The 144,179-nt window shown below is 39.5% G+C and overlaps 2 protein-coding genes and 1 pseudogene across 2 annotated transcripts; all 3 read left to right on the top strand.

Annotated features, from left to right (window-relative positions):
- The first annotated feature begins 7,652 nt into the window (after positions 1 to 7,652).
- LOC118995319 (H/ACA ribonucleoprotein complex subunit 3-like) lies at positions 7,653 to 10,477 on the top strand (annotated as a pseudogene).
- Positions 10,478 to 64,076: 53,599 nt separating this feature from the next.
- Positions 64,077 to 73,203, top strand: LRAT (lecithin retinol acyltransferase). The gene is made up of 3 exons (XM_037058351.1): positions 64,077 to 64,113; positions 64,396 to 64,936; positions 69,601 to 73,203. Exons 2-3 carry the CDS (start codon positions 64,397 to 64,399, stop codon positions 69,751 to 69,753), a joined length of 693 nt encoding a protein of 230 aa, XP_036914246.1. The 5' UTR covers positions 64,077 to 64,113; position 64,396; the 3' UTR covers positions 69,754 to 73,203.
- A 13,348-nt stretch (positions 73,204 to 86,551) lies between these two features.
- RBM46 (RNA binding motif protein 46) lies at positions 86,552 to 110,654 on the top strand. The gene is made up of 6 exons (XM_037058206.1): positions 86,552 to 86,638; positions 89,618 to 89,779; positions 90,727 to 91,194; positions 91,703 to 92,485; positions 106,205 to 106,264; positions 110,338 to 110,654. Exons 2-5 carry the CDS (start codon positions 89,629 to 89,631, stop codon positions 106,258 to 106,260), a joined length of 1,458 nt encoding a protein of 485 aa, XP_036914101.1. The 5' UTR covers positions 86,552 to 86,638; positions 89,618 to 89,628; the 3' UTR covers positions 106,261 to 106,264; positions 110,338 to 110,654.
- Positions 110,655 to 144,179: the final 33,525 nt, after the last annotated feature.

Here is a 144,179-nt window from a genome sequence, read left to right as displayed (position 1 = left end):
TCAAGGCCTTGCTGTAGGTTAGGCTTTGGTTTCAGGGAATTGCTATGGCTGGTTTGATCTTCTCTCCAAACCACTAAAACTTTCTGCATGTTAGCACACACACACACAAAAGGTAGTTTCACTTTCTTATCAGCCAGGTGTTCAGAGGAGAAACACTTTCAATTTCCTTCAAGAACTTTTCATCTGTACTAACAATTTGGCTGTTTGGCACCGGAGGCTTAGTCTTCCGTCTACGTCAGCTTTTGACCTGCCTTCCTCACTAAGCTTGATTTAAAAGGAGGGACTCACAACTCTTCTTTTCACTTGAATGCTTAGAGGACACTGTAGGGCTATCCAACTGGCCTAATTTCAATGTTGTTGGGTCTCAGGGAATAGGGAGGCCCGAGAAGAGGGAGAGAGATGGGAAGTGGCCTGTCAGTGGGCCAGTGAGAACAGACACGTGGGCACGGTTCGTGCCTCCCACAAACAATCACAATAGGAACTCAAAGATCACTTATACGAGATCATCATCACAAATATAACAATAAAGAAAGACTTGGAAATATCACAAGAACTACCAAAATATGACAGAGATAAAGGAAGTGAACAAATGCTGCTGGAAAAAATGGCACCAATAGACTTGCTGGGCGTAGCGCTGTCACAAACCTTCAATCTGAAAAAAAAAACCCACAATATTTCTGAAGTGCAGTCAAGGAACACATAATAAAATGTGGTATACCTGTATTCATTTATTATTTCTGAGGTTCTTTTCTTTTTTATCTATGCCTTTATATTACTGATTCTGAATATGCAGTTTAAACAAAATATTCAATGCCATGTAAAGTGTGACAACTTGTTCTTTAAATAATATCGAGAATAATCAAAATTGATGTACTCCTTCTTCTCTAAGAACAGTCCCAAGGGTACTGTCTTAGGCATTGTCCTTATAATCATCATTATTGCCATTATGTGTTGTATATGGCCTTTTAAAATTTATAATTTGTATTTATGATGCTTAAAAGCACAGTGATTATAATGCAACTTAAACTAACTTCAATTAGTACATTTATTCTTTTTCCACTTCAGTCTTTAAAAAATAATCATAAACTCCCAGTGAACTTTTACTCTGTAAATGCCCTGATATGACATATTTGAACTTACCATGAACTTTCTCATGAACTTTTAGTTATCCTCTGAGAAATATAACAGATGGAAATTAGGCAGATTGTTCAAATATTTTTAGATTTCGTACTTTGACATGTTTAATAGAAACGACAAGGCCAGCTATCTCTTCCCAGTGTTTACTTTTCTGACTTTATGGTACTACAGGCTGTTTAGTTAGCGTATATGCCTGAATTAAGGGGTACAGTTATATTTTTGTTTGACTGGCTTCTTGATCTTAAATCAATACTTGTAAATACATTCAAAGACAAAGCTAGCTGGGTCGTAAAATGTATGAAATTCTAAGAGAGCTTTATTGACCCTATTGAAATAATATTGGTTCAAATGATTTCAAGATACCAGGGTTTTTTAAAGATTCCTTTCAGGTTGTAGAACATCAATCAGCTATAATGTTTCTCACTTTGAGTAGTTTGCAGCTAGCTACTCAGTTCAAGATGCACATGGTTTCTGAACAGTCACTTGAGAAAGGAAAAGGAAAATTGAGTAATTGATTAATTACTACAGCCACAGTGTGAGATACGCTCCTTATAGGTATTTATGTGATCTTTACAGGTCTCTTCCAATGTAGTTTTTATGCTCATTTTGCAAGAGAGGAAAGGAAGACAAGCCGATTGAGTAACTTGTCTGAGAACACACAGGCAAATTGGGAATTAAATCCAGCCCTTCCAGATTTTCAGGTCCTTGCTCCTTCAACAACTTTGCACACCAAGAAATAAAGTGTTTGTTTGATCAAACAGATATCAAAGATAGAAGTGTGATAAAACTATAATACCTTTGTAATCTTTGTTTTGAGAACTTAAAGTTTCTTTGTATTTATTGTACAATATTGTTAAATAAGTTAGATTAAAAACTCTCAGAATGATTACAGTGATATGAAGATAACAACTAAGATTTTTGCTGCTCCTGAAAATTGCCTATTGTCTGCAAAAAGAAAGATACATCTATCGAATTTACCAGATAATGCAGGCATGCATATTATTTACCCACTGATACACGTCTTCTTGCTTAGAACCAATGTTTATTAACACACAGTGTATTTTCATGCCATACTTTACTCATCCTGAGTAGTGTCTTAGATGTTATTTAGTTCAGAGGGAGAGATTATAGTTCACTGAGAGGGACATGTAGAATGGCACGCAGCTGCATTTATAAGATGAGGATGTGAGCTGTATTAGGCTGTCATTTGCCCAACTCTTCTGACACTTCACTAAGTAATGACAGTTTCATTGATGAGGATGATGAAGATTCTTCATTTCACAAAGGTGTGTTTGGAAGCTTAGAAGGCCTGTTATGATCTTGTCGGTGGTGTCATTTAAATAGATAGCAAGTTAAAATAAGTTGCAGTTCTTTTTTTTAAAGATTTTATTTATTTATCTTTAGAGGGGAAGGGAAGGAGAGAGGGAGAGAAATATCAATGTATGGTTGCCTCTCGTGAGTCCCCTGCTGGGAACTGGCCTGCAACCCAGGCATGTGCCCTGACTGGGAATCGAACCTCGATCATGTGGTTCGTAGGCCCGCACTCAGTCCACTGAGCTACACCAGCCAGGAAGTTGCACTTCTTGTTTTAGGGGAATTTCTAATATTTTCACTCTTGAATGTTTGAGTTCATTTTAGAAAAAAAAACCCAGCTGTGTATTAAAAGTAATGAACAGCCATGGTTGGTGTGGTTCAGTTGGTTTGAGTGTCAGCCCATAGGCTGAAGGGCCACTAGTTTGAATCCCAACCAGAGCACATGCTACGTTGCAGGCTCTGCCCCCAGGTTGGGACATGTGTAGGAAGCAATCGGTCCATGTTCCTCTCTCACACTGATGTTTCTCTCCTGTCTCTCCTCCTCCCTTCCTCTCTCTCTGAAATCAATGACCATGTCTCAGGTGAGGATTAAAACAATTTTTAATAAAAATGAAAGTAATAAGCAGATTTTATATTAAAATAAGCCATCCTGTTTTTCTCTTTAATGTTTAGGTATTGAAGGTGGAGCAGTGTGTGTTCAAGGAGCAAAGGGGTCTCTTCCTTCTTCCCTTTATAAGATCTTTTCTCTTGTGCGATTTTGTTCCCTGTTTAGGACCCAGGGAGGAAACACAGTAATTTCCCTCAGCACAAGAGATAGGGCATTGAGTTAGGCATAGAGTATTAATTTCCTGTAGAAAGCAGGCAGAAAACATGAGGAAGGAGACGCCTATAGACCATCTTTGGTTTCTTGATGTTGGTAAGGTTAATTGGTACATGTAAATTCCAGAATTTATCATTACACTTCTGCTATGGCAATTCCTTAAATTTAGGGTGATCATTATTTATATGAAACTACCGGCATGTATGGGTGGTAATACCACAATTACAAAACATCATAGAAGAGGACCATAGAGTAGGTTTTTAAGTATTAATACAGAGAACATATATCTGTATGATATTAAAAATAATGTCACTATTTTAGATGTGATATGTTCATGGTAGGAAACAAAATTTAAATGTGCTTTTTTATCTATCAAGGGTTCTAAAGGCAACAAAGTGATGCTGTTTCTCAAAGCAAAACATCAGTTTAAAAAAAGGCAAACTCAAGCTTTTTAAATGCATTTTTTGTTAATAATCTACAAATATTCTAGCAGGTAACAAACAATTTAAACTCACATAAACGTAAAAGGATGGCAGGCATGTGTAAATATAAACACACCTATTTAGATATTTAGATTATATTAATTTGACATCAGGGGCATTGCCTCATGATTAAATACTCTTAACATTATTTTAAATGTGCTCCATAGCATTACATCATTAGCATATATCACATTTTACTTAATCATTATACCCTTGTTGGACATTTAGATTGTTTTCAGTAGAGTATCTGCAAATTCTCATCCCAAGAAGAAGAAAAAGCTTTATTGGCAGCTTAAATAGCAGTGCAATTTAAAGCTCAAAAATATTCCCCTAAATTCAGAAATGATGGTCAGATATGGTGATAATTAATTAGTTATTTAACTAGTAAAATTTTAGAATAACTTATTGAGTTCAGTGTTAATTCAAAAGTAGTTTTGAAATGATGTATTTCTTATAATGACCTTTATAAATCTCAGTTTACTCTTGAGATATTGGTGTTTAGGTTTTGTCACTTGGTAACTGGCACATCCCTTCGCAGGTGGCTCAGTTTCTTCCATGATTTTAAGCAGTAACCGTAAGATCTACACCAATGTTTGCAGTTAGAACTTTGAGTTTCTTGAAATTCTGTGTGATAGACCTATTCTCTGTGATATAGCTCCATTAGAAATAAAGCCACAACTCAGTTTAAAACAGTTTTTATGTATTTTCTAATTTTCTACAATGAAATTACATTTCTATGATAACCTTATCCCCCCATGTATTTTTAAAGCTTCCACTTTACCTCTATAAAAGTCACTATTTCATTTAAGAAAAGGCAACTTTACTTATTGGTATACTTGGAATAGGTGGTAGTTTCTGATCAGGAGTTACGTGGTCCATTTTAGGGCACATTATTGTTGGCATAGATTCACATCGTTTATATTTGTAACCTTGTATCATCGGGTAAGTGGGTGTTACCATGACGGCTTCAAAGCAACTGCTCTCTGCCCAATGGNTGTATTTTCTAATTTTCTACAATGAAATTACATTTCTATGATAACCTTATCCCCCCATGTATTTTTAAAGCTTCCACTTTACCTCTATAAAAGTCATTATTTCATTTAAGAAAAGGCAACTTTACTTATTGGTATACTTGGAATAGGTGGTAGTTTCTGATCAGGAGTTACGTGGTCCGTTTTAGGGCACATTATTGTTGGCATAGATTCACATCGTTTATATTTGTAACCTTGTATCATCGGGTAAGTGGGTGTTACCATGACGGCTTCAAAGCAACTGCTCTCTGCCCAATGGAAGGACCAAAGGCAACTGAAAAGGGAAGGGAACAGCTGAAAGTATTTTGAAAAGGTTTGTACATGAAACAAAAGTCTAATTAAATTGAAAGCACGTCAGTGACCAAATTACTTAACAAGACTCATTCTGATGATCACTTAATATTTCCCCTGAATGTGTGTATGAGCGTGCATTCACTCGGCACGTTATGTGTAAGTGACAGGTACTGGTACAAATTAGCCCTGCACCAAGAATTTCACGGTTTAGTATGCACACATATCTAGAAGCAGATATTAGAAGAGTGGTATGGATGCCCAATTCTACTAGAAAGCCTATGCTTTTTTTTTTCTTCACCTAGAGATTATGTTTAGGAAGCTAACAGGATGTGAGCAGGCGATGGAATGAGAAGGGGCCGCCCTGCTCACAGGTCTTGTACTGCCTACCGGTGTTTGGTGTCTGGCGGTCAGTTAGTTTGTCCCAGAAAGTCCTGTTTCCTTTAAAAAATTTCAAATAAGGAAATTTCATAATATTTCTGTAACCCAATTTAGCAACAATGATAAACTTTCCAACTTTGAATAAAAAAATTGATAGCCTATCCCCAGGAGTGATGGTCCCTACTGTGCTGTGTGTTGACAGCATGCTACTGTGTTGATCTGGAGAGCCTGCGTTAAAGATTGAAACCCGTAATGATAAAAATAAGGATGTATTGGTGAGAGATATAAAAAAATTCGTGCTAATTTCTTTTTTAATACAAAGGAACCCGTATCACATTATTTCATTCTTTATCAGCAATAGTGATCATAAAATATTTTAAAGTATAAAAATATATATAAACAAGAAAGTGAATGAAAATAGCCTGTGATCCCATTACTTGATATAGAATCCAAGTGTTTTTAAATTAAAGAAAGCTACAGTTTGAATTTTTAATTCTGTCTCTGTTATCAATTAATTAATTATCTCTTTCAACTAACATTTGAATCACTTACTATATGCCAGTCACTTTGGGGCCCCAAGTAAACAGTTGTGAGCAGACAGGTGCCTCTCCTAATGGAGTTTAGTATGTGAATAGACATTAAACTATTAACTCACAAATAAAGAATCAAAAAGTACTTTAAATGAATATTAAAGGGTGTTATAAAAAATAATAGGGGAACATCTTTTAAATTTAGCAGTTAAGTGATGTTTAAACACAAAAATTTTAAAGATAAGTACCTTCTCAGGCACTTAATAAAATACAATAAAATAAAAAGCAACAAAAACATAGTTACATGTCACAATATCTGATACACCTTATTCAACAAATATTGTTGAATGGATGAGGGGCCATTCCAAAAGTCAGAAAACAGATCGAACATTAAAACAGCATAAAACAAGATCTCAAGTCAAAATCACAGTTGTGTAAGTAAACATAAATATCACAAACTGCTCAACTGTAGTCCCCTACAATAGAGTTGAATCAAAGAGCAACTGTGTTATAATAAACATTGAAATAAAACAATTGAAAAAAGTAAATAATGTCAGAATAGGCAAGGAATGAGAAAAAGGAGGAGGATAAAAATGAGAAGGAAAAAGATAAAGGATGATGGTGTTGGTAGTAAAGTATGATTTAAGTGTCCTGAAATGCATCAGACACCATACAGATCAAGCAGTCACGCACTCTGCTGGGCTAACGAACACAGCACGGGGGCATTTCGGTCAGAACTACTGGGTACCTAGTGAGAAATGAAGAGAGATGCAATTGCTGTAGAGTTTTACCTGATATAAATATTTATCAAATTGACCAAAAAGAATATAGTGTATTAGAATAATATAATAATGTTGAATTAACAGCTATAGATAGGACATTTTCCCCCCAAAGACAAGTGTGTACCTTGTGTCCCAGCATCCTCAAGGCTACCATTTCAGAGTAGAGATTTTACAGACAATATCCTTTGACCACATGCAATACAATAGATTAATAACAACACTTCAAGCAACAACAAAAAACTAACCTCTGATCTCTTAGAAACATAAAAAGTACTTCCGCATGTAATTATTGGGTCAAAGAGAAAATTCGTCAATTTTAGACTTCAGAAAATAAGGACATGGAGGCTATACCATACCAAATGTTGTGGTTTGATATGTGGTTTGATACTAAATGTTGTGGTTTGATATGTGGTTTGATACCAAATGTTGCGGTTTGATATGTGGTTTGATACCAAATGTTGTGGTTTGATATGTGGTTTGATACTAAATGTTGTGGTTTGATATGTGGTTTGATACTAAAGCTGATATTCAGAGTGACCTGATACCCGTAAGTGCCCTAAATTTCCCCAGTCCTTCAACTGTGCCTGATTTTGACATCTCAACATCCCAACTGGATGATATTTATCAGGAACCAAAACTAAGGGGATGCTGGAATTGATCAACCATAAATTCATGATTTTTTTGTCGCATATACTTCACTACAGAACTCGTCTTATATTTGAAAGAGCTGGTTTAGAAGATTACAGTGAAGTTCATGTTCAAATTTTAGGATCTGAAGAAACACATGGAGCACAAGCTAAAGCACATTTAAACGGAGTGAGGAGAACAGCACATTTCTTATTCCAATGCAAATGAGTGGTTGGACTGTTGTTAATCACTTCCGGATGAAGGCATTCATTGTGAAGACCAGCCTGAGTGAGAATGGACGGGCTGTGAACTTCGGGTCACTTCTATTTCATGGCGTGTGTTTTTAGAATCTGTGTTGCATAACAAGCTTGTTATTTGGTTTGAATTTTCTATTTGCCTAAGGCAAAACTTAGCCCAGTTCTGTGCCCTTTCTTTCTAATCCACCTTTAATATCTGAGTTATGATGAGACTCTTGGATAGCAAACGTATGGTTTTCTTTGAAAGTGTTCAGAGAGCTCTGAATATTTAATTTTTTAATTTCTGATGAGTTCTTAATGTATGTTATTCTTTAGCAACAAAAACAGAAATAATATTTCTTCCATTCTTGTGGGAAATTTTCTGGCTACTTACTAGAAAAGGGATAAGAGATTCAGAATCAGTTTCGCTTAAATTAAAAAAATTCAATATAGAGATTATGTCAAATCTATTGTGACCATCCATGAAAAATCAATTTCACTAATTTAATTTAACCCAAGGCATTTTGAGATTATTTTAACAACATGAATGGTCAAATTAAACAAAATGAGGTCTTATCAATGAATCATTAAATTATGGATAATTAATTTGACCTTGTCTAAGTAGTGTTTTCCTCTATTGTCTATTTATTTCTAACAACATCATTATAGGTGTGTCTTATATATATTTCTATTCACATCTTTAAGCCTTCTGAATAACTTTTAGGACTTCTTACCTCTATAGTCATATTCACAAAGCTTTTCTCATGCTCTTTATTGTGGATTATTTGTAGATATTTTGGCCCATTGTTAATCAGAGGTGGAAAGATACGCGGGAAATGACAGTAACAGCAGTAACAATCACAGCACTACCTGAGAGAGTAATGAGTCACGCACTGTTCTAAATGCTCCGTGGTCATTTCGCTCTCACAACAACCCTTTTAGGTGCAGTGTTGGTATTTCCACTTTATAAATGAGGAAACTTAGGCACAGAGAGGTTGAGTAATTGCCAATGGTCACACAGCTAATGAGGGGCAGGACCACACCTTGAACGCCCTACAGTCTTCTAGCATTTGTTCTTTAAACCCCTACGAGCAAGAGTTTCAGGTCAATGTAGAGTCAATTAGAAAGATCTACATCTTTTGTAACTGGATTATTAAGGCTTGAGTAAACACACAAAAAATGATTCATTACATTTTAGAAAAGAAAAATAATAGTTATAGACTTTACATTAAATAACTTACGTATTCTGTGTGAAAATCTTTATTGATACTCTTCTGTTTAGGAATTTTCTCTTCTATGTAAAACAGTAAGATCAACAAACTATTAGCTAAATATTTTATTTTGGAGAAAATATTCTCAGTTTCATAATTTTTGGAGCCTGTTACTCATTTCATTTTATAAAGCCCCCAAATGCCAAGAACGCCCGTGTTTTATTTTGTAGACTAGTGTGTGGTAAGGTCAGGATACAAACCTAGAGGCTGTTTAGAATTATATGAGAAATTTTAGATGCTTGATAAAATCCAGAAACAAGGACCAGGTGTCAAGGTGTAGATATTTCACTGTACGTAAAAAAAATATGTTCTCTATTAGTTGCTGGGTGGTTTAGTTGCCATATTTAATTGAATTGGAATTAGTGAATGTAGAACTTAAAAATGGAAGGTTATTGTGAAACCCAGTAGGGCTTGTTTAGAAGGGGCCATTTATTAAAGCTTGCTTGAAAACAGTATGCATGTCTCTCTTTTATGTTGTGCCCATGAACCTCTGTTGAGTCACATAATGAAATTGTCAGATAGATTCATTAAGTTGGTTTCAGAGAGAGGGACAGCACACTTAATGGGAAAAGTACTTTAATTTGTTGGTCTTATTAAAATAATTGTATCTCATATTTGTACTTGAAGAAGTGTTTCACATCTGATGCCACATTATTTTATTGTAATAATAACTCCATGCAAAGTAGTTAGAAAGCTGATATGGCCTGTATTTTCCTGGAAAGGAAAGTAAAGTTATGGAGACGTGAACTGGTAATGAAGGGTGAGCAGGCCTGTAGAGTAAGAAGCAGAGCTAAATCTTAGAATTTCACTCTTTCTGGTGCCCTTCCAAATGAGCACACGTTTCAAAGAAAGTGATTGCTCAATTCTTAAAAATTTTAAATGACATTTTTATGTACATACTTTTATAGTTAATTCTGTTTCAAACTAGGAAAAGTGATTCACTCTGTAATAAACTACCCGAGGATTATAGGTCATCTATGTTACAAATACTTACTCTTCGGGAGAAATTGAGCCATAGAAGTTTTACACATACAGTTAAAAATCAACTGTCCTGTGAAGAAAGTACTAGGCATCGATTAAATAAAAGAGAAGATGCCTGGAGGTAGACTGACCTGCAGGCAGAATTGGAACCTCCAGCTTCAGTGCAGTCGTGTTTCTCCAGTGTTACCTCCGTGAACAGGGAGACGAGGTCTAAACCCTGCAGGAGTTTGACCCTCCGGGACCACGGACCTGCTCGGCCCATCCTGCTCAGCCTGTCCTGCTCCGTTCTCTTCAACGACAAAGACTCTCGACATGGAATCACCATCAAGAAATGTTTCAAGGTGCTGATGACCCAGCAACCGTGCCTTGTACTCTGAGGGTCTCTTAAATTTCATGTCTTTCCTGCCGCCTGCAACCCCCTCGGAGACTTTCTGAAACCAAGCTCTTTGATGTGTGAGCCTTGGACGCTTCTGGTCACCCTCGCTTTTTTGGAATTCGGTGTCATCATCACCTTTGATCACGCGTGTGTCAGGCAGTCACGGCAGCATCACCTTAAAGGGAGCTAGTTTGAATCTGCTTTTCGTATTTGACTCACTGTCAGGATATTAACATGATGTGAAAAAGAAAAAAAGAGAGGATACGTGGAAAACACAACAAAGGAATTTTATAAATATAATTTTAACCATTTTCCAACGTGTTTTTAGTGTGTGTCAAGTTATATTCCTAAGGTAAAAGTAATTATGGTTAATTTACAGGGAATTAAGAGTGTTACCACCCATTTCTATAAGATGTTTTGTGGACACGTGTGACGTGATCAGGAAAACTTGTAATAATAAATTGCTTATAGTAAACATTCAAACAGAAATATTTACATGGTCCAGAAAACATCTCCTATGGAACGCAAATACAGATTTCTGCCTTATTTTGATCTTTGCATTTGTGGATTTCCACTCTTTATTAATAAGGTCCTCGGGAAGTAGTCCTCTGGCTTTCGGTACATCATTAAGAGAAGAAAACAGTGGAAATATTTTCAAGAGAAATTGCCCCAGCAGTGACTGGAATAGGTAAGTATTCATATTTTTACAGTTACCAACCCGAGAATCCCTTACTTTCTTATCACCATCATCAACTACACTATTCATTAATTAGCCCCCTGAGTATTGGAAATAGTGGGTTTCAAATACTCAGGGGCAAATACCACCAAATATTAGGTGATAATCCCAGACAAAGCCACCTGCTAGAGTTCATCACGGTTTCCCGTGCTCAGGCCCCATCCTGGGTTCCAGTTCCCCCGTATTAGGGTCGGTTTTCCCCACAGTGCTCTCCTCCAGAGCCCTGTGAACAGGTCTCATGCTGTCCTGTGCTGTGCATGGCCCCCCTCCGCACCACCCCAGCCTGGCACGCAGGGCCCTTCCCTACGGTGCCCGTGCTTTCCCCTTGAAGCTAAGTTGCGCCTGCCAGGTTCACAGGGCCAGGCTCCTCAAGGCTTCAGTTTTGCTAATCCCATGAACTCATTCATTCATCAGGACATAACGTTTGAAAGGCCTTGAATTCCCACACTGCACATACGGAGACATCGAGGCTTAGAGAGGTGAAGTAGATAGAGGGAGAGAGGGCAGGCACCCTCCTCAGCCTCCTAAGAAGAGAAGAGAAGTAAAATTTTCTAGGGATTATTAGTGTTACAGAGAAAAGTTCTGTTCCATTTCCACTTCTTTCCCTTTCCTTTACCAATGATGAAAAGGGGAGGAAGAAATTGAATTTTGGCCATGTAAGACTTACATCTTTTCTTTCTCTTAAGCTGCAAAGCAATACACATGAGCAAAATACAAAGTGATCTCAATGAAATATTTGTACAGTTTATGATCTACTCCTGTTTCTTCTCGGACAGAATACTGTTCATCATTTTACTTTTTTATCGATGATTTGGGATTGCCATTTTGAACATATGAACAGCATAGACTGATACTCTTGTATGGTACCCATTAATCTTCAGGTTTGAGAGAAATAAAATTTGTAATGTGTTTCACTGTTTTTTTTAAGTTTGTGATGCAGCTAAAAAATAATTTCCAAAGGATACTGAATTTGGGATGGGGTTTAGGAATTCTTAAGTACTATTAAATGTCTTCATTATAGGACAATTTTTTTTGCTATGGTTTCTTCTAATGGAGCAGTCACAGCACACATTCTACTTTCTGAGGCACAGCGTGGGGCCATTTGACACAATTTTATGTCACCACATTGTGAGAGTTACCAGCTTTCTGCTTTCAGTCAGTATCTGTGCCTTCGCTGCCCCAAGCCCCACTTTCCCCAGTAATTCAATCCCATATTTCAGATTGCTGTACCCCCGTTTCCAGGCACGAAATTCTACATAGGTCAAGGTTCTTGGTCTCAAATAGAACTCTAGCTAGTTTAAGCAGAAAGAGATTTATTGAAAGTTATTAGGTGGCCCCCAGTATTTTGGGAAAACCCTCGCACCAGTTTGGATACTACTCAGTCAACTCACACACACACACACACACACACACACACACACACACACACAGATTCTGCTGCACCCAGACAGGTAGGGTGCTATGTGCCTGAGTCCGCCTGCGTTGTATCAGAAGAACGCATGGCTCCACCACCCTGCTCCCCAGCAGACACACACTCCCTGCATGCAGTGCCCACCTCTCACTGCTCGTTTCTCATCCAAGTCCCGGTTAGATGCCTATGCTTCCTGGGAACTTAGGCCATATGCCAGCACCCCAATGGCAAGAAGGCTAGGAAATGTTGGAGTTAGAATGAACGGGGATGAACCAACCTGCGGAATCCGCCACAGTTTCCTGCTTCCTTACAATTCCATTGTGAGACTTTAGGCAAAGTGCTTAACCTTTCTAACTAATTCATTTTCCTAATACCTCGCATGAGGATTTTGGATTTTGGACCTCATGGATTCCAAGAGTCCTTACAGTAACACAAATTTCAGCTGTGCTAGTTAGAATTCTGGCTTCCTGTGATGGAATCCTTACATGACTTGGTGAAAGTACGTCGATGGGATTTATCGGCTCTTATAAATCCCATTGACTTACTCTGTGGGAGGAGCAGGGGTAGAGCTGGCGGCATTGGCTCATCTGGCCTCTCACTGTTTCCCCTTGCTGCTTTCTGTGAAGACCAGCTTCTCCAAGAGGCTGGAGCAGCAACCCCTGACAGCTCCAAGACTCGTTATCTGAGAGGGCAGAGGAAAGCACTACTCTTTCCCCAAATCAGTTTGGAAAGGCGGAGGAAGGCACACAGCTTGGTATGTGTGCCTGCTCTTGTGGCCGGAGGAGTGGAGTCTTTAGCCAGAGACTCGGTCCCACAGGCATGGCCGTGCGAGAATTGGTTTGAGGCAGTCAGCCACCCCCACTCAGTATCCACTGCAGCTTCTGAGATCCAGTGTGACCCCGTATGTGATGTGGGGTCTGGGCATTTGCTTTCAGGCTTTCATTCTGTGAATCTCAATGTTGTGAGGGGGTTAGTAGGGGACACAAATGCCATATAGACTGAACACCTGCCTGCATTCAGGGAGCTTAAACTTTTATTACAGAGATAAACCAAATAAAAGCATATGAAAACCTAATAGTAAACAAACAGTAGTTTCAGGGGAAGATCTGAAATCTTAAAGCGGATGAATTGGAACTGGAAGGATGCCTTGGTTTAACAATTTTGCCAGGCATTTGGCCCCAAATTACATTCCCAACCAAATCATATTTGGCTTGAAAGATCATTGGTAAAATATAACATTGATATTTTTTCTTGAACTTTTGGCCTTGCCCTTTTTTTCTTGGCTGTTGACTGTGTTGGTATATAGACAATGCTTTCCTTTGGAAAGTATATTATTATATTGAAATATATTTTGTATTTAGCAATAAATATGAAAATGTGGTCCTTTGATTTTATACTTCATGAACATAACTTGTATAACAGGGGGGAAATCTACCATTTTCTCCTTGAGACAAAGAACTGGTGGCTTACCCTAAAATTTATGTGGAATGCAGATAGCATTTTGAATATTAGGTTATATTGTGTTGACGTTAGATTGTGGGAGATGTGTGAAAAGTTTCAGCCGATCAATGTGATCGCCTTTGGTTCATGGTACAAATGAACTTCCTGGTTTTCTAATCTGAAGCACATGCATATTAAATACAGAACACTAATTGCAGTAAATCCTGGCAATAATCTGGATAGTTCGACAATGTCGCATTGTTATTTCTGAATTTACTTGTAACACTGTTACATAAGCATCTTATGTTTAAATTGTTCTAATCTTGCTGGCCTCTCCTCTGATGATTAAATCAGTGATTGAATTAGATTTTATACCTATATGTCCTGTCAAAGCCCTTGAATGGATGTTGTACCCTTCTCCCCATGCACAGTTCATTTAGATGTAGTTGGTGGTTTATACGTATTCTGTTTGATTGTTTTTTCTTGGCATTTCTACCACAGTAGACAGCAGCCACTTTTTAAACTTCTTGCTTCCTTGGCTGTAAAGATCAGCATTAGGAAGCCGGGGCAGCAGCCCCTGTCAGCTCTGAGGCGCATGCCCGAACGACTCTGGTCTGAGATCACAGAGGAAAGGGGCTCCTCTTCCCCAGCCTCCGTTTTGATGGTCCAGGGGAGCAATCTGACCGCCCTTTTTAATGTTGCCTAGGATCTTCTCACACGTCCTGTTTTTCTTGAGGGCACTTATCACTATCTGAACTACTTAAAATTTTTAATTTTTTTCAATTGCAATTGACATGCAGTATTATATTAGTTTCAAATTTGCAACACAGTCATTTACACAACTCACAGATCATTCCACTGCTTTCAAAAGTAGGATATATTCATTTCAATAAGTGGAATATAATGGTTTTAATGACTATCTAAGTTTCTTTATGACTGTTTATCCTGGCATCTATGCCCCTTTTTTAATTGTAGGGCAGATGACAGACCTAGAGGAGGCTGAATTTATAGGGCTGAACTGAGTTTGAGAAACAGGGGAGAGAGGGGCACCGAGGATCCTCTGGGACCTGCCGGGACCCCTGGGTGGTTGGTGCCACTCACAAAGAAAGAGAACATGGGGAAGAAGCAGTCTGGACGAGTCTGCGGGACACTTCATAATATATATATTTACTTATTTATTTAAAGGCCAACAAGTTAGCAAAAATTGGCATGATCTTACAGTGTCATTCCTAGAATAAACAATGAAAAAAGGAGTGTGCCATCTCATTTTACGTACAAAGAAAGAACTGAATTGGCATTGGGTGGGTGCGGGTCATCAGGCTTAGCTGTAAATGTTTCCTATAAATCATATTTGCAGAGGCCGTATGGGTTGTGTATATTTTCGGTTGATAGTATTTTAAATATTAATTTGACATTTTACTTTGCCTAATTCTATATATTTTATTTGGGAACGATTATGAAATCCCATGTGACCTAGATAACAGGGGTATGCAATAAGGACTTTCTGTTGGGAGTTTAAACAGAGTTCAATAACTGTAAAGTATTTCTCTAATAGGAAGAGAATAAGACAAACCCTCTGCTGACCTTTGTTTCACATTAAAATGACCGGAATTTGGCATCAAAATGACAGCTGGTTAAAACAGCTTGAGATTTCAAAGTGCTTCAGTATGTATAAATATTATGACTGATCTCATAGGCGTGTTGGAAAACACTTTAAGAAAGGTCCTTGGTTTAACAGTTTGCTACCCTCTCCCTCTTTGGTTTTATCTTGTGAATTTAGAGGAAATAGAAGAATTAGAAGCACGTAGTTGAACTCAACAGAACCAGGGCTGGAGGTTCGCACTGAGAATGCGTATTACTGCTTTGTGCACAGACTGGGGTCAGACCCCTGCAGTTTGATGATACGGCAGGTACTGCCCCAAATTAACTTTATGTAATGAGAGGTCAATAGGAATAGAATGTAGACACTTCATCACTAAAACTTAGTTTTGCCACTTTCTTTTCTATAACAGAACATGTTAGGCAGGGAGAACCCTCAGGGGTCAAGGTGGGTCACAAACAGGTCATTTCTACAGTCTGATCTGATAGTAGTGTCGAAAGGGCATATCTGCTTATCGAGCCTCTTCTCCTTCAGTTCCCTTGACTTTATTTTTTTAAATCTCATTTAAGCTACTCCGTATCCTAAACATTATATAGTAGCTCCTTGGAGACTTCCATGTAGTTCTCTGTGGGCAAGAAAAACTTGGGATGAATAGGAAGCAAGAGTGATAAACAAAAAGTCACAATGATGTGGTTTGTTATTAGGCAGAACAGATTAAGATTATCGGCCATACAGAGTTCAGGCAGAAGCTTTCCCATGAGACTTGCAATGTTTCTGAAAGGCACTGGCATCAATTAGTGAAGAATTAATTCAGAGAAGTGGAGGTGGACGAGGGCCGTGTCTCGGCGTGCAAGCGCAGGTCTGCAGGGCAGAGGGAAGACAGCGCCAGCCTCCTGCAGGCGATGTGATCACCCTAGGTTAAGATGCATGATTTTATTTCTGTTTACTTTTTAATTTTTACAAAGATAGCGCATGCACACAGTACAGATTTCAAACATTACAACAAAATCCAATGAAAATCAAGCCAGCTTCTCACCCCAACTCCTAGTTCCCAATTTCCTCCAGAAGGTCAGCACTCTTTTGTGAGTCCTTGTATTGCTCTGTGCATGCACAAGCACTTATACACAACTCCCGCCACCCCCGATGGCCCCGTGGACACAAACAGCACTATTATATACAATGTCTCCTTTTTTTTGCACACAGCATGCAAGTCATATTATTCTAAACCTTGTTTTCCTAACCTAATAGATTATAGTTTTATTCCTCTTAATTTCCTCAATTCCTTAAACAGCCATGTTATATTCTGTCCTACGGATGTGACAATCCCCTGTGATGGGCATTTAAATTGTTTCAAGTCCTTTGCTCCTATAAACCATGGTTCAAAAACCCAAGAATCACCCTTGACACATCCTGCCCTCTCCTTCTTCCCATCCAGTGAATGGCCAGATTCTGTCAGTTCTACCCTCACGACATAGGCTGTGCGTCTGTCCCCTCTCACCACCCCCACTGCCATACCCTGGCCACTTCTGACGTGGCCCACTGCCGTAGCTTCTGACCAGTCTTCCTGACTGCACTCTGGTCCTCTTCAAGTCATCCCACATGCAGCGGATATGAGCTGTTATCATAAAAGAAAGGTAAATTACAACGAAATGCTATTTTTCACCCATCTGACCGTCAAATTTCAAAAATTTTGATAATGTGTTGTGTTGTGAGGGCTAAAGGATAATAGGCACTCATACATTGCTGGTGGGAGTATAAATTAATTCACTCACTGTAGGGAGCAATTTGGCAATATATATCAAACTTAAAATTATGTAGAGCCTTTATGACTTACCCGCTTATTTCTGGGAATATATCCTTCAGGTGTACCTGGGCAATTAATTGAATGCGCTGTGGCTTTTTCGAGCTGATATGAACAATGGTCCAAGATAGTTAACAGAGTAAAGCAAAATGCAGAACAATGTGTATTCTACAATTTTTGTAAAGAAGAAAAAAAAGATGAGGACTGGGACAGAAAGCTGGTGGTTGTCAAACAGGGGTGACAGAAAGATGATTCCTGATGTCCCTACCCTTTCATTGAACTTAGTACCATATATAGTTTACACACTCACACACACCTACAAAAACATTGTTTTAAAGAGTGATCTTTAAAGAGTCCAAGTCTGGGCCCATGGCTTCTATGCTTAGCATCCTTCTGTGATCCCTCGGCACTGGGGAGAAAGCCCAGCCCAGGACTACGTACCCTCTTGGGCCAGCTTTTGTCTAGCTCCCCAGAGAGCCTGTCGGGGTCTTCTTTCTTGTTTCCCACACTCCAGCCCTGGTTTTAGTCCCCTCTAACATGCCATCTCCTCTTCACCTCCACCATGAGAAAGTATATGTGCCTTCGTACGTCTTTTCCTCTGCCTGAAATGCTTATTTCCTTACTGAGTCCTTTCTTTTAGCAGCAACTTCCACTGAGAAAACTTCTGCAGTCTAAATTAGGTGCCCTCATTAGTCATAAAAGGATGCAATTACCTATTTATTTGTGTGGATGATACTTAGTGTCTGCTCTGAGTATCACTTTTTCCTTTATCAGGAGGGGTGGTGGGAAAAAAACATTCTGTTAAGATCCAAGGATCTGAGTTCTTTTTTTTAATTTTAATTTTTATTTAATTCTTGTTCAAGTACAGTTTTCTGTCTTATATTACCAGCAAGGGATCTGAGTTCTGCTCATACGGCTGACCCGCTGTGGTTTTTGGCAAATCACTTAACTTCTCCGAGCTTCAGTTCTCTCATCTGTCAAGTTGGAAAGCAAGACTAATCGGTTTCTAAGGTCCTATAATTTGTAGTATTAGAATACTATGAGGACATAGTGTAAAGTGAAATACACATAAATATTCAATGCTGGTTGTACTCTTAATATAATGTGAAACACACCTAAATATTGCATGCTTGCATATAAGAATTGTATGTTATAAATGAAAGTTTAACTTCTTCCTTCAGAGTAACTTAACTTTATGATTACTTCCCTCAGTGTAGTTTCTTGATTCCTTCCTTCCTTTTCATGAGATGTGTCGACTACCTAAATAGCCAGATACCATTCAAAGATGTACTTAATGTTCAGACAAAATACTCTTTATGCCAAACCCTTATTATTTTTTATACTACTTATCTCGCCATGTTTTCTTATGGCATTATGTTTTAGCCAATGTCTCTAATTTGAGTTATTAGATTACAGAAGTTTTTTTTCATTCTTATTTTTAATTAAACTATAAATCCACTAGGGGGTGTATATGGACAGAGAGAGAGAAAAGTTAGTTCCTTTTTTTCCTCTATAGCTCAAGTTTAAAGGTTCTGTTTTAAAAGGCTAAAACTCTCTAATTGTATTTTGGGTTTTGGAGCAAGGAGATGTTCCCATCAAAAAACCCAACCAGCCCTGACCAGTGTGACTCAGTTGGTTGGGCGTCATCCCCCAAGGTGAAAGGTTGCTGGTTAGATTCTCAGCTGGGACACATGCCTAGGTCACACGTTCTGTCCCCTGGTTCAAGAAGCATACAAGAGGCAACTGATTAATGTTTCTTGCATGGATATTCCTTCTCTTTCTCCCTCCCTTCTCCTCTCTCTAAAAAAATAAATTAATATTTAAAAAACACACACAACCAAAAAGGATTTTCTGCAATAAAATTTGAGGTTTCTGTGGGCTGTTAAAATAGTTAATTCTACAAACTGAATATTTAAAGTAGAAGAAGATATTAAATGACTACAATGTGGTTCAATTAAACTGAAGGAAATCATTTGCCTTTTTATCTCTTTCAGCTTTCTCAGTTGTAATAATAACTTGACTCTATTCCACAAGAATTTTTAATTGTCAAATTATTCCTCCATTTCCTGATTTCTAGTTATTAATTCTTGACATTGTTTTAACTTGAATTTTCTGAAGAGCTTAATAGCACTTTATGTTAGAAAAATCAGCCCTTTGTTATAATGGCCCACACTGAGGTTAAATAATTTAGCAAACCCTTGTATTGTGAGAAAGACATTGGTTTAATTTTTTTTCTCTTTAGCACCTGGTCTAATGGAAGTGGTTGGAGGTCGTCCAAAAGCGTAAGTTTACTGATGATATGCTAGAGTCAGTTTTTATACATTGTTCCCCTCACATAGTTTTCTGGATAGGGGTGAGAGGAGGGTGAGTCTAGACATCCGAGGCCTGTCCTGGCCCGTCTTCTTCTTTAAGTACTGAGACCCATGGGAACCTACCGTGACTCCTGAACAGTAAGCTGGCCTTATCTTCAAATCACCCGTGATGATCCTATATGACTCAGAAAGGTGAATGGGTCCCTGGGGTTAAAGTTTTCCGGAGGTAAATGGCTTGTCCTGGGAACAGGATAAAAAGGCTGAGCTAATCTGTTTTTCCAATCATTGATTTACGGTGGAGGGAATTTGATTTCTTAACAAATAAAGGGGACTTACTTAGCTTCTCCTAACAAAATTAGAGCAAGGTGGCCACCTCATTTAGGTGAGTACTTCTACCAGACTCTGTCGTTGAATTTCTCTTGGTTGGTAGTTCTGTTTGCAGAAAATGAAGTGAACACTGTGCTTTGGAATTTTCTAGCTGCTCTTTGTTCTGGTCTTTGGAGATGAGATTAGATAGGACGTGGCAAGATCACTGGATTCTAGTTTGCACAGGTGTCAGTTTGGTCAAGAATGCATGCATTCTCTTTCTGTCTAAAAGTCTGATGAGGCAGGAAAAGGTGCTTCCAAAGGGTTGTCTGTGCTGTTTGTTCTTTTCTCTCCATTGTCTCCTGAACCCTCTACAACGAGAAGGGTTTCACCCCCAGTGGTCCTTCAGAACTGCCTTGGTCAAGGCTCCCCACACCTTTATTGGGTTTAGTACAAAGGTCTGTTGTTGTCCTCACCTTACAGGCACCCCAAGCATAATTTGCTACTGTTGGTCAAGATTCTCCTCCTTCAAATGTTTTCCTAACTTGGCTTCCAAGGCACCAGCTTTTCTGGGTCTCTCCTACCTCACTGTCTGATACTCCTCCATCTCCTTTGCTGGGTCTTCCTCCTCTCTCTGACTTCTAAGCATCGCAGTGCCTCCAGACAAGGCTCTCCTGTTGCTCTTCCTTTCTGGCTACGCTCACACCCTCGATGAGGGTGTCTTTACCTTTACATACCACCTGTACACCATTTGCTGTTGAATGTATTCCTCTAGCTCCTCTGTCTTCCTTGGCCCTCCAGCTCATATACTATCCATCCGTCTACTTAACAGCTCCCATTTGAATGCCCAGTAAGCATCTCAAGCTTAACATGTCCCAAACTCAACCTAGTTCCCACTGTCAGTAAATGACAACCTGAAGCCAAAAATTTATATTATCCCTGACTCCTCCCTTTGCTCGTGTTGTATACACAGTCCATCAGCCAGAGTTTTATGCCTGTGTCTTCAAAATATGTCACCCTCACTGTTGCTACCCTGGTTCCAGCCACCATCTCTTCTGGCTTGGATTATCTCAATGATCTTCTAACTGGTCTTCCTGGTTCCCACTGTAATGTATGCTCAAAATAGAGTGACCTTTCAAACTCGTGAGCAGGATGACATCACTCCTTTGTTCCAAATCTGTAATCTCGCCTGGAGTAGATGCGGAAGAGGGTCCTGCAGGCTCTTTCCAGGCTCTGTTCTCTGGGCCTGGCCTTCTCCCGCACTCTGTCCAGCTCACGAACTGCCCTCCCTTCCAGGCTGCCACAGGGCCTTTGCATTTTCTTCTCATTCTGACTCAGGTGCTCATGGCACCCTCTCTCACTTCAGGTCTGAGCTCCAAGCCCCTTTCTCAAAGAAAGCAACCACGCCACCCTATTTAATATGCCCAAGATCCTTAACGCCTCTTGGCCCCCTACATGGCTTTATTTTTCTTGAGGGTAGTTATTTCCATCTGACCTATTTTACTAATTTATATTCTTCATTATTGATATTTCCTTACCCCTCCCCCGCACACTCAAACATAAGCCTGTTGAGGGCAGGAAATGTTGTTTGTGTATGCTCTCCATTATACCCTTAATACTGGAAGGGTGCCAGCTATACATATTAGATATCTAATATGTAATTATATCGATATAATATGTATATATTGATATCTATTTATAATATACCTAGTTATATAAATATAATATATCTAAGATAGAATTTTATAGATATATATCTGTAAATTGAACACATGATCGAAAAATTGTTTGTGTTACTGGATACCCAGATGTGGTAGAGTAGGAGCATCTATTTCTGTTTAAGAGTCAAAACTATAATATCATCTGAACTTTCATTTAGTATGTTTGGTTATTCAACAAACGTTAATTGCTTATCTACACTTTGCCTGGCACTTTGCTTGGCACTGAGCATAATAAGCAAAACATGGCCCCAAGCTCTTAGAACCTCATGGAACTCCCTCTACTCAAAATTTATTTTGCAATATTTAATATATATAAAAATGAAAATAATGTATATTCTTTATATTCAAACATATAAAGAATAACAAACTCTTGTATGTTCACTTATATGTGAAGAAACAAATAAAACAAACCTTGGCTGGTGTGGCTCAGTGGATTGAGGACTGGCCTGTGACCAAAGGGTCACAGTTCAATCCCCTGTCGGGGCACATGTCTGGGTTGCAGGGCGAGGTCCCTACTTGGGGCATGTGAGAGGCAACCAGTCTGTGTTTCTCTTACATATCAATGTTTCTCTTCCTCTCTTTCTCCCTTCCTTCCCCTCTCTTTAAAAATAAATAAATAAAATCTTTTAAAAAAGAAAGAAAAGAAATCAAACAAACCTGTACAGATAGGCCTGATTTCTGACTCCTCTCTGACTACATCTCCTCCCTCACCACCAGAGGTAACTACTGTCCTGGATTTGGTGTTTATCATCCCCATGCATTTTCAAAATACTTTTGCTACACATGGATCCCCAAGTCACACTCAGTATTACTATGTTTAAATGGTGTTGAAATACAGGTCTTTTGCCCTTCCATGTTATTATCTGTAAATTCACGTGTTGACGCATGTAACCATTTGTTTCCACTGTTGTATAGCATTCCATTTACTTATCCATTTTCCTGTTCATGGACATAGAGGTTGTTTCCAGGTCTTTGACAGTAAAAGTATTGTTGCCTTTTCTTTCCACACCAGTGCTGTCCGGGAGAACTTTCTGCGCTGTTGGAAATGAGGACAGCATTCTGTACTACAGTAGCCACCAGCCACGTGGGCTACTAATACTGAGCACTTGGAATGTAGCCAGTGTGACTGAGGGGCTTTTTAATTTTACTTAATTGTAATTAATGTAGTTAGTGACTCCTGGAGAGCACAACTTTACACTACATCTCTTTTTCTCTTTGGGTGAATATGAGAACTTATCTAGGGCAAAATTCTTAATACCATCAGACCCAAACTACCCCTCTGTATGAAATACAGTCTGTATCACCCCATTTACCACCTTGAAATGCAATTCATAAATAATTTAACTCATCTACACACATTTTAAAAAGTCAGTTTTTGCACTGCCTTCCTTCCCCGCCAGCCCAAGCAGAATCAAGCCTTTCCAGTTGCTCCTTTTCGGAGACACACTGAGTTCAGGATACCATTTTGTTTCTCTCCCTTAAATGAAACAACTTAACAAAGCCAAATGCTTGTCCATATCTTCACCATATGAGAGTCTGCCAAGTTAAAAAAAGAGATTAGAACTTCTTTGACTTTTTGAAACATCTAAGAACAGAATGGATAAATAAGTTGTGGTGTATTATTTCAATGGAATACTGGACAATCATGAAAATTTACTGTATTCAGCAGAACGATTTACAGCTACATTCAAAAACAGACGTGAACCTCACACACATAACATCCAATGAAGCCAAGAACCAAAGAGTATATGCTGTAATTCTGCTTACACAAAATCCAAAAAACAGGCAAAAATAAACTTGTGTTTGGGAATACAGGCGTAGGTGGAAGAACTATAAAGAAAAGCAAGGAAATGCTTTTCATCCAAGTCAGGGTTGTGACGACCTTGGTTGGGGGTGGCAGTGACTGGGAGAGACGGAGGGGACCTTCCCAGCTGCAGGCAGCCATCTGTTTCTTGATGTGAGTGGTGATTACACGGAGGTGGGGCTGGGCTGTTTTCTCCTTGACCTTTTCTCTGTAAGTATTGTATTTCACTATAAAAAGGTTTAAAAAATGTTTAGGGATCCCAAGATATTTGGTCCCATAAACTTCATCTTACCATGCGATTTAATAATAACATACTTTGTCTCTAGTTTCAACCGTGAGTCAGTTTGGTCCACAAATATTCGGTGCTTTCTCTGTGTCTGTGTTGCTGTTTCAAACTAGTGGGATTTTGTTATACTTTGTTGTCTGTCCACATTCAATAAGTGCGTTTCCTTCTGAGCCTTATATTTGTTATTGAGGTTAAACTTAAATATTAGATCTACGCACGGCCGTTTGTCTCTGCCCATGTCTGGAAATTATGCCCTGGCTGTACCCAGACTTCTGTGAGATTGTTACTTGGTCTTACAGGAGACTGGAAGAAGGAATGTGTTGGTGAAAATCCAGAAGTTGCACTAGTAAAACAACTTTTTTATTCAGCCTTTAATGACCCACTAATGCTTGGTTTTTGTGTCTATAAAGGCACTTTCTGATGAAGAATTCTGAGTGCTCCTTGGTAGGCTCAGAGGGAAATGTAAACAATGATGGATTGGTGTAGAAGGTCACTGAGAACACCAGGTAGAGGTGGGTTGGGTGTGACTGGTGAGCCCAGGTCTGGAAACTCCACCTCTTTTTTTCTGAACCCTCAGTTGTAAACCTAATGTTGATTGTCTCCTCTTTTTTAAAATCATATTCTAGATCTCCTGTTCTAAAACCATTTTTCTTCCTGTATCCCCCCCAAAAAGGTTAAGGTAAGAAAGACTCCTTACTCCGCTACAATATTGTCTTAGTTATACTTTCAAGCATATGTAATATTGGTGTTTCTTGGAGAGATTAGTGTTGCTTCTTTGACTTTTTGAAACATCTAAGAACAGAATGGATAAATAAGTTGTGGTGTATTGTCATTTGATTAAGAGAAGAACTGTTAATAGTCATGGTTGGGGAATGAGTCACCCTAATTACCTGATTGTTCCTGTTATGTGAAGATTAATCTCCATTAACTGGATAGGTCTTGACTTTAGACCAAGCATATACCTTCTCAGATGGGTGGACTACACGTTATTCATTTGCATTTTTTCTCAGGGTTACAGGATTGCATTGGATAATGTCTCGGTTGTTCACTTTGAAGGATACTGTACTTTGCCNAAGAAAGACTCCTTACTCCACTACAATATTGTCTTAGTTATACTTTCAAGCATATGTAATATTGGTGTTTCTTGGAGAGATTAGTGTTGCTTGCTTAACTGTATTGTCATTTGATTAAGAGAAGAACTGTTAATAGTCATGGTTGGGGAATGAGTCACCCTAATTACCTGATTGTTCCTGTTATGTGAAGATTAATCTCCATTAACTGGATAGGTCTTGACTTTAGACCAAGCATATACCTTCTCAGATGGGTGGACTACACGTTATTCATTTGCATTTTTTCTCAGGGTTACAGGATTGCATTGGATAATGTCTGGGTTGTTCACTTTGAAGGATACTGTACTTTGCCAGTTATCTTTGGTCTAGGAATCAGGATAACACTCACAGTGAAAAGATAAAATATAAATATCTCTGATAATTTAACTTAAACAGAAAAAAAACAAAAGGAAAAAGAGAAGTGTTTCTAAGTCTTCACACATTAAATGCGAAACTTCAGGAACTGTAAGCAGGCCTGAAAACACTGAATTTCTTTAAAATGTGATTGTCAAAGTAATCAAAGTGCTTCTGAATTTTTTAGTCAGCAAAAAAAGGGAAACGCCTAAAAACCTGACATGTAATGCTAATAAATTATATGCAGAGAGGGATCATGTCTATCTTATTTACTGCTATATTCCCAGCCCAATACCTGGCACATCACAGATGTCAAAAATAGCTTTAAATGAATGAGTGAAGTCCACTGTGGTGGGCAGCATTGTGTATGTTACTTCATTCAGTCTTCACAGTGATGTTAAGAGCTGCGTTGTGGTATCTCCATTTCATAGATGAGCAAACTGATTCTCAGGGAGGAGAAGGGCATTTTCCCAGGTCACACATGCACCCACTAGGAAAGGGAAGCCATGGGGATCAAACTAGGATGTGTCTGAGTCCAAATCTGACACGTATTCGACGATGACACTGGTTTCGCAAAGACAGCTAGTTGCCTTCCCAACAGCCATTTCCCTCATCCTCAATCAGAGTGCAATTTCATTTTAGTGCCCTATTCCCTCAACTGACTCGGGTAAATCCTGAGCCAAAATAATGCCCTTGTTACCTATGCCTGCTTGTGACCAGTTTAGGGGATTGGAATATAACCTGGCTTGGTCATTGAGATTGGAAGGAGATATTCTTATGATGGAGGTAAGGGGAGGTTCTGGGAAAGGATTTTTTTCTTTGCCTCTTTATCAAAGAAACACAAGGTGAAGCAGACTTTTCTGTGGCTTATAAGTGTTGATATGTGGGGATGTGTCGCTTGGAAATGTTAAATGTTCCTGCTGCCAGGAGGGGAGCCGGAAGACAGCCCTGGGTGCCCGATGTACTGCTCGGCTCCCAGTGTTGCTCAGTAAGTGATAACTGGCCATCACGTCCTTGCTTGTTACTCAGCCAGTTACTTGAGAGCTTCAGCCACCAGCCAGCTAACTGGAGTGTCCAGTTACTCTGTCATATTCACCTTGTCAAAACTAATTGTGCCTCAGTTTTAAACATCTCTACTCTAAATGGACATATAAAATGAAATGTTATTATAATTTTTAGCATTATTTTATGGATATGGGGTGCCTTCATTTACTCATTAATTCACTAAGCATTTACTGGGGCCAGTTCCTGGGGAGCAATGGTAAATACTTGAATACGCACAAAGAAGGACAAAGAGCCGGGTCAGGAAGGGAAAGGGTCAGGAAAAGGTCAGGGAGGAAGGATTAGGAAAGTCTCTCTGCTGGAACTGACAAGAAGTGACATTTGAACTGCACCCTAAAAGACCAGGAATAAGAATTATACAGGTAGAAAAAAGGAGGGGGAAAGGGCATTCCTTGAAAAGGAGGTAGCAAGGAGATGCATGTGTTCTGGGAAAGCATGGCACAGTCAGGGAAGTACAAGTAGTTGAGTGTGTAGAGTACAGGCTGAGGAAGTCAAGAAAGAAACACAGAGAGGTGACAGGGGCCTGGTCGCAGAGGGCTTGGGGCCAAGCTCTGGTATGTGGTGTAGGGCATGAGAGCAGTAGGGAGAAACTGATGGGTGTTACAGATGTCTGGAACACAGTGGTGCTTAACTTCTGGTGGATCACTTTGGCAGCAGAGAGGAACAAATTTTGGAGGAGAGAAAAGAGATGATTAGAGATGAAGAGAAGCAGAGAAAAATGAAGAGCGTCTTTCAGATTCGAGACGTATTTAGGAAGTGGTTTTGGTAGATCTTGGTATCTGGATGTGAGATGAGAGAGCAGTGGGTGGGAAGTTTGCAAAGAAATGTGGAGCTGGTGAGGGGCTGTCAGATCGTGCCAAGGACTCAGCTGAGGGCAGAGACCATAAGTTCATGGCTCCAGTGCATGTAGTTGAGCGCGTTGCTTAGTGCAATTTTAGGGCAATCCACATTGGGGTAAATACCACAGAAGGAAAATGGAGTGAGAGAAATGAGAAGTTGGAGGTGTTGTTTAAAGAGACAGGTTGAAGGACTAAACCAAAGCATAACAGAGAAGGAAGCCAAACCAGAAGGAAGTCTAATATATAGAGTAAAAGCATAGGACTTCAGTCCAGTTCTGGTGGATCAGCAGGTGTAATTGGAAATATGAGGCTAACGGGAGCTTGTGGCGGGAGAGTTAAGCAGTGTGGTTGAAGATGTTGCAGGTGGAGGAGCTCCAGGTAGTAAATATCACAAAGGAAAAAGGATGAGTTGTTGCTGTCTATGTGGAGATAAAGGTCATTGCAGTTGAAAGAAGCCAAGGCAGTGGATATTGGAAGGATCACCCCTGTGAACATTGAAGAAAGCAGGACTATGGGAGATTTAGGATGGAGGAAACAAAATCAGAAGCTGTGTTTCAAAGTCTCCGGCATGTGTCAGGGAGTAATGAGAATGACAACAAAGAAGGGATGAAAGATAGAAATTTGGGAGGCAAGAGTTTCACAGGAAGAAGGCTTTTTATAGGAAATCAGGGGAATGTTGAATGGGCAAATGCTAATAATTATTTAGCACCTAACTGTGTACCAGGTTCTGTTCTAAGTGATTTATATTTACTAAACTCATTTCATTCTCACCTCTGAGGTAAGTACTATCATTTATCCCCATTTTCCAATGTGGAAACTGAGGCTCTGGAATGTTTAATAATTTGCTCAAGGTACACAGCCACGATCCAAGTCTAGGCAGTTAGGATACAAAGTTCACACTCTTTCTCAACTCACTGACCTGCTGATTCCACTGGACAAGCCCAGCTGTGGGTGAAGTGGTGCGTTCAAGAGCAAACAGCCTCCACTGAGGACTGTAGGGAGTGGGCAGTGTCTATGGTGGGGAGCCATTCATAAAAGGCAGAACATGACTGGTCCTTGATGGCATCAATGTCTTTATGTTTCCCAGAGTCTATTTTATTTAGTACTTAAACATGATAGTGTGCCTTTGAACTATGTAAACTGCCTCATACCTTTTCAGAAGTGGGTGTGGTATACTTTTAAAATAAATGGTTACATTAATGATTAACTATAAGTACTCCATTCCATAAAAGAATTAACTTGAATCTCTCAGAGAACTTAGACACATTCCGGCTAAGAATGACCAAAAAGAAACTAAAATAGGGAATCTTGAATTATGTGGCTTTGTGGTAAACCAGTTTATTTGGGGTTCATGACTACCTATTGGAAAAAAATTCACCTTATTTCTTAAAAATGTTTGTTACCTGTCAGACACTATCCTAAAAACCAAGACCCCAGGAGTGTTAAGAGGCATTATAATCTAAAGAAGTCTGTTTTTCTTGACTCATATTAAGTTCTTTTTTAAAAATTGACTTTCGAAAGAGAGTGAAGGGGAGACAGGGAAACTGATTTGTCATTCTACTCATTTACCCATTCATTGGTGCCTCTTGGATGTGCCCTGACAGGCATCGAGCCCTCGACCTTTGCCTGTCGGGGCGGCGCCGTAACCAATGGAGCTCTCTAGTCAGGGCTTAATTCCTTTTATTTCCTTAGGATTATGGCCTAAAGGATCTTCGAATAAAGTGCTAATCAAGTGAATCACTGAGAAATGAGCTTCTTTGTCTTATAGAGTTATACTACTCTTCCTGAAAAGTGTAGCTCTAAGAAGTATAATCCATGAGGAAAATATGGATTTATACCAAAGGAAATTTATGGTGTAATTATAAATTAACTGAACCATAGACTCATAACGGGAAGCTGCATCCCACAATTACATTTAAGAACTCTGGTACATATTCAATAAGTTCTTTCAAACTGTGATTCAGATTTTATTTGGAAATGCTTCTACTGAAATGAAGCATAGTGCTCAAAGGTTATGCTTATCATGAATGTGATCGTGAGTCGTTTCATCCAAACAACTCTTAGTTCATCCAAACTAAGAGTGAATTTGTCAGATATAGAGTCTCAGTCAGGTAATTTGTGAAACGAAATGATTTATTTTTCCATCTGAAAGTTTCAGAGAGGCAGCTCTTGAAAGCTGCTGTCGACTCTTCAAGATAGCTCTTCTTGTGAAGCTTTGGTTTCTAGAAAAACAAAAAGGTTTATAGACCAAATAGTTCTACACACGAGGAAAGAAGAGAAATTGGAGAATTATTAGCAAAAAGGATTATCCTTCATTGCTACTACCACTCCACACTGGGGGGGAAAGTGTTTTGTGAAGTCAGGAAGTAAAGGCAGTGAAACCCAACACAAACCAGTTTATCTGATGCTCTTTCGGTGTTCAAATTGCAAGGCTCCAAATTGTATGTGTAATAGGGCGCAGAGAGTATCCCCCATAATATTTGATTGGAGGAAGAGAGGAATGGATGGCATGGCATTTAAGATACATTGCATAACAGTGGCAAGTTAATAGCCTTGCCTTCCACCGTGCATGTGACTCAGATCATTCAGGGACTCAGGACTCAGAGGGTGGGGTGCTTGTACAGCACCTGACCAAGAGGCAAGGGGCAGATCCCCACCCCAGAAGGGAACTTTTGCCCTGACCATCTAAAAGAAAGTCAAAGATATGGGAGAACTGGCAAAAATGGCAGACGCCAACACACCATAGGAGGGGTGGGATATGAAATCACACAGGGAGTTCTGGGCAGAGCATTTAAATGAGAGGGTACACCATGAGGTCTATAGTGTATGATAGGAGCTTTCCAGAGAGAAGAGAGAGAAGCCATGGGGTCTGAAGTAAAAAATGGGAAGAAGCCACAAGGTCTGGTATATAAGAGAAGAGGGAAAAGCCACACAGTATGAAGTGAGAGAAACAAGAACCATGTGGTCTGGAGTAAGAGAGAGGATGTCTAAAAGCCAGAAGTTCAGAGTCTCCAGAGCTGGCAGTGGAGACCTGCCCACACACCCAGATTTGAGTAAGCTTGGAGAAGACCCAGCAGAACTGGTGTAGCTGGGTAGAACCTGCCTAGCCACCCAGATTTGTGAGAGATGCTTGGAGCTAAACTTTGACCGGGAATGCTGATTTGCAGATTTCTGCTTTTCTGCAAGGCAGTACCTCTCTGACTGGCATGTTCTGAAACTGGCCTGCTGTGGCAAAGGGAGGCAGGACTATGTGCTTTGGGGTGGTTTTGGAAGGGAGTGGGACTTAATAGCAGAAATCTGCCATTATTGTAAATCTGTATAACCTTTAAATAAATAGCCTCTTCTCTTTTTCACCAAACTCTTGCTTGAGAGTCAACTCTTGGCAGCAGGCGATTGAACCCCCCATCTATTCCAAAACAACATTGGTGGGGTTCTGTAACATATCCATGGTGGGGTGGTGGGAGGGGTATTAATATATTTGAATTTTATGCTTATTCTTCTCTGCTTGTCTGTATGGTTCATTTATATATTCCTAAACAACCTATTGCTTAGTTTACATAATTTTTAATTTTATGTTGGTGGAATGGAGCTATCTTCTGTAACTTGGTGTTTTTTTCCCGCTCAAAATTATATTCTGAGACTTACCAGTGTCTAGGCATGGAGCAATCATTTATTCACTTTCCATCACTATAGAGTGATGAGTCTTCCATTTTATGAACATGCTATAATGTATTATTTATTTATAAGAACACTGGAATTTTTGTAGGCGTTTGCTTTACGCTTACACACATGGCTGCTTTGAACACCCCTGTCCACCTCCTGGTACCCAGTGCCAAGGTTTCCCTGGGTGTTTATCCAAAGTTAGAGCTGCTGAGTCCCTGGGTATGTGCTTCTCTCACTTCCTTTACTGGATGGTAATGCCAGCTTGTTTCCCCAAGTGTTGATTTACGCTCATCCCTTCAGGGTATGAGTGCTTCCGAGTCTCCCCAGCACTCGGGATTGGCCAACTTCTGATTATTGCCAGTGTGATTGGCACAAAGCAACAGTTTTCGTAGTTTGAATTTGCATTTTCCATGTGTTTATTATCCATCCTGTTGCCTTTCTAAAAGTGCCCATTTTTGTACTTTTCCCTTTTTTATTTTTCTGTTGGGTTGTCTGTCTTTTTCTTCACGATTTTAAGTTCTTTCTTGAGGTTCCATATATTTTGGAAACTAATCCTTTGTTGTTTATATGCATTCATAAGTTGCTTCCTCCCAGTTTATGGCTTTATGAGATTTATCAGTGAATAGAATTATTCATTTTAATGTAATTCATTTCATCAAACATTTTCCTTATGATTTGTGCTGCAGACCTTTTTAAAGAAATTCTTACCTATTCTGAGGTCAATTATTCTTTGTATTTCTAAAAGTTTTAAAGTTTTGCCTTTCACATTTAAGTGCTTAGTTCAACTTGAATTTCTTTAATGTGTTTCCAATAAAGTTTTATAATTGTCTTCCATATTGAGATAATTGTATGTTTACGCTCTTCATAGTCCATTAAGGTAGTCTTAGAGTAATAGATTTGATGTTATTAAACCAGCCTATATTCCTGGAATAAACCTAACTTGATCATGATGTACATTGCTTAATTTAGTCTGTGAATATCTTCTTTCTGATTTCTGTATCTATTCATAAGGGAGATTGATCTAAAATTTTCCTTGATTTCTGTATCAAGTTATTTTATTTTATTTTATTTTTGTATCAAGTTATTTTAACCCATAAAAATTAATTGCAGTGTTTTTCTTTTTTTCTATATTCTGGAAGGAGATGGAAATTCCATTTTTTCTTATGGAACTTACCTATAAAAACTCTTTGTATCTGGTGCTTTATAATTTGGGAAACTACTTCACTGATTCAGTTTCTTTAATGGTTATANTTAGCATCTGCTGTGTTCTTCCTCAGATCAGCCAGGTCCTTCTCCGGCGCGTGGAGAGAAGCGAAATCCTTTGTCCTACTCCGCCGCCATCTTCTCCTCCCTCCTCTAAAACATGTCTTGAAAAGTGGCCCCATTTTTTCTTATGGAACTTACCTATAAAAACTCTTTGTATCTGGTGCTTTATAATTTGGGAAACTACTTCACTGATTCAGTTTCTTTAATGGTTATAAAACTACTTAGTTTTTCAGATTTTTCTTGAATTGAGTTTTAAGGCTTTTTTTTCTAAGAGTTTTATTTTATTTTTTCAAGTTTACTACCATAAGTGAATCATAACATAATGATACTATATTGTCATTTCTTTTCATTTTCACTATGATATTGCTTATTTTTCCTTTTTGTTGTGATCAAAATTTGAAAGAGATTTCTCATTTTTATTATTCATGCAAAGACAAATGCTTGACATTTTTATTCTCTTCATTGTACATTTATTCCTTATTTTATTAGTTTTTGCCCTTTTATTATTTCCACTTTCTTTATATCTATTTTGCTGATCTTTTTCTGACTTCTTATGGTGAATGCTTAGCTCATTAATTTTGAATTTTTCCTCTTTTTTCATGTAGTATATTAAAGCTATAAATATCTGAGAGCTATAATACATAAGTTCTACATATTTTGAAATTTTATGTTTTCACTGTTTCTTTTTTATTTTCTAACTTTTATTATGTTCCCTTTTAACTCATGAATTATTTAGATGCATGTTTAGATGCATAAGCAATTATAGCAAGGTTGAAAGATACAAAGTTAATAATACAAAAGCCAATCATTTTCTTGTATACCAACAATGAACAAGTGGAATTTGAAAAAAAATGCTATTTTCATGAGCATGCAAAAAAAAGGTAAAACACTTCTAGGTAAAAAGCTAACAAAATGTATACCAGATATATCTGAGGGAAATTCCAAAACTCTGGTAAAAGAAATCAAAGAAATAAATAAATGGGGAGATAGTCCCTGTTTACGGATAGGAAGACTCAATATGCTCAAAAGAGAATATTTCCCGACTTCATCTATAGACTCAATACAACTGCAATCAAAATCCCAGCGAGTTATTTTGTGGATATTGATAAGCCAGTTCTAAAGTTTATATAGAAAGGCACAGGACCCAGAATAGCAAACACGATATTGAAAGAAAATGGAGTTGGAGGGCTGACACTCTCCAACTTCAAGACCTATTGTTGAGCTACAGTAATCAGAACAGTGTGGTATTGGTGAAAGAAGAGACAGACAGATCAATGGAACAGAGTAGAGAGCCCAGAGATATTCCCATACAAATATAGTCATCTGATCTTTGACATAGAAGCAAAGGTAATTAACTCAGTGGAATAGTCTTTTTCCAACAGTGCTGGAGCAATTGGGCATCCACGTGCAAACACACATGTGTATTCAGGATCTTACACCTTTCACAAAAATTAATTCAAAGTGCATTGTACATCTACATGTATAATGCAAAACTATGAAACTTGGAGATAACATAAGAGACAACCTGGATGACCTTGGGTATTGTGATGACTTTTTAGATACATCATCAGAGAATGAAAGGAATAATCAATAAACTGTATTTCATTAAAATTAAAAGCTCTTGCTCTGTGAAAGATACTGTCCAGAGAATGAGAAGATAAGCCACTATTTGCAAAAGACATATCTGATAAAGGACTATTATTTACAACAAACAAAGAACTATTAAAACTCAACAATAGGATAACAACCTGATTAAAACATGAGCAAATAACCTTAACAGACATCTCACCAAAGAAGATATACAGGTGGCAAATAAGCCTATGAAAAGATACTCCACACCAAATGCTGACCACAGCAGTGGTGAGAATGCAAACTGACCCAGCTTCTTTTGAAGAAAGGAAGGCAGTTTCTTAGCAAACGAAATATACTTTTACCACGTGACCCAACAACCATCTTCCCTGATTTTCACCCAAATGAACTGAAAACATGGGTGCACAAAATCTAGCACAGAGTTTCTTCTGCATCCCCGTTCCTAATTGCCAAAGCTGGGAAACACCCAAGGTGTCCTTTAGTAAGTGAATGGGTAAACTGTGGTACATCTAGATAATGGAAAATTATTCACTGCTAAAAAGAAATGAGCTATCGAGGCATGAAAAGACATGGAGGAGATTTAAATGAATATCACTAGATGAAAAGAGACAATCTGAAAAGGTTGCATGCTGTGAGATTTGAATGATATAATGTTCTAGAAAAGACAAAAGTATGGAAACAGTAAAAAAAAAAAAAAGAACAATAGTTGCCAGGAGTTAAGGAGAGGAAGGGATAATTAGGAGCGCAGAGGTTTTTTAGGGCAGTGAAAGTGCTCCGTATGATTAGTATAATGGTTGATTCATGTCATTATACACTTGTCCAAACCCATAGAATTCACAACAGGAGTGGACCCTGATTTACTGTATGGACTTTAGTGATAACAACGCGTCACTGTAGGTTCATCGATTGTTACAAATGTACTTTTTTTGGTGCAGGCTGTTGATAGTGGGGAAGGTGTGCATGTGTGAAGATAAAGGGTATGTGGAAACCCTCTGTACATTTTGCTCAATTTTACTGTGAAAATCAAGTTTCTCCTCAAAAGTAAACTCTTAAAAATGAGTTTGTTTCTCCCCAAGTTTGAAAGAAAAGTTTACTCAGAATGGCTGTAGGCTGAAAGTTACAACACTGATTATTCCCACTACTGCTGCCAAAAACTCAGCTGCCAGTTTGGCAGCCCTTCGGTGGTCAAGGTCTCTTTTCTTTTCTGGCTTCATTTTTCTTTGGCATTCTACCTCTTGAACATGCTGTGTCTAAGCATCCATTTCTTCTTACCTGNGTCCTTTAGTAAGTGAATGGGTAAACTGTGGTACATCTAGATAATGGAAAATTATTCACTGCTAAAAAGAAATGAGCTATCAAGGCATGAAAAGACATGGAGGAGATTTAAATGAATATCACTAGATGAAAAGAGACAATCTGAAAAGGTTGCATGCTGTATGATTCGAATGACATAATGTTCTAGAAAAGACAAAAGTATGGAAACAGTAAAAAAAAAAAAGAACAATAGTTGCCAGGAGTTAAGGAGAGGAAGGGATAATTAGGAGCGCAGAGGTTTTTTAGGGCAGTGAAAGTGCTCCGTATGATAGTATAATGGTTGATTCATGTCATTATACACTTGTCCAAACCCATAGAATTCACAAGAGTGGACCCTGATTTACTGTATGGACTTTAGTGATAACAACGTGTCACTGTAGGTTCATCGATTGTTACAAATGTACTTTTTTTGGTGCAGGCTGTTGATAGTGGGGAAGGTGTGCATGTGTGAAGATAAAGGGTATGTGGAAACCCTCTGTACATTTTGCTCAATTTTACTGTGAAAATCAAGTTTCTCCTCAAAAGTAAACTCTTAAAAATGAGTTTGTTTCTCCCCAAGTTTGAAAGAAAAGTTTACTCAGAATGGCTGTAGGCTGAAAGTTACAACACTGATTATTCCCACTACTGCTGCCAAAAACTCAGCTGCCAGTTTGGCAGCCCTTCGGTGGTCAAGGTCTCTTTTCTTTTCTGGCTTCATTTTTCTTTGGCATTCTACCTCTTGAACATGCTGTGTCTAAGCATCCATTTCTTCTTACCTGGCTTGGAATTCATTGGGTTTAATGTATCAAAGAATTTGTTCATTCATTTTGGAAACTGTAAGACGCTGTCTCTCTGAATAATCCCTTTTCCCTTCCTATTTTTTCCTCTAACTTCAGATAAAAGTATGAGAGATTCTTACTATCCCCCCAAATAGAATTACTTCATCTTTGTCCAAAACCATAGAAAATATGTCCTATGTGGAAGTTTCTGGACTTGCCTGTATAATCCACCGGAACCACGATCTTCCTGAGTTGTCCTCTGTCGTAAAAAAGCTGTTTGCTTAGAGTTGCAGAAAATACAGTAACACAAATTGTTTTCCATTGGCTGGATTCATGGTGACCAGTATGGCCGCCAAGTGTTTGATATTCTATAATATTATTAACATTTCAGATTGTCCCGTCTTGTTGGTTATGACAAATGATAAAAATGTTCTATGATGGAAAAGAAGTAGGTAGTGTCACCAATCAGTGCCATCGGCAGATTTTAATATCCCTACTGGAACCCTGGGCCATAGCAAATTGATAAGGAGCTTCCAGGGCTGCCAACGTATAGCCTAGGTTTAAAGCTCATTTTTAAAAGGGACTTACCACTCAGTTTTATCAATTTCTTTCAAAAAGCCTTTTCTTAACCAAATAATAAAAGACCCTAATCAGCTCCTCGTAGGATGCTATGAAGTCATAAACAACAGGGAAATGGTTGATACGCAAATTAACGGCTAACGAAAGTCTCCATTTGGAAGTATTTGAAAGGTAGCGTCCCAGACAGATACTCAAATGCCTCAGCTTCTGTGTGTCTCCCAACATCCGGAAGGAGCACATCCTGAATAAGAACCTGTAGCTAACCACATGGTAACAGCCTTCAGTATGGCCACATACGCTTTTGCCAGAGCACCACCTAAAATTATTGAAACCAGTTATTTCCAGGCATCTCAGTTTTGCCCGGAATTTGCAATGGCAAAGAACATGAGCGAACTATGAACGCTCCACGTATTCAAACAGTGGCGCACAGTTCAGCCAGCTGCCTTTGCTTTAGAAAACTTAAGCCAGAAAAACTAAGCAGCCGTTTTAAGCAAACTGAAGAGAATGGGGTGGGGGAGGGAGAATGAGGTTGCCCTTTGTTTAGATGGAACAGTTTAGAGGTAAAAAAAATAGTAATAATCCAGGAATAAAAACAGAATACGATTTCAAGCGATACTTCCTGTCTACTCTTTACAGTGTGGTTCCAGTTCTCACAGCACCTGCATTGGTCATGAAAAAGACCAGAAATAATGGCAAAGGCCACCTTGGGAAACAACACATGACCAATACTCATACAGTTTGGTACAAATTTATTGAGAGACTGGATGTTGCAGGCTCTGACTGTTGCTAAGCATTAGGACACCAGGAAGAAAAAGACACGGCTCTACGCTTATGTAAATGGATGCACTCATAAACGTAAATTGAAGACATGCTCTCCCAGATTCCCTGCCCCTGTGTGACTTGACTGTACATTAGTGTGTAAGCCAGGGTCACCACACTCGCAGGAAAACATAAGGCTGACATACTTTTTGGCACAGAAGGCTCCATTGTGAGACTCTGGCACTTGAGAGGTGTGTGCCTCAGAACTGATTAAATTCTCCGAGGACTGGGTGAGGAAGCTGGAAATGCTTTTCAGGGAAATGGTACTGATGAGGCAGCCATCAGTCATTAATCCACAAGAAACAAAGAGTCTTTGATTCCAGCGTCCAGGCCCTCCCTACTGATGAGCGCTTCTTCTTACTGAGTTTGCCCCAGGCTATCGGGTAGAGTTCAGTGTCTCCCTCTCCTCATCCCCTACCAGAGCCAGAAATTCGGAAGGAAGAGTACTTGCCCAGAAGGAGAAGAAAGTTTGTAGTTTGGTGGGGATTTTTTTCTCTGAGAGGGAAGACAAGGCAGTATGCTTCATGTAGTTCCCTAAAAGCATCATGTTTTCAAAAACTAGCATCAGTTTCAAAAACGGGACGTCTTAAGGTGCGAGGAAAGAATGGACTAATCGTATTCTAATTAAACTAAGTTATAAGTACTTTCTTCATTAAATCCTTCTTTTTCATTTCCTCTTGATTTTTTTCAGGTTGATATTCACCTGATGAATGGAGCGCATAATGAAACTTTCCACGAAGATCTCAAATTTGGTGTGGCTTCACCAAATTTGCCCAAGATAGGTGATGACCTAAAAGGTGTGTTCATATGCTCTGCTGGTATGTTCTGCCACAGCAGTTATTCTTTCCATTTTCATTACTTTTTCTTCCAGTGTATTTTTAGTATCCGTAAAGATGGTATGGTGAGCACATAGGCCACTTTGGCACTGAGTACTAGTGTCCTTTGTCTGAGGCCTGGGCCTGACACACAGGATAGCAGGGAGTGTGGTTCAGGAAAGACACTGAATAGACTGGAGACTTGTGCAGAAAAAAGATGACCCTACAATTCAGCTGGTCTCTTTGCTGATGAGAGGACCCAAGCACACGTGATGGTTTTTGTTGCATAAATCAAGGGTAGCCCTGCGCAAGTGGAAATCTAGAGTTTAGGACGGATTCGGAGAGACACGCAATCAGAACTGCGATTTATCCTGACACTCTTCATCAAGGGAATGCTTGAATCAGAAAAAAAAAAAAAGAGCTTTGAAAGCTCTCAGCCTTTGGGAGATTCAGATTCAGGAGACTAAAATACGTCCACAGGTCAACTCGGACATGTCATATTCCTTTCCATGCTCAGACCGGCCTCCAACGTTTCACCCTTTGCACTTTACATTGGGAAATACCTTCAAGAATTCCTTGTGTGAAGGTTTTCTTTTAGGCATCATTTCCTCGGGGACACCTTCATCCTTTTGGTCACAATCTCTTTCCTCATTTATGCTGATAAATTTACCTTCATTCGTATGTGGAGTCTTATGAACAAAATAAACTAACCATCAAAATAGGAATAGACTCACAGACAGAGAACAGACTACTCACATGTAGAGAACTACATGAAGCATACTGCTTTGTCATTCCTCTCAGAGCAAAAAAAAAAAAGGTACACACCTTCTCCTGCTTCTGGGCAAGTGCTCTCCTTCTGTCAAGCTTTCAGAGGGTAGGGTGCTGGGACTGGGTGAAAAGGTGAAGGGATTAAGAAAAAACCCACAAAAAACTCACCGTCACAAACATTGGTATGTTGATTATCAGAGAGAAAGGGGGTGGGGGAGGTAGAAGAAGGCAAAGGGGTAAATAGTGATCGAAGGAGACTCGGGGTGGTGAACACACAATACAAGATACAGTTGATGTATCATAGAATTGTACACTTGAAACCAGTATAAGTTTATTAACTCATGTCACCCCAATAAATTCAATTTAAAATTTTCACCTTCACCAGTTTCCTCTAGCGTCTGCATATCTAGAGTCTTTCAGCAACGTCAACATCTCTACCTTGGGTTCTTCTGTAGTTCTAGTTATAATTTTACTTCCCCTGTTAAACCACTTATTGCTTCTTTGCTACGCTTTCCTCTTTCTTGGCCAGTTCTGTCTTTCAACAATCCATTTTGTAAAATCTTGTGCGGGTTTATCCCTTGGAGACCAAGGAGGCAACACAGCTGAACACTTTGCCGTGTGTGCGTGGACTGAATAATAATTATACAATCACACCCAGTCCGTATATCGTGGTAACTGAAACCGAAACCCCGATGTGAGGGGACTGGTGTTAATCAACTTAATCTTGGTGACAGAAATGTGTGCATATTGGAACTGTGGGGACTGCCTGTACAGTCAGAGGGTTGATACTATAATTGTCCGTGTGCTTCTTGACCTAATTTTAATTACCATAGGCTTCTGAAACTTGCTTTGGAGATATTCTACAATTGAGGATTTTTTCCCACTTGTTTGAAATGGTGTTCTTGCTAATTCATCTTAAGGAGGTCTTACTGGTTTTGCATATTCTTTACCTTGATCTTCGGGAACTGGTGATTATTGCATGGTCCACTGCATTAAATCAAATGCTGTTCAGTCTGTATGAGTATCTATGAAGTTTTGGCCTCCCATAAAGATGAGATATGGATCCACAGTCTATAAAAAAGTTATTATTCCCACAAAAGCATCATTAAGAGAAAAAAATCTGGAATGTTCTGCTTCCCATTTGTTAAATAACATCGTAGATGTTTAACTTTCTAGCAATTATGCAGTTACACCATTTAGAGTGATATGAATATCTCAACATTGTCATTTACTCTCATTTTATTGTAGGTTTTACATCAAAGTTGTAATTTTTAAGCAGAACATATATTTATGTCTCAAAAATGTTTAATGTTCTTAGAAATCTGAAGAAACACATATCCAACCTAGAGTACTAAGCCTTCCCAAAGCTCGTGATCCAGTTGTGACCAGCCAAGTTGCCGGGTGTAGCTTCCTTCTGGGAACCACCACACCTGTATCTTTTAAGTTTTTTATATACCTCTTCAATTTTCTTCCACTGGGAGACCTACCAGGTGGCTCACTGACTTATCGCTTAGAAGATATGGCCTATACAAGAAGTGGGGACAAAGGCAACTCGGCAAATATAGGTATGTTTTTGCTTATCAGAACCACTGTTTACATCTCCAGAATTGATTTCAGTTGTTTAATAAGTTTTCGTTTGGCTTCGATGAAAGTTTTTGTTTACTGTGTTGGTTAAGGTATATTAAATTGTCCAATGCTATCTAGCTATTTTCTTACTGATATAACAAACAAAAATGTGTGCTTGAAATGAAGTGTGACTTTCAATAATACATTTTTGCAAAAAATAAATAATTTAAACATTCTTGGGGCCAGAATATCCACTGTTTCATTTACTTGTTTGTTTGTTTGTTTGTTTGTTTTTTAAAGGCAGGCAGGGAGGGAAACAAATGTGTGGCTGCCTCTCATGTGCCCTGCACTGGGGACCTACCTGGCCTGCAACCCAGGCATGTGCCCTGACTGGGAATGGAATTGGTGACCCTCTGGTTCGCAGGCTGGCACTCAGTCCACTGAGCCACACCAGCCAGGGCCACAATATCCACTCTTATCTCATAGTATTATAATGCACTTGTTTTATGAATTGGCCTTTGGCCAACAGCTCCCTTTTAATCTTTTTTTCCTTAATGTTCCCTAAATAGTGCAATCCTTTATTATGATCATCTTTCTGCTTTTCATTATTCATGTATATTTTCTTTATTGAAGTATTTTTAAAGAATATTTCCTCACTTCTTAAAAGTCTGTTCTCCATTTTGTCTTCAGAAATTGCCAGATCCTTTCTTTTCTCCTTAGAATCACTTCCCTGGTTCTTTGTTCTTTTTAACCTCACGGAATATCATTTCCCTATCTCTTTATTGTAATGCCAAGAATAACCAGGCTATCATTTAATAAATGCCTTTAGGTGGACTGTATATGTCTTTCTCCTTTAGTAAAAGTGATATATAAAAACCAAAGTGGAGCCCTGGCTGGTGTAGCTCAGTGGATTGAGCGCAGGCCTGTGAACCCCACAATCGCGGTTCAATTCCCAGTCAAGGCACATGCCTGGGTTGCAGGCCAGTTCCCAGCAGGGAACTCACGAGAGGCAACCATACATTGATATTTCTCTCCTTCTCTCCTTCCCTTCCCCTCTAAAGATAAATAAATAAAATATTAAAAAAATAAAATAAAAACCATAGTGGACCCAAATCTCCACTGCCTAGTGAGTTTGTAAACTGAAAAGAACACAGACATGCAAATACCGGTTACAGGTGCGGGCCTCTGAAATCTGATAAGGAGTGACTCCATTCACACCTTATCTATTCCTAGAAAGATATCTAGGTGACGGCCACAGAAAGTTTGGCTACTTCTGCTTCGCCATTACCTGCTCTACTTACTTGAGCTGTTTGGCTTGAGGTGAGTAAAATAAATGGATTAGCCAACCTTTCATTTCTGAACATGCTCTAGAAGAGTGATTTTTCAATCTTTTTCATCTCATGGCACACATAAACTAATTAGTGAAATTTTTTGGCACACCAGAAAGTATATCTATTTGCTGATCTGACAAAATATAGTTATAATCTTGATGATGATTTATAAATAATAATAATAGTAATTGCATACACTTTTTGCTCCAAACTAATTAATAAGGATTTCTGGTACTAAGAATTAACCAATCAGATGCATCCTTACTAGCAACCTGACCAATAAGGTACAACTCTACTAGATGATGTATGTATTGATGGTTTAAGACAGAGCATTCACACTGGAGGGATACTGTTAGGTTGGCTTTTTTTTTATATTTGACAATCTACGGGAAGAGAAGCCAGTACTGCTGACTAAACAGCCAGGTAGTGCACGTTTTAAAAATTCTTGCGGCACACCAGTTGAAAATTGTTGCCCTAGAACAGGAGCCATAGGCAGAAGACAGTAGCGAGCATGATTGCCAAATTCCTTGACCACTGAAACTTACAATCTTCTGATGTTAATATTCTCACATTTTCATTTGATTTTGCATCAATCATCCCATCCTCTCTTCTGAAGTTGCAGCTATGTGGCATTTGCTTAGTAATAAAAATAAATTTTCTTAAAATTTCATACTACCATTTGAAATAGAGTTGCCAGACAAAATAAAGAATGCCTTGCTAATTTTAATTGTATATAAATAATGAGTAACTATCAGTGTAAGTATGCCCCATGCAATGTTTAGTCATGTCCTAAATTCCACGTATCTAAATCTGGCAACCCAAAATCAGAGAAACTCTGTACATGGCCGAAGCAGGGAGAATGGCGTTCACCACTGAATGATTCACGTTGTTGGCTACAGTTCGTCCACTATATCCCCTCAAATCCCCTCTTCCCCAACCTTACTCAAAACACAATGCCCTCACATAATCAGATTAAGATACTTTAAACTAGTGAGTCATACTGATCAATCTTCAGCATCTGTGCTTAGTGATGTGGTGTTTTGTATACAATAGGCATCATAGCACCGCACCCTCTCTACTACGCACACTTAAAAAAATTTCTAACTGCTCAAGGCAGAGAAGATTTCTTCCAACATATTCTGCATAAAGAACAATCTGAGGGAAATTCCATGATAAGGTATGATTCACTGTAAGTGACTAAATTACCCCCTTTATATTTGGGGCTTATAACAATTGAGCATGTTGATTTTGAATTAAGAGATCAATAGCTTTTACTGTGATTTTTACTGTGATTATAGAACTTCTACCTGTAACTTTTGCCCACATTATGGGAGATACAAAATAGTACAAGACGTGACTGCTATCCTTCAGAATGAACTGTGGTCTTGCTGAATTGACACTCTCTGAACACTTAAGTGACAAGATTTGGAGCACCTAGAAGTTAGTATGAGACCCTTTATTATATCCTAAATTGGATGCTGCAAGCACCAGACCTAGGAGGTGGGAGAGAACTGTGACGTGTAGTGGGGAGAAACTTTAAAGAAAGAGCACATCAGCCTGTTAGGTGTTGCCTCAGTATCAGAATCCTAATGTGGTTGAATCCTATGCCAGGGAAAATGTATTAGTAAAATGTAAGTCTCTTTTGGTTGTTTTCTCTAAGTGAAATGTAAGTAATCTAATTTTCTTAAAAATAAAGCAGTTTTAAGAATATATAAAATACATTTAAAATATGGAATAATGTGTACATTTTTAAACTAAATTATATATATTGCTTATGATATATAATTATTATATATTTTTAAAGATGATTATTTTGAACGAAAAATAAATTATGACTTTTCTGTTAATCAGATTACTATTTCATTATTTTTAATTTCTATTTATTTTCTCATAGCTGGCTTTTAGAAATTCATATATCTTAACAATTTAATACCAGAGGACTGAAATAATTAGATGAATTTCTTTACCATCCAAAATTAATAAATGTTTTAATAATTAGAACATTTAAAGCTAAAGGTGGTATAATAGATGCTAATACTTCTCTATAAATAATCTTTTCTGTAGTTTCTGATTTTGGAATATGGTCTTAAGAACCTGCTTTAATAAAAAGTAAAAAGTTTGCCTTTGGAATATGGTATATTATGAATGTGGCACAGTAAATAAAAAGTACGTGTACAAAATATTTTTTTAAAAACCTGCTTAAAACGCATTGCCCGTTTCCTCTGTTTCAGTTCATTAGTATATGACGTCTGACTAAAAGCAATGTTGAGATTCTACATTATATCTGGCACTCCTTCGCCCCAAAGGAAAGCTCTTTGGCACTTTTCACACTGTAGGCGCATCTTTTTCACCTTGACCTATTGCCTACTTTAGATGTTTGAAAATGTCAATCATTATTGGAGTGGAAAATGCTACTCCACTTCACTAACGCAGACTGGAAGGCGGGGCACTGCAGTTAGAGGGTTTATGCAAGAGCATGTGAAGACAGGCAGGGACCCGTACGAAGCAGATCACTATCAGTGTGTCTAGTGGGGGAGATGTTTGAGATACGGTGGGGTTGCAACTGAAGATTCACTGGGGAGAGGCTTAACTGAGGGCTATGACCCAGGAGACTTGGGTCAGAATAGGGTGATGCTCTATTGGCAGGTGGAAACCTGTTGGCTTACCTCTACAGGACAAGCTTCGGGAAGGCTGAGGTCATGAGCAGATGGCTTAGCAAAGCAAACTGAGAATTTCTTGAGGAACGTAAAATAGCCAGGTAAGCAGAAGCTGAGGTCTGGCTCTGAGACAGTACTAACTACCAGTTCCTCTAAGTTTATTTCAGTTAGAGCCTGCATTTAACTCAGGCCTTTTCTCTGTCCAGGCAGACACACAGGTCTTCTACAGATGGCTCTGCCACTGTGTCAGCATTTCTAAGTCTGGGTCTGTTGGGGCAGGTCCTCAACTGTGTTTTCAAACTACCAAAGCCACGTTTGTGTGGGAGAGCAGCGCACTGCCTGGAACAGCTCTCTTTGAGACTGAGTCCTCTGATTCGCTTTAGCCTCCTTCTAGAACTTTCACTCTGGGTCCTCCCCACGCCCACATCCTGGGCAAAGGGCTAGGCTTATAAAACCATGCTATGGGTCAGGGTTTAGACATGCATAGCCTATTACAAAGGTCTGATCTGGCAATAATTAATCACCAGGACAACTGTATTTGTGTTTAGCAATTGTTCTTACTGGAAACAGATCTACTGAAGCAAGTTGGGGATGATATAAATGTTCTCGATCGATGTGGGGACGGATCTAGGAACATTTCTTTTACTGTCTCCTTATTAAACCCCTTAAAACTACTAAACTCTAATCTTAGGTTCCTAAGTGTTACTGGAGAAGGCCATATATTATTAGTGTGATTTGATTCCCTTGTAATGTTAACCCGTCTAATGGCAGCTACGTGATTCTCAACCCCGGGCATTTGGAAATAAGCGAGGGGCCCCTAGAGGTTCATAGAAGGTATGCTAAACAAACAAGCAAACAAACAAACAAATAAATAAGTCACCAGGAGCACGTGAGTTTTGGTGATGGATACTAGATCAGATGAAGTTAAGAATCTGCTTTTACTTAGTACCCTCTTCAAACCTTTTATTGGCTAACCTATATTGCAAATATCTTTTTATAAAGCAATATATGTTATATGGAGTTTTCCAGATTTATTTTACTATGGAAGCATCTTTCTGGTGCTCTATCAGCTTCACATTTCCTTGATGAGAAGTCCATAGAGCATAAATATGGGAAATACAGACCAGACTACTATAGTAGCATCCTGAATGCTCTCCCTGGCTTCAGCTCACCTTTTTTTCCAAATCCGTCACTAAAAAGAGTGCTCAAACTTTTTGTCCTAAAACCTAGCTCTGATAGAAGAAATTCTTAATGGTTCCCAATGACTTACATAATAGACTTTTTAGATGTTACGAATGAACAAATAACTCACAATCTCAGTGGATTAAAATAATGGTTAATTTCTTGCTTATATCACCTGTCCATCACTTGTCAGCAGGGAGACTGCTACGTTTAGTGGCTCGGGGGCTCAAGCTGACGGAGTCTTTCCAGAAGGGAGAGAGAGCTCTGGAGTGTCTTGCCCTAGCAATTAAATACTTTGACCAGGAAATGAAATGTGTCACTTCTGCTTAAAACTTAGTGACCTGGTCTAGACATTGGACCCTGTCCCACCGTAAGAAGTGTAGTCATGGCATGGCCAAAAGGGAGTAGAACTAGGAATATTTGGCCCATGACAGTGATGACTGCTGCACATAGCACGTGTGCCCTTCGTGACCTCTAATTTGTCTCGCTTGGTTTATTTCTTTCATCATACACCCCACACATCAGTCAAGCCAGGGCACTTCTGCTATTTACTCAATGACCAGCAAATATTTATCATATACTTACTGTATATAAGGGACTATGATAAAACTGGAAAAACAACAGCAAACAAGCCCCAGGGAGAGAGAGAGGCACAATGAACAGTCAATTCCATTGCTGAGTGATGAGGGCCATCTGGTCCTAGGGGAGCACAGAGGGTAAGCACCAAACCCCAGGCTCTTGTACGTGGGGCAGGGGGTGGGAACAGTTGGAAGCAGAAGTGGGGGAGACCAGAGCTGAGTCATGAAGAACAATTGGGTGTCCATTTGCTCAGATGCAGGTGAGGAGGTGGCTCAGGTAGGAGAAGGGAATGAAAGAAAGGGCATTTCAAGCTCAGGGAACAGAGAGAAAATTTTCAAGTGGGAATAGAGACAGACTAGTCTGAGCATGGGAGCCTTGGTCAGAACATGGACAGCCTGTTTGCCACACTAAAGGGCTTGGACTTGACCATCCCCAGAACACAATACATGCTTCCCAACTCCATGTCTCAAATCTCACTACCTCTTTCAAACAACTTGCTTTTCTTCCCATCTGTCTTTTCACAACGAAATACTCGTGTCTATCCTAACAAATCCTAGCTCAAATGATCCTCCCCTGTGAACCATCCTTAACCCTCCCAGGCAGACACAATCTCTACTTTTTACTCTCTCGTCACCGTCTTTGCTTTGCCATGCGTTTGGCTCTGTCTTGTATTGAAGTTGTTGTATTGACTTTCTGGCACTATCGGCTGCTTGAAAGATGGGGAGTACATTCTGCTCTCCCTCAGTCCTATCCTTACATTCTTTCCTTTTGGGCACTGAGCACCAAAGGGAAGCCATAGTAGATGCTCAATAAATATTTGTCACCCTTAGATCACCTTTTCATAGCTTTTTTGTACCAATTTATAAGCTAGTGTTTAGTAGTGAAAATGTCTTTTTCAATAGAGTATCTTTAGAGAGGGAAATCATTAAATGTAGCTATATTTTTTGAGAGATTTTTTGGGAAGAAGCCTTTAAAAATACTTTGAATTATTAAATTGAGTTATTTGGGGTCCATTTTCTTTGATTGGTATTAGAATGAATTTTTTGAGAATCAAAGGTAAAGCTTTTGGAGGAGAGATTAGAAAGTTCTATTTGAGTGTGAGAATTATAAAGATTATGTTAAGATGTCTTAGTTCCTAATGGTTTACTTTTCCAGTTTTATTTTTGTGTGGGTGGAAAGATTCATCCAACTGTTTTTTCACAGATGTTGTGAAAGTCATTTGTGAACGGCTGTGTAGTTAAATAAAAGTACTCTAGGCAAGGACGACTGTGGATATCTGCTGAGCCTCAGTTCCCCGAGTACCTGCCCCTGGGCTGTGCAGTTTTGTTTTCTCCAAACTGGGTCCCAGTGACCAGGGCGAGTTCTCCTCAGCAAATGCAGGTCACATACAGCAAACTGCAGGTTCAGGCTTCTAAATGAAATGCTTCCCTGTAAAGCTGCTCCGAACGAAGGTCTTCCCGAAGCCATCCGCACAATTTTCCCCTTAACCAGGCAATACTTTCCCTCCAAATGCATGAAATAATGATGGGGTATTTGTGTTGAAGTTTACACTGATAAATGAACTTCAACCTCAAAAATATATTTTAGGAGAATTTGTATATATTTCTTGCTTTCTGAGTAAGAAATACTTTTGTCCTCAAGGAGTTAATTTGCATCATAATTGAGGTGTTTTGTCAGGAAAACAAGCCTTACATACAGGGTGGGGTGAAAGCAGGTTTACATTTGTGAGTATGAGAAACAGTTTATTCCTGTATTATTATTTATTAATTATTGTATTATTTTCCACCCAAACTACTGTATAACTACTTTTGCTCCACCCTGTATATATAATAATATCAAATAAGAAGTATATTATTAAAATGATCTCTAAGAATATAATATAAAATAATTATAATTATAATGTATATCTTTAGATTTCCTTACAAAAAAACATTTAAAAGCATCAGTAGGTAAAATCATCTCATTGTTATGGTGATCAGATTTAGCAGGAAGAACATGACTTTTAGGTCGAATGGACCTAAGTTTGAGTAAAAGCATCCCAGTTTCTTCTGTGGCCATTTGGCACAGGAGTGTGCCCCATGGCATGCAAGTTAGGACGCTTTGCCTTAGGTACAATTTCTGCAGCCTTGTTACTGTGCCCCATGGAATTCTATTCTGTGCTAAACAAACTTTTCTTTATATTTAACCTCTCCAATATAACAAAAACTCTGAAGATATCAACTCATTTGTATTCTTTCCAATGAGAGATATTCTTTCTTCTTTCCCCCCTTTTGAGATTGAACACATGATTATTTGTTACTATGTGACAAGTTCTGGGGATATAACAAAAGAGGAACTCTAGTGCAGAGATAGAAGATTAAACAGCCATGTTTAATGTGGCTACAATAGAATGTTTGGGAAAGGGACAAGGTCAGGCTGTTAAAATAATCTAGGTCACCAATTACGGTGGCCTAGGCTGAGATAGGAGCAGTAGAGATGAAAAGAAGTAAGTAGATATGACAAATTTTTAAGGGACTGGATAAAGAGGAGTTAGACGTGAAGAGTGAGGAACAGGGAGAAGTCCGAATTACTCTTGCACTTTTGGGTTGAGCAGCTATTTGCATGGTGTTGTCATTCAATGAAATAAGCAAGGTAGAAGGAAAGCAGTTTTGAGGCAAAGATGAGTTTAGTTCTGAACTTGGTAGGCCTGAAATGTATCTGTGTTATTATTCAAATGGAAATACTGAGGCATTTGGATGTGTAGGGAGCTCTGGAGAGAGATATCTACCAGAAAGATGAATTTAGGAGTCATCAGTACATACACCATAAACCAAGTCATGGGATAAGATCACTCAGTAGCCAGGATAGAATCTTAGAGACATTAATATTTAAGAAAAACAGGGGAAGAGAGGATAACAGAGAAACAGAAGGTGCAGTCTGAGAGGTTACATGTGTGGTTACATGCAGGTCAAGGAAAGAAGCGTCAAGAAAGAAAGGTAAACTTTGTTAAAATAATGTAATTAAATGAAGTAATGTAAAGACAGCTTTATTCTTTACATTTAGCCACGAGGAGTCTATTTGTAATCTTGTACAGAAATTTCAATGAAATGGTGGGGAGGAAGGACAGATGTCAGCAGATTTTAAAATGAGTGAGAATTCAAGTCCACCCAGGGACCCATTGTTGGCCCTGACCACACGGCTCAGTTGGTTAGAGCACTGTCCTGATATGTCAAGGTTGCAGGTGTGATCCCCGGTGAGGGCACATACAAGAATCAACCAATGAATGCATGAATAAGTGGAACAAATCGATGTTTCTCTCTCTCTCTCTCCTTTCTCTTCTTTCTCTCTAAAAAAAATGGCAAAAATGAGTAAGAGATGGGAGAAGATTGTGAGTGGAGGCTGCAGTCACTGTGGAGAACGAGAGATGGCACGCCAGCTGACTGGGGCCTGGGGCACCTGGAGCACTCGATGCCGGCACGGCGCTTAGTAAGTGCTTGTGGGGGTGATGGTGAATTGGCACCCAGCGCTTGTCCCGATCCTAGTTTGTCTTCTGATCCTGGAGAGGTTGGAAAGCGAAATAAATAAATAAATAAATAAACGCAGCCTTTCCTGCCGCTAGATTTCTGGCTATGAATTAGATTTTTATCACTCAGATGCCTCCAAGAAGGTTTGGAAGGTAGCATGTGGTCAAGTCTGCATGCCAGTTGGGGTGCTGGCGTTGGGCAGGGGGCCATGTTTCATCAGCAACAGAAGAGACCTCAACATTCAGCAGCTTCGTAGGTGCTGAGAAGCAAGGCGCAGGGCATCTGTTTGCCATTACTGATGGAGCAGGCACGATGGGGCTCCAGAGCTAATGGGTACAGTGTTCACTTCTTGATCGCTGAATTTCCACTGACGTGATGTGTTCTTGGAGCCAGCAGCTCGGGGGGGGGGGGGCAGTTTATAATCTCTGAATCACAGCTAAAGGAAGTTCCTTCCACCATCCGTTCTGGTGGGGGCTTCTGAAAGCCTCACCTTCTGGACTGTTTTAGCAGTAGTGCCACCTACTGGTGAGTCAATTGTATGGTGCAGCGATGTTCAAGCTTTTTCATCTCAGGACATGTAAAATTTGCTGATCCAACAAAAAATAGGTATGATTTGGATTCATTCACACTGGATTGCTATTGTGTTGGCTGTTGTCACTTTTTTGTTTGACAATCTAAGGGCAAAGAGGTGAGTGAGTGCCCTTGATTAAACAGGCATTGCATATTTTAAAAATTCTTGCAGCATACAGGTTGAAAATCGCTGAAACTCACTCTTGAATGCTCATGTAGAACCCCACCCTGTAGGCCCTCACAACAATTTTTACATGCACCTAAGTCTCTCAATTATAGACTTTTCTGCCTACAATAGGTAAGTTTCTATTACCTGCAACTGAATAGGGTTGATACACTGGGTATATATAATCCTTTCTCAACACTAGATTTTCTAGCCCAGTCATTCCCCAAAACTAGTTTAATCAATAACAGGGGAGTCTGGTAAAAAAAAAAAACAGTCTCCAGGGCCCAATTTTTAGAGATTCAAGTTAAACAGTTTTGGGTGGTACTTGAGAATCTAAATTTTTAGTAACAGGTGGTCCTTGCCTTCAAAGATACCTTCAGAATCCTTTCTCTCTGGATATTTAGACCAGCACCTTTGACCGTCCTCCCACCATTCTCCCTGCTGGCCTCCAGGGCACTCTCCCGTTCCCTGACGCTCTCCACTTTGAATCCCAGGTGCCCTTTGCACCTCTTCACCTGCCGCTGGTGAAAGGATTCATTATGCTAATTAACAACCTCTCAAATGTGCTGAACTCGGGGTTTCTTCTCTTCAGTTCTAACAATGCTTTTAACTTCTTCCGCTCATAAACAAGGACGCAGCATGCTGTCATTGCTGTTCAGAAACATTTCGCGTGTCCAGGGTTTTTACTTTAAAACTCTCCCTCTGGGTGTAACCTCTTATCCAACTTTTACTTCTACCCAACTCATAGAGCTGGTAATACAGGGTGGGGGAAAAGTAGGTTTACAGTTGTTTGTATTAAACATAATATAATAATAAATAAATAATAATTCAAGGAACATAAATAGAGGTGTCATGGACACAGACAATGGGATGGGGATTGACTGTGGGAATGAGTGGGAGGGGAGCTGGGCAGGGGAGAGCAACGGGGAAAAGGTGGGGCAACTGTAACTGAAAATAGAAATAAATAAATAGTGCATGAAATAAACCATGTTTCACAACTGTAAACCTACTTTTTGCCCCACTTAGTATGCTACTACTGTTCAGTTTGTCTCAGTGAAAATTCAGCATTTGAATAAAAGCAATTAAGTACCTTCTCTAAGACTGTGATAGTTCCCTAAATATTCAGCATTAAATGAAGTTTAACCTTGTGTAAGTAAGGCCCAGTTATAGATTTCTGCCCACCTCCACCCGTCCACTCTTTACAAATTTAAGCGGATGTGTGCACCTATTGGGCTCCAGGGGCTGATGGAATCCTGCCAGTTCATCCCCACCCTGTCACCCAGCCCCTTCTGTTATTTGTAGGATGTGCTGGGATTAGAGTCGTTTGCATCAGGGACTGAAAAACCGAATTACCCTGTGTCATTTCAACTTTGTACTCATTAACAACTGGCCCTAATCATTTGAACTAACCAGCATCAACAGCATGGGGTAATGAATTTAAACATTACTTCAGAATAACTTGAAAATACTAGGGCCGTGGTCAATATTTGGATAATCCTGGAATCCATACTTGAGAACCAAACCCCAGGGAACATGGAGACCTAGATGTTCAATTCTTTAATTTTGTTTAATCGGAGGAGCATGTAGATGCCATATGGTATCTACAGTACCACGGCCCATCCATCTCCCTCACCACACACACACACACACACACTGCTGAAATTTTCTTGAAAACGAAGGGTGTGGTTTGGCATTCTTCCTGATAAACTCACCAGAGTAGAGTAATTGGATCTTAATCCAACCCTAGTACTGGTAGTGGTACTAGGGAATACCCCCAAAGTATCTTTTTTTAATCATCTTTTTGAATGACTTAATGCCTAGATCAGTTCCTAAAGGACTGGGATTTCCTTTGCGTAGTATCATTCTCTAGGTGTGCTCAAACAAGCTGAAACCGTGAATGCTATAATACATTTACATGTAAGATTTTTATGTTCTGGATAAGTAAAATTGGAGAAAAATCACGTCTGGTAACTTCGCTAAGAAGGAGGGTGTCCACATGTTTCCAGTTGCTTTGAGCGAACCCATACGGTGCCAGGTGTCGCCAGCCTGGCCAGCAAGACAGCAGAGCCTCACCCGTGTATTCTGAGGTTCAGCCTGGTCATTGGTTGTTTCCGTTGGTAAACTCTATGTAGATGCTTTTCCATCCTTGTGTTTTCATTTAATACTTTCCAGCTATAATCAGTTGATTTGTTCTATTTTTCTATATAATTCACCAATAATAACTTAGCCAAAACCAACAGGAAATTCTGCTGGAAGTCTGATCTCTAATGAATGCTGAAACCAAGCTCAGGCATTAAAAGGAGTAATTAAGCAGGCGCCCCATTGGTGTAGCAAACTCAGCCAAAACAGAGGGGTTTTCTACTTTTAGGAGCTTTTGTCAAATTTAAAGTATGTTACATTTTAAGACAAGAGTTTGTTAGTAGCAATGCTACTCTATAAATATTTATTTTAAAAGTTATTCTTAATGTAACCTAAAGATGACTTTCTGAAATGGCCTGGATATGCCAATGAAAGTACCTGTACAATTTGAACAATAAAAAGGGAATAAATACCACAGATATTTCCTGGTTAATTTAGAAACACACACCACATTGTGTGTGCATACATGCCACATTACATACGGCCATGTTATAACCATGAAACGCTGTAGAAGCCACCCGGATATTGCCTTTCTTCAGAAAGGGCTGCCACTGTGTTACCCCTGGGACAAGGTTCGCTGGCGTGGTTTCTTACCTCTTCTTCTTTCACTTTCCTCTTCTTCTTTGCAGTCGTGGCCATCGTAGCATAGCCCTTGAGTGGTGTTCACCGTTTGCCAAACACACACTTCTCAGGGGCTGCCCCAGGTCCATCACCTCCAAACACCTTTTCCTTCCCTTCCCTTTGAACTCAGTTCTGACTTTAGATATGATCTCCTCTCTTTCTTCTTATGTTATCACTGTCATGCTTCTTATTTTTTTTCTGACCTGTTTCCTACTTCTGCCACGATTTTTACCTTCCTGTCACTTTTTCCTCCTCTCTAGGACATTTTTCAGTACTTTCATCATTCTTTTATTTATTTTTAAATATATTTTATTGATTATGCTATTATGGTTGTTTCATTTTCCCTCCTTTATTCCCCTCCACCCTGCATACCCTCTCCCACCCACGTACCCCCACTTTAGTTCATGTCCAGGTGTCACAAGTTCTTTAGCTTCTACATTTCCCATGCTATTCTTGCTCTCCCCCGTCCATTTTCTACCTACTGTCTATGCTACTTATTCTCTGTACCTTTTCCCCCTCTCTCCCCCTCCTACTCCCCTGTTGATAACCCTCCATGTGATCTCCATTTCTGTGGTTCTGTTCCTGATCTAGCTGTCTGCTTAGTTTGCTTTTGTTTTAGGCGTGGTTGTTAATAACTGTGAGTTTGCTATCTTTTTACTGTTCATATTTTTATCATCCTTTTCTTAGATAAGTCCCTTTAACATTTCATATAATAAGGGCTTGGTGATGATGAACTCCTTGAACTTGCCCTTATTTGAGAAATGCTTTATCTGCCCTTCCATCCTAAATGAGAGCTTTGCTGGATAGAGCAATCTTGGTACTGTCACCATTCTTAAAATCAGCTGGCAGCCTTTGCTGGGCAATAAGCACTCTGAGTGAGGGCTAGGCACTCCCAAAGCTGAGCGCCTCACTTTTGGTGGGGGCAGGTGGGGCTGGCTGGGAAGCCTAAGGGACACTTGTAGTGAATGCTGTACATACCTGTTTGGGTCCAGATGTAGCCAGTCAGTCAGATCGCCATTCCAATTAGCAATCCAGAGAAAGATAAAGGCCCACCTTTTCTGATGCGTATTTAGAGTGCACAGGTTCCCAGGAGAAACCTTTGAGAGCAGCAATGAAGAAAGCAGAGCTCCCTGCAGTCGCTCAGAGGGCTTGTTTAAGACTGGTTGCCCTCGATCCGGGTGAGAATCACACCTTTGCAATTCGGACTAGCTCTCGGGCTCTGTAGAAGCTGCCAGCCCACAGACCATTGTTTAGGTAACACTACTTTGCAGTTCTGTGCATTTGTCTAATCTTTAACTTGAATAATTCTGGATGTGATGCCCAAGGGGTGAGTCCCAGTGGGGACTCTCGTGCCCCTTAGCCAAGAGAGCTCTTGGCTTTGACCAGGGAAAGAGTTTAAGGTAGAAAAGGAGGTTGTATTCAGCAGAGGGGACAGCAGGAAAAGCGGCTGCATACGGAGTGGTGGACCCTCCTTAGGAGAGAAGGAAGAGAGACCCCCACCATCTCTGGAGGTTGAGCTTGTTGTATCTGTCGGGAGTTTCCATTGGAAATTGGTGGTACGAACTGGTGTTCTCATTCTCGGATCCCAGATGTCAGACGCTGTCTGCTTCTCTCTTTCTCGCTAGTAATGGGGCAAATCAACATCGTGTGCCTAGTGATAGGAAAGGCAAACCTCATCACTCTGTGGCATCCCCGCCATTGATGCAAAGCTTGTATCTAATGATGAGGAAAGAGCAGGCATACATCGGTGGAGGTGCTATAGCACAGCAGGACTGCATTCCTCAAAGATGGCAGTGCCGTGAAAGAAAGCGACTGAGGAATTGTTCCAGAGGGGACAAGCCACACAGAACAGCTGGCTGCGATGCATGATTTAGACTTTTCTTTTGCTATAACAAACATTCCTGGGACAATTGGCAAAATCTAAGTAAATCTGTAGATTAGAGAGTGGTAGCAATGCTAATTTTCTGCCTTTGGTAATTGTGCTGTGATATGTTAAAGAATGTCCTAACTTTTTTGGAAACAGTTTGAAGAACTTAGGGGTTACAGGTCATCATACCTGCAACTTACTGCAACATATCTCAACATTTCTCAGACAGTTCAGAAAAAAGTGTGTGTGTGTGTGTGTGTATGCACAGAGAGAAAGAGAGAGGAGCATAGATGAAAAGGATAAAGCAAGATTTGGAAAAAGCTGAGTAAAGAATATATGGGAATTCTTTCTACAATTTTTGCAACTGTTCTGGAAGTTTGTAATCATGTCAAAATTAAGTTACAACCAAAAATTGCCTTCCTTCCTATTTACTAAGTGCTTTTCTTTTTCGAGTAAAGATATTTTGGGTGAATGCAGCCTTGGTGTCCTCTCACTACAGTTTTTAGTAAAATATCTACTTATATTTATAATTAAATTTGAGTTCTCTACCTTAAATTTTTATGGCTGTCATAAGATTGATTTCTGGGTTTCTTTGGGAGGTAGAGACTTTCTTTAGCAGTTCTGACGTTTGGTAAAATTTGTTATAATTCATCTTTTTTTCTTTTTTTAAACATTTTCTTTCTTTTTTTAAGGTTTTATTTATTTATCTTTAGAGGGGAAGGGAAGGAGAGAGGGAGAGAAATATCAATGTACAGTTGCCTGTCATGTGTCCCCTGCCGGGAACTGGCCTGCAACCCAGGAATGTGCCCTGATTGGGAATCGAACCGCAATCGTGTGGTTCGCAGGCCCGCACTCAATCCACTGAGCTACACCAGCCAGGGCCATCTTTTTTTCTTAACTCTGTAGACATGAATTGCCAGGAATATATGCATTAAACTTAGTTTTGAGGCGGCACGGCCTCCCTGAGGAGTGACCCACAGGTGAACACCCAAACCTCGGGCCATTTCTCTTTTGTGTCTGTTTCCTGAGTTTTGTGGACATCGGCCTGTATCAACAATATTCTGTGAAATATAACACATATGCTAATACTTCAGAGCTCTCAGTTCAAAATGGCGGAAAAATCAAAGTCTTTTTGGATAACTTCTTAGTAAAACATCATAATCTTCATTTTAATGAGTGGGACTTCAGAGGATTTGAAGATCATATAGCCAGAGAGAACACCTGGTATCTCTACATTCAAGAGAATAGTTCAAATATGACCTAGTCTTGAAACTGAAGAGTATTTGGCATTCTATAAATTAAGGAGAGCCATTATTTGAAGTGAAGAAAAGTATTACCTTACTGTCATGGTCCAGAACCAGCAGAAGCCAGATACTATAGAGTAGGATTGAAATATACCTGGGTCATCCTAGGAAGGAACTAAAATCAGTAACTTAACTCAGTTCACTGTGTCCCTTAACCTTAATATTATCTGTTATTTAATCTGACCTTTGGCCCTGGCTGATGTGGCTCAGTGGATTGAGTGCTGGCATGCGAACCAAAGGGTCGCCAGGTTCAACTCACAGTCAGGGCACATGCAGGCTAGGGTTGCAGGCCAGGTCCCCAGCTGGGGGCAGGTGAGAGGCAGCCTATCAGTGTGTCTCTGGCACATCAGTGTTTCTCTCCCTCTCTTTCCCTCTCCCTTCCCCTCTATCTAAAATAAACAAATAAAATCTTTTTTAAAAATCTGACCTTTGCCCTGGCTGGTGTAGCTCAGTGGATTGAGCATGAGCCTGCGAACCACACGATTGCGGTTTGATTCCCAGTCAGGGAACATGTATGGGTTGCAGGCCAGTTCCCAGCAGGGGACTCACGAGAGGCAACCATACATTGATATTTCTCTCCTTCTCTCCTTCCCTTCCCCTCTAAAGAAAAATAAAATTAAAAATAAATAAATAAATAAATAAAATCTTAAAAAAAAATCTGACCTTTGAATCATCTGAAACTCATGAACTATGAGTCTTCCTGAGCTATACAGTAGCCATTGGACAAAGGCAAGAATTATAAAGTTGATAAAACAATTCACATCTTCAGCTATGCATCTTGTCTAAGGCAGTAGCCTATAGGCATCATTGATGAAATTAAAATACTTGTAGTTTTATGGTGAATCACTAGCAGAAAAGAGATTCTTCATCTCTCCAAGGCCCCATCCTTTATATGTTCGGTTTACTTTGGTATTTGTTCATTTTGGTCTGCATGTGATTCTTATTATATTTTAAAATTTTTTTTTCTGTTTTCTTGCAACTAGTATATTCCCATATAAACACTGAGGATTTCTGATTTGGGAATGTATGTCCTTTGTGCACTTTAAGCTTTTTAAATTTTGTTCTTCACGTAGAATTCATCTACTAGTGATATATTTTACTTACAAGTGTATTCCTTTAGTATGCTTTTGAAATTTATTGCCATTTTATCGAATAAAATCTTCTTTATCCAATTTATATGGAAAGCACTTTTTAAAAAATGTGTGACATGAACATTAATAGCTATGGTAGAATTCTTTTCATACTCAGTACTTCCCTGTTTGCTTCGTTCAACAGGGCAAAGCTCTTGGACAAATGGTGCTGGACTTCCAGATAAAAGATGTTCCTGACTTAAAGTCATGAGTAGATGGCTAAAAGACCTTTGACTTTGGGAAACTTATTCTTAGTAAAAATGCAAAATTGAATAGAAGATAAAAGAATATGGAAAACATGCATTAAAATAAGCACCAGCTTGGTGGACTCAATACCAGCATTGAAAATGTGGTCACTCCAAGGCAGAAGACAGTACAAGGACACATGGGACACAGACAACAGAAATAGCTATTGTATCCTTCAAGCATGTGATCGTATTCTTTTTTTCTGTCAGGCATATACTTTAAAAATGTGATAAACTGTGATGTGTTTAATAATATATTGACTTTCAGAGTTACCTCTCTCAGATCCCCAAATCCAAGATGGCATAACTTTGTTTTTTGTTTGAAGAGCATCTTACTCTTCTTTTTAAATGTTTTTAAACATCATACTACTTATTCTAAACAATCTCTATGCATAAGCATACAGGTTAAATTCAGGTTCAAAGAAACAATCTATTACTTAGAAAAATTTTTAAATTTTCTAATTTTTCAAAATTTTCTAATTTTCCAATTTTATAATTTTTGTAGTATTTCTAATACTACAAAATTTTATAGTACTCTCACACTGAATTTAGAAAAATGAAAACACTTTCCCCTCAGTAGGAGAAAGTTTGAAAAGTTAATCATACCATGTCCTAATACTTTGAATTCAAATTGTACTCAAGGTTTCCTATACAACTATTTTCACATTTTAGTTGAGGGGACAACATTGAACCACTTTTAATTAACTATTAATATTTTCTGTTCCATGCTAAATAGTATGGTGATTTCACAGTGGTTGGATATGATAAAAATGTGATTAAGAATCTGAATTAATTACTCTGATGGTGATGACCCTGACCTCCTGAGGAAAGGCAACCCAGCTCTGTGAAACCACTGCAGCACCTTCCTTACTGCCTAACCCGATGGTCCCTGGACCCTCTTGTTAGCTCATCTGCATTTGACACGACTGAGCATGCCCTCCTACTGAGACTTTCTTCAGACTCTCATTCCTTCTCAAGCACCTTGGCGACAGCTTCCTTCCTGTGGCCTTGCTTTATGCAGGGCTGGCTTCTGGCTGCCTTCTCATCCTATTCTCATGAAACTGTCCTCATGCAGTTTCATCTGCCCCCAAGGTCTGAACGACCATCCAGATATTTCAGATTCCCAAGCTTCTATCTCTTGGCCAGACTCCTCTCCAGAGGTCTGTTTCATCTATGAATCCACCTGCTTTACATCCCCACTTTGAAAAGCCATAGACTGTCCATACTCCGCATATCCAAAAACTGAGTTCATTGTCTTCCTTCCATAAACTTATTCCTACCCCTACCTTCCTCGCCTTAGTGAAGGAGGGTTGTCCAGTTGCTCCAGCAGGAACTTCAGAGTCATCTCTGATCCCACCTTATCCTCCCACCACCACAACTACCGCTTGTCAGTTTGTCTCCAGAACTCCATTCCTGCCTGGTTCCATGCCCCTCGCCCTCATTTCCCACTGCCTTGTCTAGCTGCCTTTCTCATCTCTTCCCTGGTTTAAGTGTAAGTGGCCTTCTGATGGGTCTCTATGTCCAGTTTCTCTCCCTTTTCCCTCTAATCCAGTCTCCACCCTCCTCCAGAGCAGCCTGGGAGGGATTCTCTCATTCCTCTTCTTGAAAGCCTCGTCTGACTCTCTACTGCCTACAGACTTTCTGCCTTCTTTACATGACTGCTGCTTAATCTATACATTAATAACACATAGTAAGCTATCTTCATTTTGGCCATGATTTTTCATAGTATTAAACGTAAATTCTTTGTCTTGCCCAGTGTTTTAATTTTACTGGGAGGCAAAAAAAATCCCCCAGCTACTGTAGTTCCTGCCTGGCTGGAGCTGCAGCCTTCAGTCTTTCCAAAGACAATAGGCAGGATTGAGGCCCTGGAAATAAGGTGCTCGCCAACCAGGAAACAGGGGAAATCTTCCTTCCGGGAGGTAATTGATTCATGTTCGCCTAACACTCCAGGCAGCACTGTTAGGAGGCCCCGTGAGAAGGAGTCTCTTCTTTCTTCTCTGCAAGCACAGGGAACTTCACAAAAGGCTTGATTCCCCCCACCTCCTCAGAGTTAGCTAGTTTCGGCCTCGGCTTGTGCCCCCAGGGCCAGACTTGAGAGAATGTAAATGAACTGAAGAAAAAAAATGAACCAAAGGAAAACACTAAAAATTATTGTTATATGCTCAATGATTTAATAATAAAAAAATCTAAGAACAACAACAAAATCATCTTAAAGGAGAGCAATAATTTAAAAACATAACTTCAGAACAGCAAATTGATCAGCGTTAGGACCCAGGGGGAAAAGGTCTCAATAGGTAAGACATCTGGGACACAGCCTGGGTTCTGCTTCTGACTCTGTGCCCTTGGGCGGTACATGGAGTTGCCCCAGATTCCTTTGTCTAACTGAGGACAGTGTAGGACCACTGGTGACTCAGGTGCTGGGGACTTCCTGGTGAGGGTGTACTATTAACCAAACCAGTCCTTTCTATTGTGATAAAATAACTGATGTTAAAAATCAGACCCATTGGCATTTGAGAAGCAGCGAAATGAAGTCTAAAAAGGTGTGGGATCCAAGTTTGGGGTTAGGTATCTCATTGACCTTCCAAGATTGGGCCCCTGATGTACAGCAGGTACTCAATCAATGAACAGATGATGTGTCTGAATTGATGGAAGGTCAGGCCTTCCCCCGCCGTGGTGGCCCTGGGGACAGGAACCTGAGTGGTGACTGGGCCTGAGTGCTGACCTGCACTGACACGGTGATGGAAACAGAAACAAAGTCATAAGCCTCAGTTCCTTTCTGTGTAGAATGGAGATGATACTTCATGGGTTATGAGGATTGAGTGAGAAATTGCTTTGTTGGGTGCTTAGCACACAGGAGGCTCACAATATTATGGTCATACCCTCTACTTCAAAGCCTCTCCCCAGGAACAGGGAGACTACAGAGGTAAAAAGTCTATTGATAGGGCCCTACCTGGTGTGGCCCAGTGGATTGAGCACCTGGGAACAGAAAGGTCGCCTGTTCAATTCCCAGTCAAGGCACATGCCTGGGTTGCAGGCCAAGTCCCCAGTTGGGGGCAAGAAGCAACCAATCGATGTCTCTCTCACAAGTCGATGTTTCTCTCCCTTTCTCCCTCTCTTCCCCTGTCTCTAAAGATAAATGAATTTATAAAAATCTTTAAAAAGATGTCTGGGTTGGACTCTGCATCTGGTCATTGAGAGCCTGGGACCGGTGCCCTGGGATGGGAAAGCCCAGAAGCTCTGAGAGCCCCAGTCAGAGACCACCCGACCAGGGAGCAAGGCCCCCAGGCTGAGGTTCTGCAGCTGGGAGGGCCCGAGCCAGTGCCTGAAGCACAGTCAGGATACTGTTGGGAGGCCAGGGAAGCGGTGGCCTAAGTGAGAGTGGACTTTTCAGGGCCCAGCATGTGTTGACTAGGACAGCCCCCGCTCTTTTCAGAGTCACCAGACCTGAGACCTGGAGACCAGGAGAGCTGTGTGTGTGCATTTAAAGCTCTGTACATCAAAACTTGTTGAACTGAACAAACAGCCTTTCACACCGTCTGGGAAATGAGAGGTCTTTTTAGCAGCCAGGGGGATTCTCCTGAATCCCAAATGAAGAGTTCTGGTTTAGGAAGGAGAACTTTCTAATGTTAGGTTTCTCTTGGGCATTTCCTTCTAACAGCAGTTGTCTTCCCATGGTTTAGCTAAAGGTGGTGCAGGCAGGAAATTATTAGTGGGAGTGTGAGCCTCTTCGTATATAAACATATTTTTATGAAGTGTTCTAGAGACCCATTGAAAAGTACCTTCAGCTACAGAAATGTATACAACTCAAAGAACGCTGAGAATTTGCCTTTTGCAAGGTCACAATGTTGTTGAAGAACAGAGGAAGGGACACAATCAGCAGAGCCAACACACGCTCCTTCGACGCTGTAATTTTAATTTAAAAATAGCATAATCCTCACAAACATTCCCCGCTTAAGAGGTTCCAAAGAAGACAAATGATGTTTGGCTGCCTCCTTCGGGTTACCCTAAGCCTAATTTCCTGCAGGGGGGAGCAGCTTCATTGAAAAAAATTATTTAAGGGCATAGCATTTTGGCTTAAAAATTAGGAGTTTGAGAGATTTTCAAGTTATGAAATAACTTTCAAGAACCTGTGGACACCCCTGCTTCCTGACTCATCTCCAAGGAGAGCAGAATGTCTGTATCTTGTGTAACCCATAAGGATTCATGCCCCATACTGATTTCACCTGCTTTTTTTTTCTTTTATTTTTAAAGATTTTATTTATTTGTTTTCATAGGACTGGGGTGGGTGGGAGAGAGACATCAGATATCGGTGTGCTAGAGAAACATTGATGGAGAGAGGGGACCTGGTCCACGCCCCAGGCACGTGCCCTGACTGGGAATCTGATATCGGACCCTTTGGGCGGTGGCAACAACATTAAACCCCAGGGGGAAAGAAAGAAAAACCACAGGCAAATCCCCTTGGCACTACGCTCCTCTCACAAATCGCCCTTCAGACGCAGCTGCTAAGGGCCTTTAGGTGATCTCTCCTAAAAGATCTCTAAAAGAGCTCTCTGTTGATTCCTTGAGGCAGTCAGCTCTCCGCGCGTTAGCCTCCCGCAGAGTCCCGGGGTGGTGACAGTTGCTGGCATTATAAACCCGTTAGTAGTGACTACCAAAGACGGAAATTGCCAGTTACCAAGTCCCCTTTGATCTGTCAGGACCTTTTGGCTCTTGGCACCGGTCTCGGCTTTCTCTGAGTTGGAGCCCACGGTCAAGTCCAGAGCCCGAGAGTGCGACGTGGGGGCCGCAGGGCCGCCTACGCCAAGTCTTGATCAGACTGAACGTTTTCCCCCGATCTTAACCCTGCAGCTAACCCTGCAGCTAAGCCAGTGTGCTGCTGGAGGCTAACAAGCGCTCGCGTGCGGAGGGGTTTGATTGGTTTCAGAACTCGAAGGCTCGGCGCTTTACTTTAAAATTTTTAGGTTTGCGGCGGGTGGGGAGGAGGCTGGGGAAATAGATGGTTTTAAATTTCCACGTTCACTGCCTGTCTCCTCTTCTCAGTCTTTTTCTGTTGATTCATTTGTGGGAAATGGAATCTTTTTCTCTTTGCTGGGACTGCAATGTGATTCGGGGTCGTAGGAGAAATGAACATCGGCAAACGGGACGCCTGGGACGGAGCGCTGATGGCAGACCGGGTGTGGGGAAAAGGCCGGGCCTCCTCCCCCCAGGGTCGCCAGGGTCCCTCCGTCTTCCAGGTTGGATGAATGGCCCTGCGCCCAGCACTGGCAGCAAGTCAAGCCCCCTTCCCAGGCGGGCGGAGCATCTGCTCGCTGACGAGACCTACCAGCCTCGAACTGTCCAGCTTTGTGGAGGTTTCCATTGTGGTCTTTTTCGGAGAGAGCTACATACGTATTTGCATAATGCAGCGATTTTCAACCGGTGTGCTCCAGGAGTTTTTTAAACATACAATTCCTAACTATTTATTCAAGGTCACTCTCCTCTTTTCCCTTCGACTGTCAAATAAAAAAAATGGCAACGGCCAACACAAGAAAAGCAATTCTCTGAAATCAAAATTATACCTATTTGGGGGGGGGGTCACATCCGCAAAAAACATACCTTGAAATTTTGTAGTTATGTGCGCCATGAGATTTTAAAAAAGGTTGCAAGTCGCTGGCACAATGCACTTATTAGCACGGAACTCGGCGCAAGACCGGGACACCGCAGCGGGCCCGGCTGCTAGTTGACCCCACCCTCTCCGATGCTCTTGGGTCCTGGTGCGGGCGCTCCGCAAGGACCTTAACGCTTTCTCCTTCCCTGGCCACCTCTGGACCCTGGTACTTTAAAAGAAAGAGGCAAAGTTTGGGTGGATGAAACGAAGCGAGGTCCACTTGTAACCCTGCAGCCGGAGAAATGAACTCGAAATGAATCCGGCTTTCCAGGAAGCCGTTAGGGACTTCGCCGTTTTTTTCACACCAACCGTTGCGAGCCGCGCGCTCAACGGTCATTGGAGTCTCGGAGCGCTGACACGCTCGGGGTTCTGATCGCGCGCGCGTGGAACTTGTATCTGGACCTGTCGGTTGCTACCCAACCCACGCGCCTGCTGAAATCAAGGGCATTCGTGTCATTTGAAGGGGAGGACCCGTGGCGTGTGGGCTGTGGCCCTCCAGAGTTTAAGAAGGAATCCGCAGGCTTTCAAGGTGCGCACACTTCGCAGAATAAATGAAAACAGCTTACCGAGGTCTCCAACCCTTTACAGGGACCTAAATCTCGCCTGAACGAGCTGTCCACAGACACCATTTCCGAAGTAGGGAGAATCCGCCTTGGTCCTGGCAGGTGCGGAACCTCTGGCGCGGCCACGCCTCGGCCTCTACAGTCCAAAAATGGTCGCTTAAAAGCTGAATTGCTTAGCTCGTTAGTGCAAGAGGGAACCCGTGTGGAAGGAGTCCCCAGAACCCGGGGACTACCTGCCCCCTTCTCCCCAAGTTTAGGTTCCGCGCGCCCCTCTCCCCTTGCAGCGGTGGCACCGGCGCCCAATCAGCAGTCTCGCCGGGTCTGTGACGACGGTCGGCCCCGCCCTCTGGCCGGGGATAAAAGGTCTCGGAGACGCGGGCACCCCGGAGCTTCGCGCGCCGCCCTGCGCCCAGGCACACGGAGGAGTCCAGGTGCGCTTCTGCTGCTGGCAGCGCTGGTCTCATTGTCCCCACGGCCAGCCGTCGCCAGTTTCTCCCCCTCCCCAGTCCCCAGTGAGGTGTGATCACGCCAGGCTCTAGGCTTCTCCCTCTTCACTTTCCTCTCCCTCTCTCCCAGGCAGCCCCTGTGCCCAGCGCGGGGTTGGGCCTGCGGGTGAGCTGCAGCGCAGCGCCCCTGTCTGGCGGGCTCACCTGGCCTGGCCCGGCCAGAGCAGCCGCAGCGCCAGTCCCCGCAAGACTCTCGTTTCCCAGCAGGATGAAGAACCCGATGCTGGAGGTGGTGTCCCTACTGCTGGAGAAGTTGCTCCTCATCTACAACTGCAAACTCTTCAGTGCGGGCGCCCCGGGTGAAGACAAGGCGAGGAGCAGCTTCCATGACATCAACTCCTTCCACCGTGGTGACGTCCTGGAGGTGCCCCGGACCCACCTGACCCACTACGGCATCTATCTGGGCGACAACCGGGTCGCCCACATGATGCCCGACGTCCTGTTGGCCCTGACGGACGATAAGGAGCTCACGAAGAACGTGGTGTCCAACAAGCGTCTCATCCTGGGCGTTCTTGGCAAGGTGGCCAGCATCCGCGTGGATACAGTGGATGACTTTGCCTATGGAGCCCAAATCTTGGTCAATCACCTGGACAAATCCCTCAAGAAGAAGCCGCTGCTCAACGAGGAGGTGGCGCGAAGGGCGGAGAAGATGCTGGGCATCACTACCTACAGCCTGTTGTGGAACAACTGCGAGCACTTCGTGACTTACTGCAGGTTCGACACCGCGGTCAGCCCCCAGGCAGACAAGGTACAGTGTCTCGCCGGTGTATCCGCGGGATGGTCCTCCCGTCTCTAACCATTTCTCTCCTCCGGGATCAGGCGCTGAGTTATAGATTGCATAACGAACGATCTGGTGTTCCTAAGGCAGACGAAGTTAATGGCGATGTGCCTGCTTTGCAGGTCACCTCCCAAGGCGCCGGGGGTTAGGGAGGGTGTGGCGGGGAAGTAAGGCTGCCCCGCTGCTCGAAGAGAGCTGCCGGGGTATTGCTGCCCAGGCAGTCAGGGTGTCCACCCAGCGGAGTTGAAATGACTGCATCTCCCATGTGATTGCAACTTTCCCCAAGAATTGCAATTGGAAGGAAGGTGTCCAGAGTTTATATTTAATCCATAGCACCGGGTACAAAATGTTTTGCCCTTAAAGTAATCAAGCTTGCAGGGTTGGGTCTCCCTCTGTAAGCTGCAGAGAGTTAATTCCCTTTGCTTAATATGAAGCATCAAAATTCCCAGTAAGAAGACCTCCATGGTAGATCTCTTCTTACTCCCAAACACATCTGGGCTTCAGACACGTCTTTTCCTGGGTATTTTGAATTTTTCTGTGTTGACTTTAATCTCCATCTGCAGATTCCCTCATTGTTAGCATCCTTTACCATTAGCCCCAAAGGAGGATTAGGTTGGTTATGGATTCCGCAGAGATCAAAAACAGTTGGTTTGCAAGAAGAGCCATTAGCTGTCAGAAGGTAATTTTAATGTGTGCTGTTAAAAAAAAGAAGAGAGAGAGAGAACAAAGAAAAGAATTTAAGATAGCCACAAGTCCAAAGGGGGAGCAATGGATTTTTAGTTCAAAATCTTTTAACTTTTAAGTTCATTTGCAATTAATAGCTTTCTCAATCTGTCCTGCAGTTGTTAAAGAGCTGTTGTTAATATTCACTCTTCATGTTTGACTTTTGTTTGGGGTTTTTTTTTTGGGGGGGGGACCAAAAGAGTATGAGTCCGTGTAACTGATTTTTTAATTGTTCCATACTTTAGTCTATTGAGATGGGAAAAATCATTCCTCTGTGGCACAGCATTAAAGTATTATGCTTTTATATATCGATACATGAAACACCTTGTGATTATTTATAGAGCCACAACAAAGTCAATCTAGGAATGCTTTTGTAAGCAAAATAAAATACAGTTAGAGCACTTTTCAGTGAATCAAGGATCACAGCTCCAGTCCAGACCTGTTTAGAAAAGAACTTTACCACATTTACAAACACGGGTTCCAAAAATGTACAAAAGGAAACATATCAGATTTACTCAGAAACCAAGCAAATCATTTCTCTAAGGGAAACAGTATTTGTATCTGTTAATTAGCAGTGTACCATGGAACATGTATATCTCTGTGTTATATATTTCTACAGAAAAACAATGCAAACAAAGTGCTTTTTTAAGGGAGTAAGGTATTTATTCTGCGTAAGTAACTAGTTGGAGTAGTTTTTCATCTTTGGAAATTTTGTAGGGTTTTAAAGCAGTAGTCAAGGATTTTNGCCATTAGCTGTCAGAAGGTAATTTTAATGTGTGCTGTTAAAAAAAAGAAGAGAGAGAGAGAACAAAGAAAAGAATTTAAGATAGCCACAAGTCCAAAGGGGGAGCAATGGATTTTTAGTTCAAAATCTTTTAACTTTTAAGTTCATTTGCAATTAATAGCTTTCTCAATCTGCCCTGCAGTTGTTAAAGAGCTGTTGTTAATATTCACTCTTCATGTTTGACGTTTAATGTTTGGGGGTTTTTTTGGGGGGGGGGGACCAAAAGAGTATGAGTCCGTGTAACTGATTTTTTAATTGTTCCATACTTTAGTCTATTGAGATGGGGAAAATCATTCCTCTGTGGCACAGCATTAAAGTATTATGCTTTTATATATCGATACATGAAACACCTTGTGATTATTTATAGAGCCACAACAAATTCAATCTAGGAATGCTTTTGTAAGCAAAATAAAATACAGTTAGAGCACTTTTCAGTGAATCAAGGATCACAGCTCCAGTCCAGACCTGTTTAGAAAAGAACTTTACCACATTTACAAACACGGGTTCCAAAAATGTACAAAAGGAAACATATCAGATTTACTCAGAAACCAAGCAAATCATTTCTCTAAGGGAAACAGTATTTGTATCTGTTAATTAGCAGTGTACCATGGAACATGTATATCTCTGTGTTATATATTTCTACAGAAAAACAATGCAAACAAAGTGCTTTTTTAAGGGAGTAAGGTATTTATTCTGCGTAAGTAACTAGTTGGAGTAGTTTTTCATCTTTGGAAATTTTGTAGGGTTTTAAAGCAGTAGTCAAGGATTTTAATTGCTGTTGCTGCGTAGCACCTCTTGTGAAACTTGCGTTTTTGTCTTCATTTTCAATGGTCTAACAAACAATTTGGCCACAGAGTAGATTTCCCGGGGAAAATGAAACCCCATCCCAATTTTTTCATTTCTTGGAGCTGTTTTGAGCATATTCTGTGAGAAGCAGGGCATTTGTGCCGAAGGAGGACTGGCTTTTTCTGCTTTTCAGAAACGGTGAGGAATTAACCTGGTTCTGGGTCTGATTTTTGAATTCTTCATCTATATAGCTCTAGCCAGCTCAACACTAGAGTTGCGAAGTTGTCTCTTCAATTTGAGTTTATAAAAACTTTCAAGAGCACTTTTCCTCATGAAAACACTGCAACTAATTTGAAAATGAACTGGAAGAGAGTCTTCTTTGTAGCGATGCTCTCTTTTTTTTTTACAAGTTAAAAAAAATTAAGGGTTTTTTTACAATGTGGGCAAAACTTGGCTTACAGCTGTGTGGAAAATAATACAATAACTGATAAATAATAATACAAGAATAAACTCTTTCATGCACTCACAACTGTAAACCTACTTTTGCTCACCCTAACACTATTTCAGTGTTTCATAAACTATAAAACTCTTTCACTAGTAACTGATTCCTTATGCTTTTTCCACTATGTTTTTGGCTTTGTTTTACTTTGATGAAATTGCTTTTCATTGCCAAAAATGAATGCAAATACCCGTTTTAATATCTGGGGTTCGATAGTCCAAGAGTGTCCCTATAGCCTTCTGAACACCTAGCAATGTGAGACATTGCTAAGACATTTAGTGGGGGCTGAGCACCACCACTAAAAGATGCCTCCTGGGCTGACAGCTGAGGAGTGAGACATTAATGATGAACAAGAGTGGGACGTTAACGATGAGGTGCTGTTTGGCAAAATATGCTTTGGGGAAAAAGAGTCCACAGTGATTTTATCTGCCTTAATTAAGAATTATTGGGAAAAAGAAAGAAAATGATGACTATATCAAGATAACATCCTCACTTACCTGGATGTATATCTTTCCATTATTTGCTGAGCAACCTCTCACGGTTCTGAAACTTTATTCAATTTAATCATTACCAATGAAAGATTGTGTATTTGTTACTCAATGTCTTGTTAGTTTAGTAAAGGATACAAAATACGATGTATGTTTGACCTTTAAAAAAAGACCAACGCGCTGTTTGTTTAGCTATTGTATAAAAGTATTGATGGAGACCACATGATGTCCTGTTGGCCCTGACGGACGATAAGGGCATCTTGATCTTACACTCAAGATGGAAGGCAAAATTCCGATTTGTTTTAACATGGTATCTGTTAAGAATTTGGAAACCTAGTCCAGTACTATGTAGGCCACAGTAGGAGATCCTAAAAAAGCATATACAATGTCATGTCTAGAAAAAGAAGCTTAAAATTAGTGAGCAGCAATCCTCATATAAAAATGTCAGCTAATTGCTAAATTCTGTTCTGACAGTGCTAAGGTGGCGATGACCTTTGGCAGGTGCAGCATTAATGATAATCGCCCTAACACCTTGCATTTATGCAGCATGGAGGAAACTGCAGAGTGTGTTTGCATAAAAGGCTCTATTTGAGTCTCACGACAGCCTCAGTGCCCATGGAGGAGGAGCGTAGCCTGGACAGTTTAAGTGACTTACCTGAGGTCACACAACTGATAAGATGTAGACCCTGGGCTGATTCTGAGTGAAATAAGTTTCCTAAGAAAAAAATTTACACATGCTAGAAGAATGCACATTTTAGGATGAAAGATCATATTTATCTTTTCAGCAGCCAATTACATATCTCATAATTGATTTGTAAACTTGATTAATTTATTTAGTCAGGGAAAGGGGTATGGCAATAAATTAGATTTTCTATGCCTTTAAATATGGAGATTTATACGAGAAATATTTTTAAAGAGGAACTTAAAAAGTTATCATCATATCACCGAATTTTAGAATGGTTCATTGGAGGAGTTGCATTCACCAATAGTAATGGACATTAGAGATCTCTTTGCTCGTTTAATTTTAGAATATATTGTTATTGGTTGGCATTTTAATGCTTTTAACATTTAACCCTGAACTTTTATGAGGTTACAGTCTCTGTAGTTTTCTATAAAAGGTATGTATTCACAGAGGCAACCACCATTATTAACTCAGTTACCAAAGGGGTCATTTCAGCTAGCCATTATGGGATGTGGAATCAAGAAACTAAACTCTTGACACCTAAATTCTTTCATAAGTCATAAGAGAAATCCCAGTTCTTCTGGTAGCCGGGAAAATTGTGCTTTATTATTTGGTACATGTGATTCTCAGGTTTAGCCACCTTTTCTGACATTCTTAAATTTTATTTTCCAGTTCTGTGAGATTTTGAAGATAATTATTCGTGATGAGAGAAGCGTTCTTGCTTCGGCACTCTTGGGACTGGCATCTATAGTCTGTCTGGGCTTGGCCTCGTACACCACTCTCCCTGCAGTTGTTATTCCATTCTGCTTATGGATGGCTGGCTGACTGCGCATCCCCATGTCAGTGTGTATATTCTGTGCGTAAACATGTTTATATTTATAGAGCACAAATCAGTACAAGCATCGTTGAGAAACATGTGAACTGAAGCGCTGTGTTCTGGATAAAAATGTGATTAAGAATCACACAAAGTGCTTACTGTGTAAGCCCAAGAACAAAGGCTTCCCCCATCTTCCTCTGGCAGTTCCATTTTGAAACACTGGGCAGATCTTGGAAATCAGAAAATCTGTGACGGAATGCATCATTACAACAAAACCAGCCTCTAAGACAATGGCCACAGGAGATAATTTGAGTTATTTTTTTTTCTCCTGTAATCATTGCTCTTCTCTGTTAGGCCCTTAGGCCTTCTGAATCTGAAGATCGGAAGACTTATTGAATGAGATTACCAACTTTATTGTAAATTTACCCTGTTTCATTGAAAAACTTATATTAAACTGAGAGAATTTCCCTCGTTCAGATGAAAACATGTTTGATAATTGGTCAAGAAAAAATGCTCAATCTTTTTTTCATGTGTTTTAATTCCCAAAGAGTCAATAATATTTCATTACATGAAGTTAAGGTTTACCGATAAAGTAACTGATCAGAACTACAAAAACATGTATTTTCCCACAGAAAGAGCTACTATAACATCAGTGAAACAATTTGATATAACTTCACCTAATAGGAGGCCTGGCATCTTTTTTTCCCCATTATGTGTCTCTGTGGATACTTTAAAAACTTTTGAGAGGTAAATGGATATAAGATTGAAACAATTTGGATACTTGGAATTTATATGTACCAATTGTATACACAGATATCCACTTACTGACTAGAGACATTAATTAAGTTTGTTCTTGACTGCTTTCTTATCATACCAATGTGGTTACTACAGAGCATTTGTAGAGGTCAATGTTACAGCAAGTTTAGTTTGTTTTCTTATACCTTTGCCTGTGATGTAACTTGTGTATATGACATTGGATGGTTTATTTTTTAAAGCACTTACTGTACTTAATATACTGCATAATTTTTTAAAGTCCTCAGATTTGCTTTCTAATCAGTTTTCTCCAGTTTAATTGCCAAGTAAGGATCAAAGGAAATAAAGCTTAGAAATAATTTTTAAAGCATCTCTGTACCTCTAGACATGTAAGTTGATCATACTGAGGCTGTATGGGTATTAGAGGTAGTGGTGTGAAAGCAAGCACTCGAGTACTTTTCCAAAATTACCAAATTCTAAGATTAAGCCATAAGCAAGACTTACCCTTCGAGTATTAGAATTACTTTGAAAACTACCAAGGGTCACAAAATAAGAAGTCACATAATGAGTGGTACAAGGGGGGTGGGGTCAGTCCCCCAGAAATGTGACCAGAACAGGTTTAAGAGCAGATTTTAGTAACTGATATTTTATCTGTACTCATTTACCCGCAACAAATTCAGTTGTTTGATTTTGTGTTTAATCATTTGAGTATTTTAAATAATTAAAACATGAAATGGCAATACCACAGAATAAAGTTGTTCTATGGGCCTATTCCAACCACTTAAGATTATTTGCATTATGTATGTGTAAAAGCAACCACAACAAGAAATCCATTGTATTGGTGTTTTTTCACTTATGTATATTACCCTTGTAGCAATTATTTAAATTTATGTTTTAAAATATGGTATCCTCATACATAATACCTTTTTGCAGACTTTAGTATTGCAGGTAACAAAAACCACCGTCTGATATCAAATCTGTGTTCAAAGATAATCCCTCATTAAATGCCAAGGGAATTGGCATTTAATTCCCTTACTTAAGGGAATTAAAGACTTAAGATTGGAATGGACATAATTAGTCTTCACTCACTTCATATCCTTAAAACAAGATCCAATTCATCATTCGTTTGAGTGCTTATTATATGCCAGGCACTGACCTGCTTTCACATTCATGCTCTAGAATTAATCATTTGTAACTACGCATATTAAAGTGTGTGCAGTGTTATGGGAAGAAGACATTAAATTGTCAGAGAAATCCCTGTGAAGGAGGCAATGCTAGCATTAGGTGAGAAATTGTTAGAGGTAGTCTTATCATACTGAGGTGTCGTTTCACTGCTTAGGAGAGGAGAGAACTGAAGGAAGGTTTTATTTACTAAGCATTCCACAACACTAGAATTTGTTGAACTTAGGAGAAAAGGAGAGTTTTTAGGAAAAAAAAGCAAATATCCCTGGATGTGGTTGTGGGAGAAACCCTGAACCATGAATGTGCCTTGTAATGAATTGCAAGACTGCACCATCAATTGAGATTCATACTTATGATCCTGCAAGTCTCTTACATTTCTAAACTTCTAACCTGTGAAACAGTAATCAAGTAGTTCCCAAGGCAGCTTTTTGTTGCTTATTTTGTTCATTGCCACACCCAGGTGAAGGTCAAATAGGACTCCTTGGGCTAAGATAAAATAAGGCAAGGATCAGGTGGGACCTTTTCATCAGAGTTTATGGCCGTACGGACATAGGAGTATTAAGATTTTATACAATGGTCTTTGTCTGTAATTGAAAGCATAGACAAAGTGATTAGTTTTAACTGGTTAGGCCAAAATTATAGGGACTGTGCACTGAGACTCAGAAAAATGAGAGGTTTTTCAGGGGACACATTTGGGCAGAACATTCAACACAATGGGAACAGCACGAATGAACACATGAAAACACACAACGTGTCTCTACTATTAGTTGACCAAAAGCACGAAGCTGGCATGGGGCATTTGGGCAAGTGGACGTGGTTCAGAGGGTAGAGCAGGGCAAGGGTGATGGGAGACGTGGGGAAGGAAAGCCACGGTCAGGTGGTGCGAGTCTTGTGTATAACAAGAAGTATGGGCCTTCTGAGCAGGCAACGGAGGTTTGGAGTTCAGAAAGGGATCGAAGTACCTTTTTGGAGTTCGAAGTACTTTTGTACTTTGTCCAAAAGGAGAAGGGGAAACTAGCTGTGGTCCTAAATCTCTCAAAGGCCTGAGGGTGGAGAGCAGACTTGAGCCAAACCCGTATGTGAGTAACTCTTGTTGGGGTGTCAGGGAGGAGTCGTGTGTCATTTCCTGCCAGGAGGTTGGTTCCTGAAAAATAAATTAACATGGTGATTGTGTGTATATTGAATATTCCAGACCTTTGTTCTGCTAGATATATTTCTAGGGACAGGCAAATATGTAAGCCTTTGTTGTTTAAAATATTAGTTTTTCACAATACGGATAGATTATTTTATTTTTTCATTTTCTATCTCATACTACTACCATCAGATAGAAAAAAAATTTTTGCCACGACATCAGATTTATGCCAATGGCAAAACTCTTGCTATAGACAAGAAGCATATAAGAAATGATAGTCACCAATTTTCTGTTTTATATGATGTATTTAGAAAGTTTTACCCAACCAAGAACTGTCAGTTTAAGTAATTTTATACATGTATGTTAAATAAAATCCATTTTACATACTGTCTTCTCTTGTCTTGGAATTTGAAATACTTAAAAAGTAGCTCACATTTTTTGCAGCATTGTTGCCTGGAGAATTATGCCTCTCAAAGGTCCTGTACATATATTTGAAATTAATCACTCTGGAACCAAGTGGAGATCTTTATGTAATAGAGATTTTGAGACAATGCACGTATTTCACGTATTCTTTACATACCTCAGCGACAGGTAGAAAAACAAAGACTCACTTTTAGGATTGTGGTTCTCCCAATATGGCCCTTTACTTGGTTCCTGCCAACCCTCAAACTGACCCCCCTGAAAGTGGATCCATTCTTTGGTTTGTACTAGAGGGTGGGAATGGATGGGTAGATGAGTTGCAGTCTTTGTCTTCTTTTAATGAGGCAGAAATACATGTTTAAGTCATGGTTTTATAGGACTATGTGGTTTGAACGGAAAGAGTTGCATAAGAGTTTGCAACTTCAGCTCCTTACAGAGTGCTTAAGTGTAATTAAATGTACTTTGTAAACTTGCTGGTTACCCTTTCATCTTTTATTTTATTTTTACTTTTTCACCTTGAGAAAGATGAGTCAATTTTCATTCTCTGAATATCTCCTGGTTTTTTTCTCATTTAAAAGAAAACTTAGTGTGTTCATCTTGCTGTCATGTCTCGTCTTATGTGTTTCAGCTCTCATGGGATCTCCTGATCATCTGTACTGTTCCGTGTAAGGTGAATGGGTGCAACATGCAGAAAGAACACTCAGCCAGAGACCAGAACATGAATGTTTTAAGATTTATTTAATTAGCATACTGAAACTATAGGATGTTACCACACCTGTGTCAAGCTGATTTATAGCCAAACTGTTGGTGGCGGAAAAACAGCACTAAGTGTTAACCTCAGTTCAACAACCTCAGTTCCTGAGTTCTGGCTAAGAGAAAAATTCCGAGCCGAGACTCAAATTATGGGAAAGTTTATTTAGAAAGTCACGGAGAAATGAGCCATAGAAGAAATGGGTTCAGGAAAAAAAGGACCCTTGGACCTTAGGGGATAGAGAGAAAGGGGAGGGGGGAGAGAGAGAGAGAAAGGCAGCACCCTGGTGAAAGAAGTGGGTAGGGAAAGGCGCAGGCTTGCTCTATAGAGAGCCTTACTGGGCCCTCCATCCTGAGGGTATCAGTCCCTACTGATTGGTTGGAGCCACAACAGGGGATCTTTGGTCAATACAGCTGGTCCTGATGTCAGCCATGGCATTGCACTGCCTGGTTTGCTGTTTTTCTGGGCCTGGAGCTGAAACACAACTGAGGCCTAGATGTCATCTCCCAGAGGGTAATGAGTGGTCCTGCAAGGGCTTGTGGCTTTGCCCGTTGCTAGGTACCTGGGGATCTCCTCCCCAGTGACTCTGCACCTGGCCTATTGTTCCTACTCTGCTCTTGCCTAACTGCCTATTACAACACGGGACGTTGCAGTAAGTAACCATGCTGACTGGTAGTTGAGGTGACTAATAGTCATTGTCATTCACAGCAGCAGAATGGGAGCACAATCTTCTTGGAAAACCATAGATGCCCAAGCCCAGGGGAGAATTTTCAGGTCCTGAACACTTCTGAACTCGGGATAAAGCATCATCAATCAGAAGTGCTGGCCACAGCAACTTTCGGTGGATGGTCCATTGAATCAGAGGTGGCAGCATGTTCAGAGCTCCCAGAGGCTAATCTGCAAGAGGCTTTGGTGAGAGCCATTCTAATCTCCTCATTTTATATGTGGCTTAGAGTTTGAGAATAGATCCCCAGGAGACCTTGTGATAGAACTGAAATGAAAACTGGATTCTTCTGACACCCATCCCCCGCTCTGCTCTGGGCATTCCATGTGGATAAATTGTTTTCAAGCTTGCCAGGTGGTCACTGCAGTCTTCTACAGCTGCTATCATTGGTTGATTATTTGAAAGTCAACAATATTTAAAAATAGTGTGGTTGATGTTATCTTCCCACCTACATAGCAGGGCAGAGTCTTACAAAAATAGAAAAGATCAACTTTTATCTGCCCCACCTGCCACCCCATCCTTGCCTGCATCTTTCCCTCAGATGCCCCTGGAATCTGGAAGTTTAGCTGACACAGCTGAGGTCTGGTATCCATGCCAACAGAACCCAGTTATACCAGACACTGTGCGTGCCCATTAAGCCTCTGATGAGGGCGACAAAGGTGAGCACTCTTTATTCCGTAGTAAACTGTTCACAAAGCAGCTTCCTTCTGTGATGCAATGCCAAGACAGATAACACAAAAAGCAAGCAATGGTAACAATCGGTGTGTCAGTCTGCCAGCCATTTGTTGGTGTGCACACATGCACACAGAGGCACACAGAGCTGAGAGAATACGGAAAAGCTCAGACGAAGAGGTGTCAGGTGGACCGTCCTGGCTCCCTACCAGTGGGAAATGGTGCAGATCCTCAAACACAACTTCCAGGCCTATGGTGAGTCGTAGAATCACAAACCATGATCTGCCTGGGCTAATATACCGAAGGACATTATTCACATGTGTGACATATATAATAGTGTTGACCCAGCAGAACTCTGTTTGGGTCATTTTCTGAGACTGGACAGGATTGCACATCCTCCTGCAGTTTTCCCCTCCAGCCTCTACCACTTGTGAGCCATGCCCTTGAACCCTTGTAGACAGAGCCACTGTAAAGCCAAAATGGAAGTGTCAGTAGGGTTTGAAGGGTGAGGGGCTGAGGAGGCAATGAGACTGGAAATGGGGCATGTGTCACAAGGCAGAGTGGGAGACAGGCAGGACAGATGTTCTGGGTGGTGTGTCTCTCAAGAGACCGCGGGGTTTGCTTACTCTCATAAAGACAGGACCCCCAACTTCACGTGACTCTCCTGGGCACCTGCTAGGTGTCAGACGGAATGTTTGCAGAGGGGTGAGGGAGCACAAAGACCCCACCCTGAGTACCCTCCCCGACCGGGAGTGAACTGGTGGAGGCAGGCTCAGCAGCTTCCATTATCTGTGACTCTAAAGTGGAGCCAGGGGCTGAGCTCAAAGACTAAGCTGACGGGAAGCACTTCCCGTGGCAGGGTTGGAATCCAAGTGTTGGCCTCATCAACAGCTGGCTGCTGCGAGCCAATTAAATTAAAAGCTCTTTTATAGTGTTTCTAAGTGTCTAGTATAGTGCTCAAATTCTAAAGGATGAGTACAACCTCAGGCTCAGAATTTTTTTGTTTTTGCTTTTGTTTTCCCCCTATAGACAGGCAGCCAAAGTGAGAAGATCTCTCCTTTTTGGCTCCACAGCAGATTTACTCGAGCATCAAACTAGCCATTCTTCATTTCTTTTTACCCTCCCCCTTCAACAGGCATGCACTGAACACACGAACACAAGAAAGGTGCCGTGTCTTTACCTGCAATTGATGTGGAAACTGAGGCACCAGCTATTTCTTTCTACCAAGTGGCTGGAGGTGGCTCTGCGCTCCCTCTCACAATCGGCCTGACAGTGTTAATGGTGACATTCACCTGGCCACGGTACGTGTGCACGAACACGGCACTTACCCTGTGCATTGTGAATTTCCTGTGAAATCCTTTGTTTATCTCTACGTACCAACTCATCTGACAGTTTAAATCCTCATTCCTAGGTCTTGGCTCTGGGTTTGGGGTGCAAATGTTCCCTTTTTCCTCTGTATTTCTATGTTTCTCTTGTCGCCTGGATAATTAACATACAAAAAAGGTTTTGGGCTCTGGCTGGGTGGCTCGGTTGGTTAGAGCGTCATCCCTATATGCCAAGGTTTTGGGTTAGACCCCTGGTGGGGACATGTACAAGAATCAACCGATGAATGCATAACTAAGTGGAATAACAAATTGATGTTCTCACTCTCTCCCTTCCTCTCTCTCTCTCTCTCTCTCCCTCTCTCTCGTCAATAAACAATTTTAAAAAATGATTTTGGTGTGCACCAATTGGAAGTGTTTTTAACTGACTCTGCGAGTACAGCCTCTTTTTAGGATGTGGGCCCAGTGCCCACCTGGATGCCATGGTTATGTGACACCTTTCCTGAACTACTTTCATTGCTGGTGACACATCTGTTCTCCCAAGTTTTTGTGAGTCCACCATCTAATTAAATGGGAGATTATCAAAACAATTTTGTTTCTAGATTCAATAGGAATAAACTATTTGTGTTGGAAATGTTGGTTCTGTTTAGTCCTCCGTGTTTTTTTCTGTTATTTCGTAAACATGACTACATTTACTTGCAGTTTCCCATCATGACTTTACCCACCGCCCCCAGTTCTATTCAGTCTTCACCAGGGAGCCTCTGTGACACAACAAAAAAGTCTAGCTTTGACTCTTGCTCCTGACCAGCTGGAGTCTCCAGCAAACTATCTCATTCTTCATTTTCTCAGGCACAGTTGACCCTTAAACAATGTGGGCTGCAGGGATACCAGCCCTTTTCACAGTTAAAAATGTATATATAATTTTTGACCCCCTCAAAACATAACTACTAATAGCCTACTGTTGACCAGAAGCCTTATCGGGTAACAAGTGGTTGGTCAAAACATATTTGGTGTGTCATATGCATTATATACTATAGTCTGACAATTAAGTAAGCTATAAGGGGGAAAATGTGAAGAAAATCATAAGGAAGAAAAAATATCTTTACAGAATTTATTGAAAACAATCTGTGTGTCAGTGGGCCCACATAGGTAAACCCATGTTTTCCAGGGTCACTATGTAAATAGGGGACCCTATTACCGCTCAAGATGATTGTGAAGTATCGGCAGGGGGAGTATGTGGTGCCCTCCAGTGGGCTTGGCACATAGACATGCTTCATGAATGGTAACCAAGAGTCTGTAGTTAGTATTGGGTCTTCCACACTCGGAGCAGTGTTTCCAGGCTTACGGCTCCTGTGGTACCAACCCATCCATACCTTCTATCCTCCAGCTTCTGAGGCACTGGCTAGCTCTCAGAAACAAAGCAGTTGCCCGGTTTTCCTGCTGCCTGTCTTTGTGGAGCACAGCCAGGCCGGAGGGCTGCTTCAGCAGCCACGTGAGGCCTCAGTGCTGGCAGAGTGCTTGGGCCCCAAAGCCCCGGTGGTTGTTGCAGTCAGTCTGCCCATTCAAACGATGTGCCCCAGCCGCTGACCTTTGGGAAATCCCAGTAGTGGTCAGACTAGCCTGGCTTACAGCAGCTGGGTGAGCTGGCTCTTTCAAAGTAAGGACTCTATGAAAAGAAAAGGCTACTGGCAGTAAAGAGCTTTCCATGTAGAGGCTGGGTAGAAGGGACTTTTGTGGGAAAGCAGCCAGGAAAAGGAAGGGGGAGGGAAAATGGAAGTGCGGTCTTAGCACAGTGACCATGAATACGACTGGAGCTTGTACTATAAAAGAACACCTTTTCCGAAACCGGAACCTAGGAAGGTTAAAACAACTTTTCCGTTGTAATCAGCAATCATATTCATTAGGGTGGTGGGTGTGGGCTGTGAAAGAATTCACAAACGGAAGAAAGTATAGAGAACAAAGTTTTTATTCACTCTCCCAGAAAGGAGAGGGGCAGGGGTGTGGTGGAGAGACACACCAGCATTGAGGATGGGGGCTTTGAGCTTTGATTGAATTATAATTGGATTAGAAAAGAGCGGGGGTGGTGCTGCCACTGTGTGGCCCCTGGGCTGTCGGGGCATTGGGACAGGAGGCCGGAGGCTGCAGTCTCTTCCCAGGTTATCTTCTGCCTATGGCTCAGTCAAGCTCCGCTCTTGCTTCCTGGGATTTCCAGTCCTGGGGACAGAAGCTCAGAAGAGTGAAATGGCCGTCGTGTTTAACAAGGTCACAGGCCTGCTCAGCAAATGGCGCCAGAACAGCAAATGGGGCTGACTTTATCCTTGCATTTCCTTCTCTGGTTTTAAAATGTATTTATTCTTTTTTCTTAATTTTTAAAAAATATATAATCTTTATTATACTTTCCCATTACTATTTAGTCTCCTTTATATTCTCCCCCCCCAACAATCATCACACTGCTGTCTGTGTCCATGAGTCTTTTTTTCCCTTTTTGCTCAATCCCTCCATCCCCTAACCTACTCGCCTTCCCACCCCTCATAGCTGTCCTCTGTTCTCCACCCATGAGTCTGTCTCTCTTTTGCTTGTTAGTTCAGTTATTTCTCATGACCTGGCCCAGTTCTGGTATTGGGGAATAGGGACGAAGGTCTCTTCTTCTGTAACTACTTCAGGCAGGCCAGGGTTGTAGAGCCGTCCCTGCCTGTGGGTTTGGGTGTGGGTCAGCAAGGAGAAGAGGTGAAGTCAGCCTGAAAAGTGAGAGCCGAGGCTGGAAGTCATTTGTGGAGGGAAACTTCCAGAGCCTGGATGTTCTGTTGAATGAAGGATATGAGATACCTGAAGAGACATGGCCTAAAAAAAGAATAAGGAAAAATGCTGCTATAGGTCCTATGAAGGGAGTTAGCCAGGAAAAGCAGGACCAGATATTGGTCTTAAAATCCCAAAAAGGAAGAGGCAGAGCGTAGTAGGCGAATTCTGCATGGCTGATACTGCATCCGTAGTTCTCAATAATTCCAAGTCAAAGAATGAAAGAAAGAATAAAACATTAGCTTGGAAGAAAACTAGAAAAACTAAGATTCAATCAGTCTGTGGAATGACAATTGGACATTGTGATTTCCATTGAAACATGATTTCTCTTCCCCAAGTCATCCTAATTTTATCAAAGAGATTGCCTATAAGTCCAGTTTCAATTTGGCCTGATTATTTACATGGAACACAAGAATAGTAATTGATCATGCAAGCTCTTTCAAATCTACTTTGCTGGAATTTTACAAGGAACCTTCAGATTGAGCTTTTGCCAGCCTCTCAGTGCAAAGAAGCCAAGCCGCACAGTTGCTATCCGTCTCTGCCTGAAACATCTATTAGTTTGGGTGGATTCAAGTTCTTGAGATCTCCAAAATGTCTTTAGGTCCCTTCCTTGCCATCGTTCAGGAAAGCAACCTTCATTCCTTACTTGGAAAGACCGCCAGGGACCATGGGACCAAGCAAGCTACTAGGCCATTTCTCCAAAGGGCTTTCATTGGCTTCAAAGTCAACTTTCGTTTCTTAAGATCTTTTTGTTGACATCAGAGTCCAGGTATGACTCTTTCAATTATGACATCCCAGATAAAGATTCGGTTAATGAAGCCACATTTGGAAGCTGGTGCTGTTGAAAGAGAACAGATTCTTATTGGGTTTATGCAAACAAACACATGGTCATAAAGATAATATTTGTGAAGAGGGGCCGAGTTCTGGAGGGATCAGGTAGGCAGGAAAACAGAAATGTTTCAATGTTGTTTATGAGGGTACAGCTTACAAGTTGTTCTAGGGAAAAACAAGTTTTTTATATCTGGAAAACAAAAAGATTTAAATTTAGTAATATTTTGAACATATAACCAATTTTGTTTGTTTTGACTATTTGCCAGTATTTCCATGAATCCAGTTATTCCTTAAGGTTCTATAAATCCTCATTTAGTTTAAAGATGTGACCTACTTAGATACCTCTCACTTAGAGTAAGTCAGAGTCTTTTTCGGGAACCTGTTCAAAGACACACTTGCAAATGCATTAGAGTAAAACAGTGTCTGTTTATAAATGACCAAAGTTAAAATGACATGGTTATAGATTCGATTAAAATGCAGTTGATAGAGAACTTTGCTTGTTTGTATTTCAAGATAAAAATGTCTTGATAGGTAATAATTAGTAGGAAACAACATAAAAGAGCAATACAAAGTCCAGAATTTTAGATTTAATACACAATCTTAATATTCATATAAAGACCTAACAATATGGAAGGTCTTAAATGCTGTTCAGGACTTATTGGAAGTGTGCATCGAGCACTGGAAACAACTCTTAAGTCCCCAGTGTGTGGGTTACAAACACCCAGATACCATTGCTCGGTGTCCCCACAGGGAGCCAACACTCTTGGCTTGTCCAGTGTCATTGACGGGACACCTACCACCCGAGAGCTTCCACTTTGAACTTGATTCTGAATCTTTGCAAGTTCCTCTCGGGGGCAGGTTAAAATTTCTAGAAAATCGATTTTGATAAAAATATATGTATAAAAATAAAATAGTTACTACAATTCTGTTTGGCAAAGCCTCCCATGTAATTTCAAGCATATTAAATAGGTCTAATTAGTTCAAAAACTTTTATAAGGAGAGAGTAAATCCTTGAGGTATTCCAGAAGCCCACTGGAATAACTCAAGATATTTCTTAGTTTTTAAATTTTAAACGTTGGGAAGGTTGTCAAATATACTTAACCAAAAGATTATAACAAACTTTTTGTAAAACACGTTTTTTATAATAACTCTAAAAGACATTAATTAAACTTAAAACCTGGTTTTAATATCAAATACTTTGTCCAAAACATAGTATCCTGCTTAATTTATATAAGTACTTAATATTTTAGGCCAATAAAAATATTACACCCTAGTCATGCCATCTGGAGGCAGAAAAGCACCACATGTAATACACAAACACATATCACATGAAGACCACACACATGAAGACTGAACATGTAACAAACATGTATGTAATTTGAATTACTAATTTTTGTAGAGAAAGCGTAAGATTTCTTTCATTTGCTTTTGACAACTTTTAAGAAGACTAGAAAGGGAATAGCCTTGCTTGGCTATTCCAGGCAAGAAGACCTGCTAAGACTCTCACTAAAAGTTTTAAGGACTGGTAATGAGTGGCTTGTTACCGGGATAGGATGAGCCCCATAGTCCTACTCAGTCCTCCAGTGCCGCTGGCCTCCTGTGGCATAAAACCAGTTCTAAACACAAAGCAATTAAAGGCTTCATAATTATCTCTGTGTATGTATACAATATACACGCACACACTCATCATTTTATGAACAAAGTAAATTTCTAAGTTCCTGGGCATTATATGTCCTCCAACATTACATCAATGAATAATTGTGATAAATTATGCTAATGAAAATGCCAGTGACTTGAATGAGAAGTTGTTACTTTTTTCATTTAGAGCTGTGATGCTCAGAAGTCAAAGAGGATGTATGTTAATGATCTAATATTCTCACTGAGCACATTGGAAATAACCCATCTGCTTGCTCCAAGACGTTCATTATCCAACTTTTCTAAAAGGGTGTGAAAAACCCAGCTCTTTGGGCCTGTATTTCTAGATGTCCTATAACACGGAGTCTGTCAGCCTTCCCAAGTTATCATCTCTTCCTTTTGCTCTGCAAGTGTTGGCACACTACCGAGAACTAGTGTCAGAGGTGTCACAATTAGTGTCACAGGAGGATGCGTGAAGATACTGATTGCTAAATTCAGATCTGTAAATAGCAGCAGCAACACCAGAGTTAGAAAAACAAAACAAACTAAACCCTTTAAGCTTTCGTTTCCTTCCCTGTAAGATAGAGATTAAAAAGAGTACTTTTAACAAAGCACGTTGGCCCCGGCCCAGTAGCTTAGTTGCAGTGTTGTCTACACCAAGGTTGCAGTTTTGATCATCCCTGGTCGGGGCACATACAAGAATCAACAAATAAATGCATGAAAGGGCGGAACAACAAATCGGCGTGCCTCTCTCTCTTCTCCCTCCCTCTTTCTAAAATCAATAAGCAATTTTTTTCTAAAAAAATCAAGCTGCAGTGGAGTATAATTAAGATAAAGCATTTTAAGTTTTAAGCACTAAACAAAATGATGAATAGATGTTACTGTTACTGGTAATTCTTCCTTCTGTGAAATGCAGGTGCCATGCTCTGGGTAGCTAAGATTATACCTTTCAGACCCCTTTGCAGGTGGCACCATGTGACCCATCCCAGCTAATAAAATGTGCTGGAGAAGGACACGTGTCAGTTTTGAAGCTGGCAAGTATTACCCGTGAGATGGTTCAGAGCTCTCCTTCCCTCTGCCACGGCCACTTGCAGCGTAACAGCTAGTGACTCCAAAGTCACTCTGGGTTCCTGAGAAAGACCTGAAACATGAGAGCAGAGCCACAGCTACTGAATGTAGCCCAGGAGAAAAATCAACCTTCGTTATTTTAAACTCAGATAGTGCGATTGTTTATTACTGCATAGCAATCTAGTCTATCTGCTTCAGTATCTTCTTTAATCTAGGCAACTAACATTCAAGGCATGAAATGCTTTCATAAATGTAATTAGTGTGAACACGGAGACTTGGGTGACTAAATGATTTGTGTTCAAATTTACACTACCAGTATTTGTACTGTCTTATTCCAAAGCCCACTGTACTTCCACTTTGTCCCTCAGACGAAAAAAAATTTTTGGAAATACAACTCATCAGACTTCCTAAAGTGTTTAGTAATCAGTAGGTATTGGACAAATATTTGTTGAACAATATTACCCACGGCCTTAAGCTACTCTGGGGTTAAGGAAAGGATAGAGTCCTCCAAGTACACATCTAGAGGCTGAAGAGAGGGTTGGCTGTAGAATTTCCTTGGGGGTCTGCAGGCATTTAAGCTTCAGCATAATTTCGAATCAAGGAATAAATAAACAGAGCAGCATAAATTGTCCAAAAGCTAATTTTGGAGTCCAATTTTCTGTCAGTTTCACAAGGCTTTAGCTCGTACTTGTCTAAACCCCAACAGTATGAAGTCATTGCACTCATGCTCTGAAAATAAGTGCACTAAGTTTTCTACAGAAGTAGGAGATGGAGATGTCTTTCTAGAAGTTAGTAATTTGGGAAATCATATAGGAATTACTTTCATTAGGCCACTTCAAGAATTCAAACTGGAGAGGAAAACAAGCTGCCTCAAAGATGTAATCTTTTATTCATTCCTTCATTTATTCAACAAATAATTATGCAGAGTATTGTGCTTGGCATTGGAGATAAGCAAGGAGTAAAATAGATAAAAATCTCTGCCTTCTTGGATCCTGCGTTTTATAGTTGTTTCCACAGTTTATGCTTAAATACATTATTATGACAGAACAAAAATCCTTTTTTTGTCAAAAGCGTTTAGTAATTCTGTGGTGCTGAGGCACAGGTTGAGATGGGAATGTATTTTGATTTTAAAGAATGAAACTTGGATTAAAATTAGTAAAAGCTGGCAAAACATGAAAGGCCAGTGATTTCAGGACTGTTGTAGAGATTGTACACACAGGTGCATATTTCCTTGTTTGTTGCTGTTCGTTTGGATCGCCTTTTCACATAAACTTGCAAATAAACTTATAACAAACCCTACTTTGGGATTTATTCCTGAAAAATAATCCTAGTTGGTATATTTTAGACCCCAGGGCATTCTTTTACATGTAGAGAACATAGTTTTTATAGCGTTTGAAATATACATCTATTTATACATTATGGATAATGAAAAGGTTTAGAAGGAATCTGACCCAAAGGCCATAAGTACTGTAATGGCCTTTAAATGATGCTGTCTTTTCTAAAATAGGGTACTATGGCCTGACTCAAATGCCTTTGAGAAGTCTTTTTTTATTTGGTTTCTTTATACTTTCAGGGAGGTGGGGAAGAAAAAGAAACTTAAAATATACAACAACCCTTCAGGCTACTAACTTAAAAGGACAGCTTTTGCAACTCTCTACCTGGTGGTGGATAACATCTCCGCCAAGATAACATCTCCACCTAGTGATGTCTTAAGGATCCTACAGTAAATCCTAAAAAAAACTTCCCTTGAACTTTTCAGGCTAACATGTCTAACACAATTTCAGTTAGTTTAGCTTTAAATATATGTCTATAATTATTGGGAATTGAGACGGCACCAACATGAATCTTTTTGTGGGAAAATAGACAAGCAGCCACAAATAGTAATCAATATGATAGACCAATTACCATCCCTGTAGTTCCTGAGGTAGAGAAATGACGTGTTAAAAAAAAAGAGCAGCTAAATAGGTATATTCTATCAGTCCAGGTTTTCTGGTTGCTTTATTTTGAATGTATGCACCCTCTGTAAATGTGATGGTATCCATTGACTTAAAGACAGGGAACTTAGGAAAGAATATCTGTTAGTTTTGTGTGCAGTGGGTATTACACCACTTGTTTCTGGACACATTATGAGAGTATAGTGTAGTGGTTATGTCTGCAGGTCTCAAAGCCAACCTGGGGCAACTTTTTTGCTGTATGACCTTGAGCCACTTTAATTCTCTGTCTCAGTTTCCCCATTTGTAAAATGGGACTAGTACCTTTGCTAAAGTCACTGTGAGAATTTAAAGGAGCAGGTGAAAATCCCTTAGAGTTGTTTCTAGCATATAGTAAGTGCTCATTATTAGTTAACATTATTTATCATTTAATCCCCATAATCACCATTTTAAACTGGGGCTCAGAGAAGTTATTTGCCCAAAGTGTCACAACCACTAAAAAGTAATACAGGGATTTGAGCCTAGATCTGCCTGACTCCCAAGTTTTTGTTAATTCCTCAGTGTTGGAGTATGCTAAAAGTTAAAAAGACATTCATTAGTGCCCTGACCATACAGAGACAACAAACTGAAATCACAAGTTATTGTGGAAGGAAGCATCTGGAGGCTGGGAATTAGGAGGCCTGTGTCGCTGTGTGTGTAACCCAGCGGATTATTTTGGACATCAAATTCCTCATATGTTAGAGAAGCTACGTGATCTAGGTTCTTTCCACTTTTAATATTCTGTAAGTCTATGCATCTACAGAGTTGGTTCCAAAAGTCATCTTTTCCTCCGTTTGCCATTTAATCCTGAGTTTTATCTTTAAAATTAGAAAGCAAAAGTCACAGTACATGTACAGAATGCCACACAACCGTATCTGTTCAAGTTGGTTTTAGACAAGGACAGAACCTGGTCATTCAGCTCCCCCACAGCCAAATCTCTCTACAAACCGATTAGGGGTAGAGTCGGCCTATTATTAAAGTACTGCCCTTTATAGTTTAGTACTTATTTTGCAAATCAACCTTTCAGCTTTATTCCTCCACCCACCCAAACCCAAGTTCTTAGTTAAAAAGGTCCATAGTTAAGACATATGGTTGTTCAGGGTACAACCAGCAGTTTAAAACCTGAAAACATCACACGAGAAAAAAGAATTTTTACGACACATCTATATTTTCCCCTAAGTAAGAGAAGTAGGTCCAAAGGATCACAGCCCTGTTTTCAAACACCTTAACAGAACACGCAGAATAATCTCCTTGTATCACTGAATGCCCACTCAGCCTCCAAAAATCGCTTTCCTCCCTCCAATTCGCTAAAGTAACTGTCACTCTAAACACTTTTACTCTCCTCCCAAGAGCCTTCCTCAGATTTATACCCCAGTCCCGCCCACTCGCCCTGGCCCCTCCCCCGGGCTGGTCACTGATTGGCCGAGGCGCCACTCCGCATGGGGCTGTTTATACCAGCGCACGCAGCGCTCCCTGGGAGCTGAGTGTAGGCGCGAGGACGGCGCGAGCTGTACTTGGTGGGCTCCCCTCCCCCGTGCGGCGACCCCGGCTCAGACCGACACGTCCTCTAAACGGTGGCGGCCGTTTGTGGTCGTTGGTCCCAGGGATTTAGGACCAACATTTGAAGACCCAAAGGGGTGAGGAAGGGATGGGGACAGTGGGGGCGCTGCCACACCGCAGATAACGACCAGAGACCCCGCCTCCCGGCCGCAGAAAGCCTGGTCTTTAGTCACGCAAGCCAAACTCGCGGTTGAGACCCACTCCCCGCCGGAGGCGGTGTCTGCGCAGTTCGCCTTCCTTAGTCTCCCGCTCCGTCGAGCAGTACGCGGTAGGACAGCTCCTGCCGTCCACCCCTCGCGCCGCGAGGTCCCGGCCCTCTAGTCCCCAGCTCCCTGTCACGTCGTCGTCTTTGGGGCCCTTCGACAGCCCTTTCCGCCCCCCAGCGCCCTGCCCTCTCTCCTCATTTCCGTTCTCCTCCGCCGCCTTCCGGCAGCTTCCCACCTGCTGCCCTCCATGTTCTTTTCTTAACCTTTCCTTTTGTCGACCACCGCAGGTCAGTGTCCCACCCCCACCCCCTGTGACCTTCCCGTCGCCGGACTGCCGTTGTCCTGCCCGCGCGTTCCCTCCCCAGGTTCTGGGGCGACCCCTGGGGCGCCCTGCCTGCTGGTTGAGATTGGTAATCACGTCGTGGTTTTCATTTAGTTCTAACTGCGGATGAGCCTCGAACTTTCTTTTGCTTTTGACTCTCCTCCTCGCTTTTCTGTTGGGTTTTGAACCAAGCAGGGCTGCGTAGTGGCCAACGGGAAAGATTTCGGACTACTAAACTGGACAGCCAGTAGTACCATTTTTGTTTGCTGACATCAGGCAGTTTGAGTTACTAATTCGTAAAACATTTTCTTTGGGCCACCGACAGGACCACTGAATGTGGACCTCGGGTTTAATCTCGGCGTTGGTATTACTTCCGAAATCGTTTTGAAGCCCCTTGCTTTATTTTGGGCACCGATTATATTCGTTTAGTTTAGCTAATATTGAAGTCTCTTTAAGCACTCACAGTCTTGATAAATACTCTGTAGCTTGAATAATATATGTTAATAAGGCTAATAGAGAGGGACTGTTGGCAGGAGTTAGACTTGGCTTCTCTTGCAGATTTGCCCCGCTTTGTGTTGGAGGATGACATTAGAACCAGAAAGAAGGATATGTTGCGTGTATAATACTGACATATAAATAACACATTTGCATGTCGGTAGAAGTTTACTTGTTTAAGTAATAGGGAGAGCTTTTCCTTTCAAGAATCACCAGGGTGTGTAGGTGAGAAGTTGGACAAATTTCAGAATTGAAGCACCTCATGGACTCTAATGATAGATTCCTTCCTAGGGTACACATTTAAAACATTCTATTTTAAAATTTGTTTGCAACTGTGTGCTATTAGAAACATGAAGATGACTATTAGTGCTGCAGTAACTAAATACTAGCGTTGCCTTAGTTTCTGCGTAGGCACTGCTTTAACTGCCAGTTTTCACTTAAGAAGGTGGAGTATTGGACTTCAGCATTATTGCCAAAGATTATTATAGGCATGAACACTTGAAATATAAGCATATATATCCCTGGATACATTATGAAGCTAGAATTTTAAGATTGTGCCTAATTTATGGACTGAAATTAAGCTTCATTTTTAATGGTGTCATTTTTGTGGTTAGGAAATAGACTTGTTGAAAATCTGCTTAGATTTTCAGAATAATGCTGGGTGTTTCCCATCTTATTTTACTATCTGATGATTGGTAAAGCAAGAAAAAGAGGGAAGGAAATATGATGTCTATGTTCATATTTTAACAGATTTCAAATGACAGATTATAGTCAACTATGTAAGGAATAGTGTACTATTTTTGTCCTGGTGTGCAAAAATTTTGGTTCTTTATGTCTTTATCCTGAGTTAAAAGAGCGTTACACTTTTGTTTTCAAAGCAATATTTAAAAAAATAGTAGATACAATTATTTTGTAAAATAGTACAATTTTAAAAATATTTTTGAATTTAAACCTGTCCTCCACAGTATTATTATTAGAGGTTGTGAAACACCTGGTACTAAAATTTTTGTATATATATTTAACTTACAGGAATAAATGTGTATTCTCATTCTTCAATAAAAATAAAATGGAATTGAACTGATCCATCTATACTCTTTTGTTTTGGAGTGTTAGACTTACACACCATCATACTTTTGACTCATTCTTTTCATTTGCCAACCGTGTTGCTATGGTGCAGTTTGTCCCCAAAATGAGTTGCCCCTGGAACAGTCTCCATTGACCTGGCAACCGTGGTCTCAGACTACCATATTCAACAGCGACTGAATTAACATATCTGTGTTTTGATGCTGTGTAATTTGGTATGGAATGCCATAAAGATCTACTGTACTTTTTATAAGTATTGTTATACCTTAAAAATTAATGTTTTCTTCTATTTCATTTTTAAAAATTATAGTAAAACTTATGAAATGTTTATTTTCACTTTATAAATTTTTATAATAATTCAGAAAATGAAGTTTCAGTTTAAACAGTTTGAATAAGCAATACAAACTTCTTTAGATAAATGATTTTCATTTATATTTTGCTAAAATTGTACTCATGTCTTTCATTAATACACTTCTATTTTGAAAGGCAGTACAAGTTTGAAAAATTATAGCATCATTAACTTATTAAGATGCTCAAAATTAATGAAGATAGAATTAGTGCTCATTTAAAGCTAAAAGTTTTATATGTCAAAATAATTTAAACCTTGGCTTGTATAGATTCACAGTGATCACTGACAGCGTATTTTTATTATGTTACTCTTGCTTTCTTTTCCAACTGTTTCACTTCTGTTTACCCACTCTTGCTTTTGTTGTTACTGTTTTTTTCTACTTTCACTTCCCTTATATTTAGCTTAGGTGTTATAAAGGTACTGATTAATTGACATTAAAAGAAGTTTCCAGCTTCCATTGTAGAGAACTTTGGGGGATAGGACAGCAGCGATTACCAAATGTAGCAACCACAGCTATCCTAGATTTCTTGCAACCTGAAGAAATGCTTCATAGATTCCTGATTCTCCATGTCATAATCATTGTTTTTATACTTTGTTTTAGGAACTGCAACCATGAATGAAGAAAATATAGACGGAACAAATGGATGCAGTAAAGTCCGAACTGGTACTCAGAATGAAGCAGCATTACTTGCTTTGATGGAAAAGACTGGTTACAACATGGTTCAAGAAAATGGGCAACGGAAATTTGGTGGTCCTCCTCCAGGTGCGGCTTTATTTATGTAAAAACAGCAAAAAAAAAATTAATCTTCAGTGTAGTCATTTACAGTATATTATGTGTACTTCTCCACAAGTATCCCAAACAGTAACTCTGATCTTTATATAAGTGCTTTAAGACCTTAGTAATTATTTTTAATATTAGGGAAAAGAGGTAGGTTTTTATAATGTGTTGCATGTTTTACCCTCATTTTTCAGTGCTGCTCTTGGTTTAAGAAGCAGTTGAGAAAGAAGTTGGGTTGGTTTAGAAGTCAGGATTGGGTCATGGGGAAAAGGGTACTCTTGTTAATAAAGGAGAGGTGTTTTGGGAGGAATTTGAAAGAGCAATGAGAGAGGAGTGATGTCTCTACCAGATGCAAATCAGACCCAAACAAGTAAGTAGAATGTTTTGGTTTTCTATAATAGCTAGTGCAGTTTCCTTGCTCAAAACCCTTCAGTTAACTTTCTATCAGACTTAAAATGAAATCCTGTCCTGAACTCCATTGATGGCCACACTATCTACCACTTTACCCTCCCTCCAGTACACGTTAGCCACGCAGGCCTAAGTACTCTGAGTTGTTCCACCATATAACACACTTGCTGCTGCTTCTTGATACATACATATCCTCAAGGCTCATTGCCTTATTTCACTCAGATATCTGCTTAAACTTTTTGTTTGCAGGGAAGATTTACTTGACTACCAAAAGTATCAACTCTTCTGTGGCTGTATTTTCATAGCACTTAACCACTGTTGTCTCCTTTCTGTATTGCTATATGTGTCACGAGGGAAAGGGTTTCTATTTTGCTCACTATTGTATTCTCCAGCATCTAGAATAGTGCACGACACAAAGAAGGCTCATAGTATGTTTATGCAATGAATGAAAGATTAAATAGTAAATATGAGTAACTTACTAGAATTTATATAATAAATAAAAATTTATCATTTTTGTCTTTCAGGTTGGGAAGGTCCACCTCCACCTAGAGGCTGTGAAGTTTTTGTAGGAAAAATACCTCGTGATATGTATGAAGATGAGTTAGTTCCTGTATTTGAAAGAGCTGGGAAGATATATGAATTTCGACTTATGATGGAATTTAGTGGTGAAAATCGAGGTTATGCTTTTGTGATGTACACTACAAAAGAAGAAGCCCAGTTAGCCATCAGAATTCTTAATAATTATGAAATTCGACCAGGAAAGTTTATTGGTGTGTGTGTAAGCTTGGATAATTGCAGATTATTTATTGGCGCTATTCCCAAGGAAAAGAAGAAAGAAGAAATTTTGGATGAAATGAAGAAAGTTACAGAAGGAGTTGTAGATGTCATTGTTTATCCAAGTGCAACTGATAAGACTAAAAATCGTGGTTTTGCATTTGTTGAATATGAATCTCACAGAGCTGCTGCTATGGCCCGGAGAAAACTAATTCCAGGTAATCTTGTCCTTTTGGAGGTTATTTTTCTATATTCCCTTCATTATAAATATGAAAAGATGACAGTATCTCATAGACCAACATTATGAAAATACATAATGCCCTTAAAGAGCATTAAGGATTAAGAAGTAAAGTAAATCAAGTGATTCTAAAAAACAATAAATTGTTTCTATAAAATGTGTCATTATTTGTAATAATTTACTGAAAACTGAATGATACATTTATATTGAGTTGTTAATTATGATAAAAAGCCAAAAGACAATGCCTAATTTTTCTAGTAGGCAACTGTCTTTGAAGCATATTTGTTTTGTTGACTGTTAAAATTAATTTCACCAGAAGTTCCGGTTAGGTTTGCCTTAGTAAATTTTTGTGTGAGTAGGAAACTAATGCGTAACCAAATATGTTGATATGTATTTGAGTTTCTACTTCTTTGGAGAAATAGTTTTACTTAACAATACTTGACTTTTGTTTTGATTGTTTTTAGATTAATTTATTCTTTTTTTTACAGGAACATTCCAACTGTGGGGCCATACCATTCAAGTAGATTGGGCTGACCCAGAGAAAGAGGTTGATGAGGAAACCATGCAGAGAGTTAAAGTTCTCTATGTTAGAAATTTAATGATCTCAACTGCAGAGGAAACAATTAAAGCAGAATTCAATAAATTCAAACCTGGTGCAGTTGAAAGAGTAAAGAAGCTTAGAGATTACGCTTTTGTTCACTTTTTCAACCGAGAAGATGCAGTGGCTGCTATGTCTGTTATGAATGGGAAGTGCATTGATGGAGCAAGTATTGAGGTGACACTGGCAAAACCAGTAAATAAAGAAAACACTTGGAAACAGCACCTTAATGGTCAGATTAGCCCCAATTCTGAAAGCTTGATTGTGTTTGCTAACAAAGAGGAAAGCCATCCGAAAACTCTAGGCAAGCAACCGGCTCTTCCAGCTCGTCTCAATGGTCAGCATAGCCCAGGCCCCCCCGAAATTGATAGATGCACTTACCCATTTTTTCCTGGAACAAAGCTTACTCCTATTAGTATGTATTCTTTAAAATCAAATCATTTCAATTCTGCAGTAATGCACTTGGATTATTACTGCAACAAAAATAATTGGGCACCACCAGAATATTATTTGTATTCAACAACAAGTCAAGATGGGAAAGTACTCTTGGTGTATAAAATTGTTATTCCTGCTATTGCAAATGGAGCCCAGAGTTACTTCATGCCGGACAAGCTCTGTACCACGTTAGAAGATGCAAAGGAACTGGCGGCTCAGTTTACGTTACTTCATTTGGGTAAGTTTAAAAATACTCTAAGTAATGTAGAATATGAACTACAATTACAGATTATTTATATATTTATTTCGAATTCCACATTAGTGGTGAGTATTTAACATATATTTTACCTCAGTTTTAAGAATTTGTGGTAAATTTTGTTGAGACATTTCTCCTTTGGAGACTTAACTATGTTTAGCTTTTTTAAACATTACCTCAGAGCTCATGATCCCGTTTCCTTAGTTTATTGTTTGGTAATGACTCATTCTCATTTGAAATAATAATTCCTATTGTATATAAGTTACAGGATTTGTGACTTAAACCAATTTATAAGTGCCTGGGCTTCTTTGATGTTGCCTGCCCACTAGAGGTAGGAGGTTGTAAAGTCAGCACCATTTCAGATGGGTCATGCTCACAGCCCTACGCTCACCAATCTGGAAATTTGTCATTGTTACTCATGAAAGACAAAAAGCATCATTAAAAAGTGTTTATGACCATTTTCTTTTTAAATTTCACGCTTTAAAAAAAGTATGTTTCTGTAGCAGGGTTGTCCAACCCATGACCGACCTATAGGCCACATGCAGCTCAGTATGGCTATGAATGCAGCCCAACCCAAAATAGAAATTTACTTAAAACATTATGAGTTTTTTTTCATTAGTATTTGTATATTTAATGTGTGGTCCAAGACAACTCTCCTTCCAGTGTGGCCCAGAGATGCCAAAAGTTTGGACACCCCCGAATTTTGAGGGATAATTAAGAAAGGCTTTGGGCCAGATATTTTGCATTGTAAAGGAAGAGATGTAATATCACTCTGGCATTTTCCTACTTCCTGTTTTTTACTCTTTTGTTAGGTACCCCCTTCCCACCAGTTTGTTTCCTTTTTAAATGCAGCTGTATATTTCAGTTGGTGATGACTTTGTGCCCCAAATAATAATAATGACCTCTATTTTTCAAGAATAGAAGTTTCTTGAAAAGTAACAATAAAAAGGAAAGGTCACAAACTAAGGATTATAATTTTTTTATTGTAATTGTCAAACTTAGCTTAAATTTGATTGGTTATATGTTTGCAGAACCATACCACTGAAGCTTAAATCTATTTAAAATTGGTATCCTCAAATTTGTTAAGAGAAGTCAGTCAAAAAGGAAAACCGTTGCCAAAAGGGAAACTAATTTTTACATATTATATAGATTTGCTTCTCTATTATAGGCACTCCCATAGTATTATGAATATTTTTAGAAGATTCTGATTTGGAAATCTCATCTCCCCTTCAAAGAAACTTTTCAGTAGTGTCATTAATTATTACTTTGGAAATATTTGGTAATTTTATAGTCATTTAAGTTAATAAATATTAGGCATGATTTCCATTAACGTACATAGTAGGATCCTTCTAGTTTTTAAAAATAAACACAATATAAAATGAGGTGAGTAGCAAATAATTCATATTAGGATTCTTAAAGAAAAATGGATCAAATTATTCTTTTGGCATGGATATCGATAATTAGTTGCTAAGCAAGATTTTCCTAGGGTACTTGTGTGGATCCAACATGGTTATGCTGAAATATATTTTATTTCTACCCTCACTCATTTCCCTTACAAATTTAGCTTCAAGTTCCAAGGTTCTTAAAACATAGTCTTCTTTATTTATTGCATGTCGTATTTTCTATTTAGCCATGGTTTGCCATTTGGTTATGCCATAAAGAATATTAGATGTTACATATATAAACCAGAAGTTTTTCATCAGCTTTTAATTTAATATTAAAATGTTTTTTTTAATTGAATACTAGGGTAATAGTTAACTTGTTGTAGCTTTTAGTTCCCAGGGAAACCTCCTATTCAGGTATGTATTCTCAACTACATTTTGTTAATTAAGGGTAAAATTAACTTCAATAAATGAAGTCATTAGAGGGTGCAGGCAATTTGCTCTGTAGCCATCTACTTCAGATTGTATCAATCTTGTGTTAAAGCTGCTTATAATAAGACATTGAACAATTTGTGTTTTATGTATTTTCTTGGTTTTTATCCACCATCAGAGAAAAGATCTAAGATCCAAATACAAGCCAAAACCTTGTTTAGATGCAGTACACAGGCCTGAGGCCTTGTCTACAGACAGGAACAGAAAAATCCTTAGTGCGGTTGTCTAGAAATATGAGTGAAAGTTGAGTTAGAGGCAGCTGAGGAGGAGAGAATTCTGGGATGTGGAGTATGGAGTAGTCAGAGATCAGGGTGTAGGAATTTTTGATCGGCAAATGAATGTCAGACTTTCCGAGGCCATTTGAAGAATGACAGGTGCTGTAGACAGCCAGATGACATGTTGCCACGTGGCAGGTTAAGGATAGAGTTACCGTTATTGTGGCAATGATCTGGCTTTTTCCTTCTCTTAATACTGGAGCCTCTGGGCTTTAAAAGGTTGATGTGTTTTAACATGGAGTTTCTTTAGGTAAAGTTTGTACGGTTTCACTGGAAGGTTCAAGGTGGAGCTTATGGTGATAGTAGTGTGTTCTTTGAGGGCAGGGAGTGTTAGATTTGTTGTTCATATCCTGCTAAATATTTACATGTTTCAAGCTGTGGATTTTTCTGAGACCTTGAGAGGTGGTTACTGGTTTGTTACTGGAGTCCCTCAAATGGAGTTCATTAAGTATTGGGTTGGCCAAAAAGTCCCATTTAAGTTTTTCCTGTAAAGTAAAAGACCTTTTCATTTTCACCAATAACTTTATTGATTTGGATACTTTGAGTATGTCGGCTATCTCCCACTATTGGCTTCTAGTGGGTAGAGGCCAGGGGTGCTGCTAAACATCTTCCAATGCGTAAGACAGCCCCACAACAAAGAAGTATTTGGTCAAAACGGCAGAGTTATTTGGCCAGAATGTTAATAGTACCAAAGAACTTCACAAACCACTTCTGACATGTTCGATCAGTCACAGCACTGATGCTGCACAAATCTTTTTGTGTGTGTTTCAGTTGCTTTTCTATCTTTCTTGAAATAGTAAAACATAAAATGCTGAAAATATCACATATTTTCTTCCATCTTCTATATTAAAATGGTAACACAAAAATTTTATAAGTTTTTTTAAAAATACATGCTGATATGACAGCTGTCACAGTATAGTCTAACAAAATTTTTCTGAAGTTTAAGACAGCCAAGCACTACTAGAGCCACCTTATGAAAAAACCAGTGAACTTTTTGGCCAACCCGATATTAAATAATCATTGGCTTTATTTTCTTAAAGAATTTGAATGTGATTTCCTAGATAGTGAATTTAACTACTATTTTAAGATGATTTCCTTGGGTGTAGTAATTTTAAAAATATGTTTTAATGTGCTTCAATTAATCCTCTCAGTTTGATGCTATTTTGAAGATTATCCAGTCTTACCTTGATGATCTTTGACTATTATATGTGATATAAACTGTCAGTTACCTTTTTATTTCAGAGCTCTTTAAGAATGTACTTTTAATGCTCATGTTGTTTTGGCATTACCATGCCTGTTTTTCAAGTTTGAGACATAAAAGCTGGAAAAAATAGACTTCATTTAGTTAAATAAGTATCATTGGTGTTATGAGGAAAATAGAAAGTTTTTTAAGGGGTCAAAGGCATCTAAGTGAGTGCTAGAAATCAAGGAGTTTACTCCTGGTGACCATTGAGTAGTCTTATCAGAATCCCAGAGGTTCTTGGGGTATGGTCCCTTACAATCAATTTTTAAAATGTTTTGGGTTTTGGTTCCCATTTAAAGTGAACTGTATTTTAAGTAAAATGCCCCTAACTAGGAGAAAAGCTGAAAGCTGGGGTTAATGCTGAAACTGAACCCTCATTTTTTTACTTTAAGTTTAGGGATTATCTTCATCTTCATAACATCAGAGAATAACCTCCCTAACCTCAACCAATATGATAAGAAATTCTGTGTTACCTGGTTCTATTTCGGAACTTGTAATAAGTGGGATACTCATTGGATTTAATGGGTGGACTACGGTGTTGGAAATAGATAGTTTTTTACCAAATATTTGATGTGTAGGGACATCTTGGGTCATTCAGTATCATCTTGTTAAATAAGACTTTTCTGTTTCCTAATTTTGTATCTTTAATAATAGATCAGACTATCAGTGTGAATAATCCTGCTTTTCTTAAACCTTTGCCTCTGTTTTGAATCTGGGCCTTCCAGTATTGCCACTGCTTTCCAATACTGCTGTTGCTGTTTCCTCGGGGTTCTTCGCCATCCAGGAGTGGAGTGAGCAAAGTCAAGGAGAGAAAGAAAAGTTCTGGAGAGTAAATGGTTTTGAAGAAGAAAGTCCTGGAGAATACTTAGTGGAAGGAGGGAGGTTGCCTCAGTATGTGTTGATAATTCATCTGGCTAAATCAGTTATTAACAACTAATTGCAGGCAAGGCATTTCTTGTCTTGTTTCTGTGTTTGTAATACTGATGAAGTAGGAGTTTTTTTTACTTCGATGACCACCTAAAGCTTTAAGATGGGGGGAGGGGGTGAAGAACCTCTGTCACAAACAAGCTGTGCCATTGATTGAATTTCATCTGAGTGTTCTTTTGTTTTGGCCGTGAATAATGGAGTTTAATTAAAGAACAGTTCTTTTTTGTATGCCCCTTCTGTGCTAAGTGTACTTTCCTAAGCAATCTGGAGCTAAAGGTAAACAAAACATTGTTTTTGCTTTTACGGATTCATGGTCTACAGAAGAAGGCAAGCACAAACACTCTGCGTAGGTTATTTTGGGAGTACAAAGGAAGGGCACACCTCCCACCTGATCTGAGTTGTAAATCCTGAGAGGAGTTTATCCAGAAGATGACCAGAAAGGGACACAGCATAAACACTCAGAAAAACAGCATAGTGTGAGTTAATGGCAGTAATTCTGTGTAATGTTTGCTTTGGTGATTTCAGCCAGATTTTAAGAATTAGAAATTGAAAGGAAGTGGACTTCAGCTCATTGAAATTTCATCAGTTCTGCTTTTTAAAACTTTGCAAGTATTTTTTTAGTACAACTATGTTGATATTACTTGCTTTTCCTCTGAGCAAGTAAGTTTTTTTCTAGATGAATGTATTTTGATTTATGTGGACCATTTTATGTGTAAATATTCATCTTTTTAGTATCTTCTGTACTTTCTTTTCAATATTCATTTTGTAGCTGACTTGCAAATTGCTTCTAATATTTGATTTTGTACATTATTAGAATCTTTAATTTTTTCTGGTCATTGAGTGGTACAGTATTAGTATATATATTCTAAGCATGACAGCCATAATGTTTTTTCTATTTAATGTTTAAATTAGGGTTTGATTTCTGTTATCACTTATAACTTAGCTGAAAGTTAGGAAATAGAAGACAGCAGGGGAAAGGTATACTATTCTGAGTAGTTTTAATGTGAAAAGTAAGGGGCTTTTTCTTCTCATGAACTATCATTTCCAGATTGATGAGCAGAAATACAAAAAATACCAAATTTTGATTTAAAAAATTTACCAATAAATTGCTTTGAAACAAAGAGAAACCTTCAGTTTTCTTTTTAATTTAAGGCATAATTTTAGGATTCTCTTAAGCTAGGTACAATATATAATGGTGGTATATTACAATGAAAAATTTAATTATAAATAAGTAGAATAAAAATAATGATAGTTTTAGAAAGTTAATCTTTCCAGTGTTAATTACAGATTTAATTTTTATGTTAGTATTTTAAACTGGTATATTAAACAACCAAATTTGCTTTAAAATTTATTTAGACAAATAAGTACAATGAGCATCAACATAATTTTACTTTAATTTGTTTTCACATGATCAAGTGATAAGACAAAAATTCCATGAACTCAACTATGTGTCTTTGACCCTCCATTAGAGACCAGTACTCATGAAAATATATTTCTATTTCTCTTGAAACTGAAATATTTTTTGGAAGACCATCATGTGGTCTTTCCTCATAATTTTAATCTTACTGACACTGACATTAAGAGACCATAGTTATTATGGAGTTAGTACTGGGAAAGAAGCAGCTTATTTCATATAGTGATGAGTAATCAAATAGAAATACATGAACCTACAGTTTCAGCCACCAACAAACTATGACCCTAGAATGGCAAATGAATTGTTTACTCTTTGTGGACCTCAGTGCCTTCACATCTGAAATATGAGGGTTTTATTTGGTGACCTCAAAGAATTCTCTTAACCTTCCCAAATTATGGTTTTGTTTAGGTATGGTTAAAAGTCTTATGAAGGACCAAAAATAATACTTGACATTTTTTTGTCTATCGAGTTACATTCTTGAGTTCAAATAGTTTAAAATTAAAAGTTGCTTTTGCATGAATTAACTGTTCATCAGTTGAATATCCCTTACTTTATACAATTCAAAGCTTATATCTGACTATTTCACAGCAGAACAACTGGATTTTAAAAATGGAACATTCAATCACCTGTTTTATTTGTATGAACAAGTAATTGCTTCATGGTATTTCTTGAATTTGTTAGTTACAGTGCAGTCAAAACCAAGGTTTTATAAAACAACTTAATTGCTTAAAAGTTTTGAAATTAATTTTCTTTTGGTAACAGAGAATCTAGAAAATGATGTGCATTAAAACATATCATCTGACTAATAGATTTCCATGGTTATTAACTGGCTGAAGTGATCATCTGATTTCATTTACTTTTATACATTAGTTTAGTCAGGCTTGATCCTCTATCCTCTAATTTCTTAGTCTCTTTGGGTAATTCCTAAAATACTTGTTCTAATACAGTAGTTTTAACAGTAGCTACTGCTTTATTAATTTATAAATTATCATCTGGTTTTATCATTTAGCATTTCAAAAAATAATGGTTTATAAATTTTCCCCTTTTGAATCAATGCCACAATAAATTTTGCTTCTAGATTCCATTTTTAGATGTCAGTAGCAATTCATAATTTTGCCACATGGTGTCACCTAAATATATTTTTTAACTTGGCCTTAAAAGGATTTCCAGTGTTACATTGAGTTTTTCTTCTTTCTGTGGCTTACTTATTTTGGGGGGGATTAGAATCAGTAAAATCTGTGTGAGAAGTTGCACATAGTCTTTAGTTTATTTGCTTTTATTTCTGCTTCCTATTTCATATTTAGTAGACAATGGTTGCTTATGTTATAGCTATATATTTTAGTGAATGAATTGTAAATTGAGACAAAAGGTGTTTGAGAAAATGGGTTTTACTGGGATAAATTTATTCAAATGATCATCTGTACTTTTAATAATTATAAAATTATTGTGTCAGTTGCTTTTGGGCTTCTTGGTTATTTAAAATTAAATATGGAATCTCTTCTTTGTTAGTGAATTTGGGATGTATCATCTCCTAGAGTAATATACATCCTCTATCTAAGACCTGGGAATGCATTACCTCCAAGAATGGTGAACTTTCGTTGGGGATTTAAAGGCAAAGAAAACAAAATAAAAACCTTTAGTCTACTAACTAATCAGAAGCTTCAAATCATCAGAATATTAACAACTACTTGTTTTTTCTTGCTCCTTAAATGTATAGTTTTTGGCTAAAGATATATTAGTTATTGTGTGCCATTATTTATCTCATGGCAAGTGACATTTGAACTATAAAAATGGCCTGTATTATATGGATTTTTATATGCACAACAGTTCATATTTATGAAAATGACTTATTGTTAGATAAATGCGTGGGAGAAGAAAAGATTCTTTACTAGACTCTTACAACTCAGAATTATCTTCCTTATATCTCTGAGAGTATATTAGTCTTGCTATTTTGAAGTCCTCTGAAAAAGTTAGTTTTTGAAAACTTTGATTCAAGGAAGTTATTCTCATAATGCTTTTGTTCATTATTATTTACTCCTTTAGCCTTTCTGCTTTCATTTTCAGTGTATTGATTGACCGCTGGCTGATTGTTAATCCTGGTTAATATGGGGGGGGGCAAAAGTAGGTTTACAATTTTGAGAACACAAAACACAGAGTTTATTCTTTTATTATTATTTATTATGTATTATTTTTCATACAAACCACTGTCATCCTACTTTTTCCCCACCCTGTATATAAGTTAATTCAACAAATACTGAACACTGTTTTGCACACAGTCCTGAGCATCCCTGCTGTGAATTAAGACAGTTGCTGCTTTCATAGAGCATAGAGTATTGAGGGAGGCAGTTACTCGGTCATAGTTCTGATACACGTGGGAGATGTACAGTGTGTTGTAAGAATGTATAATTGGGTGATCTGAGCTAAAGATGAGGGAGATGCAGTACTTTAGATTTAGTAAAGTACATAGGCAACAGCATAGAATAAGGAGCATGACATTTGCTCTCGGAATGCCTTGGTTCACATTCCAGCTTTATTACTTGCTTGGAAGTTTAACCTATACTTCACTTTCCTCATCTATAAAATGGGAATGTTAGTGGCATTTCATAGGGCAATTGCATGTATTTAATGAGTTAAAATTGTGTAAAAGATTCACAACAGTGCCATATACTTAAAAATGTGCTGTATAAGTACTGAAGAATAATATACAAAGATAAGACAGTGGAGTTTCCAGTCACTAATAATAATAAATATTATTTGAACCCTTAATTATATGTTAGGTACTTTGTTAAATGCCTTTATATAACACATTATTTTTTAAATGATTTTACCTATTTTTAGAGAGAGGGGAAAGAAGGGAGAAGGGGAGGGAGAGAAACTTTGATGTTAAGAGAAACATTGATCAGTTGTCTCCTGTACGTGCCTTGACCAGGGGGTGAACCTGCAATCCAGGCATTGTGACCTGACTGGGAATTGAACCAGGGACCTTTTGCTTTATGGAACGATGCCCAACCCACTGAGCCCCGTAGGCTCAGGGAATATAATACATTGTTTTGATAATATCTGAGGAAGATATTATTTTCTACAATAATAGATATGTTACATATGACACTATTACAGATGTTCCCATCTTCCCCCCTTTTGCCCATCCCCACTGAGCCCCCACTCCCTTACCTCCCTGGTGGGTTATGTGTATATGTTCCATGAATCTACTCACCTTCTTTTATCCAGTCCCTGACCTCTCTGACAGCTGTCAGCCTGTTCCGTGTAGCCATGCTTCTGTTTCTGTTTGTCAGTTTATTTTTTTTCATTAGATTCCACATATAAGTGAGATTATATGGTATTTATCTTTCTCTGACTGGCTTATTTCACTTAAGTAATAATCTCCAGGTCCATCCATGCTGTCACAAAAGGTAAGAGTTCCTTCTTTTTTTTTTTTTTAAATGGCCACATCATATTCCATTGTGTAAATGTACCACAGCTTTTTTATACACTCACGTATTGATGGGCACTTGGGCCTTTTCCAGATCTTTGCTATTGTAAATAATGCTGCTACAAACATTGGGATATGTAGGTTTTTTTGAATTGGTGTTTTGAGATTCTTGGATATAGTCCCAGGAGTGGGATCGCTGGGTCAAAAGACAGTTCCATTTTTAGTTTTTTCAGGCAATTCCATACTGTTTCCCACAGTGGTTGTACCAGTCTGCATTTCCACCAACAGTGTACTAGGGTTCCCTTTTCTCCACAACCTGTCCAACACTTGCTGTTTATTGATTTGTTTATGATGGCCATTCTGACAGTTGTGAAGTGGTATCTCATTGTGGTTTTAATTTACATCTCTCTGATTGCATCTTAATTTAGAGTTTTCAGCCTTTTATTACAATATATACATTTTCAGCTACAAGTTTCTATATGGTTATATCTGTATCATACATGTTTCGATATATTTATTGTTATCATTATTCCAAAATATTTTGTTTTGATCTCCTCTTGAACATAGATTCTTGTAGTTATATATTTGGTTTTTATTTTCCTATGATCAGAAAGTATATTATGTATCTTTTTTGTACTTCTTGATTTTTAAGGGCCAATTAAAGTAAATATTCCATGCCTACTTAAAAATAATTTATTTGCAGTTGTTAATTGCAGTTCTAGGGTTGCTGTGGCAAAGTAACACAATCTGGGTGGTTTAAATAAAAGCAGTTTATTCTTCCATCGTTCTGGAGGCTGGCAGTCAGAAGTCAAGGTGTTGGCAGGGCCATAGTGTTTCTGAAGTTGTAGGGGAGAATTTCCTGACCTCTATTTTTTAAAGATTTTATTTTATTTATTTTTAGAGAGAGGGGAAGAGAGGGGGAGAAACACTGATGAGTTGCCTCTCACATGCCCCAAACAGGGNTAATTGCAGTTCTAGGGTTGCTGTGGCAAAGTAACCCAATCTGGGTGGTTTAAATAAAAGCAGTTTATTCTTCCATCATTCTGGAGGCTGGCAGTCAGAAGTCAAGGTGTTGGCAGGGCCATAGTGTTTCTGAAGTTGTAGGGGAGAATTTCCTGACCTCTATTTTTTAAAGATTTTATTTTATTTATTTTTAGAGAGAGGGGAAGAGAGGGGGAGAAACACTGATGAGTTGCCTCTCACATGCCCCAAACAGGGACGAAATCTTCAACCAACGCCTATGCCTCAACCAGGAATCAAACCAGTGACCTTTTGGTATGACCTTTTGACCGAGTGTAATTTTAGGACTGTATAAATGTAATTACTCCTCAACTGTTAAAGAGGTGAAATTACATTTGGCCCTTTGAAGGCAACTGCAAGGCTGATGTGGCCCCCGGTGAAAATGAGTTTCGACACCCCTGGTATATACGGTGATGCCCAACCCAGCCAAGTCCAGGGCTTCCTTTGCTCTTTAGCTTCCTGAGTTCTTTGGCTTGTGGATGCATTACTCCTACCTCGGCCTTTGCTGTAACATACTCATCTTCTCCCTACGTGTCTCTGTGTCTTCACATGGTGTACTCTCTCTTTTTCTACACATTTAAGGATACCAGTCACATTAGAGGAAAGGTCCACTATACTGCAATACGATCTAATCTTAACTAATATTTACAATGACTCTATTTCCAAATAAGGTCATATTTTGAGGTACTAGGCATTAGGACTTCAACATATCTTTGTGGGCACCTAATTCAACTCATAAACTATGAATGTAAGTTTATGTGTATTGTGTACATATGTTTGTATACATACACACACACACATATCTCAGGTCAAGTTTGTTAATCCTATTTAAATTTCTTTATCTTTCATGATTTTTACTAGATAAGTTTACTCTATTACTGAGATTATGAAAACCACTCACTATGATTATACATTTATATTTTCCTCTTTTGGTTTGTCAGTTTTTGCTTTATATATTTTGAGGTTATGTATTAGGTGCCTAGAAATAAAAGTTGTTATATTTTTCTGGTGAAATATGCCTTTTATCATTATACTGTGTCATTCTATCTCTGTCATGCATTCCTACATTAAAGAGTACTTCCGTAAGCTTTCTTTTGGTCAGAGTTTACATGTTATATATTTTTTCCTTTGTTAAACTTTACTTTTTCTGTATCTTAGACTTAAGATGAGCCCAGTATAGTTAGTTTTTTTTTTTAATTGCTGCTGTCGCTTGTTTGTTTTGAAAGTCTGTCCTTTGAGTGCTTGGTCATCTTGCATTTAGTGTACTTACTGATAATGCTTGGAATTAAGTCTCTCATCTTGCTGTTTGCTTTTTATTCTGTGTTCTATTTTCCTAATCTCTTTTTTGACTTCTCTTTTTAAAATTCTCACCGGAGGATATGTTTATTGATTTCAAAGAGGAACATTGATCTGTTGCCTCCCATACATGCCCTGGGTGGTATCCGGCCCACAGCCTAGGCATGTGCCTTGACCAGTTATTGAACCTGCAACATTTTTGGTGTGTGGAACAGTGTTCCAATCAACTGAGCCACCCAGCTAGGGCTAACACAATATTTTTACTACAGCAGCAGTTATTTTCCTTTAGCACTTTGAGGTTATAATTCCATTTACTGTCCTTTGGCTTCCATTGTATCCACTGAGTAGTCAGCTGTAATTTATTTCTTACTCCTTTGAACACAAACGTCAAAACTTGTTTTGCCCTCTGCTACTCTTAATATCTTTTTAATGTGTGATTTTCAGAACTGTTACTGTGATGGACTTACATTACTTTTCGTAGTTTTTTATCTTAATTGAAATTTTGCTATTCCTAAAATCTATGGATCAGTATTTTTCACATGTTTTAGAAAGTTCTAAGTTATTTGGTTTTCATATATTGCTTTTGTCTCTTTATCTCTCTCTGTGTGGTACTCGAATTACACATATCTGAGAAGTTTTTTTTACTGTACCTCATATCTATTATTTTCTGTACTATTTATTTGTATGTTTAGTTTGCATATTTTCTTCAGACCTATTTTTGGTTCATGACTTCTTTTTTCATCTGTGCCTAACATGCTTACATACAAAACCATTTATTTGGATTCATTTCTCAGTTCTAGCATTTCATTTGACTTTTCCTTTTAATACTATCCATTTTTTCCTCCAAAATTTCTAGTCTTTTATTTCCTTGAACATATTAGACATAGTTATTTTAATATAAAGTTTTGAAAACTTTTTCTGTAGATTGTTACCATTCATTGTTGTATTGTTGGTTTTAGGTAACATTTTTTATTGAATGACAGGTACTATATATGAAAAAATATAGAGATAATTTGAAAGCTAGCATGCTATTTTTATTCAGAGAGGATTGATTTTTGCTTCAGAAAGGTGCCCCAAGTGTCTGGGCCATCCCTGATTACCTTAATCCAGGCAGGAATCAAAATTCGAAGTTGAATTTGTTCTTCTTTAAACTTGGTGTGCTTCTAGTTCAGTTTTACTCAGGATTCCAGGCGTGCCTCACCAGCAGCTTCTCCTCTTCCGTTTTTGTCCTTCTCTTCCTCAGAAGTTTTTCTTTTTCTAGTTATCTTTTTTTTTATCTTTCAGAATTTGCCAGTTATTCTAGGGGAAACGCTCTTCCAAAACCTGTATCCACTTCTCTGAGCTTCAGATCCTCTGACTGAGATCCTGACCCCATTATTCTTCACTGTCTTGCTCATTCTCAATGCTCTCAGATAAATGGTTTTGCGTTATAATAATTGTCTACATTTTCAAGTTCTTACTGGGAGGGTTGATCATGTAAAAGTCAGAAAATACTGTGAGTACTTCCTTCTACTGAGTTATAATCTTTAAGATGGCTATTTAAAAATCTATAGCTTTCTGTAGATCATCAACCATTTTTATTTGCTCATACTTTTTAGGCACTGCTTCTTAGCATAGAGTTAGATGTGCATTTCCACCAGAAAGCTTTAAGGCATATAAGGAGATGAGTGACTAAAATGGACGACTGTCCAGAGTTGTACTGTATATGGTTAAATTAAGCTTCAAGTAGATTAGTTTAGCTGTTAATAAGCAAAATGTGTTTTTAAGCTTACTGTTATTTTGTCCATCTATGTCTTTTTCAGAGAAGGAAAAGATGTTAATATTTTTAAAATTCACTAACATTCTTTGGCTATCTGCTTATCAGAAATTGGGTAATTTCATTTGCTTTTAAATATTTTTCTTTATTTTATTTTTAGAGTAGTCCTTAGAAAAACCAACTAAGAAGGACTGGTACTTTGTATAGAAAGATTTGTTTTTTTTTCTGATAATGTATTAACTCAATTTTAATTCAAATAACAAAATACTGTTGTCTTTGTTTTTCTTTGCAGATGGTAGCTTCAGAAATGATAACTATTTGTCACGTACTTCCTTTTCTCTAAATTTATTTTCCTATTTATGATCAAGAGATTTTTAACTAAAGTTATCAAGGGTTCCGTGCACTCCCAAGATAGGGATAACATCAATCTAAAGACTCAATTTCTTTCTGTCTTCACTGCTTACAGACAGGGAACACAATCTCTTCAGCCTGGACCTATGTAGACGAATTTGGAGAAAGTGAAAAGGTAAGCAGAAGTCTCTTAGGAATATTAAGTGATATATTTAGTTTTCAGAAAGCCAGTTATAAATTATTATTATTCCTATAGTTATAAGGAGAAATAATTAAAAATTTCCAGTAAAACCTTATGGAGTATTTTTATTATTATGGTTTTATGAATTATAGACTTGTCAAGCAAAGTTTTAAAAAGTTACACTTTATTATTTAAGGTTTTCTCAAAACTTTTAACATGCTAATGGTGCACATTGTAAACCAGCAGATGGTGAACTGCTTTAAGGTAGATGTAGTTGGAATGGGTATGTTATGTGTATAGATTAGCATTTCTCAAACTTACCTGAAAGTAAAACTCAATTTTTTTCAAATTATTAACCCAAAATTATTCTTGATACAATTGAGAATAAAAGTTACAGTTTTGATGATTTACTGTTTAGTTTTTTAACATGATACCGAGAAGGGTAAGTTTTAGTAGGAAGTTAAAGATAGTTTATATTTTCAGTAAAGGTGATCTAAACTCCTTTTTATATGTGAAAGCAAAAGGAATGTTGTGGTCCTGTGGGTAGCAAACCATGTACTAGTTCTGTGTTCTTGAATAGGTTCCTCTACTTTTCTGTGCCTCCAAAGGTAGCAAACTGAAAGCTCTCGATTTGTTTGGTCTCTTCAGCTTTTTTGAAAGGAAAGCAACTAGGCTCTACTTCAGTACAATAGCTAGATAGCTATTTTGCATTTGGTTCTCTGAGTTCTTTTTTTTCATCTGTTTGTTACATCTTGGCCTCTGAAAGCATCTGAGTTTGTAATCACTCTGTTTAGTGTATTTCAAGAATTTTCTGTCTTGCTTTTAAAGTTTCCATATTGCATATTATTCCCACTAAAAGTCCTTTCCAAGCTTATTTGTAAAGTTCTTCAGTGAAATAACTGTCTCTAAGGTCAAACAAGTTTTGGAAATACTGCACACTCCCTTTGGGAAATCATGATGTATCTTGAATAATTGTAGTGGCAATTTGGTTAACTGCCATGGTAAACTCATCTTTCCTAAGTTTTTCCCAAGATTTTTTTGTTGAAGGATTCTTGTACTTTAATTATATGGGATGTAGTTTGGGAAACACTGAAACTAACTCAGAGAAATGCAATAAAGTGCACATATTTAAAGTCTATACTTTAACCGGTTTTGATTTAAGTATTCATCTGCTAAATGACACCACAATCAGCAAACAAACATTTCAGTCACCCCTAATGTCACATTTCTCCTACTCTCTTCCCCAGGCAACCACTGATCTGATTGCTATCACTGTAGTTGTGTTTTCTAGAATTTCAAACCCTTTTTTGAAGGTTTAACTTATAATCTTCAGATAATTTGAAATGAAGCAGCTGTAATTTCTTAAAAATAAAAATACAGATGTCTGACAGATTTTGTGTTTATGATAATTGTTGTACACTATCAAAATTTCACAGTAAAATGTAAAACCCAAATTGTTCTTTTAAGATTGTATGGAATAATATATTGTAAATTTAAACACTAGTTAAAATAAAAAACAGATGAGGTTTTTTTCCCCTGAAATTGAATCTAAAAAATGTAACTCCCATAATAAAAAGAGAACTAACCAACTCAAACTTTATAAGGAAGCAGTCACGGACAGTAACTTTCTTATCCAGTCACCCATTACTAAGATTAGAATACTCAAAGCCTTCTATAAATCATCTTAAAACAGAAAGACTGACCAAGTTACTCTGTGGGGCCTAGTCTTAGGGGGAGTAAAAAACATTGGTAGTTCCATATCTCCTTCTTGCCCTTTGTTGTCAGTTGCCTGATAGGAGAAGTTAAGTAGAGAACAAACATACCTTTTAAAATTTTGTTTATAATAATTGTAGGGAGAGTAAATGAGATTTTTTTAAAGGTGAATTTGACATGAGTAACATATTTCATTTAGAAGTATCACTTAAAATTTTCTAGTTAATGACTTAAATATTTCCCAGGTTTTAAGTTGCTTAATAACTGGCAATTCTTAAAACTCTTTCTTCTACTTTACACTTAGCTTTCGATTTTCTGTACTGGGATGGAAAGTACAAAGTAATAAATAATAAATGTTATTTATATTCTAATATAGAAGTTTATTTTTACTTATTTTTTTTTATGTCTGTGTTTGAACTTAGCTATATTTTACATTATGGGTATATATACAATGCTATAAATAATTTCATTTTGCAGATGAAAAAATTTAATGGTTCAGTGAAGGAATGAGTTATTTCAATCATGGCTATTTGAATATTAGCAATTGAAATAATAAAATGGTGAAATGAGAACAATTTTTTAAAAAAAATTAATATCCCATAAAAATCTAAAGAAATGGTTAAAATATGTATCAAAGTCTGGGAAATGTATTGCAGAAGTCAAAATATCAGATGCTTTACTCTCATAGATTGGTGTGGGGAGTATAAAGTGGTATAAGCTGCCTTGGAAAATAGTTGGTAGTACCATGCAAAGCTAAATACAGTGCCAGCAATTCCACTCCTAGGTATTTACTTAAGAGAATTGAAAATAAATGTCCACACAAAATCTTGTAAAATTATTTGTTAGCAGCATTATTTATATTAGCCAAAAGGTAGAAACAACCTAAATGACCATTGACAAAATGCGATACATATATACAATGAATATAAAAAGGAAAGAAGTTCTGGTATATACCACAACGTGGAGGAACCATGAAAACATTATGCTAAGAAACCAATTAAAAAAAAAAACAGTTTAAGAAGACCACATAAGGCCCTGGCTGGTTAGCTCTGTTGGGGCATCATCCCACTGTGCCAAGATCATGGGTTCCATCCTGGTCAGGGCATCTGCAGGATTCAAGCAGTGAGTGCATGATGGGGGAACAACAAATTGATCGATCTCTCTCTTCCTCCCTCTCACCTCCCCCTCCCTTCCTCCCTCTCTCTCTCCCCCACCCCTATCTCCTACCCTCCTTCTTCATCTCGCTCTAAAAAAATAAATAAAAATATTAAAGACCACATAAATTTTATGATTAAATTTATGCAAAAAGTCCAGCATAGCCAAATCTGTAGGTACAGAAAAATTAGAGGTTGCTGTGGCTTTGGAAGAGGGAATGGGGGGTGACCACTAATAGGTGGGGAGAGTGTTCTGGATGGTGGGGTTGGTTATATAACCCTATGAAATACTTGTAAATCTTCCAAACATCTGAAGCTTTTTGTTTCCTAATGTTCGTAGCTTGGGGGAAAACAACTTCTTTTGATTTATCCTATATGAATAAATTCATCAGTGTCAATTTCTAATTTTATATTTTGATTTAGTCTCCTTAAAAATGTGAGAACACAACAGTTGATTAGTGTACTTTAAATTAAAGGCTTCCAGTATGGTACTATAGGAATCTACATTTTGATACATAAGTACTGTGCGAATAGCCAGGTGTCTGACTACCTTTGTGAAATCTTCCTCTGAAGATAGTTCTTCAATCTACATTTCATGAACTGGCTGCAGTAACTATTCCATGGATATAAACCCAGAGTGAAAGTGCTTTCTCTGAAAACCGTTCCCCATCTGCAGAAGTGGAACTGTTTGAAGTCCTCCTCTTTTAAATCTCGCTGCCTATGACTACACTGTTGAAATTCTAACGAGGTAGTTGTACCACAGACACATGTTTAAAAAGGAGTCTACTGTATTGGCGTAATCATCTGTAGGAGAAGAGAACCAGAACTTTTTTTGTAAAGCAGTCATTTGAATTAATAGGAGCACTGACTTTCTGTTTATACTTTTAATACCATAACCTTTAATACCATAACCCTTCAGGCAAAGTGGATCCTTTAAGAGAAATATCTGTGATACTTGGAGTTTCCTAGTTTGGTATCAAAGTAACTCCTTATCCAATTTTAAAATACTGAAAATACTTTGAACCAGATGCTTTTAATGTATTTATGTCATCTTGGGACAAACTGCTTTTTATTAATCTTATGGTACCATTGATAAAAGACACAAAAACTATATAAAATTATCCTATTAGAGTTTTACAATGCTAGAAATTAAATTAAATTTAATTGATTTTTATTTTTTCCATTTCTTTTCTTAACTAGGTCCTTTCTGATGTTGCTTGCGCTTACTCTTCTGCAGTTGATCCATCCCTGTTGGCCACATATTAAGTCCCATGACAACATTAAGTTAATGCTCATTCATTTTAGTTCCAGGAAAATACAGGAAAAAACCTTACCTGTACATTAGATGACATTATTCCTTTTCATTTATTCTTAGAAACACCATTACTTTTAAAAATGATCATTTTATAGTTATTGTCACACCTATGGCGTAGTCTACAATAAAGAACATAGTTGAGTTTTTGGAAAGTATGGGATTTACAAATTTGGTCTTTAATATTCACATGCATCTATAAACATTATAATAAATGAAGCAGCAGGCAATTATTACTGCATAAGATGAAGTTTATTGTGAAACAGTAATATTTCAAATGTAATTGTTTTTTAAAAAATTTGGTTACTTTTTGGATTTTTCTATACTCTCAGTTGATAATGGTTTTTGAAGTTTATTTTATAAAGATGATTCAATTTACTGTTTTATGGTACCAGTAGGATGCTAATATTTAATTGGTGTGTTGAGTTATATAAATGTTTATATTAATCTTTAAATAATGAAATATTGGGCAGTTAGTTTTTGTAGTCCAGTGGTAAATGCTTCTGCTGGTTTGATACATAATACAGTTTCCCCCCAAAAAGCAAATGTGAATTTGTTGTGTTTTATCCTTTCTTCATGAACTACCCCGTAGCATCAGAACCACATTTAAAATGAGCTTCATGGTGGAGCAAGATAAATCAGAGGTTTTCTTTTGTGTGACAAAAAAAGACACAAAAACAATTAATAGAAATCCAAAAAATAGATACTCAGCAATGCATTTTAGTAAGATCTCTGAAGCATTGTCAGTGAATACAACCGTGATACTGACTGATAAAACTGTCAGGATTTGCCCCTTGGTGAACACTGACACGGTCTTTACCAGCAATGTAGTATTGTCAGGACTCCAAGTGTTAGAACATTATGTTAAACTGTGATTATAGTTTTAATGCTTTGTCTCTTTGAATTAAATTTGTATCCATAAAGATGTGCAGCATAATTGTTCATGTATTTATTTGCAGACTACAGTTTCCGTCGCAGCTCAGTAAATAGTCTTTCCCCTGTTAATGCTACTCTCTCTTCTGGGACTCCCAGCGTGCTTCCTTACACTTCACGGCCTTACTCTTATCCGAGCTATTCCTTGTCACCAACAGTATCACTTGCTAATGGCAGCCATGTCGGACAGCGACTGTATGTCTCCAATCAGGCCTCATTCTTCTGAAGAAAATACTGTAAACATGAGTATGAAAATTTCTTTGTAAAAGCATGCTGATTAAAATACTGTTTTATTTTAGAATTGGGTTTGCACATTTGGTCTTAAAATTATAAATATATATTTCAACATAGTGAAATAAACATCAGCCATGATTCAGAATAACCCAAGTTGTAGAACTTGTAAAAATAAGTTTAAAAAGTTACTCTGTGGTTTCTCTTGATAAAGGTAAACTTCGGGAACCTTAAATACCTCTAATTCCTGAGTGAGCTGTAGCACCCAGGAGTTTATGTTAAATGTTTGCGTAGTAAGTTTGCTACATGCATTTCTCATTAGTAAAGCACTTGCAGACGCGGTTATACTGGACTTGATTGCCAAGGATCACTCTCTGTGTTCGAGATTGGAACAGTTACATAACCAGAAGCATCCAACTATTATGTAGAAAGAAATGAAGGGCAAAATGATTAAGATGCAAATTTTATTTGGTATTAGAGAAAAAAACAATTTACCATTGTGGTCCTTGAAAATAACTATAAATATTTTAGTTAATTATTTGTTATAGAAATAAATTCTAATTTTGCTGTTAATGTATTTAAGGTTTTAATGGTTATGCTTCATTTGTATTTTTGAGATTCACTATATCGTTTTGAGTAATAAGTGTTACAGTTTTTTAATGTTGAAATCATGTGTTGTTTAATTTTTGTACCTGAATTCAAATTCTTTTACATTAAATATGTGATGTTTCTCATATGCATGTGTTTTATTTTGATTATTACTCTGCACACAAACTCACGTCTCACAGTCAGCCTGACCTTGTCTTGAGAAGAGTGTTGCTTCTGGGTGTCCAGTCACGGGCTGAGTCTTCATGGGACCGAAAGAGAGGGCATTGCAGAAAACTGCTGGTTTTATGAAGCATAGTAATGAAAATCCTTTCCCAGGGACAGTAGAAATAGTTTGTTGATGAACCCAGTGAAGTTTCCCCCTTTTCCTTGTGAATAATTAATGAATTCAGGTCATTTGGATTGTTTAATGTTTTAGTAGTTTACATTTGTAATGAATTTCTAATGATTTACATAATTGAGACAAAAATTCACCCAATACTGACCTTACCTGCCGCGGTCCAGCAGCAGCAGGGTGCAGGGGTCCCTCGAGGTGAGGATAGGCGTCGGCGACGGGTAACAGGCAATACACAGCTCAAAGGCAAGTGAAGCACTGTTGCATTTATTGCAAGTACAAGCAGGTTTTTATATTTTCATTTCTGATAGTGATTAACATTTACAGGTGCATAGCATGATTAGTTAAGCAGAAAAAATCAATACAAAGGTAACCAGGAAAAGTACGAAAGTTCCCATAGTGTCAGTTATGTTAAACAAAAGTTATTTTGACCGGGAGAACCATTAATCAGACGATTTGAAATAGCTCTATGTACACAGTTTGAATGTCTTATTGTTTATTAAAGTTCTCAGAGTTTGTCACAGGCAACAGGTATGCTAGACCAAGCAGAGGTTAGGAAATTCATTATAAGCCTTTGTAATGTCTAACTTAGCTATCTATCTTTCTGTCTAAAATATTTCTCTGTGTACTATAAACTCTGTCTCCCTAGTAACTGTTTTCTACATGCTTAATAGCTAACTAGCTTCTCCTATTTCTTTGCCTGTCTAATTCTAATAGATATATATCCCTATTCAAGGTAAAGGAGGGGCTGTTATTCCAACAACTTTAGACATTCAGGGGCTATTTCATTAGAGGGGATCTGCCTAGGGACTTACTTAAGGGGCTGCCTTGGGTATTCCAGGCCCCCTACTAGCTGATATCATCATATCCTACAGTTGCTTAATCAGGTCAGGGCCAGAGGTGTTATTTTTGGAAAAGGCCAAGGTGATATTGTTCTCAGCCTGACCTAGTTGCTGTTCAGCTCTGAGAATGGTCAGCATTTCTAGGAGATTCCAAACTATCAGAAAGATAAAGGTTAGAACACCAAGAGACAGCAAGATTAACCAACACCACATATCCATTCATGCCACGTCCACCAAGCTGGAACGTGCTTCTTTGAATTCGTCCTCTCCGTGCTCGGACTTTGTCAGACAGCACGGTTGGAGCTGGGACTGGACGTGGCACTCACCTTTGTTGATCAACTCATTGTGTAAACTGTATGGTGTAGGATTTGCATGCATAGAGTATTAAATGGTGACAAATACTTCTGAGTTTCTAGCTGAAATTATATGGACAGCAAATTAGTCTCATTTTTTCCCATTCTTTAAGGAAAGTTCATTCCATATGACCATATGCAATACTTGATTTTCCAGGTACTGCCTTAGATTTTTCTAATTTAAATGAGCATAGATATTATACTTAGCATTCACTTTTTTTTGCTGTGTGAATTGCATAAATTTTGCCATTACCATGACTCAGGTTTACATTACTCCTTTAGCAAATGTACATTGAGTGTCTATTTTGTCAGTGTGGTAATGCAGTAACTGTATTACTGTGGCTTCATATTTACTCACAGTTCTTTAAGTTGCTCCATTAAAATTTTACCCACTTCCATAGAAAGAACCCCATCCCCTGTGCAGTTGACCGGATCCATATTCTCTCTGGCCAAGGCCAACTCTTGAAGCCTTTGTTTTGGGAAACACACAAGGCCCTAAGCTACTAAGTAATTAACAAACGAGCAGGCCCCTCACATGAAAAGACATGGGAAACTTTCTCATCTTGATCCGCTGCTGCTTGTGACTGGCTCATTGTCACCGTACTCCGATCAGCACACAACAAAGCAAAAACACCAGTAACTAGAAACAGCGCAAAAGCACATCTCCCTCCTGCAGGCCACGGGGCACATAGGTTGAACCAGTGTGTGCCTCCACAGAGCCAAAATGCAGAATTGAAATCACTAGTGCAGGACCTAGAGAGCATCTAGCCTATGTCCATTATTTCACAGTGAAAGAAACAGACCTAGAAGGCTATATGCAACTTGCCCAAGGTCACAGAACTAGTTAATGATGCAGATGGGACTGCAAGGCAAGAGCAGTGGTGCATTTCATACTGGGCTTTTCGTTCTTCTGTGATGGAAAAATAGGATGTATGGCCACAAAACAAGAAATCCCGTGTAATGCTTACTCTTTTTGAGACATAAATTACATCATTAAAATGAAGACCCATGGACAAATACGGTAGAGGTGAGCAGTAGCAAAAGCCTTTCACGTAATCCTACCAGAGAGAGAAATAACAGCTATATGTTTAGTCAAAGCCTATAGATTTAGTTATTTCAGAGAAAAGTGGGATTTTTCAAAGCTACTGAACTTTAAAAGGATATATAATTCTTTTTGCTTCTCTGGGTGGGCTGGTGCCACACATCCTGGACCAGAGAGGAGTGTTCCCGCAGTCTCCCAATTGCTGTTCTGCCCCCCAACCCCCCACCCCCACCGGAAGGATAACCGGCATTCCCCGAAGAGCAGGCAATTCGGTTCCAGTGGAGAGCTGCTCAGCAGTCCATCCAATAGCTCTTCCTCAGAAACGGGACTGAATTTCTGGAAAGGACCACCTTTCAAATAAAGTGGCCAGTGCTGTTCACATCTGCTATGCAGCACAGTCGTCGATCGCCCCTGGGCTGGGAGGTAAGTTCTCCAGCTTTGCCTTCCAGATGAAGTGGCTGGGAAGCCACTGGGCTCTTTACCACCTTGAGCTACATTTTCCGTGACCAAAGATGGAGTTTTTAAGAACTGGGATTCATGTCAGTCTGACCCTGAAATCTTTGAATTTTATTAACCTTTGAGTCTCCTTTAAGAATGAGAACATTAAACAAAACAGAAATTTTAACACCCCCACACTGTTCCTTAGATGTATTTATTAATATCTTTAGAAATACTTCGTTGGAGTTTAGGTTGGGAGACTGATGTTCTGCATCCTTTTTTCTCCCCAAATCATTTCAATTTTTAAAAGTTTTAAAATGTATATTGTCTCTAAGGCGGGCAAGCACAGTAGATTATTATTTTTTAAATAACAGGTTTATTGAGATAAAAGTTACTCTTTTGAGTGCAATTCAGGGATTAGTATATTCAGAGTTGCACATCCATCATCATGTAATTCCAGAACATTCATCACACTGGGAGAAAAACCCTGTACCTATTACCAGTCACTCCCCAACCCTCCCTCCCTCCTGCCTCCCCCGCCCCCCTCCCCGCAACCACTAGTCCACTTCCTGTCTTTATATTTTTGCTCATTCTGAACATTTTATATAAATGGAATCACAGCATATGTGACCCTCTGTGTGTCTGGCTTCTTTCATTGAGCATAATGTTTTTAAGGTTTATCAATGTCGCATGTGTATGGACTTCACGTCTTTTTATAGCAGAGTTCTTTTCCATTGTATGGATGTATTGCATTCGGCTTATTCATTCGTCAGTTGATGCATATGTAAGTTTCTCCTACTTTTTGGTTGTTAAAAATAATGTGGCTGTAAACATCCATGTACAAGTTTTCATGGATATGTTTTCAGTTTTCCACTCAAGAGTGGATTGCTTTTTAATGGCACTAGTCTCCTTTGTCATAATTGGTTTGCAAGCAACCAATTATGGTTCCAAAAAGCTGGTTGCAGATACTTTCTTTTTAAAAGGGATATATGCTCTTCTGTGTCTCATAAGTGAAATCCATTTCTTTGCACTTCATTTTAATGGCATTAGTGCTTCTGTGCTGAAACAAGTTGTTTTATGATGGACATAAATGTAAGTCTTACTGTGTGAAGTGATTCCAGCATGCTGTTCTCCATAAGCTAAAGGGCTGGGGGGGAAAAATCAGTTCACTAAACCAGGAATGACTCAAATGTTGATTGCCAGCTACAATTCTTTATCACAACCTCTACTCTCTGAATACTGTGATGGTTAATTTGTGTGTCCCCTTGACCAGACCACAGGTTGCCCACATCTGGTCAAACATTATTCTGGGTGTATCTGCGGGAGTGCTTTTGGATGAGACTAACATTTAAATCAGTAGACTGAGTAAAGTCGATTGCCCTCCATAATGTGGATGGCACTTCGTGTAATACCTTGCACGTGAATGGAGAATAAATGATAAAATATGCCTTTTGATTTTTGACTAGAGTCTCTCTGCCTCTAAATGCCGGTAGAGGAGGATTCAGTGGCATGCTGGAGTCGACTTTAAGGACCTATTGGGCATCTTCTTCCAGCTGCACAATCAGAGAGAGCACACTGATAGTTGGAAGTTAGCCAGGGTGGGAATATTTACACCGTGGAAAATGGCAAATGCTATAGACTGAATTTGGGTGGTTGTTTTTTAACCCTTCATTGATTGCTGGTTATTTAAACGTTCACTGGCACACTACTGAGAGAACTAGGTGTTTTCTTCTCCATCATTGTATCCTCCCCAAATAGGAAAGTCATGGGCCAGTTAAAAGCCATCAATCAATACTTGTTGAATGAGTGAATAATTCAGTACCCTGTGCCCTCCAACCCCCTTGATAGGGCTTTTTGTTCTTTATCATCTAACTCTCATTATGACTTCACAAAGAGGGCATTGGGCAGTGGCCTGTTTATGAATTTTGAGTGGGTTGCATCAATAAAGGTATCAATAGTTTTATTGATAATTGTTACTTCTTTTCTGGATGGTCTATGGAACAATATTCTTCTCTCTTATTCCCCAAACTTTCTGGTTCTTCAGAGTCCATCTATTTCATTATGGCAAATCAAATGACCCAGAATGAGACAAATGGGACCTGACAGGAGGAAGTGAGGTAGAGAGAGTATATCAAACTTCATGGGGAACATACTTATGAATGGGAGTCGATTAAAGTTCCATCTGTGCCAAAAATCTGATTGAGGCTCTTCTGGAGTTGTTTTCTGTAGCATGTGTAGAATATATTTGGAGAACAGTCCAGGGCTCAGTGGAAGCTGTTGGTCCAGTTGTTAACTGTTGCCCGTGGGAGGCAGCATGATGCAGCTCTAGGTGTTCCGCATTGTAGACGCCCCATGCTACCATTACAGCACATGACATCATGTACTAACACGTCTTCAAACCAGTTGCATTCTTATTTGTAATACTTAATATTTTCTTTCACTTGAGCAACTTTTAAAAACAAATTTATTTTTCAAGACATTTTGAATCATGTCCTTAAACAGAAAACTGTCTTATCCTCACAAGTTGATATTGGACAAATACATGAAAAACGTCCATCTAGGCACGCCCACATCATCATCTTATGCTCTGCTAGTGGTAACTCTAGCACACTTGGGGAAAAACTAGTGACATAGAAAGGACATATAATAGATTTTGGAGCTACCTATATTTGGCTTGATATCTTAGATTTTCCAGAAGGGCACATTGTGTCTCTGAGGCTTAGATTCTTTATCTGTAAAAGGCAGATCCCTGACTTCCAGGGGATCAAAGTAACATGATGCTCAGAACCCAATGACCGAAGGGTGGAGCTCAGAGATGCTCCATAGATTACTTTCTTTTTCTGTATACAATTTGCCTTCATCCCAAGCTCAGTCATCTCTTTCTTGCTCTTATTTTTTCATATTTTTATTGAGTTGCAGTTTTTCAGTAAAATGCATAAGCCTTAAGCATACAGATTGGTGTTTTTTCATTGTTGGTTCTAGATTTACTGTTTGAATTGGGTGTCTGAATATCTCACTGCTGATACCAGATCTGATATTTCCTAAATATTTGGTGTTGGAAGTGTTGTGACTTCTGTGATTCTCTTTACTCATAAAAAGAATGCTGTGTGAATCTGGGTTAAAAGTACTCATTGTTTACGAAAATACTGTCCAAGCATTCTTGTTAGTAATATTTTCCATTATTCTTATTTTTAATATGAAGATTGGGGTTTTCTAACTTGGAAAAATCTGTCATTTGTCATCCACACCTTGCCTAGGAATGCATAGCAGCTTTGCATCATGTGAATGAACCACTTAATAATCAGCAACTTGCAACTCAAACTCAGCAGTTCGTTAGGAATAGACTCAGAAGGACAGTGTGAAACAATCACCCAAGGCTTGCTGATGTGTGTTTCTGCCTCAAGCTGCAAGAAATTGATAACTAGCCACCTTTGATGTTACAGCTGGGTCTTGAGCTGAGCTCAGTCAAAAGCCGAAGTCAGGAAGGATGATAAAGGAACCTGCTTAGATATACCGGGCTGCCTGATGCCTGCTCACCTCATCCATTCACAAAATTTATTATTTGCTTTACCGTGAACATGGTCATTCTGGTACCACTTCTGCCAAAACCCTCCCTGACCACACCGGTTCTCACTGAGCTCTCTTCTTTGAGTTTGCATTCGTGGCCTTGCTGAGCTGTTACCCTCTTCGCAATGAACTCTTCCTCAGTGACCCACATCCTTCATGAGGGCTGGGGGCAGCTCTAGGAAACACTGTATTTTTGTTACTATTTTGTGGGGAGCATGTCTTGTTTCAACAAGTTCTACCTCTTAATGGACACATAGAATGATGAACGATTCGGTGGAAGTTTTGGGAAGAAAAATTCCTCCTTAACATAAACAAGATCTTTTTCATGAGCAGAAATGTCTACTAAACAAGATGGCTATCGCAAGACAGTGAGTATCCTCCAAATGGGTCTTGTTCCAGCACAAGCTGCACAATTATCTGACTGTTTATGAGACCAGCGGTCCCCAAGCTTTTTGGCACCAGAGACTGGTTTTGTGGATGACAATTTTTCCATGGACCATGGTGGCGAGGATGGTTTCGGGATGATTCAAGCACATTACATTCGAGCTCACCTCCTGCTGTGCAGTCTGGTTCCTAACAGGCCTGGAGGTTGGTCACCCCTGCTGTAGACAGAGTTCAGAAAGACAGGCCGGTTGAGTTCCAAGCCCCTCACATAGGGGTTCTGTAATTGTATGCATACCAGAGATGTACCCCGGGTGGCTACCAGTGCACGGGATGAACAGCAGAGTTGGAGAAACAGATCTAGAGGCCTAAATAATCAGTGAACAGCTAGTAAACACCGTCCTTCTCCAATGGCATACTAAAAAAGCATAAAGTTAACTAGTGTTGTGTTAGTTATTTACTTTAAAATACTTTGATGTACAGATTCAGACATTGGGGCTGTCGTTATAGTCAGTTAAGGTAAACTCAAGTAGTCCTAGTATTCTGATTGTATCATCTTGCATTCTAATCAGGGAGCCCGCATTCCAGAGGTAAATTCTATAAATGTTTTGTTATACAGAAGGGCAGATGACCGGTAAAGACTGAGAGCTCTGAATAACAGGGGTCATGTTGGAATATAGAGATTAAAAGTTAGGCAATAAGTAAAAAATGAAATACTGCCATTTGCAGCAACATGGTTGGATCCTGAGAATATTATGCTAAGCAAAAGAAGTCAGATGGAAAAAATCAAGAACCATATGATTTTACTTATATATGGATGTAAAACTGAAAGCAACAAATGAACAAATTAGACAAGCAAACAAAAACTGGTAGACCCAGACAACATGGGTCTGGTTACCAGAGGGAAAGGGGGTGGAGAGAGGTAGAAAAGGGTAAAGGGGTCAAATACATGGTAAGGAAAGGAGACAACTTGGGGTGGTGAATACACAATGCAATGTGCTGATGATGTGTTATGGAACTGTACGCTTAAAACCTATATACTCTTATTAACCAATGTCACCCCAATAAACAACAAAATTGAAATAAAAGAAGTTAGGCAAGTTGTTTCTTTTTGGCTGGGTGAATAACACATACCTTCCTAATCTAGCTTCTCTTACATGTTTCAAAAATGCTTTTCTGCACAGCGGTACCCCCTAGACCCCAAAACAGTGCTGTTATCTCACATCTTCCTTTGTCCACCTTTCTGCAGCATTTGACCTGCAGCACGTACTGTCCCTTTTGCAAGATGCCATGCGCAAAGGTGGCGATGCAGGCCTTGGGCCCTTAAGAGAGGTGGGGCTGGAGACCCAGATTTGGAAAAGGAGAAGTGCTGACGCTGGGCAAGGGGTCAGATCCCCAGGCAGGGCACTGGGGTGCAGCTCCAGAGAGGTGTGATGGCATCTTGGAGAATCATGGCATTTAGGGGACAGGGAGACAGCTGGGCAGGGGAGCAATGATCAGAAGACAGGAAGGATACTGGGGAGCTTAGAGAGAGAAGCCGAAGGCCGCTGTGACTGCTCAAGAGGTGTTGTTGCTGGGGTGGGACTGCGAGTCACCTGGGCTGGGAGGAGTGTGTCACCGCGCTTGCAGTGAGAAAAGGCAGGACAGTGATTACACTGTGGCAGGCAGTGGGAGAGCCGGCGATCCATCAGACCTGCCTACTGATTTATTAACTTCACGGGTGCATCCACCTAGAAAACATTGTGACTCACCGAGATAATGAGTTTTCTTGTCTTCCTCTGGTTAGTTTTCTTTTTAATTTTTAACCTTTTCCTGTAGCTCCTTTTCTCTGCTTCATGGGTAAATTGAATCACCAAATGATGGAACCTGTGTCTCTTCTTGACAATGCTCAGGCCCTGTTGCCATGGGACCCCCTGCAGTTTTCCATTATGAGAATTATTTCAAAGATACGTGCACAAGAAGGTCAAATAAAAGGTCTCATCAAGATGAATGTGTAATTACATTGTTTACAGCTCTGTCTTCTAATCAGTGGGAAATATTTGCATTTCAAGCATTTGGAGTTTAAACAACTGATTTAATCTATTCAGTGTTTCTTCCTACAGGCCCTGCACAGCCTGTATTGATGGTCTGTCTTCCATTTTTGAGCTGAATGTGACTGGCGATACTGTGGATCAAGCCATTCAGTGGTTGAGTCATGCATGCATCTATCTACCCAACAGACACCTCCTGAAAGCCTCTCCGGTGCTGGTGAGTGGTTTAGACGCTAGAAATACAGCCTTGAACCTAATAGAAGGCGGCCCTGCCCGCGTGGAGCTTGCATTCTGGATGCTCTGCAAAGGTCACACAGACAACACATTCTGATATACCTTATCAGCTGTTTTACTTAGATTAGTTTGTAAATCTGTCTGCCTCAGTTTCCTCGTCTATGAAATAGGGCTGTTGTGATGACTTAGGACACAGTTAAATAGCCAACAAATGAGTTGAAGTCAGAGGATGATGTGTGCAAAAGTACTATGAAAACTACTAAGCAAGGTAAGTAATTTACTTAGTAGGTTTTCATGGGTTGGACCGCCTTGGAAGCCATTCGACCTCTGACTTTTACACTGTTTACCTTTGGAAGAGGAACAATGATGTTCGATGCTAGATTTCTCCCCATTCCTGGTATACCGCTGGGTATTTGTGAGCATTACAAATGCCGAGAAACCCACCCGCACGGCCCTCACCCAGTGGGAACCTGTGTGGCTCACTTGGTTTATATCCAGTACAAAGAGCCCGAGTGAACATTTAAACTCTTTACCCTGCCCTATACCATGTTTAAGAAAAGCTAAAATTCCCTTTTAACATTTATAAAAAGCTTTTGTTATTATCATGCTTAATTCTTTCTTTTGGGACAAAATAAATGGAACTTTCTACCACCTTGCTCTACAGAGCTAATCAGGTCCTGGTTAATTTATGATGATTGGAATATGCAGGCTTAGCTGAGGTCCCTGAGCTACAAAGAACAGTAAAAGGGAGAGTGTCATTGCATTGGCCTACGAGGCACTGGGCAGGGGTTGAGGGACCCAGATATTGGGCCTGCTTTTGGCAGAATGATGACTTAAGTGTTACAAGGTCTGGGAAAACAGTTGCAAGATGTCTTCCAGCCTTTGTGATTAACATTCACGTAAAACCTAATGAACACCTTGGTCTCCATAGTGAAATTAAGTCCAAACACAGACTAACATGGAGCTGGAAGTGTGGGTAGAAGGTAGTGTAATATAAGAACAACTCATAGGTATTGAATGCTTGCTGCTTGATTTAGCAACTGACTTGCCTCTTTTATTTATCTGTATAATAACTTTGCAAAGTGGGTACAGGAGGAAGAATTTCCAGGAGGAAGCAGAGGTTCTGGCACGTAAAGTAAATCACCCAGGTTACTCAATTGGTAGATGACAATGGTGGACCCAGACCTGGGTCTCTGACCCAGAGGCCCACCTCCCCCTGTGGAAGAAGACCTCCCCAAGGCTTCTCCAAGGTCATTTCCCTGGGGGTCTTTGGGAAACTGGGAGTGCTGCAGCAGGTAGAGGCCTTCTGTCCCTGTGGCCCACTATCTGCCCATGACCTCTTGCCCTCTTCATTTCAAGCGTCTAGATACCTAGCAGGACTGGGGCTTAGGGGACTTAAGCTGATTCTGACACTGCTTCCTAGCTTTGCCATACCCTGCCTGGCCTCAACTTTGCTTCCATGTCCCTAAGACTCTGCCCAGGAGTCACGCCCCTTGCCATGCCTTCATCTCAAAGACTCATTTGATGGGCAGTGGTTATCCCTACACCTTGTGTTGGCCTACTTGTGAGACAGAAGAAGCCACAGGGGAGAGGATGGTGCAGGAGACCCAGCTCCAGCAGCACATGGTACACATACCCTGGTACCCCCAGCACTTCCCTTTATGACCACCAAGGAGGACTTAGCATCCCGGATGGCCAGAGCGGCCATAAGTCAAGACTACAGGCATGGCCCCCCAGTTCCAGAATTGAACATTTACCTTCTTGACAGATAGATCTAATATGGGACATAAATATATGACAATGATTCATGACTCTTATATTGTCTGCAACTTATTTGAAAGTACTTTAGCACAAATAGTACGAAGTGCATGTGGGTATACATTTATTCACCCCCTATGAAGAATTAGTGTTAGGAATAACCTAATCAGTCTCCTGCATACTAAGAGTTTGTAGTTAGCATTCAAAGACCCAAATCATGAGTACACATTACAGAAATGACTATAGCAAGTGCTTCAGATATTGTTAGTGGGTCCACACTGATGGGCTCCCTTAAGTAGCTCAAGGATTGGGAAGAATGCCATTTTATTGGAGAAATACAAAACATGTAGTTGGGTAGAGACACTATATGGACACTCCTGGCCTTGCAGGGGCAAAGTATAAGAACACAGCAAACCCTGTAGCCTACCACCCACAGATGAGTGCTCCAGATTCAGTCTCCTACTTAATTAGAGACTTTGTCACTTAATCCTATTGGAGAGTTCGATGAGTCCATAATCATAATAGTGTTATATCCGTCTTGGAAATGCTCGTGCTAACAGCCTGTGGGGTTGCTTCTGAACAGAGAGCCACAACTTTGCTGAACCTGCAGGTACAGCTTGCTTGCTTTTGTGGCTGGGAGCTCATCAATGTTTGCATCTCTCAGTAGTGGTGGTGCCACTTTGTGCAGGCTGGGTAATCTTCCTGACTCTGGTTCTTGATCCAAAAAATGGATAGACAATGGATCCTTGTCTATCTTACAAGGATTTTGATCAAGATTAAATAAGATAACATGTGTTTTTTAGCTTAAGTAGATGCTCAATAGAATTTCTTTCTCCCTTTTAATCTTAAAATGCTATTAATCCACCCATACAAGACAATATTTGTTTTTATGTATGCCACTCTGCACCATAAAATCTACCTAGAAATGTTAAAAAGTATAATGCAGTATGTAGCATACAATTCCGTAAAAGAATCATACTCATAATTTAAATCAGTCAAGAGTTTTAATTTATGTAGTTTCTAACTTGTTAGGACTTTGTGTTTCTCGTCATCGCCTATGATATTATTAATTCTCATAGTTTTGTATTAACTCTTCAATTTCTCCATTGAACCATCCACACCCACTCACCTGGAAACCTAGACAAGGTCTTATACTTCTTTGTCAGTGGTCAGAAAACTCCTAAATTTTTTCTTAATTCTTTCTGCAGTTTTATGGAACATGTAGTTACGATTTCAGGTTTGACTATATCAAATAGTCATAGATAGCAATTTATTTTGTGGAATGGCATGCAGAATTACCAGGCAGTTTAAATTGTTCTTGCTCATTTTTCTGCTCAATGTACATAATTGAAAATGCTTAGATTAAAAGTACAGTGACTTCATTGCTTATGAAAGTATGTTGAAAGTTACAACATGCTGCATGTGGGTGAATGTTGTTACCGTTGATGCTATTGATAACAATCTTACTCTGGAAAAAGGAAGAAAGAATAGGGATTCCAGACAGACATTGGTGGGGTCCAGACCCCAGAATGGGAAAATGCTCCTAGTGAATGGATAGCCAAAGTGAAGATAGAAAATGCTTTTATGAGGTTGGGCCTCCCATCCTGAACCAATAAGTGCTTGCTTGCCCAGGGAGAGGCAGTCACTAGGGTCACCAGCTAGAGGAAACAAATGACAAGTGGGTGGGCCCTCTGGAAAGCAGGTATTGAGATAAAACCAGCCAAGACCAGACTCTGCCAAGGAGCTGCCACCATTAACCGAACATTTTCTGGGAGCCCTGGACCTGGTCATTTTTGCTCAACATGAGTCTCCTCTCCTGAGTCACCTTTGCTCCACTGTTCGCTGTTGGACTTTCTGGACTTCATCTCAGACCTGCACTGTGGTCTGAGGCTCCCTGGCTTGGGGTGGATCCTGCAGACACTGCCGCTGACAGCTGTCGGAAAACGGCACTCTGCTCTCTCTGCAAGTGGGCGGCGACATGAGCCTAGGCTCCATCGCTATTTCCACAGCATTGTATTTTACTCCAAGGCCAGATACGAGGCTTGTTTGGGAGGTGCCAAAGATAAGAACAAACAATATCTTTTTTGGAAGAAGATGCTCAGTAGCACCCGATCCCTTTAAAATCACAGTTTTCATGTGAAGTTTGGTTCACTGAGTGGCTTTCCTGTGACTGTCAGCCATGACTGTGCACTTGAGCTTCTGCTCTGTGTGCCCGTGGCTCTTGTGGGTGGTAGACGCAAGGGAAGGTACTTTCAAGGACGTTCCATATCAGATCTTGAAAGTTATAGCCTTGACTGAGTTTCTAAGTCATGTGAAAACAAATATTGTGTGACTGAAAATAATAAACTTATTTTACAAATGGAAAAAAGCATAGGCAGGAGATTATAAAAATGTTTATTCCAGTAGTTACTACTTGATAAATAGTATCCTATTATTTAGACCAATCTTTATTGGTCTAAAAACAAGAAAATTCACCCACTATAATTTCTAAATTATAACTAACCTTTAAAGCTAGCCCCAGCTGGTGTGGCTCAGTGGATTGAACATCAGCCTGTGAACCAAATGGTCACGGGTTCAATTCCCAGGCAGGACACATGCCTGGGTTACAGGCCAGGTTCCCTGTTGGGGGCGTGTACGAGGCAACCAATTGATGTATCTCTCCCATATCAATGTTTCTCTCCCTCTCTTCCCCTCTTTCTAAAAAATAAATGAACAAAATCTTTTTAAAGAAGCCAAAGGCTGTTCAACATCCACAGCCTCTTACTTTTCAAAATGCTTTAAAATAGAGGCCCCGTTAGTCCTAGGGGCCACAGTGCCTATCAGCTAACCCAGTTCGTAATGGCGCAGGAGACAAAGCACTTCACTGTTAACAGAACTCAAAGGATATAAACCAGAGTTGGTTCAAAATACCTCTTCACCGTTCCAGCTCTACTCCAGACTCAGAGGGTCAGCTCAGGTCAGTGGAGGGCAGGTGTCCCCATGGACCAAATGTTCAACTTCTTTCTAAGGAAGGGCATGAATACATGAGAAAAAGGAGAGTTTCTCTGTCAGATGGCTTACATCTGCTTTCATTTAGATAATTTTTTCCCTGGCTCTTCTTAGTAATTGGCTTTCAGAGTTGGTTGCTTTAGAACATCACATAAAAACAAAGTATTCTCTCTGTTTCTGTTTTTATTTTTATTGAATTTAAAACATCTTCTCTAGTGCTAATCATTAGACTGTCAAATTTCTGTCAGTTTTTCTGGATCTGTTTTTAAAAATCACCCACAGAGTTCAGTGGGAGGGGAGTGCAACATGTGAGGTCTGGTGCCAACCTGCTCCCTGTGTCTGGCTTCCCTTCTCTCAGGGTCCTGTCTGATGGGTTCAATGTCTGGAATATGAGTTCTGTCCAGAAAAAATCCAGCCATTGTTAATATAACTAGAATGGTTTGCATGACATCCACGTGATCTGGCAGCCAAGGAGAGTGGACTGAAATCCACATATGTGAACAATGACAACTTCACTGTACTAGTCAGTACAGTCAGTAGACACAGTTGAGTGAGCATGTGTACTGTGTGGCCATAGTATTCAAAATGACTGAGCAAGTAGAGCAATGAATGTGCATCAAATTTTGTGTTAATCTTGAACATTCCCCTGTGGGAACTCTTGGGATGATTCAGAAAGCCACAGCTATGGGCAACTGGTGGTTGGTAGCTTCATCATGACAACGTGTCTGCTCATGCATCACATCTCTCACAGAGTTTTTTTGTGAAACATCAAATCACCCAGGTGAGTCAGACTCCCTACAGCCCAGATTTGGCACTCTGACACTTTTGGCTTTTCCCAAAACTGAAAATCACCTTTGAAAGGGAAGAGATTTCAGACCATCTGTGAGATTCAGGAAAATACAACAGGGCAGCTGATGGCAATTGGGAGAACTGTGTGAGGTCCCAAGGTGCCTCCTTTGAAGGGGACTGAGTCATCATTGTCCTATGTATAATGTTTCTTGTATCTTGTATCTTCAATAAATGTCTCTCTCGGTTTTTCATATTACATGGCTTCTGGACAGACCTCTTATTTCCTCTTCCCTAAATCAGCCTGTCTGGTCCCTGAGATAGTTTGTTCCTTGCTGTGGAGATGATGAAACCATTTCTCACAGACAGATGTGCTCAAACATTTATTAATGATAAACTTTACCTTTCTAAGTCCATTATCCCCCTTAATTAGGTCCTGCCAAGTAAGTCTGCATTTCTCTCAGAAGGGTCTTCAGAGTTGACAATGGAAAACAAAGATGTTATGTTCTTAGTTTTCAGGTGTTAAAAGTTGCAGCCTAGGTGTCAGACACACATATTCAGGAAAAATTTTTACTGGCTGAACACGATCCTCCCTCCAGCCAACACTAGAGGGGCGCCCCCTAAGGCAAGAGAGAGAATGGCAGTGGGGCACAGGGATCCGATGTAAGGGCTTTGTGTGCAGAGACATCTTCACTTTGGAAGAATCTTCTTTCCTTGTGCAGGCCAACTAATTCAAAACAGGTTTGTCCTGACTGGTGATGCTTACAACCCAAGGTACCAAATTATCATCAGGTTGGACAAGTCCTTCAGTCCTTTATTTCAGTCTGAATTGAAGCATGATTAACCTCGAGTTTTCTTAAAACAGAGACAATTGCTTTAAAAGATGGAAAATATCACATAATGGAAAAGAACTAGAACAGTTGTGCAGATAGATTTCAATGAACATATTCTGTATGAAAAAATACTTCAAGGCTGATATACAGAATAGGTCCTTTTCCCATTCCTTTTTTAAATAAACAAAAATCACTTTATTTTTTGTTAATAGAAGCTATGCAAGGACAATGAAGGTAATTTAGAAAACATAGTAAAGAAACTGTATGAATTACCCACAATCTCACCACACATATTGAGGCATATTTATTATTTTGCTAATCCTCTTCTGGGCATGGATGAGGGTAATTGTTAAATACAAACCAAGATCCATTTAAGTATCTTTTAAAAAATCACTGCTGTGGAAGGAATGTAAAAGGAAGAGACAGTAGACAATTTCTCTTGGAGCAAAAGAAGTCTCACCTCTCTTTTATTTTAACAACGAGGAAACAGGCCCAGGGAAGTGATGTCCTCATCCAAGGTCATACTCCTTCTTAGATTTTTTTAATTTTGCTAAATTTCTCTATCACTGATCCTCATATTGGCTCCTCCATTTTTCTGACTAAGGTAATTCTGCTCTTTTTTGACAGTGCATGTGAGCAGAAGATTTTCCTGGAAATGTGATGTGAGCCTTGTGCCTTCTGTCTTTGTGAAATATATATTTTAGATTACCCTGGCAATAGCCATTCTATCTTGATGATGTTGTTTTCTGTGAATTTGGCATTGTCCGGCATGATCCAAAGCTAATAGGTACATTTAGGACCCTAATTTTGAGAACTGTCCTGGGGACATTCACCTTGAAGCAGTTTTCTTTGTGAAATGCTGTCCTGGCACTGCTGGCCCCAGCCAAGACCCCAGTGGCTCCCTCTGCGCCAGGAGTTCACATATTCCCAATGGAAGAGTCAGCTGGCATTTAAGTGAATTAAGGAAACAGTATAGATAGGTGAGAAATATATTGGCTACTCCAAAAATGTCAGCAAAATCTCCTAACAGAATCCAGGGACATTAAAAATACTCCATGATTTCCAGAGTCATTCACAGAAAGCCTCAGATTTCTCTGGTTCAGCACTGTCCTATAAAACTCAAGCATTATTATTGTTAATAAGATTTTTATCTATGAAAGCATTGACTCCATTCCTGCATTTCATTTCCCATTTTTTTAATCTTCACCCGAGGACATTATTTTTTTCTTTGCATATAGAGAGAAGGGAAGGGAGAGAGAGAGAGAAACACTGATGTGAGAGAGAGACATCGATTGGTTGCCTTCTTGTACATGCCCAGACCAGGGACCAGTTCATTTTGCTGTTGCCATCTTCTTTTCTGCTGTGTTTTCTCCTGTCTTCACAGCTAATTCCAAGCTTAGAAGGACCAAAATTTGCTACCTGCTCTAGCTGAGTCTCCCAGAGCCCGGTGATTTCTCCACAGTATCACTTGCTATTTTCTGAGCGTCTGTACAGAATGGATAATTGTTAGGTACAAGGGGTTTGTTTTGGAATTAAAGTGAGATGTCTAGATTTCTGGAATAATGGGTTGTCCCTGAAAATTCAAATCAAAGGTAGATCAATATGCCTTCTGGCAAAAGTCAAAGGTGATTTGAAGGAATGTAAAAGAAGATGGCTGAGGGAAAGTGGCTGGTGAGTTCCAGGGAATACTCAGGCATAAGTGGGACCTGAAGAGAAGAGGGAATAAGCTTTTGTGGGCACCTGGAAAACTCATTTGGTGATGCTAAACCTGGCCTGAGGGCAGGGAAACATTAAAATGGGACTGGCCTCAGGGAAAGCCAGGAGAGAATGGAAGAGAGGGGAAAAGCAGGGATCTCTGCTCTCTCGCCAGCATGCGGAGGTCCTCTTTTTTTAATACATATATTTTATTGATTATGCCATTACAGTTGTCTCATTCCCCCCTTCACTCCCCTCCACCCTGCACACCCCTTCCCCACCATTCCCCCACTTTCGTTCATATCCATGTGTCACAAGTTCTTTAGATTCTGTATTTCCCATAGAATTCCTGCCCTCCCCCCTGTCTATTTTCTACATACCGTCTATGCTACTTATTCTCTGTAATTTCTCCCTCCTTCTCCTCCTCCCACTCCCGTGTTGCTAACCCTCCTTGTGATCTCCATTTCTATGGTTCCACTTCCAATCTAGCTGTCCTCTTAGTTTGCTTTTGTTTTAGGTGTGGTTGTTAATAACTGTGAGTTTGCTGTCCTTTCACTGTTCATATTTTTATTGCCCAGCCCTGGTGAGCACCTAAGGCTCCGCCCCTTATACATAACAGGTGTGAACGGACCAAAACTTTATGACTCAAGAACAGCTCAAAGCCCCAGAGCCTATAATTCTAAGCGACCAAGAAATAGCCAGCCTTTCAGATGTGAAGGTCCTCTTTTTTTCCGGTCCTCTGGCCAGAGAGAAAGTGTTCTTTCGGGAGCTTCAACTGTCCCTGCCAGTTCTGAGACTTGCCCACTTTTGAGTAAAAGCCTAGAGATGAGTGAGGGGAAACAACCCCAGTACATTCACTGCTACTTGTCTTTTATCAAGGTTTTTCCCTTCCTAATTGTCCTTCTATTGTATAATTTTTGGAGTTTTCAAATAGCTGCTTTTTAATGTTTTCTCCAGAGCTTATGGTTGTAATCAGTACTGGGCTTACTCCATCCTGACTGGTACTGGAAACCTGCAATTCCTTTTAAAATGTTAATTGTGACATGAAAACCATTCTGTATGTGCCTTTGCACCTTAGTAATGATCTCTCTTTCAGTAAACACATATCAAAATTATATCTTAATCTGGAAACCAAGGGTCACCCCTGACTGCAATTCATATACATTCAGTCACTCAATCCGGCTGACTTCCACAAGGAGCCAGTAGGGTGGTCGTTAAGATTATTGGCTATGATGCTCAACTGCCTTTTTTAAAAAAAAATCTGGTTCTCCTACTTACTAGTTCTTTATGCTGAGGTGTTTATATAACGCATTGATACCTCATTTCCTACAACCACAAAATGGGGATGATATTAGCAATAATATTAAACCTTTCAACATTGTTTTGGGAATTGAGCCAGTGCATATAAAGCAGTTAGAATAATACCTGGTATATTATAAGCTATGGCTATTATTCCCCTCATCTTAGCTATTTCTCAAATGTGTTTAATTTCTACCATTATCGTCCCAGTTAAAGCAGAAATTTGAAACACTTCAAACAATACCATCCTGGGCCCTGAGAACTGTTCAGCATAAAACGTAGGAGGATTTAAGTGATTTTTCCCACATTTCAAACTTTTGTTTACTGGCTCAAAAAAAAAAAGTCACAGTGGGTAAGGCAGAATTTAAAGATAGGCAAGAGGTAAAATGTTCCTTTTAGGGGCTCTCAGATGTTATGCTCCTGCAAGGAATCTAGTGATTTTGAAATCCTAAATCAGTGGGTTAGGAATCTGCCATTTTAACAAACATACCATCAGCATTGTGATAAAGATGATTCTAGAAGCCAACTCTGAAATCAGTACGGCTTTTCTGCCAGTGTGATAAAAGTTGGTAAGAATGCTAAATTTTGTTGGACGTTGAATTCCTTTGCTGTTTATAAAAGCTGACCTGTTACAAATCGCCTCCAGTCTGAAGGCACAAGAAGGGGCCCAACGACCCAGGCATCAGTGTTAGCCTTCCCCGTGAATGCTCTGTGTTTTGTTCGGAGGAAAATAACGTGTCCCTGAGCGACGATAACCTTTCGCCGCTCACTCCCTGTTGACGCGGTTGTCAGCCCTCTCTCTGTCAGCGCTCACTGCTGACCACTCTCCCCAGCTCGCCGCCTTGTTCCAGACCAACGCGACACATCATCTCCCCCCATAGCGCGCTGCTGGGCTTCTGATCTGGGTTAATGGGCAGAGAGTAGGCCAGACGTCGGAGACCCGGCTGGCTCTTCAGTCACTGTTGGGGTAACTTTTGTTCGTCACGTCAACTAATGTGTGCTGCTGCTGTACAGAACGGTGGTGGTGATGGTTTCCAGGATTTTATTTTAGTTGTCGGTGCATTCTCTCTCTAAAGGGGACTAAAAATTATAATTATGATAATAAATGGAAGGCGCATCCAGGATGTTACTGTTTTGAGGGTGTCCGCCATTGGGCGTTCGAAGTGGCCTCGTTTCTAGATTTAGGAGCTTGTTATTCGGTTAGGATTGTATTTAGGGCCAGTAGTCAGATGGCAAGACTATTAGGAATTTTTCCAAGTAAAAGTCTTTTGAGGGCTAGTATGTTTAGTTTTCCTGTTTTTAGATTTATAAACCTCCACTGAAGCTGTTTGCCAGTACCTTCCAAGTCTTCCAGCACCTCAACACAGCTGTTAGGACAGAGCACCAAGCTCAGCATATTAGAAACACCTTGGACGCAGGAACCCGTCAACGCTGGTAAACAGCGTGCTCTCTATAGTACTCAAGGGGCACTTGTACGACGCTCATAGCCTGTACATTTTAGTAGACCGCACGCCCCCGGAATACTCAGCAAACACTTGGATGATCGAGTCGCGTCTGTTTTGTTGAAGGATCTCGTTTTGATAGCAAGAGAATGAAGTACTCTCATTCCTATCTTATAAAGATTCGGAACTGAGGATGGAAACCTCAGTGTTTGGATAAGGCAGACAGAAAAAGAGTCAGATACCTTTCGTCCCCTTCTTGAACAGTGCGTGTAAATTTGAAGTAGCTAACATTACAAAAGCAGTTAAATGAATAGCTTGTAGAAAGTCAGCAGGGTTGTAATAATTTGGGGGAAGGCACCTGTTCCAGTTCACCAGTCCCGCAAAACATGGTTGGTGAGGTTTCCTTCCCATTTCACATATTGGATTTTTAAATATCAATTGCTTTTTATCTAAAAAATTGTATATTGAGACTGATATCAGGATTCCGCGAAGAATTCATTGGTACACTGTTTACGCAGCTTATCTTTGGGTTATTAAATTTAGTTTTATAACATTAAATTCCTTTTTTTCCACTCCTTATTTAAAAAATTTCTAAATCATAGTTGACATTCAATATTACGTTCGCTTTGAGGTATGCAGCGTAAGCGTCAGACATTGATATAACTTTCAGAGTGACCGTCTAGTAAGTTTAGTACCCACCTGACACCATATAGTTATTGCAATGTTTTATTTTTAATATTTAAAATTATATTTTATTGTTTATTCTATTACATTTGTCCCATTTCCCCCCTCCTTTTTATTCCCTTCTGCCCTGCACCCACCTCCCACCAGCATTCCCCCACCTTAGTTCATGTCCATGGGTCATACATATAAGTTCTTTGGTTTCTCCATTTCCTATGCTATTCTTAACCTCCCCCTATCTGTTTTGTACCTACCATTTATGCTTCTTATTCCCTGTACCTCTTCCCCCACTCCACTCTCCCAACCCCTCCCCACTGATACATTTTTAAAAGTTTTTTATTTTTCAATTACAGGTTACATTGATATTATTCTGTATGAGTTTCAGACGTGCAGCACAGTGGTGAGACACCCATGGACTTTATAGAGTGTCCCCCCTGATATATCAAGAACCCATCTGAAATCACACATAGTTATTATAATATTATTGACTATATACTCCATACAGTACTTTACATCCTTATGACTATTTCCCAATTACTAATCTGTACATCTTTAACCTTTCACCTTTTTCACTCGGTCCCTCCACCCCACCGTCTGTCAGATACCAGTCTCTTCTCTGTATCTACGAGTCTGTCACTATCTTGTTTGTTTATTTATTTTGGTCTTTAGATTCTACCTACAAGAGAAATCAGATAGTATTTGTCTTCCTCTATTTATTTCACTCAGCATATACTTTAAAGGTCCACCCATGCTGTCACAAAAGGTAAGATTTCATTCTTTTTTATGGGCAAGTAGTATTCCATTGTGTAAATGTACCACAGCTTTTTTATCCACTCGTCTATTGAGGGGCATTTGGTTTGCTTCCATTTCTTGGCTATGATATTGAATTTCAATTCTCTTTGTGGTGATCCTTTGGTTTGGGGTGGTTATTATTTTTAAACTGCACAATAAGAATAAAGATCTAAATTTGAGGATCAATGAATGTTAAGGTAAATGGATGATTCATTGATCCCGGAAATACCTAATTTGTCGAAATTTTCAGGTAACACTGTTTACTGGTCAGTCAAACTGGGTGCTGTTAATTTGTTTCCCAAAATGAAGGAAAATGGAATAAATTAGGCCTGAACTATTGTTTTAATGACTCCTATAGAAAGCCTGTAGGGTAGCAGTTAAGAACATTGGCTATTATGCTCAATTGTCTTGTTTTAAATCCTGGTCTCCCACTTACTAGTTCCATTATTCCTCCCACTTACTAGTACATTTAAGTTGTTTGTACCTTGCAAACCACAAGTGGGAATGATGTTATCAGCAATAATAAATCTTACAGCATTTGTTTTGGGGCTTGAGTTAATGCATATAAAGCAGTTAGAATAACGCCTGCTACATTGGAAACTCTGACTATTACTCCCCTCATCTCAGTTCTTTCTCAAATGTGGTTAATTTCTACCATTATCACCCCACTTCAAGTAGAAATTTGACACATTTCAAATAGTATTATACTAGACTTTAAACCAAGGATATACTTTTTGCTAGCCAAACACACTATTTCACAAGTTCCAGACCTACCATGATATGTCCATCAGCCTGTAATTATGATGAGGGCTCTGGTTCCAAGTGTTACTGAAACAGGGAACAGAGAGAAAGGATCGGTAGCTAGAGGGAGCTACAAGGTCAAGGCATTGAAAATATTAGTTGTTGTAGCATATGTGATGCTGGTGTGCATAACAGAAAATCTACCTTTTGAGCACCTTAAGCTCTCATTTCACCATTTTAGGGATGTGCCTTGCGCTGTAATACACCCATCCTTAACCAAAATGTTCCTCTTTGTGTCTGATGGTTTAAACAGAGAGGGTCCTTAAAGACCATCCAACTCAGTTCCCTGTGTTTAACAGATGAGAAAGCCAAGGGACAAAGCGAGCAAATATCTCTTTCCTAGACGACCCTGTCACTTCCTAAAGGGGCAGCACGCCCTCTGCCCCTCCAAGGCATTCTTCACATAGAAGTCAGTGACATTTACAAACTGCAGATCTGATATTTTTCAGCTCCTATCTCCAACCCCCTTCCTCCTTAGGGGTCCAGGTCTTTTAATTCCAAGTCCCAATGATCAGCTATTTCATTAACATTAATTGATTCATGGTTTATGTTTTTGCTGTTTATAAAAATAAAGTTATAGATTAAATTGATAAATGCTAACTTGGTTGAAAGATTTTGAAGAGGTATTGTCTAATACAGTGGTTTTTACTGTTTCTAGAGACTTCTCAAGTCCTCCTCCGATCCGGCCCCTGCTTTCCTTTTCAATCTCTCATTCCCCAGCTCCCTGTACTTTGTCACTGGGGCCTCTTTCTGTCCCTGGAGCACACCGCGCTCCCTCCCGCCTCTGGGCCTTTGCATTTGCTGATTATCTCTGCCAAGGTTTTTTTTTTTCTCTTCTCAATTGTATACTTAAACCTGACTTTCTCTTCAGAGAGATCACATCACTTTTCTAGTTGCCTTTCCTCGACTCAACAGCCTACGAGTGGATCCCGGGTCACCTGCCCTCAGGAGGACTGTCTCACTGACATTCACTGGGGTCACCTCAGCACATGACTATGTGCTCATTCCTTTGGGTGATACCCTTCCTCTTTCCCACCTGATTGGGAAATGCGCATACATTAGGTCGGACACTGCTTTGTTTGCATCTGTAACTTCAGTTCTTAACAAAATCGCTTTTTAGGCACTCCACGGTGTTTTGTTAGGTGAACGAAGGAATAATGAATTGCCACGGAGGGGTCTGAGTGGTTTCTGTGGGGCAGAGTAGACATCAAGGAAATGATGTAGTTGTCTGACGATTATTTCTCAGTGTATATGGATTTGTCTCCACCCTCCTACAAGTTTCGCCTGTTTTCTGCAGGATACATGGGGAATAGGGCACTTATTATTAGGCAGAAATGTCTAAGGATGTTGGGAGATACTTAAAACAAGCTTCAGCGTGAAAGATATATCCAAGTTTTACTTTGCTTTGTTAAAAAGTTTTTCTACTCGGGGGCTTAGACCAAATATTTCAGTTTGTGTTTCCTGTGAGAGCAATGTTCTAGCTGATATATCTAATAAAAATATTGTAACTGTTTATTGGGATGCTCAAGTAATTCCCATGGTCTCCTATTTTCTAGTCATCATTCTAATACAATGGGTTTCCTTTCTTGCATTAATTAATGTTGTATTCATATTCCAGGAAAAATAGAATTACAAAATTCCCATTGAAGGTACATGTTGCACATTAGTGTAGATCATTAGATTTTTATCTTGAAGATCTTCCCGGGGTTGCTATCTCTTATTTCTTCTGCCCTGGATTTCTTTTTTAAATGAATTTTTTGGTGGCTTTTCTTGCTTGAGTCACATTCAAGTTGGGTTTCATGCATTCGTTAAGCCCTTTAGTATAAGGAAGTGTAAATCCCATTAGAATGAAATTTTTTGGTAGTATCTATCATTGGCTCTTTGTGGAAAAGAATAAAATGTGCCACATTCTTCTTATTCTTTATCACAGTAGATTACATTTCTTGAGCAAGTTGTAACTGATCACATTTGTCACTGATATTTCTACAAAATTTTAAGGCTTTGGGGGCCTCCAAAGAACATTGGGATGTTTTGGGGATGAGCTAGATGTGGGGGGGCGGGGGCAGCCAGGTCAGGTTTAAGCCCTCATTTTCACACTTATGTGAGCTGGAACAGTCTTTTAATATTCCTGACCAAAGGTGCTCCTCCTCTGCCAAGGATGCTTTGCTTCACCCCCCAGGTGCACAGCTTGGGCAGGGATGCTGTGCTGAGGGAGGGGAAGGCCTCGCCAGGCTGATTGCCGAGTTGGCCCTGGTTCTGGGGATTAATGGGGTCGCAAGTGCTGCAGCCAGATCATCCTTATACTTCAATGCCTCTTTTCTGTAGGAACGTCCCACGACCTTCTCTGCCCTTCATCTGTGACTGTGTTTTCCAAATGTACAAAATCAATAGAAAGATGGAAAAGTTTAGGATTCACAATAAAAATACTCGGGATTTATTGAGCAGTGTCATTGACCCTGGTTCTGGCAGGAAACAGGTGGCATAAATAGATAGGAGATTTGAAGACATACGTTATGAAGGAACTATTTACAGAGAGGTGAGCAGGATAAGGGAACTGACAAGAAACGAATGCTGTAGGGTCCTGGAACTAGCTCGGTAGCAAAGTCGTTGTCAGCCCCTGACGTAAAGGGCCAAGAGAAGAACAGAGGAGCAGTGATTCAGAGTTGGAACTATCGTGAGAATCTATTCAGCCTGAGCTGTAGTCACAAGAGGCCACTGCAAAAGGCAAGAGTGGGAGGTATAATTTCCCCCCAATTCTCACTCTTCCTCCTCCTTTCCTCCCTTCTGATCTCCTGACAGCTCCTCCCATTGGCTGGAACCAGATGGGGCTCAGGTTTGGGCGCCTGGATAATGTGGTCCTCACGGGTCAGCAGAGAAGGGGCAGAGAAGTACTAGGAATGAAGGGGAGCAAATGGAGAGCATGTCAGATATCATGTGAAGTGGATATTAGTACCATTTTACAGATGAGGAAACTGAGGCACAGAGAGGTGAAGGTCACACAGGTGGCAGGTCATTGAACTCGAATTTAAACCTGGGTCTATAGACCCCTGAAGGTCAAGTCCTCCCATCTCAATCATCAGTCACACATCATCCCTTCCTTCTAACCAGGACTGGGTTTTCTTGCAGGGCAGCATTCAGTGGAAAACATAGCAGCTGTTCAGTACAGTATGGACTAGAAATGTCACCTGATCTTATGTCTTAATTCAGACAAGAGTCTTTTATTTTTGGTACTTAAGTTATTATTTTATTTTTTTCAATTGAGGTATAATGTATATATAACATACTAGTTTCAGGCTGACAGTTCGTGATGAGGACCCTTAAGACCTCCCACCTCAGCAACCTTCAAATACGAAGCACAGCACCGTGAACTAATGCCCCCTTGCTCTACATCACATCCCCATGGCTTATTTTTTTATAACTGGAAGTTTGCACCTTTTGGCACCTTCACCCAAATAAAAGTCTAACCCAAATGTGTTTAATACTAAAATTAAAATTTAATTTTCAGTCTCAACACATTTCATCACACTTTTATGTTCTTTTTGCCACATTCACATAATCATTACCTGTTGGATTTTGGAATAAGATAAAATGCAAAAGAGAGCACAAAATTATTTTCTTTTAAAAAATAGTTAAATTGAGTTTATGAAGTGACATGACTCAATAAAACTAAGTTTTCGAGTGTGCACTGTTCTATAACACACCAACTGTATGGTGTGTTGTGTGTTCACCACCCAAAGTCAAGGCTCCTCCCACCACCTTCTCTCCCCTTTTACCCTCTCCTACTGCCCCTCCACCCCCAGGCCCTCCGGCAATCGCCATACTGTTGTCTGTGTCTGTGAGGGTTATTCATTTATTCTGTTTAATCCCCTCCACAGTTGTTTTCTGTGGCTGTAAAAGTATAATGTTTTAAGCTAGAACAATGAATATTCACAAGGATGACCCCTGTCTGGCACTTAGAGGGAGAGAGCTAGAAGCTTCCCCAAGGTAAGTAACAGACTCCGTGTGGGCACAACGGAGAGGGGCAACGGCGGCACCAAATTCAAGGCCTGGCGTGAGGTCTGGTGCCCCCACTCTCCACCCCCGTGATCTGGATAAGGGTGTGGGTGACTCCCTTATCCAGGCTCTCATTCTCGACTCTAACACGGAAAAACTATGTGCATGAAATTACGGAGGAGACTGTGAGACTGAGTGAAGTAATTTTTTACGATTCCTTTCCAATTCTCAGAGTTTATACCATGTATAAACGCTTTACACTTGGTGAAGGACTATTCAAATATAAAAGCTTACAGGATAATATGAGGCTCAACAGTATTTAAACCATTCTACTTATGTATGGGACTTCAAAAATTGAAATAACATCATATTGGTTTCAGGTGTACAGTGTAATGATTCAATATTTGAATATATTGCAAAATGTTCTCTGTGGGATGTCTTATACACAAAACTTTAATTTTAAGACATTATTAGAGGAACTAATTGTAACAGAGCGAAGACAACGGCTAGCAATAAGGAGGATGTTAGAATTTTTTTGAAAGGGATTTTTCCTTGTCATTGCTTTTTGGATTTTGTACATTTGACACCTTGAATCAGAAGGAGAAGGCAGAAGGGATGCTTTGTCCCCATTGTGCTATTGTTGCTACTGCTCTTTGAAGCAGGTGATGACTAATTGGTACCCGGTGTCCTCAGCAAGCCATGTGCAGGCTGCAGCCGCAGTCCCAGACTCCACTCGGGAGGGAAAGTGGTTCTCGGGCTGTCAGAGCAAGTGCCAAAGATGCCATTGCTGTTGCCCTAGGTAGTAAAATAAGGGAAGGAAAGGGAATTCAAAAGAACAAAGTTCCGGTTTTGTTTTAAAATTTCAAAAATGTTGCTTCCTTTTTGATGCTTCACTTACCTGTTTACAAGGGAATTAGTATGAGATTTAGTGTTTCAATGAAGTAACATGTGTAAAGCTTTCTATTAGAAACTAGACAACTCTCAATAAAAAATAAAATAGCTGTTGGCCTGGCTTGTGTAGCTCAGTGGATTGAGCATGGGCCAGTGAAGCAAAGGATCGCAGTTCGATTCCCAGTCAGGGCACATGCCTGGGTTGCAGGCCAGGTTCCCAGTAGGGGACACATGAGAGGCAACCACACATTGATGTTTCTCTCCCACTCTTTCTCCTTCCCATCCCCTCTCTCTAAAAATAAATAAATAAAATATTTAAAAAATAAAATAGTTGCATTCATTGGTTATTCAGAATGGAAGGCAGAATTAAATCAATGGGTAGAGTTCACAGGGACATTTTGGTTCAGTGTGAAGACTATCATAATGATTAACTATATTTAAATAGGTCTTTTTAGTATTTCTTTGACTTGCCAAATGAAAAAGCAAATGACATGCACATTTACCTCTTTATATATTTGTAAGTATCAGCCAACAAAGGGCCCATAGTAGGCCCTATTTACTGAGGGCCTACTATGTCAAAGAACTATAGAGTATATAATACTAAGCAGTAAAAGCTATGGCCCATGCTCCCAAAAATTTACTAAAACCAGAACATCCTGAAAGTACTATTAAAACAGCATTTCAATAGGAACAGAGCAGCGTCTATCCAAAGATTCCACTAGTTCAATGCTTTTATAAACAACGTATCTTCTGGGCACCACAGCCTGAACTGAGCTGTTGGGGTCAATAACATTTTAATTTATACACTAAAAATAGTAACATTTTAAGTTTCAACCTTTCTATATTTTGTATATTACAAGGTGGGAGTTTTACTAGTTGAGATTCTGAAACTTGATCATCTTTTTCATCTGATTGAGTATTTAAAGATAAAAAGGAATCCATAAAAGTTTTTTGCAATCAAAATTGTCTTGAGTAACATGTACCACAGTTATGGCTATTTATTTTCTGTCTTCTTAGATGTATTTCCTTTAGGATGGACTCATGTGAATAAAACCCAATCTCAAAAGGACAATTTATACTTTTCCTAAACTATTTATCCCTTGGTCTTCTGCACACCCCTTCAAAATGGTATACCATGTCTATCTTTTTATTTGAGATAATTGCATTTTTTGGAAAATAGAAACCTTTAAAGTTAAAAATGTTTTCTTGAGTTTTTTTCTCAAGTCTTTTTCTCAGAAGTCTGTGTTTTAATGAGGATTATTCTGGCCATACTTTTAAAAATTCCATGTGCTCTACTCTCTGGCCCTCCTAATCCTTCTTGCTTGGTTTTGCTTTTCCTTTTCAATGTTACCATCTTCTAATATGTGTTAAAATTTTTATTTATTTATTATGTTTACCACTTCTTGTTTATCTCCCTCTGGAGAATATAAGCTCCTTGGCATTGGTCTGGGCAATTACTTTTGGACATGACAACAAAGGCCAAGCGACAAAGGCGAAAATAAACAAATGGACTTCCATCAAACTTAGAAGCTTCTGCGCAGCCAAAGAAACAATTAACAATCAACAGTCAATGACATGCAAAAGCAACCCATGGAATGGGGGGAAAATATTTGCAAACCATTTATATGAAAAGAGTTAATATCCAGGAACTTACAAGGAACTAATGTAACTCAACAACAACAACAACAATAACAACAAAACAGAAAAATGGGCAAAGGACCTCCTGAATAGACATTTTCCCAAAGAAGACAGGCAAATGGCCACCAAGTACATGAAAGGTGCTGACGCTTCTAATTATCAGGGAGATGTAAATTAAAATCACATGAAAAGTCGCCCCATACCTGTTGGAATGGCTGTTATGAAAAAGACAAGCGATTACAAGATAAAACTACCACAAGGTCCAATCTAATCTAATCCAGATTAGATTTCCAAAGGAAGGGAAATCAGGATCTTGGAGAGAGATCTGCATCCCCGTGTTCACTGCAACATCATTCACAATAGTCAAGACATGGGAACACCCAAACCGCCTGTAGCTGGATAAATGGGTAGAGAAAATAGTATGATGGGACATTACTCAGTCTTAAAAACAATGAAATCCTGCCTCTTGCAACAATTTAGATGAACCTGCAAGACATTAGGCTAAGTGAAATAAGCCGGACACAGGGAGAAAAACAGTGCTTGTTGTCACTTACATGTGGAATCTAAAACAGCCGGGTTCACAGAACAGTGGCTGGCAGGGGCTGCAGGAAGGATGAAAGGGAAGAAGCTGGTCAAAGGTACAAGTAGTTGTGCAGATAAGTAAGTTCTGGAGACTTCATGCGCAATGACATGGCGACAGTCGGTAACACTGTATGGCATGCTTGGTGTTCTCTAAGAGGGTAGGTCTTCATTCCCCTCCACGCACGGACATAAAGAAGAAAAGGGGTAGTTAAGCTAGGTGATAGATATGTTAGGTTGATTATGATCATTATCTCGCAATGTTTAAATACATCAAAGCACCACGTATACATCGGAAATACAGATAATTTGTATTTGTCAGAAACAAGAACACTGGCATTTAAACCTGCTAGAAAGCCTAGTTTGCCCAACTGAACTTCCATTGAGTAGCCTGACATGGTGTTCATCACATAGCATGTTGGCTTAATACCTCTGGTTCTTGGCTAAAAACCTGACCCCCTTTAGTGAGGGTGAGACACCCTTTAGTTCAGGGTTTTCTAAAGACTTAGGACACTGTTTTTTTTTAATTCAATTTTCTGCTTTAACGGACTCTTATTGTTTTGGATGAAAGGCTATCTCTGTAATGGTTAAGGGTCCAAGATGGGTGAAATAAACAGCAGTTTCTAATATAATCTTTAATCAAAATCTCCAGGGAAAATCTCTGTGTCAGGCATGTTTTTGCAACTGTGCCTTTTTCACCCGGGCTATTCTGTGTGGCAGAGTCATGGCTGTGTGCCACCGGTGACTTATATGTTTAAAGATGGTTAATGATTCTCTCAAGCTCTCCCGGGGACGGTGGAGTGTGAGATAGTGTCAGGGAGGCCTACGACCTGGAGAGAGAGAGCAAAGACAGTACAAGGTCTCCAGTCTGAGTATGTTAAGAAATAGATGCAGGGCAGAAAAGCCTTGCTAGGGCAGAATTTCATAGATGATATCTTGCTTTGCTCATTTACTTTGGAGAACACACCTTTACAATGGTCGCTTTTCTTTACCAATGCCTGGAAAGACTCCTCCTGACTTGGATTTCATAAAGAAAACCGAAAAATTAATTTGAGAATAAAAACCCACATTGGGATCAGAATTTTGAACAGTTAAAGAAATAGCTAAGTGGATGATGATGATGATGTCAATTTCCTATGGTTTTGATAGTCATTTATAATTCCATTTTACTGGGAAATTGTTGAGTCTTTACCAGGTGCAATTGCCAGAAATCTCTCTTTTCTCGTCTGCTCTCTATTCTGCTCTGCTCCTATTATTTTACTTCTCTGCTCATTTTCTTCTTGCCCTGCACTGCCCTTGTTTTGCTCCTGTGTGCACCGCGAATGGCCGCTGCCTGGCGTTAGGCTTGTGATACCAATTTCAGAGAATTCCAATTCTCAGTACCTATTTGCAGCTGCTTATAGGGCAGTGTTTGGAGAAGAATTGTGGCTACTCATTTCTATTGAACAGTTTTTGAGAGAGCTTCAAGGCTGTTTTACTCATCGGGCTGAAATATTTGAAACCTTGGAAAAGTATTTAGGACTTAAAAAGATCAGTTAAAAAAGATGAAACAAAAATTGCAGTATCAAAATTGATTGTACTTTTAAAAACAAAATTGTATATTTTTTTACATTTTAAGGCACACAGTGATGTTTTATATGGGATATTTTACAACATGTTTGATATAATCAGGTTAGTCAAGATGCTCTCTCTCTGCCTCAGAGCTTTCTCCAACCCAAAGAGGACGATCTGTCTTCCCGCCAGTCGGGCCTGGACGTGCCGGGTAGTTAGTGTCCCCTGGGCAGCCCTCGGCCGGTGGGGAGTGGGAGCCAGCAGGCAGGTGCCAGCCCCTGGGCTCAGACGGAGGACGCGGGAGCATTCCTGTGCTTCTCGGGGGTCCTGGGAAGAAGCCCCTCTGCCCACTGCAGCACCTCGACCACAGAGCCTGGTGTTGGCTCGTCACCGTCTCTCCTCCCTCGGCCCAGCCTCCTCACACTGCTCCCCAGTTGAACACCTGCAGACAAGCCCTTGTCTCAGGCTTTGCTTTCAGGGCAGCCCAGAGGGAGACACCTAGCAATCCATCTTTCTGTGGAGAGAAGAGCTGTAGCCCCTTCCTTTTCCCTCCCTGAAGTTCTAATAGCTGTTCAGGTAAAGGTTTTAGAAGCTGTTTTGGCTTCTTTTCTGCAGAGAGAAAGCTGTTCCAGTGTGGATATCCCAAATGGAGACCTTAGAGTCCACTAGGGAGATTTTTCCTGGCTGTCCTTCACTTACACCCCTGTGCCGTCTGCCTCTTCCTAGGGTTGTATTGATGACCAATCACCTCCACTGTAGGGGGATCTTCATTAGCTTGGAAATATAAGACATGCATAGATACTAGAGTGGTACTACTTACTGACTGACTGATGAAACATGAAGTTAGGCACTACACGTTCTGTAGGCACATTTAAATGAGTAGCCCAGGCCTGTAAGTGTGGTTTGCTGCATAAAGACTGGAGGTAAAAAGATTACTAAGAGGTTGCTCTCAGAATATGTATCACATGTGCAGAAATCTCGTACCAGGATGATGATGGTTGGGGAACACTGA

The sequence above is a fragment of the Sturnira hondurensis genome, unplaced genomic scaffold, assembly GCF_014824575.4.
Source record: "Sturnira hondurensis isolate 20B ecotype Veracruz unplaced genomic scaffold, ASM1482457v3 Scaffold0010128, whole genome shotgun sequence".
Classification (NCBI taxonomy): domain Eukaryota; kingdom Metazoa; phylum Chordata; class Mammalia; order Chiroptera; family Phyllostomidae; genus Sturnira; species Sturnira hondurensis.
The sequence above is the reverse complement of the archived record's forward strand: the minus strand, read 5'-3'. Positions and strand labels throughout refer to the sequence as shown.

Bases quoted from the DNA above. Each gene is read 5' to 3' on its own strand.
- LRAT (XM_037058351.1), top strand. From the start codon at position 64,397: ATGAAGAACCCGATGCTGGAGGTGGTGTCCCTACTGCTGGAGAAGTTG. The intron at 64,937-69,600 runs GTACAGTGTCTC...TTTATTTTCCAG, and splicing joins TCAGCCCCCAGGCAGACAAG to TTCTGTGAGATTTTGAAGAT.
- RBM46 (XM_037058206.1), top strand. From the start codon at position 89,629: ATGAATGAAGAAAATATAGACGGAACAAATGGATGCAGTAAAGTCCGA. The intron at 91,195-91,702 runs GTAATCTTGTCC...TTTTTTTTACAG, and splicing joins CCGGAGAAAACTAATTCCAG to GAACATTCCAACTGTGGGGC. The intron at 92,486-106,204 runs GTAAGTTTAAAA...CACTGCTTACAG, and splicing joins GTTTACGTTACTTCATTTGG to ACAGGGAACACAATCTCTTC.